General features: G+C 32.8%; 15 protein-coding genes across 16 annotated transcripts; 12 read left to right on the top strand and 3 right to left on the bottom strand.

The window, feature by feature from the left end:
• The first annotated feature begins 30,508 nt into the window (after positions 1–30,508).
• LOC123921878 (probable pectinesterase/pectinesterase inhibitor 33) lies at positions 30,509–32,880 on the top strand. Its single transcript, XM_045974582.1, has 2 exons — positions 30,509–31,448; positions 31,991–32,880. The coding sequence occupies exons 1-2, from the start codon at positions 30,527–30,529 to the stop codon at positions 32,683–32,685; spliced, it is 1,617 nt and encodes a 538-aa protein (XP_045830538.1). The 5' UTR covers positions 30,509–30,526; the 3' UTR covers positions 32,686–32,880.
• Positions 32,881–35,950: 3,070 nt separating this feature from the next.
• Positions 35,951–40,925, top strand: LOC123919489 (endoglucanase 8-like). 2 transcript variants are annotated; one of them, XM_045971405.1, is made up of 7 exons: positions 35,951–36,549; positions 37,835–38,248; positions 38,678–38,770; positions 38,935–39,087; positions 39,198–39,303; positions 39,490–39,656; positions 40,102–40,925. In XM_045971405.1, the coding sequence occupies exons 1-7, from the start codon at positions 36,319–36,321 to the stop codon at positions 40,426–40,428; spliced, it is 1,491 nt and encodes a 496-aa protein (XP_045827361.1). In that variant the 5' UTR covers positions 35,951–36,318; the 3' UTR covers positions 40,429–40,925. The 2 variants fall into 2 exon arrangements, with proteins under 2 accessions (XP_045827361.1, XP_045827360.1); XM_045971404.1 differs by lacking the exon at positions 35,951–36,549 and adding an exon at positions 37,516–37,558.
• Positions 40,926–44,342: 3,417 nt separating this feature from the next.
• LOC123921961 (endoglucanase 4-like) lies at positions 44,343–50,552 on the top strand. The gene is made up of 7 exons (XM_045974711.1): positions 44,343–44,537; positions 47,185–47,592; positions 48,190–48,282; positions 48,605–48,811; positions 49,425–49,533; positions 49,703–49,866; positions 49,992–50,552. Exons 1-7 carry the CDS (start codon positions 44,343–44,345, stop codon positions 50,304–50,306), a joined length of 1,491 nt encoding a protein of 496 aa, XP_045830667.1. The 3' UTR covers positions 50,307–50,552.
• A 2,512-nt stretch (positions 50,553–53,064) lies between these two features.
• On the top strand, positions 53,065–57,975 carry LOC123921962 (endoglucanase 8-like). The gene is made up of 7 exons (XM_045974713.1): positions 53,065–53,253; positions 54,553–54,960; positions 56,000–56,092; positions 56,595–56,801; positions 57,061–57,169; positions 57,408–57,571; positions 57,661–57,975. The coding sequence occupies exons 1-7, from the start codon at positions 53,065–53,067 to the stop codon at positions 57,973–57,975; spliced, it is 1,485 nt and encodes a 494-aa protein (XP_045830669.1).
• A 4,376-nt stretch (positions 57,976–62,351) lies between these two features.
• On the top strand, positions 62,352–68,766 carry LOC123924617. Its single transcript, XM_045977564.1, has 6 exons — positions 62,352–62,997; positions 63,179–63,234; positions 66,651–66,774; positions 66,875–66,981; positions 68,236–68,296; positions 68,389–68,766. Exons 1-6 carry the CDS (start codon positions 62,916–62,918, stop codon positions 68,490–68,492), a joined length of 534 nt encoding a protein of 177 aa, XP_045833520.1. The 5' UTR covers positions 62,352–62,915; the 3' UTR covers positions 68,493–68,766.
• Positions 68,767–76,333: 7,567 nt separating this feature from the next.
• Positions 76,334–77,176, top strand: LOC123921824 (21 kDa protein-like). Its single transcript, XM_045974506.1, has one exon. It carries the CDS (start codon positions 76,399–76,401, stop codon positions 76,990–76,992), a length of 594 nt encoding a protein of 197 aa, XP_045830462.1. The 5' UTR covers positions 76,334–76,398; the 3' UTR covers positions 76,993–77,176.
• Positions 77,177–80,755: 3,579 nt separating this feature from the next.
• On the top strand, positions 80,756–81,595 carry LOC123921913 (21 kDa protein-like). Its single transcript, XM_045974634.1, has one exon. It carries the CDS (start codon positions 80,818–80,820, stop codon positions 81,409–81,411), a length of 594 nt encoding a protein of 197 aa, XP_045830590.1. The 5' UTR covers positions 80,756–80,817; the 3' UTR covers positions 81,412–81,595.
• A 3,505-nt stretch (positions 81,596–85,100) lies between these two features.
• On the top strand, positions 85,101–86,128 carry LOC123882321 (21 kDa protein-like). Its single transcript, XM_045931170.1, has one exon. The coding sequence runs from the start codon at positions 85,276–85,278 to the stop codon at positions 85,861–85,863; it is 588 nt and encodes a 195-aa protein (XP_045787126.1). The 5' UTR covers positions 85,101–85,275; the 3' UTR covers positions 85,864–86,128.
• A 10,027-nt stretch (positions 86,129–96,155) lies between these two features.
• On the top strand, positions 96,156–97,037 carry LOC123921708 (21 kDa protein-like). Its single transcript, XM_045974357.1, has one exon. It carries the CDS (start codon positions 96,218–96,220, stop codon positions 96,824–96,826), a length of 609 nt encoding a protein of 202 aa, XP_045830313.1. The 5' UTR covers positions 96,156–96,217; the 3' UTR covers positions 96,827–97,037.
• A 7,807-nt stretch (positions 97,038–104,844) lies between these two features.
• LOC123923264 (pectinesterase inhibitor 4-like) lies at positions 104,845–105,877 on the top strand. The gene has a single exon (XM_045975952.1). It carries the CDS (start codon positions 104,873–104,875, stop codon positions 105,512–105,514), a length of 642 nt encoding a protein of 213 aa, XP_045831908.1. The 5' UTR covers positions 104,845–104,872; the 3' UTR covers positions 105,515–105,877.
• Positions 105,878–106,736: 859 nt separating this feature from the next.
• On the bottom strand, positions 106,737–111,369 carry LOC123924331 (UMP-CMP kinase-like). The gene is made up of 9 exons (XM_045977187.1): positions 111,154–111,369; positions 110,993–111,058; positions 110,221–110,275; positions 109,145–109,262; positions 108,909–109,065; positions 108,541–108,621; positions 108,353–108,460; positions 107,548–107,613; positions 106,737–107,143 (listed from the first exon to the last, which is right to left on the bottom strand). Exons 1-9 carry the CDS (start codon positions 111,208–111,210, stop codon positions 107,129–107,131), a joined length of 723 nt encoding a protein of 240 aa, XP_045833143.1. The 5' UTR covers positions 111,211–111,369; the 3' UTR covers positions 106,737–107,128.
• Positions 111,370–113,033: 1,664 nt separating this feature from the next.
• LOC123881536 (signal recognition particle 14 kDa protein) lies at positions 113,034–116,712 on the top strand. The gene is made up of 4 exons (XM_045930245.1): positions 113,034–113,192; positions 113,480–113,573; positions 113,688–113,797; positions 116,240–116,712. Exons 1-4 carry the CDS (start codon positions 113,190–113,192, stop codon positions 116,393–116,395), a joined length of 363 nt encoding a protein of 120 aa, XP_045786201.1. The 5' UTR covers positions 113,034–113,189; the 3' UTR covers positions 116,396–116,712.
• A 1,801-nt stretch (positions 116,713–118,513) lies between these two features.
• LOC123924541 (probable serine/threonine protein kinase IRE) lies at positions 118,514–127,915 on the bottom strand. The gene is made up of 17 exons (XM_045977470.1): positions 127,310–127,915; positions 127,085–127,149; positions 126,728–126,901; positions 125,055–126,383; positions 124,552–124,724; positions 124,093–124,342; positions 123,712–123,804; positions 123,478–123,618; positions 123,296–123,388; positions 122,091–122,292; positions 121,847–121,932; positions 121,138–121,226; positions 120,333–120,384; positions 120,197–120,253; positions 119,946–120,110; positions 119,503–119,595; positions 118,514–119,007 (listed from the first exon to the last, which is right to left on the bottom strand). The coding sequence occupies exons 1-17, from the start codon at positions 127,737–127,739 to the stop codon at positions 118,915–118,917; spliced, it is 3,585 nt and encodes a 1,194-aa protein (XP_045833426.1). The 5' UTR covers positions 127,740–127,915; the 3' UTR covers positions 118,514–118,914.
• A 1,746-nt stretch (positions 127,916–129,661) lies between these two features.
• On the bottom strand, positions 129,662–130,769 carry LOC123881413 (probable BOI-related E3 ubiquitin-protein ligase 2). Its single transcript, XM_045930096.1, has 2 exons — positions 130,512–130,769; positions 129,662–130,292 (listed from the first exon to the last, which is right to left on the bottom strand). The coding sequence occupies exons 1-2, from the start codon at positions 130,767–130,769 to the stop codon at positions 129,777–129,779; spliced, it is 774 nt and encodes a 257-aa protein (XP_045786052.1). The 3' UTR covers positions 129,662–129,776.
• A 2,474-nt stretch (positions 130,770–133,243) lies between these two features.
• Positions 133,244–138,677, top strand: LOC123923371 (protein LPA2). The gene is made up of 2 exons (XM_045976059.1): positions 133,244–135,694; positions 138,262–138,677. Exons 1-2 carry the CDS (start codon positions 135,220–135,222, stop codon positions 138,396–138,398), a joined length of 612 nt encoding a protein of 203 aa, XP_045832015.1. The 5' UTR covers positions 133,244–135,219; the 3' UTR covers positions 138,399–138,677.
• Positions 138,678–139,615: the final 938 nt, after the last annotated feature.

Genomic DNA, 139,615 nt, shown 5'->3' with positions numbered 1-139,615 from the left:
TACTGCTATGAGTTTTTGTTTTCGCGATACCAATGAACAGTTTGTGGCTGGCTTGACTCAAAGTTGCTGATTGACGCTATCCATTCAAGAAGACGGGGCAATTCAGAATTTAGTTTAATTGTTAATGACATTATTCCTTCTTATGTCATCTTCTTATGTAAACTTTGAGGTTAAGTTTGTTAGGAGACAAGCAAATTTGGTTGCTCATACTCTTGCTAGGGCGGCCAATGTTTGAGCTAGTTTCCATAGATTTGAGATTATTCCCTTATGTATTGAAGATCTATTAGTTAATGATATGAATTAAGTTTGTTTGGTTAAAAAAAAACTATATTTCACATAGTATTTAAATCGATCACAAAAGTATTTATATATCGATTTAAAAAATTGATTGCTAAATGAGTCACCAAACTAAACTGGTCGCTAAATAACAAATTTTTAATAGTGATTGTTGTATATTTTAAATTTTATATAGATTTTGGGCCCGTTTGAATTTAACTTATTTTTAAACTTATGCAAATAAATAAATTTTTATGTTAATTCATAAGTTATCACTAACAAAAATCATATCTTTATAAGTGGTTTATCTCACTAACAAAAATCCTATATATTATTTATTTATTTTTGTTTAAAAAGATTTATAGGAAGAAAGGATATATAGTAATTATTTTACTTGAGAGTTTCACTGTGTGCACTCAAAATCGAATTGCACAAACTTAAATATAATACACACATGCAAAAATTGCAAACACATTGAGTTGAGGCACCTAACTCCACAATTGTTTCTTTTGGCAATATATAGGATGACACTACATCTAATAATTGCCTTACAGTAATAAAATTGGAAAGGTTGATGTCTTAATTAATGTGATAATTAGTTCATATGTCACCGACCTACTTATTGCGTGAGAACTCCATTTCGGACAAAGTACTGGTATCGGATACGCGTGTGGTACACCAATTCAAAAAAATATGATTTTTTTTCTCTTTTTGTTTTATTCGTTTTTCTTATAGGAAGATTTAACTTTTTTATTTGTTTATAATATAAAGGTAGCTATTACTGCTAAAAAACAATAAAAAAGTAGCCGTTGAAATTATTCATTCATTCATTGAAAATAAATAGGCTCAATTCAAAGAAAGATATGAAGATCTAGTTTTTATTCATACCAATTTTTGTCTTCTCTCGATAAAGAGAAATAGTAACTTATAATGAAATAGCAACAAAAATGAAATTTATTTAATATATAGTTGATATTCTTGAAATTGCTAGTTTTTCTCGCGATGAACCTGAACTAGAGGTCGCTTTATTTTTAGTATTTCACATCAGTTTTATCTCTAATGTGAAAAATACATTTCTCGTATCGGTACATTTACTCCACCGGTATGATTTTTTTCAACCAAATATAGTTTTCACACCAAGTTGTGAAAAATACATTTCTATATCCGCCGATGTGAAAAGCTAATAATTCATTTCGGGTGGTTTTTTTTTTTTTTTTTTTGCATTCGCAAACACATACCACATTGATATGAAACAAAGTAGTCAACTTGTGAATTTTTTTTTCTACCTCAACAATTATACCTTTACCCCTATAAACACATTTTTCTTCCAATTTTACCCTTTTAATTGTTTGACTTCACCCCTACCATTTTTGTTTGCACGCAAAATTTTTTGATTGTCAAAATTTCATACAGGAAAACTTTAATAAAGAATTCCGGGAGGATAAAATTTGGAATTTCTAGCGTGCGTTGTTTAATAGTATTACGACATATCTGGTTGTTACAAAATCAATATTTGAAAGGATTTTGATAGTACCCAACAACGAGGCAATATCAAAATACTTGGTTGCTCTTCATGAATTTCTCCCCTTCACCCACTTCCAATTTCTCCCCTCAATGCAATTCCGGATCATACGCGCGCCTTGATCGTAGTGAGACACCCAGATCTCACGTTTGGTGCTTCTTGGTTTCAACAACAAGATTTGTTGGTTGAACTTTGAAGAGGAAACGATGTTGCAGGATAGTGTTAAAGTGATAATTTCATGAGCAGCTTTAAGGTTTTTGATGATAGTAGCCTTCAACAGCTTAAAGCTAATATGATTAATGGGGGTTCATGTTGTTATTGTTCTTAGAGTTTTCAATTTTCCAGATGTTGCAGTTTAGCCATGGTTTTCTTGTTATTGTTCTTGTTGTTATAAAAAAAAATTGCGTGGCAAAAAAAATTGTAGGGGTGAAGTCAAACAATTAAAAAGGTAAAATTAGAAGAAAAAATGTGTTTATAAAAATAAAGGTATAATTGTTGGGGTAGAAAAAAAAATTTCCTCAAGTTGTTCACATATAGTAAGAAAGCTAGTCCCCTAGGTATAGAAGGATATGAATATATATTAAAAAGTAAAGGGAATTTTTCAACTCAATATTATGATGTACAGTAGAATCAATATTAATAAACCCACTTCAAACTCACTGCTAAGATAATAGACATAAAACTAACCAAACAAATTAACATTCCCTCCCTTAAACTCAAGTTGCTTGAAACAACTAGTTTACATTAAAACAAATCATACAACCCATCATCTTTTGGGCCATTAAATAAGTAAATAATAATATAAGTTATTCTTTGAAAATATGTATTAGGTCAAATAACTTTATTTTACCACTATCCAAGACTCGGTGATATTAGTAGAAACAATGTCTAACATATTTTTTATTACATAGTATCCACAATTTAAGGAGTTAGGTTGTAGCCTCGTCTACAAATAAATCACATATATATATATATATATATATATATATATATATATATATATATATATATATATATATATATATATATATATATATATATAATGGGTACTTATAAAAAAAAAGTAAACATATCAATGAAGTTAGAATTTACACACATTTACTTTGAGATAAAGTGATGCATGCTTCTTTCTATTATTACCATTTGCCGTTTGATGAACCCCAAAAGCACTAGTTCAAAAAAAATTGAAAATCATCAAAGTTAAGCATATTTGGGGACAATTTATTTTTCTTTTAAAAGATACTTATAATTAGAAACAGATAGATAGAGTAATTAAGGAAATTGATCTTCTTTGCCTTAAAAATTTGTCCCTAAAAAAAATTAAAAATCACACTTTTAGGTTCATTTGACTTAAAGAGCTCTGTTTGGTAATAGTTTTTAAAAGGAGCTTTTAGCTTATTTTACTAGCTTATAGCTTATTTTTTACACTATTTAAAGTAATTTATGAGCTTATAGTTTATAATTTATCATTTTTCCTTCCATTTTATCCTTATTATTTTAGCCAAAACCATAATTAATTAAAGGGTAAATGATCATGTACCCCTGCAAAATAAGCAAATTTTTGTTTACTCCTGCGCAGATTTTTTTCTGTTTACCCCCTGCAAAAAATAGATTCCCTCATTTTTCCCCATGGATGTACAGCAGGACATGTGACTGTGCAAATACGCTGACGCGGCTTGTACTCGTGGAAAAAATCATTTATATTTATTTTTTAAATTCCACGTCACATAATATATATTTTTTTAAAAAAAATTTCTACTTAAATTCCACGTCACATAATATATTTTTTTGTAGGAAATTTTTTTTTTTTTAAAATATTATCTGACCAATATCAAGACCTCTCCAAATAAGTTTAATATCTCCAAATACAGCTGTCTTCATAAACAAAAAACTTTGGGCTTATGCCCTCTGCTATATAAAAAAAAAAAACTCTCTCCACCAAGTGAACTACGAAATTCAAACCCCGTCAATTCAAAAATCCATCTCACTAATTCAATTTTGATTATAAAAAATAATATTCTTTCATAAGTATATATTAGACGGTAATGAAGGAACCATATATATTGGATTTAATTTTAACAGAGAGCAAAGAACGTATGTGCAATTAATTACACATATTTTTAGTCAAAAATTAGTTTTAAGTTCATTATTAAGGCTTTTATCAAAAAACAATATCACTATTATATGGTTCAATCCTTTGATATTTGCACTTCTATCTCAATTTCTACACAAATTCACACACAACTCTATTCAATTAAGTAAATGACAATAATTAAGTTTTTTTTTTTTTTCATTTTTCTCTATCACTTAGTAAGGGACAAAATGATGTTTATAAACCCTAAACTATGGTCATGCTAACTAGTCTTTCTGAAATATTAATTAATAAAAAATAAAAAAATTATATTGAAAGTAACATTGTTTTCTACAGTATATTTTAAAAATATTAGCACATAAATTTTCATCAATACCCAAAAACACTGGTTAACATTTTCCATAAACATTCTAAAAAAAAAAAACATTTTTCCATAAACAATCCCATATTGATATTGATATTGATATGTGATGATTTCATTAATTATTAAATTTAAATTAATGTAACAGATTTAATAATGGGCAATGCGTATTCATCACAATGCAAATGCCTGTGCCTATAGTCATAATTGATGCTATATTAATAGTAGCACGTCTCACTGTCACAGGCGGTGGTGGATTCATTACGGAATTCAGACTCCATCCTAACACCTCAAAATTTATTCCGTTCCGTTTTTTTTTCTTCAGAGATCACATGCCTCATCAACTGCGGTGGTATTTAAAAATCACTTACTCAAATAACAGTCAGATGAAATGATGCGAGTCTTTTTTAGTTTAATCAACGTTTTGTGTTCGATTTTTATTTTTGGACATATAACAATGTTAAGGATTAGTTTCTACAATTTTGAAAACTGATAGATTAGTCTCTACAATTTCGCCAAAAAAATCCAGTTTAGGGGAAAAAAACTTACTATTATGATGATGATTATTGTAAAAATGGTTGTGTTTGGTAGATGAATCTTTCATACCCCAAAATAAATTTTTTATATTTTTTTTTAAAGTGAGTGGGCTAGAGAAACAAAGGGACCTGGGGCAGCCACTAATGGGCCTAGTACAAACATGGGGGTGAACATAGCAAAATCAGAGAGTCACCCCTTCAAAAGAAGCTGTCAGTTTGGATGAAGAATTATCACACTTACGAGATTTCATCAACAAAAACTAGCTTGTTCGACATAACATGTTTATCATGTATGGTAGTTACTCCCTCCGGTCCTTATTATAAGGAACAATTTGGAAAAAACACACATACCAAGAAACCTTATTTTTCTTAATAAAAATTCTAAAATTTTACAATCTATTCCAAAACTAACCTTGGTGTATTAATTTATCCTTAGGGAATATATCACTCTAATTAATGCATAACTTTGGAATGTATACAATTTAATAAGGGTAAAAATGGAATTGTAAGAATAAATTTAATGATTGTTTCTTATAAAAATGACCAAATTTTTTTTCCAAATTGTTCCTTATAAAAAGGACCGGAGGGAGTACTTAAGTTTTTCATCGGCAACTTATTTCCCATGTATAATAGTTAAAATAAAATGTTTATCAACAACTTGTCCATTGTGTATAATAGTTAATTTAAATTTTTCATTAACAACAATTTAGTCATTATGTATAATAGTCATATCATATAAAAAAAGTCGTGTATAATAGTTAATTAAAAATTAAATTCTATTAACTTGTTCCTCGTGTATAGTAGTTATTTAAAATTTTCATTAGTAGTAACTTGTTCTCCCGTGTATAATAGTTAATTTAAATTTTTATCAACAATATATTTTATCCGGTGTATAGTAGTTATTTGTTAAAAAAAATTATTGACGACAACTTGTCATGTATGTATAATAGTTATTTCAAAAAGATTATGAGTGATATTTTGTCTAATGTATATTAGTTATTTATAAAAATTCATATTTAATCCATTCATTTTTAAAATAAGTTTTTTTGATAAGGCGAAGAGCATCTAGACATCAGCGGACAAAGCAGGTTTCGCCTCCATCCTTTGTCTATATCTCTTTATTATGTTAAAAAAGAAAAGAGAAATATATACAAAAACTGGGTGCACATAGACCTAACCCAGTGAACCCACACAAAGACGCGTAGGACAATAAAATATACCAACTTCTAATTAATCATAAAAACAAAATAGAAGTCTATAATAATTTGAGGCGAATGAACCGACTATCAACACAAAAATGGTCCACGTACCCGCTACTCCCTGCAACAAATAGCAAGCGATGAAGCTTTTTCATGCTGAGCAGTCCGAAATCAAAGAATGATAAGAATATTGAAATAGTCCACGCACAGTAGAATCCGAAACAACCCAAAACCAGTCGAAAGCCAGATCGAGGAATGGTCATTCAACGGGACTGAGCCCCACGAGCACAAAAATAACCAAAAACCAACGAACTCATTAACACGACGAGCGACTACTACCGCCAACGCAGAGTATCTACACACCTAGCCCTTTCGAGCATTATCAGGTTGAAGCAGGTCTTGATAAATCCATCTCGTGAAAAGCTTCCAACAAAACAGCAAACAAACATTCCCACCTACCATTACAGTGTCAGAGTAGAAAGAATCGACTGCCAACACAGTAACGATCCAATTAAAACTCACTGTAGCAGGTTATAACAATCCTTTCGAACCCAAAAAGTTGAATCGACCTAATAAGACATTAACAAATCCAAACAGTTCCGAAACACCAACAGAACCACCAAACCATCAGTTGAATGATAGTACAATATCTACACCCGAACAGAAAAGAAACCACTTTCGAACAGATTCAAACAGAACAAAAACAACCCTGGAATTTCCATAATGGTGCTGAAAGGGGCAACAACGAACTTCGCCGGAAAGGAAACGAGCATCTTGGAAATAGCCCATGGGGGCATCGCGACCCCTAAGGAGTCGATCGTACCGCCGCGAGCCTAGGCTACATCTTGACGGTGGCTGATGAGATCGGGAACGGGTGAAACGACTGCGGTTTGAGGAAGTAGAAGGGTATTACAACAATGATCTGTGAAAGAAAAGGAAGGAAAACTTGTTATGGCGGTGATGGTTTGTGAGAGCAAGTGACGGTGAGGGTTTTTAAAATTAGTTAAACTTCTATAGATATTTCTATAGTGTACTAAATATGATAACGAAAAAAATTCAAAATTTCTAATAATACACATGAGTTGATTTAAAAGCATGGACCAAAATTCGTCACGAGAAATATTTAGGAAATTGATTTTTTTTATTGAGACTAAAATAAAATTTGAAATATTTATTTCAAAAAATTTGTGAGCGTTAAAGGTAATGTCGATCAAAACTCTTTTAACATCATAGTTGAAGATTTGGACTTGAATGATCAAAGGGTCGTCATCGTATGCACAAGATGATTTGTCTAATATATCAGCATTTATAATGCATTCTTGCATATTCTACCAAACCAACACAATAAATCATGATACTCATGAGGAACCAATTCATAACTATGTTTAATTATGTGCAATGAAATAAAAGTATAACAAAGTTGGTAACATTAATATCCTAAAAGTTCATGTTTCATTTGGTCTTGTTTTGTAACATTCTTGTACTAAGCAACCATTTTTTAGAAGAGGAAGAAGAAAAAAATTAGTCCTCATCCTTATTAGTTAAATTTCAATCTTCAATAATCATCTATCATATTCTCGTTAAATCGTTTCATAACCATCATGATGATTCATCAACAATCATCTGAAGATACCATCATGGAGATCATGACTTCTCCTGCTGGTGACAGTTAGCCAACTTTGAGAACATCCCATTTTCTCAAACCAATTGCCAAACTCATTCATGAACTTAGCCTCAATGAGTTCAATCTTAATCCGTTATCATCCTCTACTTGTTCTATTTTTTAATAAAATAAAAGGTGTTTCGAAATCCATTTTAGTGGGTGGCGTTACTACCCACTCGTGAAATGAGTTTCGTGGGTTGATCAACTTCAGTCAAGTATGAATTATCAACTTCAGCTCAAACATAAAAAGATTCAGTATCTTCAATGCTTGAGTTGAAGTTGATGATTCATACTTGACTGAAGTTGATTAACCCACAAAACCCATTTCACGAGTGGGTGATAACTCCACCCGTTGAAATGGATTGGGAAACACCTTTCATTTGATTAAAAAACAAAACGAATAGAGGATGATGATTGATTAAGATTGAACTCATTGAGTGTAAGTTCATCAATGGATTTTGCAATTGGTTTGAGAAAATGAGCAGTTCTCAAAGTTGGCTGAGTATCACCAGTAGGATAAGTCATGAAATCTTCCTCGACTTCCATGATAGTATTTTTGGATGATTGTTGATGAATCATCATGTTGGTTATGAAACTATTCAATAAGAATATGATAGATGAGGTTGAAGATTGCATAGAAGTCATGGCTTCTTGCAGTAATTTTATTGTTAGTGGTTAGAATTCTAACTTTTTAAGGTGAAGACAAATAGTGTCTCGAATTCGAACCCCAACTAACTAAGCACACGATAATGTGATGTTCCACCAACTAACTAAGCACACGATAGGATGATATAGATTTAAAGAATAATTAATCTTTCATTTTAAACTACTTTAAATTCAGACAACTGAACGGTCAAATTTGTCCTAACTGTAGGACTGCATTCAGTTTTGACTGCATGCAATTCAGATCTATGATTTTCTCTTAAAAAATGATCAACATGTTGCACAAGATCCAAATAGAGTAGCAAGATCATAAAACAAATAATTGGAACCAAGATCGGAGAATTCTACACAATTAATTTTGAGGTATCAGAAATGTATAGTAAGATCCTAAAACATAATATCACAATCAAGATCGTAAGATCCTATCAAAACAAAAATAATAATATTTATTATACAATGTATAAGATCACATGTTAAACATAAAAAAAAAAAAAAAAAACACTAAGTCTCAAATCTTAAACATAAAACCAAGTAAGAAGGAAGCAAAACAAAGAAAAAAGGAAGCAAACCAGAGGGAGAAGTAAGGAAAAAAGAGTGAAGCTAGATTGATGAAGAAAAGGTCGCGAGTCTCCAATAATGAAGAAGGTCACAAAACAAAGAGTGGGGGAGAGAGAGAGAGGTGGGAAGAGGATTAGTGGAAAATAAAATTGAAATTCTGGTATCACTAGAATGATGTTACCGAAGATGTCCCAACAACTACTTTATGAATAATGTTGTTTCTATTGTTGGCACATCTTACATAACATATAAAATACTGACAGAAAATAAAGTGCACAAGTAATTGTTAACCCAGTTCAGCCAACTGCCTACTCTGGGGGATACCAATCCAGGAAGGAAATCCACTAATAGCTCTAGTTACTAAGACCTCCAGCAAACCCTAGGATTTACGCCTTAAACTAAGACCTCCAGCAAACCCCTGGTTTACGCCTTATAACCTCGACACTACTCATGCAACTTCTGCCTAGGAACTCCTAGACATGAGATCCCATCTCACTTCCACTCACACAACACAACCTGTGTTGATTATACAATGTTAAGAATTATGTGGCGACAACTTGTCAAGACAATACTTCACTTTTGCTTAAAAGCTTCAAGTGAATCACACACGGTAAACTCCGTACTTCAAAGCTTAGGAGTAACCTTAAACTAACAAACTCACTTCTTAACTTGTGTTATAGAATCCACAAGCAAGAATTACAATCAAATAATAAAAGACTCAACAAAGACTCAATATGTGTAACTAATATTTTTTCAATGAGATACTTAGTCTTGAGCTTGGTCTTCGTATATATAATGATCTAGCACGCTCCTCTTTCTTTATTACTCATAGGACGCTCCTTGTAGCTCATAAAAGGTGATCTGATTCTCTTTTGATCTTCATCAAGAATGTATATAAACTTTCCAAAAGTGTTTAAGGACTTTATAGGATAATTGTGATCATACCGTTGTACCATTAAGTCTGTCTTATCCTTATAACTCCTGATCAGATCAGATCTCCATTACGCGTGCTTTTAAAGTGGATTTCCATATATAGAAGATGCTCTCATAAATGCGCGAGATTTCCTTCAGCAAAGAGGATGTTGTAACATGTTTTCCAACATCTGGTTAGCATATTTGTTTTAGCAAAATTAGGCCAATTTCAAATATCCAACAATCTCCCCCTTTGGCAATTTTTGGCTAAAACAATTTCAGGCCATTACCCTTGAGAGATTAAAAAGCGCAATCCTTCAAATCACCATGGTCACACAAAAGAAGGAATGTTAGAGCATCATTTAAACAAAATTTCACATAGGTGAAAACTATATGCATCAGAGGCAGCAGCAGCGGAGATATCATCAAATAGCCTCAAGCAAAAATAAAACGTGGTATCAGAGCAAATGATTACTCATATATCATATGTCATCAAAATTGATGTGACATATGGGAGCATATCTTCTAGCACATGTTCGTCCAATCAGGGCAGCATCCATTCAGCAGCAAACTCCCCCTGACTTCATCAGCTTGTGCATCATCAGGGTAAAATTTTTACTCCCCCTGAATACTTGCTTACTGCTACTTAAAAACATGTCATAACAAAAGACACAACAACATGTAGCAGAAACAAACAAATCAAAGTACTACTCCCCCTTTTTAGCCACAAAATGTGCCAAAACAGGAAAGTAAAGTATCCAAAGTGCAGAATTAAACAAAATACAGACCATGCACTCAGAAGGTGCTAAAATCCATGGCACAAAACCCACAAACCAAATAACAAAGTACAGTAAAAAAAAATAAAAAGATTACAAAATCATTCATCATCACTGCTATCAGAGTCTTCATCCTCATCTGTAGCAGTATCATATCCCTCATCCTCATTGTTTTGATCACCTGTAGCAGCCACATTTGCACTAGCTTTGACAGGTATTTCATCAGCTTCCAATCCTTCAATCATCTTCAAGAACACTTTCTTCCTTTCCTCAAGCTCAGCCTGCTGTTTATCTAACTCCTGACATTGAACCTTTAAACCAGCAATAATCTCCTTTTTGGTCATAACACCAGCTCCAGCAGCAGATGTCCCAACATGATCAGTAACATTGTGATTACCAAAGAGTTTGTGATGAAAAGTAAAACCAGATTCCCTCTTCTTAGGTGTGTCAGTCACAACCTTGATGTCTGGATATTGGGCCAAGATAATTCCACATAGCAAAGATGGAAATGCTATTGGCATCTTCACAGCAGTTGATCTAATATGCTTAATGGTTTGATCAAAAATAAAGGTCCCATAGTCATAGTCAAACTTGGTTCCTACAGCATATATAAATCTACCCAGGTTTGTAGCAACATTGGTTGCATGCTTGGTTGGCACCCAATTTGTTGACCCTATCCTATTGAGGATGGCATACTTGACATTTAACTTACTAGTGGGTATCAGCTTCTTTGTGGGCCAGACCTTAACCTTACCAGCAGTTATCTCAGCACTTACAACATCATTGGCAACCTCTAATTCAGCCTTAGGTTCTACAGACCTACCTAAGTAACTATTGATCACAACAGGAGAAAAATTGATACATTTACCTCTGACAAAAACTTTGTGGTAGTCCTTGCTCAGTGGGTTATCACATTCTTCAGGGATGTTCACCAGAAATTCTTTCACAAGCAGCTCATAACAGGGACTGAAGTCACAGACTGTCTTCATCAGACCAGCTTCCTTGATGTAGTCAAAGATGTCTTGACATTTGAGAGCATCTTTGGTCAGTTCCCTTTCAACAGCCAATCTCCTTTGGTAAATGTAGTCACATCTCAGTGCAAAGGCAGCACGATGGAAGGAGATGTTATCACAGGGGGCTTCTTCAACACCTTGAGGAGCCTTCTTCACAGTAGCCTTCTTAGGGTTGGCAGATGAGATGTTAGCAACATCTTCAGCAACATCATAGTCTGAGTCACTAGATGACTCCTTCTTTCTCTTCAGTGTCTCCTTCTTCTTGCTGGGAGGGGAGAGAACCTTACTCCAACCTTTGACTGGTCCAACACCTTTTGTTTTCACTCTTGGTGCAGGAGTCTTGCTTGCAGTGGCCACAGCCTTCCCTGTACAGCTTCTCAGCCTTTTTGTTATACCACCAGTTGGTTTTACAGCAGTCTTGGTGGTGACATAATCATCAACATCTACTACATCCTTTTCTTTCTCAGCTTCTGCAGGCTTGTCAGCTTCAATCTCTGGTTCTTCTATGGGGATGGACTTGTTGCTCTCTTCAGATTGAGTGTCCCCTTCATCATCAGAAGTACCCTCATCAGCAGTTCCAGTTTCTTCATTTGTGGACTCAGATGTTGTGTCAGTTGTCTCAACATCCTTTTCAGCAGCAGCTTCCATCACAGGTTCTTCCTCAGCAGTTTCAACTTCTTCATTCTCATTCAAAGATGTCTCAACATCTTGCATGGCAACTTCTTCAGTAACAACAGGGATTGATTTTTCAGCCATCATCTCAGCAATTGATGGTGATTTGTTAGCAATATCAGGGTCAATCTCTGTAGGGGTGTCTTTCATCTCAGTATCAACAGGCATATCATTCAGATCTCTCTTTTCAGCATCAGATCCCAAATTTTCTTGACTAGGGTTACCAGCAATTGAAATAAGTGTTTCAACAACTTCAGACACAGATTTAGGGTTTTGAGGTTCTTCAGTTGTTTTCTCAGATGTGTTAACATTTGATTCAAAAACTAAATCAGACATAGAAAGAGCAAACTTAGATTTATAATCCCTTCTATTCCTTTTAGAAGTTCCTTTCTCAGATTTATTACCAGATGGAGAGATAGCATCACTTACTTTTGAAGTTTTCTTTTCAATTGATTTTTCCTTCCCTTTCTTCTCAGCAACACTTGATTGAATTTTAGGTTTGGAAGCACGAACAGTTGTAACCGGTACAGCATCCTTGATGATTTTTGAGGGTTCGATCTTTGCTTTTGATCGAGTAGAACGACCGGACTTTGTAGTTTGGGAAGATTCAGACATGTTTGGATGATGATTTTTGAGTTTTAGGAAGTTGAATGGATGAAAGTTGAAGTTGGAAGTGGAAGAATAGGGTTCACGATAAAAAATTAGGATTTGAGTGGAAGTGTATTGATAGCGTGTACAGACACATTTAAGGGAAGTTAGTAATGATTTCCCTAAATTAGCGTGCATTGATTGATGGGAGAGAAAACGGTTTCCTTTTGCACGCCTCAACTGCTGTAACTGCTATGCTTCTTCATGCAGGCAAATTCCCAATTTGCCCCTTAAAAATTCAAACTGATTAGCATCAAGCGCCTTTGTAAAAATGTCAGCTAGCTGTTCACTTGTACCAATGTGCTTGAGTTCCACACAATTTTCTTCAACAAGGTCTCTGATGAAATGATGCCTGATGTCTATGTGTTTGGTTCTTGAGTGTTGAACTGGATTCTTTGATATATTGATTGCACTCAAGTTGTCACAATATAATGTCATGACATCTTGGTTGACATTATATTCCTTCAGCATCTGTTTCATCCACATCAACTGTGAACAACTGCTACCTGCAGCTATGTATTCAGCCTCTGCAGTGGATAGAGACACACAATTCTGCTTCTTGCTGAACCATGAGATCAAGTTGTCACCCAAAAAGAAACAACCTCCTGAAGTGCTTTTTCTATCATCAGCACTTCCAGCCCAATCTGCATCACAATACCCTAACAAAGTTGAGTTCTTGGTCTGGGAATACAGAATCCCATAATCACTGGTGCCCTTTATATACTTCAGAATCCTTTTGACTTGCACAAGATGGCTCATCTTTGGCTTGGCTTGGTATCTTGCACAAACACCAACAGCAAAGGTGATGTCTGGTCTACTAGCTGTAAGATACAAGAGACTGCCAATCATGCTCCTGTATAGACTTTGGTCAACATCAATGCCATTCTCATCTTTGGTTAGCTTCAGATGAGTAGCAGCTGGAGTTCTCTTGTGTGCTGCAGTGTCCATTCCAAACTTTTTGACCATATTCTTCGCATACTTGCTTTGAGAAACAAATATGGTGTCTTCCATTTGTTTGACTTGCAGACCAAGGAAGTATGTTAGCTCACCTACCAAACTCATTTCAAACTCTGATTGCATTTGTTGTACAAAATGTTGCACCATCTTTTCAGACATACCTCCAAATACTATGTCATCAACATATATTTGGGCTATCATCAGCTTCTCTTCCTGTTCTTTAACAAACAGGGTTTTGTCATGGCCTCCTTTTCTGTATCCTTGACTAACAAGAAAATTTGTCAGCCTTTCATACCAAGCCCTTGGAGCCTGTTTCAGTCCATAAAGAGCTTTCTTTAACTTGTACACATGATCAGGATTGGTAGGATCTACAAAACCTTTTGGCTGCTCCACATAGACTTCTTCATGTAAGTACCCATTTAGAAAGGCACTCTTGACATCCATTTGGTACAGCTTAAATTTAAAGATACATGCTATCCCAAGAAGTAGCCTAATAGATTCTAGTCTTGCTACAGGCGCAAATGTTTCATCAAAATCAAGTCCTTCAACCTGAGTGTACCCTTGAGCCACTAACCTTGCCTTGTTTCTTGTTACAACACCATTTTCATCTGACTTGTTCTTGAACACCCATTTTGTCCCTATGACATTAACACCATTGGGTCTAGGAACAAGATCCCACACATCACTTCTTCTAAACTGAGTTAATTCATCTTGCATGGCTTCTATCCAAAACTCATCAGTGAGAGCCTCTTTTACATTTTTGGGCTCAACTTTTGAAACAAAACATGAATTAGTAACCACTTCATTTGTCCTTCTTGTAGCAATTCCCTGGTTAGGATTTCCTATGATGAGATCCTTGGGATGGTTCTTCTGTATTCTTATTGAAGGAACTTTACTCACAGGACGAGGTGTAGGAATGGTTGATTCATCATCTGAGTCTGATTCTTTTTCTGCTACAGCTTCTTCAGATGTTGGCAAAGTTGTTGCAACATCATCTTCAGTGTCAGATGTTTTAGTAGATGTCAAATCATCTATCACAACATTGATAGATTCTACTATTACCTTGGTTCTCTGGTTGTAAACTCTATAGGCCCTGCTGTTCGTTGAATATCCAAGAAACAACCCTTCTTCACTTTTAGGATCCATTTTTCTTCTGTGTTCTCTATCAGATAGGATATAGCACTTACTTCCAAATACATGAAAGTGTTTGACAGTTGGTTTTCTGCCTTTCCACAGTTCATATAGTGTAGTAGAAGTTCCAGTTCTGAGTGTGACACGATTGTGAATATAACAAGCAGTATGCATAGCCTCAGCCCAGAATTGATATGGAAGATGTTTTGCATGCAACATCACTCTAGCTGACTCTTGTATTGTCCTGTTCTTCCTCTCAACAACACCATTTTGTTGAGGTGTGATTGGAGCTGAGAATTCATGCTTGATTCCTTCAGAGATGCAGAATTCAAGAAAGCTTGCATTCTCAAACTCTTTACCATGATCACTTCGTATCCTAACAATAGCAGAGTTCTTTTCTCTTTGGAGTTGAAGACAAAGTTCTTTGAATGCATCAAAACTTTCAGATTTGTCCTTTAGAAATTCAATCCATGTGAACCTTGAAAAGTCATCTACCATGACAAACGCGTACCTTTTTCCTCCAAGGCTCTCCACTTGCATTGGCCCCATCAGGTCTATGTGCAGTAATTCTAGAACCCTTGTTGTGGTAAGATGTTGCAACTTTGGATGCGACATCTTTGTCTGCTTCCCTATTTGACATTCTCCACATATACTTCCTTCCTCAATTTTGAGTTTTGGAAGACCTCTGATTGCCTCTTTAGCTATTGCCTTCTTCATGCCTTTGAGGTGCAGGTGGCCAAGTTTTTGGTGCCACAATTTTACCTCATCTTCTTTACTAATAAGACATGTTGGCACATCTTCTTCTTTAGGGATCCAGAGATAGCAGTTGTCTCTTGACCTTACTCCTTTCATCAACAGCTCTCCTTGCTCGTTTGTAACTAGGCACTCAGCTTTTGTGAAGTTAACTTTCATGCCTTGATCACAAAGTTGGCTTATGCTGATTAGATTAGCTTTAAGCCCTTTTACAAGCAGCACATTATCAAGCTTTGGTAAGCCATGGTTTGCAAGTTTACCAACTCCCTTGATCTCTCCTTTGGCTCCATCTCCAAAGGTTACAAAACTGGTAGCATATGACTTCAAGTCTTCAAGATAGTGTTCAACACCTGTCATGTGTCTAGAACAGCCACTATCAAAGTACCATGTTTCTCTTGAAGAAGCTCTCAAGGATGTATGAGCTATTAGACCTGTGATCTTCTTCTTTTCTCTCCATTCCTGTCTTGTTGTAACATTAGGAAAGGCAGGAGTATAGAATTCTTGATGAACTCTCCTTGGATATCCGTGCAGCCTATAGCAGAAAGGCCTAATATGTCCTTTCCTTCCACAATGATGACATGTCCAGTTATAGAACCTGGGCATAGGATGTTCCATAAGATGTTGCGACAATCCTCCTGACACAAACGTGTTGTTGATTGGAGTATGTATAGTGGCATTGTTGAACTTCATCTGTTGCTTTACTCTTTCATGTTCAAAACCAATGGGCTTAGGTTTCCCGTAGTTTTGTCTTTGTAACATTTCCTCAAAGGCATCAGTACCTTTGGTCATCATTTTAGCCACTTTTGTGACTTGATCCAAGTCAGCATTTAACTTGGTCACTTCTTCACCTTGTTCAGCAACTTTACACAGGAGGTTAGACTTCTCCATTTCCAACTGTTGAATTTGACTACTCTGATCTTCAACCTTAATGTTGAGATTATTAATGTTCATGAGTAAGTCATTTCTCTCAGCTTGCAGTTTGCCATTGATCTTCTTTTGTTTCTCCAATGCTTTGCAAACTTCTATACTTCTACTATGAAGATCTTTGTAAGTAGCAGCTAGTTCTTCATTTGTTACCTCCTCATCACATGATTCTGAGTCAGATACACAAACTCCTGTTAAAGCATTAACAAATTTGGCAGATTCTTCCTCCTCTGAATCTGTATCAGACCATGAAACCACAAGACTTTTCTTTTGCCTTTTTAGAAAGGTTGGACATTCAGGTCTGATATGGCCAAAACCTTCACATTCGTGGCATTTCACTCCTCTTTCATCTTCATTTGTCTTTTTCTGAAAGCTGGACTGTTTGTCGTTGTTGAATCGACCATTTGGCTTGTGTCTTTGATCCACTTTCTTCATCAACTTGTTGAACTGTCTCCCAAGCATAGCCATAGACTCAGCTAAGCTTTCTTCACCTTCAGATTCAATTTGTAAATCATCAGCAGCACTTTTTGAAGCAAATGCTAGATTCTTATCTTTCTTTTCATTCCTTCTGTTCAAACCAATTTCATAGGTCTGAAGTGATCCTATGAGTTCATCTAAATTTAGGCTTGAGAGATCATGAGCCTCCTCAATGGCTGTCACCTTCATATCAAATCTTTTAGGCAAAGATCTGAGTATTTTTCCAACTAGCTCCTCATCTGAGATAGGTTTTCCAAGTGCATCAAACGAATTTGCAAAATCAAGCACATTCATTTGAAAGTCATGAATGGTTTCTTCCTCCTTCATTCTGAGATTCTCAAAGTTGGTTTTGAGCATCTGGAGCTTAGACAGCTTAACTTTTGATGTTCCTTCATGAGCTTTTCTCAGAATTTCCCAGGCATGCTTAGCAGTAACACATCTCTTTACAAGCCTAAACATATTAGCATCCACACCATTGAAGATTGCATACAAGGCTTTGGAGTTGCCAAGTGCTAGATCATCCTCATCTTTTGTCCATTCATCATTTGGCTTCTTGACATTAGTTTTACTGCCATCTTTGTCAAGAACCATTGGTGGTTCCCATCCACGTAACACAGCCTTCCATGTCCTGCTGTCAATTGATTTTATGAAAGCCTCCATTTTAGATTTCCAATAATCATAGTTCTCAGGACCTGTCAGTAAGGGGGGTTTAGACACTGACCCTCCTTCTTTATCCATTGTACCAGAAAGTACTCTCCCTGGAGCTCACCCAAAATAACAGAACAGGGTGCCTGCTCTGATGCCAATTGAAATTCTGGTATCACTAGAATGATGTTACCGAAGATGTCCCAACAACTACTTTATGAATAATGTTGTTTCTATTGTTGGCACATCTTACATAACATATAAAATACTGACAGAAAATAAAGTGCACAAGTAATTGTTAACCCAGTTCAGCCAACTGCCTACTCTAAGGAATACCAATCCAGGAAGGAAATCCACTAATAGCTCTAGTTACTAAGACCTCCAGCAAACCCTAGGATTTACGCCTTAAACTAAGACCTCCAGCAAACCCCTGGTTTACGCCTTATAACCTCGACACTACTCATGCAACTTCTGCCTAGGAACTCCTAGACATGAGATCCCATCTCACTTCCACTCACACAACACAACCTGTGTTGATTATACAATGTTAAGAATTATGTGGCGACAACTTGTCAAGACAATACTTCACTTTTGCTTAAAAGCTTCAAGTGAATCACACACGGTAAACTCCGTACTTCAAAGCTTAGGAGTAACCTTAAACTAACAAACTCACTTCTTAACTTGTGTTATAGAATCCACAAGCAAGAATTACAATCAAATAATAAAAGACTCAACAAAGACTCAATATGTGTAACTAATATTTTTTCAATGAGATACTTAGTCTTGAGCTTGGTCTTCGTATATATAATGATCTAGCACGCTCCTCTTTCTTTATTACTCATAGGACGCTCCTTGTAGCTCATAAAAGGTGATCTGATTCTCTTTTGATCTTCATCAAGAATGTATATAAACTTTCCAAAAGTGTTTAAGGACTTTATAGGATAATTGTGATCATACCGTTACCATTAAGTCTGTCTTATCCTTATAACTCCTGATCAGATCAGATCTCCATTACGCGTGCTTTTAAAGTGGATTTTCATATATAGAAGATGCTCTCATAAATGCGCGAGATTTCCTTCAGCAAAGAGGATGTTGTAACATGTTTTCCAACATCTGGTTAGCATATTTGTTTTAGCAAAATTAGGCCAATTTCAAATATCCAACAAAAATTTTAGGGTTTTTATCGCTTTTATATAAGCAAGTCTCGAACCGGGTCTATATTGACCCGAGCAACAATGGCCCAAAAGTTTTAATCATATCTTGTAGAATCGTCTAAAATCACATGGTTTCAAATTAATTTTGAAGCAATTTTGCTTCGCTCTCCATTCTACACATGATTTATTGGGTGAATCTCTCCTTAAATGGTAACTACACACAAAATAAAATAAAATAAAATAAATAGAAAAGATAAAAAGAAAAGAGTTGTGTGCGCGATGGGATTGGCCATGAAATCACGTGAGGTGTGTGTGCGCGCGATGGGCTTGGCCATGGCCACATCACGTGAGGTGTGTGTGTTAAAGGGACTTCAATCCCTAAGTTTTAATGTGCTAGATACAAATAAATAGAAACAGAAAGCAGCGACAAAGAGGGATTTGGATCCTCTCCAATATTTCCTCACGTTTTCTCTCCTTTTTGTTTAATCCAATGGTTGATATATGAACGGAGAGAGAAAATTAACCATTGGATTAAACAAAAGGAGAGAAAACATGAGGAAAATTTGGAGTGGACAAAAGTCCGACAAAGAGGAAGAAGGAATTGGTACCGGTGACGAAAGTGTATTCTTAGATAATTTTATGAGTAACTTTGTCTTCTTTTTGCTCTCTTGTTTTTTTTCTGAAACTGCTTTCTTATTAGTTTTACTATAGTTGGTGATTATTATATGCTTTGTCAGTTTCTAGAGAAATTGGGAATATAGTGGTTGTACTCGTTATTTGATAATAATTAATGAAGTTATTGATTTGGTTTGTACGCACTACAAGAAAACAAGTTATTCTTGACCAAACTTATTGAGGGCTAAAGGCCCTCAGTAATGTATTTTTAGTTATTGAAGGCTCCCAGCCGTCAATAATGCATCTTGGAGGACGTAAAAATTCAAAACGGTCAAAATGAGCATTTGTGGTGGTCAAGGGCCGTCGGTAATGCTTCTTGAAAGACGGAAAAGGTATGACACATTACGACGGCTGCAGGCCGTCAGTAATGCATTACCGTTTGAATATTGTGACGGTCAGGGGCCGTCAGTAAAGCATCTTGAAGGAAGGAAAAGTGGAAACGTTATTGACGGCTTCAGGCCGTCAGTAATTTCAGACCGTTGGACATTTATGGCGGTCAGAGGCCGTCAGTAATGTATTTCAAATTGCGAAAATTGAATTTTTGACCGTTGTAATTCCTTTACACTTCACTTCTCCTATTTATAATTCATTCTACACTTCACTTCATTTTTACATTTTCATTCTCTCTCTAAATTTTCTCTAACTTCTCTCTTAAATTTCATACTTTTAACTCTCATATTTTCATCCAAAAAGTGGTAAGTGTTTGTGTTTTATTTTTACAAAGTTAAAATTTTTGCTTTGTTATTTAAATGTATATGTTCTAATATTTGTTGTTTACTATTTTTATTAGCAAATCTTATTCTCGTGGTCGTGGGTTAGGAGCGGAGTTCGTGGGTTAGGAGCGCGCCAAGTAAGAATCTACTCGGCAGCCAAGTCAGTAACGTAATTTTAATTTATAATACTTAGTGATAGTTTTTTTTTACCGTATACTTAGTAATAGTTATTAATTAATACTTTGTAATTTGTTACTAATATTTTATTATCACTAAGTATAAAAATTATTGTTTTTGTAAAAAAAATTTAAAAAATATATTTAATTTTGTTTATTTCGAAAACAGTAATTTTTTTTTTTAAATAAGTATTTTTTTTTTCAAAAAAACAGTATATTTATATTCTTTTTTTAAAAAACGAAATATTTAAAAAATTCTTTTTTAAAAAGAAAAATTTTAACAGTTTGTGTATTTTTAAAAAAGTAATGTAATTTTCATATCTCCATCCAAAAAGTGGTAAGTGTTTGTGTTTTACTTTTAAAGTTAAAATTTTTACTTTGTTATTTAAATGTATATGTTGTAATATTTTGTTGTTTACCATTTTTATTAGCAAATTCTCGTGGTCATCGGAGGTCGTGGGTTAGGAGCGGAGTTTGTGGTTAGGAGCGCGCCAAGTAAGACTCTACCCGGCACCCAAGTAAGTAATATATGTAATTTTAATTTATAATATTTACTGATAGTTTTTTTTTACCGTACACTTAGAAATAGTTACTAACATTTTATTATTACGTACTATGTATTTAAAAAAAGAAAAAAAATTATATTTTAAAAAATTATAATATATATGTTAAAAAGTCGGTAGTTTTGTCAACTAAAAAACTTAGTATTTTTTAGATTTAATAAACCATAAACTTTAAAAATAAAATGTTAAAAGTTTATATGTTATTGTTGAGTAGACATATATATATATATGTCCAAAATACTTTTGAAAAATAAAGTAATAAATTTAATACATTGATCTAATTATATATTAATTAAACTACACAGATATGGATTTTACCAATCGTAATTGGATGTACGATAGACATAATCCTGGAAAGAGGGGTCAGGTTAAAGAGGAATTTAAAATAGGGGTCGAAATGTTTATCAATACAGTAAAATATAATGACATTGTGATACGTGAAGGGGGAATTAGATGTCCGTGTGTACTTTGTCGATGTACAAGAATACGTAGCGAAGATGAAATTAGGTCTCATTTATATAAAAAGGGATTCCAACCTAATTATTGGGTTTGGTCAAGTCATGGCGAGGGATGTTCCACGATTGTTCCCGTGAATCAAAATCGTGCTTCAAGCAGTGTTTTTCAGCCCGTTGTTGTTCCCGAATATTATCATCAGCATTATGATCCGTTTAATGAGATGGACAATATGATAACTAATGCCCTTGGGTTTAATACGCCGATTTATGTGCCAAATGATGTCGACGACCCTGCTGATGATGAATATGACGCTGATGTTAAAGTCGAGCGACCAAATGAGGAAGCCCAGCGATTTTTTGATCTTTTGAAAGAGACAAATACACCGTTGTGTGAAGGCTCTCGAGACTCAAAGTTAACGGTGTGTATTAGACTTTTGGGTATCAAGTCTGAATGTCTTGTTTCAGAATACACCATGGACTTGATAACGAAACTGATGTTGGATATAACAATAGACCGCCCTCTTGATTTGCCAAAAAATTATTACGAAGCAAGACAATTGGTTGCAAAGTTAGGACTCGGAGCGAAGAGAATTGACTGTTGTGTTAACGGGTGTATGTTGTACTATAGCAACGAATTTGGTGTAGCTGACGGTGCATTACTTGAATGTAAATTTTGTCAAGAACCAAGATATCGTGTAACAAGAAATTCACGGTCAGTCAGAAGGAAGCCAATCCCAAGAAAGGCGATGTTCTATTTACCCATAATACCAAGGTTGCAAAGGTTGTATGCATCGATGCAAACTGCCAGTAAAATGACATGGCATCGTGAAAACTATGAAAGGAGAAAAATGTCAGGTGAGTTGCGACATCCTTCTGATGGAATGGCTTGGAAGCATTTTGATCAAGTTTATCCCGAATTTGCTTCGGAGCCACGGAATGTCCGACTTGGGTTATGCTCAGATGGATTTACACCATATACTCAAGTATCAGCCACTCCATATTCATGTTGGCCTGTTCTGGTTACCCCGTACAATCTTCCTCCTGATATGTGCATGTCAAAACCTTACATGTTTTTAGCCGCTGTAATACCAGGCCCATCTAGTCCAACTGTTGGTATTGATATCTATTTACAACCTTTGATTGATGATTTGAAGAGATTGTGGAACGGTGTTGCGACGTATGATATCAACCAAAAACGAAATTTCAATATGAGAGGAGCTTTGATGTGGACCATTAATGATTTTCCTGCATATGTGATGTTGTCTGGATGGGGGACACATGGTAAACTAGGATGTCCTATTTGCATGATGGACACCAAAGCGTTTTGGTTACACAACGGTGGGAAGACTACTTGGTTTGACTGTCATCGTCGGTTCTTGCCTACTGATCATCCGTTTAGAAGAAATAAAAATGCTTTTGTTCATGGTGACACCGAGACTCGCGATCCACCAGATTATTTGACATCCCGACAAGTCTGGAGGGTCGAAATCTGCCGGAACGCTTCGTCTTGAGTTCATTCAACAATTTGGTCGTCCACCCACCTTTATGGAAATGAATGACCTGATGCACAAGTATGCAGATTCCGGTGAATGGACGGGGGCAAGGGCGCAAGAAGTTTCGGTAAGTATTTATATATATTATTTATTATTTATTTCTTATAACATTATTTTTTAAACATTATAATTATATTTAAACATTATAATTAATTAATTATAATTATTTTTTAATTTATTGTAGAGGTTGACGCAAATTTGGGCTGAAGAATATAATGCCAGCCAACTACGACTACCACCTCATAGGCGAGATAATGAGGAGGTTCGTCGAAACAAGATGTCGTTGGCTTTTGTTAAGAATGCTGGTGGTGCGAATCGAGGTCGCAAATTCGCTGCTGGGTGTACATCTTCTTTATATGAAAGTGACCCAACTGGTTTGAGAGATGTCACTTACACATCTTCATCTAGATCTAGTATGAGTACAGGACGCTCTCGTCCAGCTCAAAGAGAGGAAACCGATGATGAGTATGAAGCGCGAATGAGGGCCACATATCGAGAAGAATTCCGCGAAGAGTACGAAGCAACATTTGATCAGCGGGTGGACCAACGGGTCCAACATGTATTGCAGGAATTCTTTGCGCAGCAGAGGGCGCCGGAGCCGGCGGGGGTTGGATCATCATCTCAGGGATCGGCACGACAAAATCAAAATGCCGGTGAACAAGAATATCGACCGGATTTGAATAGCATGGTCAATTTGAATCAGCTGCCGGAGTACCGAGAGGGTGATCCAGTACTGAGTATGAGAATAGAGGATATGAGTCAAATGCTTAATGAACCAATTCATTTGCAATTTTTTGATCCTATTGGGCAAACAAGTGGAAGCAGTAGTGGCGGAAGCGGTAGAAATAATCAACAAACTGCTTTCACCGAATACCATCGACAGAGATCATCAAATCCATATCAACAAGACTTCATAATCCCACATGACAACCCCAATCAACCCCAAGACAACTTCTTCCTGAATCAAGCCAGCTTTGATCCCAATCAAGCCCCAAACTTCGTTCATAGGCCTGTGGCACGACCTCCGCGAGCGACACTCCCCCCAGTCATAATAAATGAGGGAGGTAGAGGCTGATGCCAAGGAAGGCCGCGTCAGCCAACATACAGTGGCAAAGGGAAGCGACCACTATATCAGCCGCCTGACCAACCTTGATGTGTAATTTTAATTATCTGTTGTTGATTTAATTATTTGTATAACATAACGATAATTTATATTATGTTTAATTGTTTTCTTTTTGTAATGACAATATTATTGTTATGTTTAATTATGCTTATGTTAAGTATTTTTATTATGCTTTTAATTAAATTTTAATATTTTTTTGTAAAAATAAAATTATATTTAATATTTTTTAATTATTTATTATGCAGTATATTTTTTTAAAAAAATTAAAATATTAAAACTAGAATTTTTAAAAAATAATTTAATAATTTAATTATTTAAAAATCAATATTATTAATATTGATTTTTAAATAATTAAATTATTAAATTATTTTTTTAAAATATATGTGCATTACCGACGGCTGCAGGCCGCCAGGAATTCACCCTCGAATTCCGTTATTGGCGGCTGCAGGTCGTCATAAATGAGGAAGCCTTTTGAATTGACCGTTGGGAATTATTGACGGCTTCAGGCCGTCAGTAACGTTATTGACGGTCCTGGGCCGTCAGTAAACATTACCGGCGAGCTAATTGCAGAGGGCCCAAGGCCGTCAGTAATGCATGCATTTTAGACGAAATTTGTGCATTATTGAGGGCTTTTGGCCGCCAGTAATACCTTGTTTTCTTGTAGTGACGACTCGTAATTTTTTACTCCCACGATTTATTTTTTGAGGTGTCTTATTTACCTTTTTTTTTGTTAAGTAGCTTAGTGACTAGAAAATCCACCTTAAAGGTGAATAAGTGGGGTGTCCCGGGTTCGAACCCGGGCTCCTACACATATAGTGTGATGTCCCTAGTCTTATTTACAGTTTTATTGTTATTATTGTTGATGTTGGTTGTGTTGGACACCACGTATTTACTCAAAATCTTAAGGCATTAAGTGTATGGATCCCCTTATTTATAAAATGTGTCATTCAATTCTTTATGATCCTCCTAATTTCTCAATAAAACTATCAGTCCAAGGAGACAATCATTTCGCAGACATGTTTTGAACATTATTATAAAAAGTCCTTGAATCAAAAAGAAACTAAAAATTTGATTTCTAAGTTGAGATTTTCGTCACTTTTGTCTTTATGTAGACACAGGTGAAGCGTTGGGTGTACTTAATGCTCTCAATTGGGTTAATAACCTCAAACTACATTATATGGATTTCGGATTGGATTCTAAAAGAGTTGTGGACATATATCCTTTATAGTAGGAAATCTAATGTCTCTGAATTAGGTTCATAATTAATTATTGTAGGCAACTTTTAACCTTGTGGCGCTCATGTTAGGTTCATTAGGAGACAAACAAATGAGATTGTTCATTCTCTTGCTAGAGTGACCTCCATTTTAGCTAGTTTCCATATTTTCATTAATATTCCAACATTTATTCAAACCATCGTTATGAATAAAAAGCATTATGCTTTTTACCGTAAAAAAAATGACATGTTATCACAATAAATCACTTGAAACATGTTAGGCGAACTTTTGTAAAAAATAGGAACTAAAATATTAAAAAAAAAAAACTACAGTTCGAAAGAATTTTTAGAAAAAATAAAAATTGATATATTTGGAGAAAGCAAAAATATACACATGAAAACCAAGCTTAAGGAATTTTGCTTACATGTCAAGCTCTAACCACATTATTGCCAAATCATCCATCAAAATTCAAAAATTTTAGCAAAATATAGCTCTCATGCACTAATTAGAAAAATCATCTATAATTTCCCCAAATAACATAATGTGATGAGAAAGCAAAATTTTCAAATATTCCACTCTCTTGAGGAAGCAAGCAAAAAAAAGAGATGGTTTTTCTCCCCACTCTCAAATTTTTCGTTTCCCGTAAAACACGCAGAAAATTCGAAAAACATTTTTTGAAATTTTCTATGCAAAAAGAGAAATTTAGCGGGTGAAAAGAGAAATCATCCAAAAAAGAACCATAGTCCAACCCAACAAAATATTATAGCCCAAATCGGTGCAATAAAATAAATAAATAGTCTTTCAATGTCTCACATATAAATAACATTGCACATTTTAGTTCTTCAAAAAAACATTGCACATATTAGACAATGGAAGCAACATCACTCCACATGCAATGGGAGGACATAAACCTTTTGTGATAATAACAAATCAAGATCTGACTAAGAAGAATGCAGTGGATGAGGTTTTTAATGGGTTTTATCATAGATTTTGCAAGGTGGGATCCTTAAATGGGATTAAGAAATTTAACAATATATCGTTTTAAGTCATGTGTTTGGAATTCAGAATCCTTAGAAGAATTTGAATTAAACTGGATTTAGTGAAGCATGGTAGAGAAATTTATACTGATGAATCTTTTTACATAAAGAAGTAGTTGTTCAATGCATGTGTAGATTGTGGAATTGAAGGAACAAAAGAGGAAAATTATAATTTACTCCTTCCGTCTCAAAATAATTGTCACATTTTATCACCGCACACTTGTCGATGTACAATTTTGATCATGAATATCTTTTGTTGTGTATTATTAAAAATTATGAAAAATTGATATTTTGATTGTACTCACTGAGACGAATCTAACAAAATCTCATATGCTAATATTTATCTTTATAGATTAGTAAAAAAATATGGTCAAAGTAACTTATATGAATAGTACACACGGTCAAATTGTGACAATTATTTTAAGACGGAGGGAGTATTATTTTCAAAACTTGATAATGTGTTGGTTGAGGACACCAAAGTGAGCAAACAAAGAGAAATTGTTTATTGTCTTTTCAATGATATTGCACATTGTTCTTGCAAAATGTTTGACTCTAAAGACATGCTATGTCAATTATATATATTTTTTGTATTAACGGAGAGATATTTTTGTGAAATTCCAAATGATTACATTGTAAATAAATGGATGAAAATGGCAATAAGTAGACTTATTTACTTTTATTGTGATGGAAATATTTTGAAGGCATGTTCTCAATAAGAAAGTGAGAGGACATTAGCTTCAAAAGCATGAGGACAATATTTAAGTGCATGGGCACAATATTTTTTAATTTTATGGCTTTTGGTTTTTGATTTTATTTCTTGCAGTTTCGGGTCAATCTTTAGGCCGCATACCTTTTTCTTTTAAAAAAAAAAACTAATAATATAAAAAGCCTCATTTTTGAATTGGCTCAAGCCTCTATATGTGCTGAGCCGGCCCTGAGTGTTATTAACATATATGTAAAATAAATAGTTAACATCGTACATTTTATAGCAGGTAATTAATTAAATAATCTTAGTGGTTAAAGACACAAACCCATATTTGTGTTACAAAAATATCCTCTATTATCATCTAATAATTTTTTAAAACAAAAGATTATTTTAAAAAATAAGAATATATTTTTACCTAAATCTTTTGCTTATTATACAAACTAGAGCACATGAGGATGGCCTTAATTTTCAGTCCTGCTTGAACCAAAAGCATCCCAAGTACAAAATAAGCATGTTTATTCCCTTACAAGAAACAGTTGCTTCCTATATACTTGAAGAAAAAGTCTACTCAAGGAAAATTGAAGATACAAAATTAACTTTTGCTTCATCATCATATCATATGTATGTGTACGGAACAAGTTGAGGCCAATTCAATTCAACTATTTTTCCTCAAATCCTGGTTTGGCTTTGTGTAGTTTCTATCTAATTTCTAACTAATTATAGTTGTCATGATGATGAATAAGTTGACACATTAAAAGAGTTTAGCGTGACAATATGATAAGATAGTTTGGTTTTTCTTGCAATTTCAATTATACTTCCACTACTAATGCCGATAAGTAAGCAAGCACACGTGCAAATTCAAGCAATAACGGAATCAACTTTTCTAAGTTTTTACTTTTATTTAGCTCCTTTTTCTCCCTTCAATTTGTATTTTCTTAGTGCATTTTGAATAAAAGTCAATGTGATCTACCAAAAAAAAAAAAAAAAGTTAATGTGAGATTAACCGCTCACCTTTAAAGCCAACAATCTTTCTTTCAAGGGAAAAGACAATGTTATTCGACAGGAAAAGACACACCTCTAATATTACTCTAGATCCGACCCAAATAAATCCATCTGTACATTATGATGAATTCTCTTTAGGCTACTCAATATGCTCTAAAGCCCCTCTAATTTTCAATACATGTTAAACGACCTTAAAATATATTAAACGACCTAAAAAGAATTCATCCTACGTTATGTATTTGTGTTGTTAAGTTCGAATTTTACTTAAAAGGATATAAATTCAACCCAAATTAACTTTTATACTATTAATTGATTTGGACAACAGTCAAAACGAAACTAAACTAGATCCACAAACATCCTATTATTCTAAGACTCTGTTCGATAAAGTCATATTTTGAGCTTATAGCTTATTAGCTCATATGATCAAAAAAGATCTGTTTGATAAATGTTTTTCAAAAATAGCTTATAACTAATTTTACTAGCTTATAGCTTATTTTTCAAACGCTATTTCAAGTAGCTTATGAGCTTATAATTAACTTATTAATTTTCTTTCAATTTTATCCCTGTCATTTTACTTGAAAAAAATAAATATTAATTAAACATATATTTTTTATGTCATTTCATACTTATAAGCTAGTTCAACCTCTAATTATACTAAATACTACAAATTCAATAAGTTACCTTATTAGCTATAAACTAAAAGCTAGCTTATAACTGATTCGCTATAAGTTCATTCTCTTAGTAAAAAAAATAGATAAATAAAGTTTACTAATGGTTGTTATGTCCTGTATGATTTTTATCATATTCGATATTTGAGTATGAGTTAAGTTGGTTTATTTTTGCTCCAATAAGTTTCAAATTAATATAAATGTCAAATTCGATAATACAGTAGTTTTTTTGTAAGAGATAATAAAGTAGTTTATCCAACTCAGAATCCTCCAATGAGATTTATAATATAAATAAAAACTTATGTTTCAACATCGATTGTTTTCCATGGTCAATTATATGTTGTCATTTCCATAGTTATTTTGAAGAATGAGTTAAAGATATTGCTAATCAATGTTAATGAAGAAGATACCAAAGTAACTTCAAATCTGATGTATAAATAAGTTTTTTAAATGTATAAGCATCGATATATATAATTCCTAGATAGTTGTGCAACCACTAATCTAACCACAGTGTATGAGTATGACCATAAACCGTTTTCATAGTGACATGACAATTTATGGATTACCAACTTATTTTGGTAGATGCAATAGGATCCATTGTAATCTTTTCGAAATGTATAAACACATCTTTAATATCTATCTTATATTTACATCACTTTATTATATTTTTTTTAAGGAACATCACTTTATTATTATTATTATTATTTTGTTTTTATTGATGTTATTATTATAATTTTCATAATACTTATTGTTTCAATTTATACGAATGATTTTTCAACATTATAATATAAAATACCGCATAACACCCGTGCATCGCACGGGTGTGGGACTAGTTTTTTATGTCATTTCATACTTATAAGCTAGTTCAACCTCTAATTATACCAAATACTACAAATTCAATAAGTTACCTTATTAGCTATAAACTAAAAGCTAGCTTATAACTGATTCGCTATAAGTTCATTCTCTATAAGGTAGCTTATTAGCTATCCGCTATTTTTTTTCCCAAACAAAGTCTAAATAAAATTCAAACAAATATATATCAATTTGTAAATAAAATGCAAATAAGCTCTTTCTTAGGATTCGTTTAACAGAACATTAATGTATTTTTTCCCGTTTTCTCTCTTCAATTTGTATTTGACAAGAACATGCTACAAGACCCTACATGATAATAATTGTTTATTCTTTGATATCTCCGTAGGCTTAACTCAGTTGAAAAGAAAATCGTATTCAACTCATTTGAAAAAAAATAAAATCGTATTTTATATGTAGGAGTTAAGGTTCAAACTCCAAATACTTTACTTTTTTTAACCACTTAATTACTTGACAAAAAATAATCAACCGAATTACTGAACTAAATTACTTGAGCCAAAGATCGTAGAATTACCAGCAAAGCCCCAAAACACCAATGATTTCCAATAAATTAATATTATTATTGACATTTTTAATTCTTGTTATTTATAGAAGGATGTCTCAAAGATTTAGAAATGGAGGTAGGATTTAACATTTCTTCCCTAATTCTCTTCTATTATTTATTCTTCAAAAAAAAAAACTTTTACAATTCATCCACACCGACACCTCATTTACACATCTTCACACTCTTTCCATTAAAAAATAAACTTGCTGCCACTCTAAGCAATTAACTAAAGGTGTCACATTGAAATATATAACATCAAGTGCATCACATCATCAAGAGAAAAAAAAATACCAAAATGACAATCATCATAGGAAAGATATTGCTAACACTATTATTGTTATCATCAATTTTCTCAATAGCCACTTCATCAAAAAGAAGATCAAGATCTTCAAACAACATAGATTATTGGTGTAACCAAACCCCTCACCCAGAACCATGCAAATACTACACAAAACAAACCCATTACTATCACAAAAAAATCAAACACAAATCAAAATTCCGCGAAATTCTCATTCATTTAGCATTGGAAAGAGCCGTTGTAATGCGAAACATCGCACATCAATTCGGACAAAACAATTGGCTCACCAACAAAAGGAAAAAATCCGTGTCACGTGATTGTTTAAAACTTTACGACAACACAGTTTTCCATCTCAACCGTACATTTTCAGACCTGCACGTCAAAAAAAGATGTTCGTCATTCGACGCACAAACATGGCTTAGCACGGCTTATACTAACATCCAAACATGTCAAAATGGCGCATTGGAATTAAACATTCCAAAATTCATTGTACCAATTATGAAAGTAAACATGACGGAGATTATAAGCAACAGTTTATTCGTCAATTGGGAATTCGTTAAACGTGATGGCCTTGTTCACTACACGGATGATGTCACCGAAGAGGCATTTCCAAGATGGTTTTCAGTACGAGAGAGGAAACTATTGGAATCTTCTAGAGTTATTAAAGCTCATCTTGTTGTTGCGAAAGATGGTTCGGGGCATTTTAAGAAAGTTCAAGATGCTATAAATGCGGCCGGACGCAGAAAGTTTAAGACGAGATTTGTTATTCGTGTGAAGAGAGGTGTTTATAGAGAGAATATTGTAGTTGGGAAGATGAATGATAATATTATGTTGGTTGGTGATGGGAGTAGGACTACGATTATAACAAGTAATAGAAATGTTCAAGCTGGTTTTACTACCTATAGTTCTGCTACTGCAGGTAAGGATCATAACTATTCCTTCAATTCTGGTTTTTTCTTTTATGCAAAAGCAATTTTAGTCCCCGTTTATAAGTTTCATGAGACTAAACTTAGAGAATAATTATCATCAAATAGGCAACAAAATATGGAGAATTATGGTATTGTTAATATTTGTAGTTGACTTCACTTAAATTTTTTAATTTTCAAAATATGAATTTCTCCCTTCTAATTGAAGAGTTATATTTTGGCACATACTTTATAGTATACATCACTGAGGGTAAGTAAATAAATAGTCTATATAAGTTCAAGTTAAATTCAAATTGATGATTGGGAGTACCGAGTTCAACCCTCGACCAAACCAAAATAATTCCTGGTTAGATTTTTCTTATCTTCCCGTCAAAATCTTGATTTCCTAGGCTCATTTTCATTAGAAACTGAAGACTTAAAACCAAACAAAATAAAAATAGCTAGAATTTGAAATCGTGTCTTTGTTCATTGAATATATGTTTAACTATTCTATTCAAATTAATGCGTACTAAATAAGCTTTTTTGTGAACTATAGGAATTGATGGTCTTCACTTCATTGCACGTGACATAACTTTTGAAAATACGGCGGGACCTCGTCGAGGTCAAGCAGTGGCACTTCGATCAGCTTCTGACCTTTCTGTCTTCTATCGTTGTGCTTTCAAAGGCTATCAAGATACCCTTATGGTTCACGCGCAACGTCAATTTTACAAAGAATGTTACATCTATGGTACCGTTGACTTCATCTTCGGCAATGCAGCAGTAGTTTTCCAAAATTGCATAATTCTTGTAAGAAGACCATTAAACGGCCAAGCAAACATGATCACAGCCCAAGGTCGAGACGACCCATTTCAAAACACCGGAATATCAATTCACAATTCTCAGATTAGGGCTGCTCCCGATTTCAAGCCCGTCGTGTCGAAATTCAAAACCTTTATGGGCCGGCCTTGGCAAAGATACTCTAGAGTTGTGGTCATGAAATCATTCATGGATAATTTGGTAAGCCCAATGGGTTGGTCTCCATGGGGAGGTACAAATTTTGCTCAAAGCACTCTATTTTATGGGGAGTATAAGAACTTTGGGCCGGGCTCATCAACAAGAAATAGAGTAAGATGGCCCGGTTATCATGTAATGAGCAGCCCAGCCCAAGCATCACAATTCACTGTTGCTAATCTCCTTGCTGGTGCCACGTGGCTACCATCCACTGGTGTACCATTCACTTCTGGCCTTTAATTAATCATTGTCCTAATTAAGTCTATTGTTTTCAATTGGTTGAAATTAAGTTATTGATTTATGGTAGTTTGTGTGTACAAAAAACACAATATTCTTTTGTATATTACGAGAAAAATAATTAAATTACTATTGGTGTATCCTTTTATTCGTTGTTGATACATTGATACTGCATTTGCTTTGCATTTCAAGCATAAACTTGACTAAAGGTGCACAAATGAGTAGTGACCGTATTTTTTATTTTTTTGTAACATTGCACAAACAAATACACACCACTTAAAATCATTACACGATAAGATATTGATTTTAAATTCACGTGAAGATGTTCAATATAACAATATTAATATTGTCAATTGAACTAGGTCTTATAGATACATATGTTAGAAATCACACCATCAAAGAGTTGAAGATGAATCTCATAAGATTGGTCAAAAAAAAAAATCTCTTAAGAGCACTCTATATTAATTTCTATATTCTATAATAACATATTCCACATATTTATGTACAATTACACTATGTATTTTCCCCCTAATCACAGTTTATTTTCTAATTTTTTTTGTTAATATAAAATATGCTCATTTTATAATTTTATTTAGTTAATAAAAAATATACCATTTTTTTAATTTTTTGTGGTAATTATAGCTCTTTGTAATTTAATTAGTTTTGTATTTACAAAAAAAAGAACTCCTTCAATTTTATTTTAAAGTTATGAATCTAGAGTTGTTGTGTCATCTATTCTACTACACATAGCTGGTCCCAAAGGAGATTATTATGTTAGGCCTCGAAAGACATTGTTAACATAAAGCTTGGTCAAATCTTTGTTGTATAGATAGATCCCTGAGGGTAATTAGTCTTTACTCTAAGCTGTGTTCCAAAAGCAACTGCATCTAAAATAATAAAACTGGCATAGAAATGTTCCATAATCAAACACTACTATAGAAAAAAAAAACTTAATTAATAAAATGGTCCTTTAAAGATATTTTTGGTTTCACATTGGTCCCTTAAAGAAAAAAAGGTCTGAATAGATCCCTTAAAGAAAAAAAGGTCCGAATAGGTCCCTTAAAGACATATCCGTTAATCAGTTTAGTCCTATTCAGAACTTTTTTTAGGGACCAAATTGATTAACAGAGATGTCTTTAAGGGACCTATTCAGACCTTTTTTTCTTTAAGGGACCTATTCAGACCTTTTTTTCTTTAAGGGACCAATCTGAAACCAAAAATGTCTTTAAGGACCATTTTACTAATTAAGGCAAAAAAAAAGAAACTGGGATAGAAATCCGTGAACGAAATTAAATTATGTCCCACAAAAAACCAAATCGGGATGAAATTCACGACTCGTTATTGTCACAGACATTTTATTAAAAGTTTATTTATTTATGTGGGACGAAATTTGTATTCTGTCTTCATATTGAGACGGATTGAAATTGTTATCGCAAACTTATCGAGACTCTCCTATTAACACATTATTTTCATTCAGTTTAGACAGATTTCGCGTTACACGGGTCACATATTAACGGGTGGATTTATGCGAGTAAGATTTGAAAAAAAGGAAATCCAAAAAAATAAAACTTCGAAGAAAAAATAACAAAAATGTGAAATAGATGAGTTAGAAATAGAATAATATGCAAAAGAAGATGAAGATGATGAAAGATTTATGGAAAATGTTAAATAGTGTAAAAAGTTGTCTTGAAACTCGTGCATCAATGCATTGAAAGTGTAAAAAGTTGTTTTTATCAATATTAATTTTATGTTTTGTTTCTATTTTTGATATGCTTAACAAGTGCATTAACATTTAACATAACCCAAAATTTATTTGAACACTCGAACAATTAATATGCAAAAATGGTTTTATGTCTACCCCTATCGTGGGGATCCCTAAACACCCCAACACTTAATGCTTATGCACATGTAACATGTTTAAAACAACACCATAAGGTCAAAATTTGTATAAATTTAAATGACTTATTTGAGAAAAAATACGATTAGAACAAAATATTTTTCGGAGAAAATTTAAATTAGATATGACAATTAGATTTATATTTATTATATACCGTGAAGAAACTTATATGGGATGGGTAAAAAAGTTGTACTATTATGAATATAGACAATGTTACTGATAAAATTGTCTATATTCATAATACAATTTTTTCATTATAGGTTTCTTTTCTGTATAAATAAGTTTCTTTATGAATATAGACAATGTTTCCACCATATTTCTAATTCCTTTATGTTTCTTGCGTTTTCAATTCATAGTATTTTACAATTTTAGAAAGCAAGAAAAATTAAGCAAATTTTAGGAAATTTAGACAACACATTTTCTAGAAAACCTATATATGGGATGGGATTGGAATGTTTTCTAAAATTAACCAACTTTTTTTTCTTCTTTTTTTATGTTTGTTGCATTTTCAATTCAAAGTATTTTAAAATTTTAGAAAGAAAAAAATCTAAGCAAATTTTAGAAAATTTATCTTCCAACGCATTGTTTTTTTTTTAAAAAAAAAAAAAAAAACTCATTTACTTTTCTCGCGCTTTACATTTCCTATCATTTGTGATTCTATACAATTGACATTTCAATCTTTTTACTTACATTGTCATAATTTTTGGTTGATACTTAAAATGTTTATAAGTCAATTTTAATCATATAAACAAAATCTGATATGGAGACATTTTCAAAACCAATCGACAAATTCTAGAATTTCTCCATTAATTTGTTTTAGATTTGATTAATTTTTCTTAATGTTAGTATACCCACCCCTCGCATCTTATAGTTGAAAATCTTTTTCAAAATGTGTATAGTTTCTATTATAAAATATTAAAGTGTGATAAATTTGTACTGAATCCAAGGAAAAATTGTAAGATTAGAATTAAATTAAATTAGAACATATAATATTTTTTTAAGTGGCACTAGAACATATAAATTGACAAGACCTCGTTAGTTGTTCTATAATTCTTCTTTCTTTTTTTTTTTAATAAGATTCTATAATTCATTATTTATTTTAATAGAAAAGCCGTCCCTTCATATATACATTTTCTTTGACAAAAAGTAAAGAATTTTTTTCCCATATTTTTTGTTTCCATGAAAGAAGCGACTTGCATTGATTATATACCATAGAATGAAGGAAAGGCCAAAAGAAAAAAAAACATCGAATGGGGATCATTCTTGAGAATGTGTGATTAATATGATTAATTAATCAAAAAATGAAGTGTAGCTTAAGTAGGACACTATTTAAGTAAGTGACCATTACAAGCACATTAGCAACCTTTCCAATGCTTCCAAACTAAAACTCACCCATTTCATATTCTTACAAAGTCACCATAACTACCTCTTTTTATTCATCAACATTCAATCCCTTTTTCTAACTTTTCCATATTCTATGTTTGAAATATTATTACTTGGTTTTTAAGAAAAACATAGTTTTTTTTAAGGTTCATCTCCTTATACTTCCGTTCCTCTCAAAAAAAAAAAAAAAAATCTCCTTACTTCCTTACAAAAAAGTTTATGTCCCTATTTTTCTCGGACATATATATACATCAACACCAGAAAAGCATTAACCAGAAAGTCCAGAATTCAAACCTTAAAAATTATCGTAACTCGTTAACATTTGTCTATAATAAAGAAAAAACTATATTTCTAATATGGGTTTAGAGCAAAGGTTTGTGATGATGGTAGTGATTTGTATCATTTTGGGTGCAAGTGAAAGAAGCATGGGTTTGAAGCATAATTATGAAGAAGCATTGGCAAAGAGCATATTGTTCTTTGAAGGGCAGAGGTCAGGGAAGTTACCACCAACACAAAGGATGAGTTGGAGGAAGGATTCTGCTTTTGGTGATGGTTTTCAACTTGATGATGATCGATTCTTTGATAAAGTAATTTCTTCATCTAAATTTTCATTGTTTTATTGTGTTGGAATATGGCAGAGTGTTTTTTTATTTTTTTTTCTTTCGGTAGATGAAATGACTTACATTAGCTATATAAAACTCACACACACAATTTAAAAATTTTGGATAAAAATATTTAGTCTAACTTTATCGATATTGTCAGTTGTATATTATGTTAAAGACGTGACCGAGTACATTTAAAGTATATAAAAAATGTGACAGTGAATTGAATAAAACTTTACTTTGCTAGTATTAATGAATATTTAGATTTTTACTATATCTTTTTACGTGTGTGCTTTACACACCATTTTAGTTACAATTTTCTTTTAGTTTTCAAGCCCAACAAAGTTGGGTCATGTGTCTTTTATTTTTATGTAAGTTGAGTCATGCGTTCTCTTGTTGTTCAAGACTCAATTTAAAATATGAAAATAATTTCTTATTTTCATTGGGATTTTTATAGAGGAAAAGGCACACAAATTTCATTATTATTTTTTTTTTTTACAGAAACAAATTTCATTATCATTATTATTATTATTACTAAATTGTTTATTGGATATTTTATTGGACTATTTACTAAATTAAACACGTGCCCTCTATTACGAGTAACATTAGAAAATTTCATAGACATAAGAGTCAAAATTATAATAATTTAAGTCACTATGAAATTATTTGAAAGTATATTAAAAAATACAAGATTAAATATTACACACATCAAATTATATTATATTTTTTATATTCTTAATTTGTGTTCTTACAACATTTGTGAGCCTGAATAAATAATATATACCAGTTAATAAAAAATTAAAGTATAAAACTAGATGTGATCACTTAATAGAGTGACTTGTGGAACATGGAAAATTAAAATGGCTCTTTGCCTTTTCATAAGACAAATACTTTTTATTTTTAATTGTTCTTTGTTGGAACACTAATAACAAAAGGAAATAACGAATAAATCAAACAATGAACACACAAGAAGTTTAATAACAAAGTTTTTCAGGTGGTGGTATATTTTCGACTGTAGAATTTGCTATAACACATTTTTATTAGATGGATGAATAAATTATCAGTGTTGCAAACAATATTTACAACAATAATAATTCCTTCTGCTAGCTCGACTCATGGGCCGCCCCCAACCTCCTCCTGATGCATATGAGCCATGCTCAACCCTCTTTAATTTATTTTTCTGTTTATGATCTATATATATTTAGTATATTATTATATTATATTTTATTATTAAAACATGATTTCCCAATGACCCATCTACACATAATAGGTTGACTTGGTTGGTGGTTACTATGATGCTGGTGACAATGTGAAATTCAATTTTCCAATGGCATTTTCAACAACAATGTTAGCATGGAGTGTAATAGAGTTTGGAAAATTCATGGGTCCTGAACTTAACAATGCACTAGATGCAATAGGTTGGGCCACTGATTATTTCCTAAAAGCCACAAATACCCCTGGTTTTGTTTTTGCACAAGTTGGTGACCCATTTGGTGATCATAATTGTTGGGAGAGACCTGAAGATATGGATACTCCTAGAACATCATTTTTTGTTAGTAAGGAGAATCCTGGATCTGAAGTTTCAGCTGAAATTGCAGCTGCACTTGCTGCTTCTTCTATTGCTTTTAAGAAATTTAAGCATAATGTTGGGTATTCTGAAAGGCTCCTCCAAAGGGCCATAATGGTAAATACAATATACTTTTTCTTTTAAATTTTTAATTTGAGAACTTGAATTCTTCGCGGTCAAATCAATGTTTTAAAAACCGGATTAAATCATTTGACTAAGCTGGTTTAACTGTGAATCGGCTGAATTGTCAGTTGGTTTGATTTCAATTTGAATATAATCAGGTTGAAACAAATTGAACTTGGTTTGACCTGGTTCAACTAATTTGGATTTTTGTTTTTTGTACCTGTTTTTTCTTCATCCGGTTGAACCACAACTAGAAGTTTTATTGATTTGATCTCGAATATAATTTTAAAACATTGAATTGAACCATTAGTAGTTTGACTACACATAATTTATTTTCGTAATTTGAAGGGGATTCACACCGGTATATATATTTTGGCTTTACACAATAATTTTTATACAACTTTTCCTTTTCTATGGAATTAGGTTTTTGACTTTGCAGATAAATACAGAGGATCATACAATGACAGCCTTGGTCCTTATGTGTGCCCATTCTATTGTGATTATGGTGGCTACCAGGTAGGTCTGGTCTATAATCTATTACTTCATCCGGTTATTTTTAAAAGAAACATTTCACTTTTTTTGATTTATTGAATAATTAATGTATCTAGTCTGACCAAATACATTAATTATGGTGACTATCCGATACTCTTTACATCATCATGTTGTTAAACTAATTACAGGATGAATTGGTGTGGGGAGCAGCATGGTTACTGAAGGCTACTAAGCTACCTAATTACTGGAATTACATTAAACAAAACATTCACAATGTGAAAAATTATGGTGAATTTGGATGGGACTCAAAGGATGCTGGCATCAATGTTCTAATTTCTAAGGTTTGTTTAAGTAAAAACTGTCTTGTTTTATCTTAACATTGATTATTATTTTGTTATGCTCCCAATTTTTGACATTGTAACATTTTTGTTCTGTTTTTAATCATAAGCAGCTTCTAGTTAATAATCCAGCTTCTAAGCCTTTTAACCTCAATGCTGACAAGTTTATATGTGCTGTGCTACCTGAATCACCCTTGGTTTCAGTCTCATACTCTCGAGGTAGATTATCATTTATAATTAATTCAAAGTATATTCCTGATTTCATCACAACTCCGCAGTCAAATTTGATATTTTTTTTGGTTGTTATATATATATATTTTTTGGCTTTCACCATTAGTTGAATCTGGTTCGGGGATTGTTGTTATATATTTGGCATTGTTATAAACTAAATATATTTTAAATTAGGTGGACTTCTATTCAAGACTAGTGGGAGTAACTTGCAGCATGCAACATCATACTCATTTCTTTTGTTGGTTTATGCTGGATATTTGAATACTGTAAATAAAAAGATTGATTGTGGTGGTGGAGTTTTAGCTTCTTCAAAGAGACTTAAACAATTAGCAAGAAGTCAGGTAGGTTTATATGCAAAATTTAGGTTATATATCAAATTATTTACTAATAAACTGGATTTGCATGCTTCTCATTGTTAGATTTTAATGCTATCTTAAGTTGAAATAATCTATGAAACACAGACACGGACACTAGACACGACGACACCGACAATAATATAATTCAATGTAATCATAAGTATAGGTATCGTGTCGGTGCAGACATTAATGTGTGTCCGACACTGAAACACGCCTAATCTAAAGAGGATATGTGTTTCATAGGAATTAGAGGCTGAATTAGAAGTTCAGTTTATTATCTCGGTCGATTTGTCTATAACCGGAACTCGTTAAACACTTAAGTCCAATAAGGCAATAACTTAGTTGAACAAGAAATTATTTTTAAGTTGGTTAATTGTTGATAGAAATTATGTTAATAAGTTTTCCAATTTTTTTGGTGAATTATATGCAGGTAGACTACATACTTGGAAGCAACCCATTGAGTATGTCATACATGGTTGGATATGGACAAAAATTTCCCCAAAGAATACATCATCGTGCTTCATCATTACCTTCTATTGATCAACATCCTAGCAAAATCAATTGCAAAGGAGGATCCAATTATTTTGAAACCCAAAATCCAAATCCCAATTTGCTTGTAGGAGCTGTTGTTGGGGGACCTAATATCAATGATGAATATGTTGATTCTAGAGCTGATTTTGTACACTCAGAACCTACAACATATATCAATGCACCTCTTGTTGGTGTTTTGGCATATTTTAAATCACATCCATTATAAAGTCATGTCTCAATCCAGGTTTCTTAAAGTTACCGACTATACGGATTCACATAATTAAGAGATTTGTGACCGTCTGATTAAGATTGGATCATTCAGATCTCTAACTCAGTAATTTTAAAAAATATCTCAATTTAGTGACTATGTAAATGCATGCCGTCGGCGGTGACAGTAGAAAATTTGGGTTCTATTTTTTACACATTAGTTTGTAAGAAAAAAGGAAATGGAGGATGCTTTTTGTACTGAAGTACTTCAAAATAAGGTGGCATTTACCATAGACAAATGCATTAATTTTCTTACCATAGTTAAATGTCCATCCAACCATTGAAAAATACATAAAAATTCAGTGGTTGAGATGTTAGAAAGGGTGCCCAACTCCATACACCTTTGTATGTGTGAAAGTTATTTGTGAAATAGGGTTGTAAAATGTTGTAATTGCAAAACTTTGTCAATTATTATTTTATGAAATTTTTGGTTGTTGAACCAATGGATTTGGATTATGCAATGACTCTTGTTGACCATCCAATACCGAGAGATAATTCTAATATGATCAAAAAGACCTTGAAAGTATGCATTTTCACCTCTAAATTATATTGTTTCACATTCGCCAAATACACCATGTTGTTGCCAACCAAATCAAATCACAAAATTTCATTCTCTTTTTAGATTTCACTGAGGAGCCAAAGTGCAAAAGTGATTAAATCCTACACTCTTGATCATTGAAAGACAAACCCAACCAAGCATATATCTTCTTCCAAATAATACTAACATGAATGCAATTGAAAAACAAGTGATTGGAGTCCTGCAACACACTTGAACAGAATACACAATTTAAATCGGTACATGAACCAACAATACCTCTATGAGCTAGTGCTTTTAAATCATTTTAACAATAATCACCATCCAAACACTCTCATTTTAACAAGTGATTGGAGTCCTCCAACACACTTGAACAGAATACACAATTTAAATTGGTACATGAACCAACGATATCTCTATGAGCTAATGCAACTCGTGTAGGTAACTTCTCTAACAATAATCACCATCCAAACACTCTCAATTTTGACGGTAAATCATTTTTCCAAAGCTTTTGAATAACCACTAGTTCCTCCAAGGAAAACAAAAATAAAGTTTTTTACATTTGAGTTTATCTATCTTCTTTATGCAATAATGCATCAAAATCAAATTCGTCATTTTTTCTCCACACACACCTCATATCAATAAAATAAACGCAAATGATATTTTAGTTATTCAAATGCAGTTTTTTTGGCTTAAATGCAGTTTTGCCCCCCCCTGTTTTGATTAAATCGGAATTTTACCCCCCCTGTTTTAAAATGCGGACTTTTACCCCCCCTGTTTTATAATTTTTTGGATTTTGCCCCCCCTAAAATTCTGCTTTCAAGTCACAACTTCAAAGCTTCACACACAACCCAATTTGGATCAATAATTCACCAAACGGATATCGAAATGACCGTAATCGAATTATCTTTCCACATAATCAAACCCCACTAAATTTGAAGTTACAATGAGAGATTAATTACCGTTTTAGTGAAGGTATGTCCCCCAAAATTCTGCACAAAATCTGCTTTCGAGTCACAACTTCAAAGCTTCGCACACAACTCAATTTGGATCAATAATTCACCAAATGGATACCGAAATGACCATAATCGAGTTAGCTTTTCACAGGATTAAACCCCACTAAATTTGAAGTTACAAAGAGAGATTAATTACAGTTTTAGTGAAGGTCTGTCCAATTACTAATTTTGCAGAAATCTACTTATGACCTTTAAATTCAACATTGTCTACCAAACACATCGTAACTCCAAATTTGACGAAATTTAAATGACAACAAGGGTAATTTCGTTAGCTTTCCAGAAATGTAAATACTATTGAAAATGAGCTACAGGGTGAGAGACATGACAAAAATATCAGTAGTAGTTCCATACATTAATTGATTTGGACAGACCTTCACTAAAATGATAATTAATCTCTCTCTGTAACTCCAAATTTTGTGGAGTTTGATTCTGTGGAAAACTAACTCAATTTCGGTCATTTCGGTACCAGTTTGGTGAATTATGGATCCAAATAGAATTCTGTGCGAAGTTTTGAAGTTGTGACTCGAAAGCAGATTTTGTGCAGAATATTTAGGGGACATATTTTCACTAAAACGGTAATTAATCTCTCTTTGTAACTCCAAATTTATTGGGGTTTGATTCTGTAGAAAGATAACTCGATTACGGTCATTTTGATATCCGTTTGGTGAATTATTGATTCAAATTGAGTTGTGTGCGAAGCTTTGAAGTTGTGACTCGAAAGCAGATTTTGTCCAAAAATTTTGTGGGACATACCTTCACTAAAACGGTAATTAATCTCTCTTTGTAACTCCAAATTTAGTATGGTTTTATTTTGTGGAAAGATAACTCGATTACGGTCATTTCGATATCTGTTTGGTGAATTATTGATTCAAATTGAGTTGTGTGCAAAGCTTTGAAGTTGTGACTTGAAAGCAGAATTTTAGGGGGGCAAAATCCAAAAAATTATAAAACAGGGGGGTAAAAGTCCGCGTTTTAAAACGGGGGGTAAAATTCCAATTTAAGCCTAATTTTTTTTTACCGTAAAGTATCTACTATATTTCATTCATAATAATATCATTATATCACAAATACAAAGGGGAATATCAATGAAAATGTGGAAACTAGCTAATAATGTGGCCTCTCTCGCTAATATACATGAGCGACCTTATTGACTTGTCTCCTAATAAACTCAACCCGATAGTTTCTAAAATGTGTGTTAATTATATAATAAAAAAAATTGCATCGCGGGTCAACCTGCGAACTTGTGGATTTAACCTGCATAAACCACGATTTTAACGGTCCAAACCACGCGGAAAAAAATATAAACAAATTAAAAAAAAAAATTGATCTTAAATCCACGTGGCCTATGGGTTAAACGAGTCTGTCCGTAAACCTTATCCCAAATACGCAGTTCTAATATTTTGTATACATACATGTAACAATATCAATTATTATTCATATTCGTAATCATCATAATAAGGACTATAACAAAATTCGCCGTTTGGAAAAGGGTAACAATGATATTCGTAATCATCATAATAAGGACAATCACCTATTAATTTCTGCAAACGAATTTCCTCTTAAAAACAAACCACACAATTAGCCACTCTTTCGGATTATACTTTATATAGAATTCTAAGGAAAATGAGCCAAACAATACACTATTTCGGATTCTATATAGAATTCTAAGATCAGATTTCAGATATCGCTACAATTTATTTATTATTATTCAATGGATTTAATTATTTTCACGGATTTTTTTATAAACAATATTTGACTTTTTAGATTAATTGAATAATTAATATATCCGATCAGATTTCAGATATTGCTACATAGTTATTTTCATTTAATACTCTTATATATTTAAATGTATTTCATGTATAATCTTGTTTAATTACTCTTAATTCAACTAACTTACTTATTTTTAATATTCTCTCTCATAATAAATAAGGGCATAAGTGAAATTAAACATTTAAAACATTTAAAAATTGGTCAAATTTTTTTATAAAAATGACCATTTTTTTCCTCAAGTGTTCCTTATAAAAAGGATCAGAGGTGTATTACAGACCAAATATTTAATTATTCAATATATCTAAAAAATTAATTTTTTTTTTATGAATTGGACGGGGGAGTATTTTAAAAGATGCATTTTATTTGCTCAAAAAAAAATGCATTCCTTAAATATATTTTTCACAATTCCAAACAAAAAGAAAATACAAGTAAATGCTTCATTATTTATAGCTATATATATTCTTGATGCCAATACTCAAAATAACATAACCTCAAAGTCTCAAACTTTTGAAAGAAGAGAAACTTAAAAATATGAGAGGAAAGAGTGTAGAAATGTCAAAATTATCATTGTTATTAACAATGATGATGGCTATAATGGCAAAATCAGTTTCACTTAAACTTAACTATGGTGATGCATTGACAAAAAGCATTTTATTTTTTGAAGGTCAAAGATCCGGAAAATTGCCACCTTCACAACGTATGAAATGGAGAAAAGACTCTGCCCTTAATGATGGACAAGATATTCATGTAAGTACTCTATTTTAAAAGAAAATCAAGTCATTATAAGATCACATAATTTTTTATGTCTATTTTTCACCATCTTTAAGTTTTTTTTAGACCGTTGGTCACGTATTTAATTTTGATTCAATGCACTTAATTTAAATTTATGGAATTGACGATGTATATTGTCAAATCAAAATTTCATTAGTTCACACGGTTATATTTTGTATTTTGGATCTTATTTATCATAATAATTGAAAATATGAGTTTTTCAAACTTCGAACATCAATTGTTTGCGTGACTAGGTCAAATATGTGATTTCTTGACTCAAGTTGACACATTGACATTTTTCAAAAGAAAAGTTGTGACACTTACTTTCAAGTTAGGACATTTTATATGCCTTTGGAAGATGTTTCTCGCTTTAAAATTTTATTTTTATGACTGCAACCCGCTTTAAAACATAAAATAAGTAATAATTAATTATTTATTTATTTTTTACAAATAATTTTAATCATTGATATATAATCATGTCAAATGTTAATTATTAATTTATTTACAATTATAGGAATAGAAAATGGGTGACAAACTATTAAATAATCGAGCATAACTAAACTGGTAATTAAGGACATTGTAATATGTAGAAGTTGGAGTTAGAATCCGAGATTCACCACTTATTCACCCAGTGTGAAATTCTGGTAATTAAGTTATATTTGACTATATATATATATATATATTGAATTTAGAAATTCAAGAGGCCTAAAGCGAAAAATTAAATGAGGCCTTTTAGAAATAATAATAATAAAAATATCGGTCCTTTTATAAAAGTTTCTAATATTATTTAAATTACTTTGTTTTTTTTCTAATTGTGTTGTCTATTTTGAGAAAAAAAATATTTTATATTTTTTTATAAAAATTGTATCATGTAAATAAAATTAAACCAATCCAAATAAAAACCGTAAATTGATCCAAAAAACCGAAAACCGCAAAAAAATCAAATATTTTTGGATGTTTGGATGTCATTTTGTGAAAACCGCTGGATCAGATAGAATTTCGGATTGATTTTTCAAAACTGATCCAAACCAAACCGCACACACATATGTCTAAATATTTATTTATCTTTTTATTAGTATGAATATATATTGCATTAACCTATTTTTACTTCATTTTAAAGTTTGTTAATACTATTTGTTAGTTTAAATTAATCTATTTTTTACTTTATGATATGTTTCAAATATTATTGATAATTTACGTTACAAAATATTAATTTTTAATATATTATATGTTATATTTTAGATCGAAGTTAATGTTTATAATATTAATATTTATTAAAAAACATTAAACTGCATTTTAGTGTTTTTTATAATATTAATATTTATTAAAAATATTTACAATTTATAATTTGGATATCTAAAAACCGATTCAAATTAAACCGTATAAAATTGGATCCGATCGGATTTTTCTTATTTATCATCCAAAACCGAACCAAACCGCGAACACATTCATTTTTGGATCGGATGAATTTTTGTCTCAAAACCAATCCAAACCGAACCGCAAGCACCCATATGCATCACACTGTTATTATTTTGCACTTTATATTTATGATAATGAAAATGGAGATAAATTAGTAAAATCACAATTCAATTTTTTTATTTGTATAAGTATCCAATTGTGACGGTTGTTGTGGGATGAAGTGTGTAAACTTTTTTATTAATATTTTTAAGGGGCAAAACATTAAGTGATGTACTTGTATAAAACTTATATTATAGATAATTTTGTAAAAGATATTTTTCTTTTTTGATAAATTTTTGGAAAAAATAGTTAAATACTACCTCTGTCCCTAATTATAAGACTCTGTTTGACAAAAATGTACTATTTATATACCTTGTTTTGATCGTATTTTTTTAATAATATATAAATGTAAATATTAGCATATAAGATTTTGTTCAATTTATTTTGATGAGTATTTTCAAAATATTAAATTTTTATAATTTTTACTAATAAACAATTAAAAATATTATTGATCAAAATTGTGCATTGGCGTACGTGCAGTGGTCAAACATGGTCTTATAATTATGGACGGAGGTAGTATAAATCAAGTCAAAAAATTAACTTTATTAGTGAATTTTAATTAAAAGCAATTACGCTGGTGTGATTTATTATTCAAACATTGGAAAATGAAACTTATTAATAGTTTTTGGAAAATTAAATTGAAAATGCAATAAGATTTGATACTATGACCAAGAACTAAAAAGGCAAAGGCTTTAGCCACTGAGTTGCTAATAACATCTTGTTTAAATATAGCAACAAGTTCTATTTATTATCAATTGTTGAGGCCTTCCTGAAAAAAAAAAAAAAAAAACTTTGTCATCCTACTGGTTACTCGCGTGTCCTATTTTTACACATCCACGATTTAAATAGAGGATGTGTAAAAATAGAGCATTTTAGAAAAAAAAAACTTGTCCGTTACTTAAGTCGCAGACAATGTTTAAGTAATCAGTAAAACGACAAAAGTAACTAAACAAAAAAAACTGTTGAGGCCTATTTCCAAAGCCTAAACTTTGGGCCTAAAGTCCTAGCCTCAGTTGCTTTTGGCTTGGGCGAGCCCTGAAATCCCTAATTTAATTTATTAATTTATTCAAACATCTAATTTACTGAAATTGTATTCCGAATGCAGATGGATATGGTTGGTGGATACTATGATGCTGGTGACAATGTAAAATTCCATTTTCCTATGGCATTTACAACCACAATGCTAGCTTGGAGTGTGATAGAATTTGGAGATAAAATGGGATCAGATTTGCCACATGCATTGGAAGCAATCCGTTGGGGAACTGATTATTTCCTCAAAGCCACAAGAGTCCCAAATGTGGTTGTAGCACAAGTTGGAAATCCCAATAGTGATCATGGTTGTTGGGAAAGGCCAGAAGATATGGACACCTCTAGGCAAGCTTATTATTTGACACAAGATAAGCCCGGCTCAGAAGTTTCGTCTGAGATTGCGGCTGCACTTGCAGCGTCATCTATTGTATTTCGCAAAATCGATCGAAAATATTCTAAAGTGCTTCTGGCTAGCGCTAAACAGGTATATATGTGTACAATTTGAATTTTTTTTTGCTATCAATCTGAAAAATTGTCTTTTTATTAGGGAAATAAATTACATTTTCTAACAAAATTGAAGTATTGACAAAAATTGAAGTCTATACTAAAAAACAAAAATTGAAAAGAGTTCACAAAAATGAGTTCAGGTTCTTCCATTTATTATCTCTCCATTTATTATCCATTTAGAGAGAGATAGACACATGAAAAAATTAGTGGGGTCCACAAATTAGTAGGACCCACTTTAATGGGTCCCACTAATTCTTAATGTGTTTATCTCTTTCCAAATGGAGAATAAATGGAGGGATAATAAATGGAGGGATAATAAATGGAGAGAACCTGAACTCCACAAAAATATATATCAATCACTTATAATCTGATTTTTATAAAAATTAATAATAAGTACTTAGCTACAATCGTGTAATTATTTGGAAAAAGGCCCAAAAGTTAAAGGCAATTTTTTAAATTTGTTTTTATGTATTATTTTAGAACATATTGGGGAGCAATTTATTATTTTCTTTTGATATTTTATTTTCCTAATAATACCTTGCAACTAATTATTATATTTATATGATATATTTAGGTGTTTAACTTTGCAAATAATCACCGTGGCTCTTACAATGATTCCATTGGTGATGGAGTATGTCCCTTCTACTGTAATTTCAATGGTTACATGGTATGACTTTCATGATCTTTATTTCATATTTGTATGTAGACAAAAATTATAAGTCCTTCAAAAAAAAAATTATAAGAAAATTGAACCAACCTTGAAAACGAGATACGGAAAAAGTATGGAAAAAAAGTATTCGCAACTAAACTCAATCATAAGTTTAGAGACAATTTTTTTTTGCCTATTTTTAATAATTTAATTTTTTTATAATCTTTTTTTTACTAACATTTTTTTATAGTTTTTTTACTAATTAATAGTCTTTATAAATAATAAATAATAGTGTTCTTGCCTAATAACTTTTTTTTTTTTGGCTTGTAACGAAATTCAGGATGAGTTGATTTGGGGTTCATCATGGTTGTATAAGGCTTCTAAAGATCAAACTCATTGGAACTTTATAAAATCAAATATACAATCCATAAAATTCACTTCTATTGTTAAAAATATCAATGGTTTTAAAGTTCTAACTAATGGTGGTAGTTTTGCTGAATTTGGATGGGATTCTAAGCATGCTGGCATTAATGTCCTTGTTTCTAAGGTTAGTTTCATTGTTATTCATTAATTCTATTATATACGTCTAGACTAGCTATTTGACAAAAACAAAAATGTGCTCCAGTCTGAATATATAAAATAACATAAAAGAAAGTTAGATATATAAAAACTAAGAGCATCTCCAATGGTGATACCACTTTGGGTATCATACATTAACAAGGGGTTCCTACAATGTCATGTAATATTTATGCAACTCATACGTATTTTACTCCAATGGTGATACCACTTTTTGAGTATCATACATTAATGACAAACGGTAATGTTTTGACATATATAGAAGCTATTAAATTAGATTTATATACCAAAAATAAAAATAATAATAACATTAAATTGATGATACAATATCTTATTTAAGGTACCGGTATCATCAATTTTGATACCCTCTGTGTCACGCCATGAAACTCCAATGATAAAAAAGTTACGGTATCGTATCATTAGTCTATGAAACTCTCTTAGATCAGATAAAAAAGTTATTGATTTAAATTTTTATTTAGTATATAAATTTTTATTAATTCAAATTTTTTTTAAGATCAGATAGAATATCACCTTACGAGTAATGACATATCCATAATTTTGTTTTATTTTTCCAATTTTAACAGTGGGTGATGAAGAATCCATCAGACCAAAGTCTTTTTGTTCCTAATGCAAACAAACTTGTATGCTCTTTGTTGCCCAATTCACCAACCAAATCAGTCACATACTCCAAAGGTAAGAGATTACTTACTTTTATAGCTATTATAAAAATACATGTTTACAAATTTAAATTACATACATAAATTGGAAATACAGACTAATATATCATATAAAACAAAATAAAAAATAAAAAATCACTTACAAATATATTAATTTACTTGAGTTTTGGATGGTGATTAATTAGGTGGGCTTCTGTTCAAAGTTGGATCAAGTAACCTACAACATGCAACATCACTTTCTTTTTTGTTAATTGTTTATGCTCGCTATATGCAAGCTAATAACAAAGTGGTACGATGTGGAAATGTAGTTGCTAAACCATCTGATCTCATTAATCTTGCAAAAACACAGGTAATTATATAACTATTTTTGAAATAAATTAAGTACTATTTTCTATGTTTTTAGGTAATCAATTAAGTACTATTTTCTAGTAGTTACATTTTTTAAATGGATTTTTGAAATTCTATGTATTGTAGGTTGATTATATTCTAGGAAAGAACCCATTAGGAATGTCATACATGGTAGGCTACGGAAAAAAATATCCTCAGAAGATACATCATCGTGGTTCAACTTTGCCATCATTTGACGTGCACCCAAATCGTATGGGCTGCCGTGATGGAGACAAATATTTTCAATCATCAACACCTAATATAAACGTACTAACAGGAGCAATTGTTGGAGGACCAGCGGATGATGATTCTTTTCAAGACTCACGATATAATGTTTCTCAATCAGAGCCAGCTACATATATCAATGCTCCTTTTGTTGGAGTTTTGGCTTACTTCAAATAACATATATAGCCTTTGTTCCATGGTAGACTTTTAATTAATATCCTACATAATTTAGATTTTCATGATAGTTATCATTTAAGTTTTTAGGAGTAGCCAGCCTCTCACTCTAATGCATTTAGGTTTACTTGTGCATTATTTAGAAGCTGCTACTTTTCATTTTATTTCAATGTAATAAATATATTGTTGGTGTAAAATAATTTTATGCGAACATTCAATAAAATTTGAAAATTTGGTAGATTAGCCTAGTATATTATCCTCCTCATTATATTGATACTATTATTCATCTTTTATTATTCTCTTTTTTATATTTATTATCCCCCTCAATATAATAATATATAATATATTAAAACCAGCAAGTGACCAATGTCATTCGAACCCGTACCTCACAGAACCAAAGATTTTTTTTATTATCATAATTTTCATGTGACATTTAAACATGGCTTAAATGCAGTTTTGCCCCCTGTTTTGATTAAATCGGAATTTTACCCCCCCTGTTTTATAATTTTTTGGATTTTGCCCCCCCTAAAATTCTGCTTTCATGTCACAACTTCAAAGTTTCGCACACAACTCAATTTGGATCAATAATTCACCAAACGGATATCGAAATGACCGTAATAGAGTTATCTTTCCACAGAATCAAACTCCACTAAATTTGGAGTTACAAAGAGAGATTAATTACCGTTTTAGGGAAGGTATGTCCCCCAAAATTCTGCACAAAATATGCTTTCGAGTCACAACTTCAAAGCTTCACAAACAACTAAATTTGGATCAATAATTCACCAAATGGATACCGAAATGACCATAATCGAGTTAGCTTTCCACAGGATCAAACCCCACTAAATTTGGAGTTACAAAGAGAGATTAAATACAGTTTTAGAGAAGGTCTGTCCAATTACTAATTTTGCAGAAATCTACTTATGACCTTCAAATTCAACATCGTCTACCAAACACATCGTAACTCCAAATTTGACGAAATTTAAATGACAACAAGGGTAATTTCGTTAGCTTTCCGGATATGTAAATACTATTGAAAAATGAGCTACAAGGTGAGAGACAGTACAAACATACCAGTAGTAGTTTCATACAATAATTGATTTGGACAGACCTTCACTAAAATGATAATTAATCTCTCTCTGTAACTCTAAATTTTGTGGAGTTTGATTCTGTGGAAAAATAACTCGATTTCGGTCATTTCGGTACCAGTTTGGTGAATTATGGATCCAAATGGAATTCTGTGAGAAGTTTTGAAGTTGTGACTCGAAAGCAGATTTTGTGCAGAATATTTGGGGGACATACCTTCACTAAAACGGTAATTAATCTCTCTTTGTAACTCCAAATTTAGTGGGGTTTGATTCTGTGGAAAGATAACTCGATTACGGCCATTTCGATATCCGTTTGGTGAATTATTGATCCAAATTGAGTTGTGTGCGAAGCTTTGAAGTTGTGACTTGAAAGCAGAATTTTATGGGGGGCAAAATCCAAACAATTATAAAACAAGGGGGTAAAAGTCCGCGTTTTAAAACAGGGGGTGTAAAATTCCGATTTAATCAAAACAGGGGGGCAAAACTGCATTTAAGCCTTTAAACTTCATGTGAATTCGAACCCATCAATCTCACGAACGCCAGCAAGTGACCCCGAGATGGGTGATGTTGATTGAACCAAAACCAAACCAGCAAGTGACATTTAAACTTCATGTGAATTCGAACCCGAACCTCACAGTTCACCGCCTTTCCTAAGCATTTAATAAAAACTTTTTTTTTTTACCAAAACAAAAAAGAATACGGAGTAAATATTTTCATGAAGAACACTTTTCAAAAAGTGGTTATTCACTTTTGGAAAAATAAACATTGATTATTTAATTGGTCAAAAAAATTGATTATTCAAATGGTAAAAAAAATTGTGTATTCAATTGGTTAAAAAAATTGATTATCAAATCTTATGTTGCTTAATTAAGTTTTATCTATATCTTATGTATAAAGAGGATACAAAATATTTTGGTGTGGACTTTTCATTATACTAACAATACCCTTGATTTTTTTTTAGTAGCAAAAATCTTTTATTAACAAACTCACCATAACATAAGAGATGTTTTTTTTAGTAGCAAAAAACTTTTATTAACAAATTCACCATAACATAAGGCATGTTTTTTTTCTTCATAAATTTACATAATAGACACAGACATACGCGAAATGCGCCCTGTCTGACCGCTAGTAAGTTATACTCCCTCCATCCAAAATGAGTGAGTCATTTTGACTATATACACTATTCACATATCTTACTTTGACCCTATTTTTCTACTAATAAATAAAAATAAATATTAGCATATAAGATGTTGCTGGATTCATCTCGATGAGTATTTTCAAAATATCATATTTTTATAATTTTTACCATTATACAATTAAAAATATTAATCGCCAAAGTTATGCATTGGCATGCGTGACGCAGTCAACTGACTCAATCATTGTGGGACGGAGAGGGTAACTTATAAGCACTAAGAACAAATTTGGGATATATAATTATGAGAAAAACATATAATTGAATTTTATTATTTAAATTCTAAGAACAAATTTCAGCTTTTCAAATAAAAAAGATTTAGTCAAAAAAACAAAAAAGAAGATCAAATTTCAGATATCACTACAAGGAAATTCTTCATTATTTATAGCTATAATTCTTGATGAAATAATCAAATGACATGACTCAAACTTGAAACTTAAAAAAAAAGGAGTTACATAAAAATATGATAGGAAAAAGAGTAGCAATGTCGAAATTTTCATTGTTGTTAACAATGATGATGGCTACAATGGCAAGATCAGCATCATTTGATTATGGTGATGCATTGACAAAAAGTATTTTATTTTTTGAAGGTCAAAGGTCAGGAAAATTGCCACCTTCTCAACGTATGAAATGGAGAAAAGACTCTGCACTTCATGATGGACATGATATTCATGTAAGTAAATTCTAAATTTGTACTCATAAACATCAATTTTAAGTCTAGTTATATAACTTATACTTAATAATCCCTTGATGAGTTTTCTTAGCGTAGTTTGTTTAAATTTATGGATGAGTTTTTTTTTTGTCCCGCTAGATTTTCGTTATTTTTTCTTTATTTTAATAAAATTTTAGTATCTTACCTATAATACCCTTAACTTTTGGTGTACAAAAAAAAAGATACAAAAATTTTTGGTGTGGACTTTTCATAATACCAATAATACCCTTAATTTTTTTTTTTGAGTAAAAAAAAATTATTAACAAACTCATCACAACATAAGGGATGTCTTAAGTAAAAATAAAACATAAGTGATGTCTTTTTTTTTACATAACTTTGCATAATGGACACAGACACACAACCTGTCTGACCGCTATTATAAAATAAAATAAATATTTTTTTTATGTCAAAATTTCAAGTCATAGATGTCAAAGAATTTTGTGTGTTTATTTGTCACTCTCTTTAAGTTTTTTAAACGGCTAGCTAATCTCTTATTCAAATTTTGTGTCTGTCTGATCTAAGTTGTTAAAATGTAAATTGTACATGTTCAAACTTTGCATAACTTTGCATAACTTTGCATAATGGACACAACCTGTCTGGCCGCTATTATAAAATAAAATAAATATTTTTTTATGTCAAAATTTCAAGTCATAGATGTCAAAGAATTTTGTGTGTTTATTTGTCACTCTCTTTAAGTTTTTTAAACGGCTAGCTAGTCTCTTATTCAAATTTTGTGTCTGTCCGATCTAAGTTGTTAAACAAAAAAATTCATGGTTCATATTTTTATTTTGTATTTTAGATCTCGCTTGTCAAAACTTAAAATGTAAATTGTACATGTTCAAACATCGATCGTTTTTGTTACTAGGTCAAATATATGATTCCTTTACTCGAGTTACCACATTGACCTTTTTCAAAAGAAAAGTTGTGACACTCACTTTTAAGTTAAGAGGATTAAAATCGGGATATTGGAGGGACCTCTCAAAAATGATCCAAAATTTATGTGTCTAGTTCAATCGACAATATTAATAATATTAACTTTGACACTTTCATTAGAATTAAAACTTAAGACTTTGTTGGCAAATCACTTAATTAAATTTGTTACCTTTTTTTTTCTTTGATAAGCAAAATTTTTATAACTTGAGCATAAGGGGTACTCAAACTCAATACAACAAGTTACATTGTTCAACCAATTTGCAAAACTGAAATACATTTAATTTGCACTTATAACTTTAATTTGTCAAACTTGTATTCCAAACACAGATGAATATGGTTGGTGGATACTATGATGCTGGTGACAATGTAAAATTCCATTTTCCTATGGCATTTACAACCACAATGCTAGCTTGGAGTGTGATAGAATTTGGAGATAAAATGGAATCAGATTTGCAACATGCATTGGAAGCAATCCGTTGGGGAACTGATTATTTCCTCAAAGCCACAAAAATCCCAAATATTGTTGTAGCACAAATTGGAAATCCCATCAGTGATCATGATTGTTGGGAAAGACCAGAAGATATGGACACTTCTAGACAAGCTTATTATTTGACTCAAAGGAAGCCCGGTTCAGAGGTTTCGGCTGAGATTGCGGCTGCACTTGCGGCGTCATCTATTGTATTTCGCAAAATCGATCGAAGATATTCTAAAGTGCTTCTCATTAGGGCTAAACAGGTAAATATGTATTCAATTTGAATATTCATTAGGGCCAAAATATGTATTCAATTTGAATATTTTACTATCGTTCTAGGAAATTCATTGTCCTTTAAAAGTAATTGATTTCTATACTCAATTTAGGTGAAGGAATTACTTTTTCTAACAAAAGTGATGTATTGACGAAAAGTGAAGTCTATACTAAAAAGTAAAAAGAAATAAGATTTGTAAAGATTTAAAAAAAAAGTCTATATAAATAAATACTTAAAAAGTCTATATATAAAAAAAGTCTATATACTAAAAAGAAAAAGATTTGAAAAGAGTTCAAAAAAATAAAAATATCAAATCACCGTATATATTAACTGATTTTTAAAATATCAAAGTACTTATAATATACTCCCTCCGTCCCAAAATAAATAACCTAATTTTGACTTGGTGTACTATTCATATGATCTCCTTTGACCTTATTTTTTTTGCTAATATATACATGCAAATATTATCATATGAGATGTTTTTTTATTTGTCTCGATGAGTATTTTCAAAATATACAACTTTTATAATTTTTAGTAATACACAACTAAAGATATTAACGATTAAAGATGTGCATTGACAAACGTAACTGTGGTCAAACAAGTCATTTATTTTGGGACAGAGACCGTAGATAAATATTGGGGGAGCAATAATTTTTTTTTGTTAAGTAACCTAGTGGCTAGAAATTCCACAAATATGGTGGATAATCGGGATGATCAGGGTTCGAACTCCAACCGTCTGCATATATAATGCAATGTCATGCTAATTGAGCTAAGCTCACGGGATGGGGGAGCAATAGTTATTTTTAAATAAAAATAAATATCAATCACCTTACCAACAATGAAGTGGTTCAAGTAGTAAAAGTCTTGATCCCCTTAAATATGTGATCATGGTACGATAGTGAAAACTTCGTATATTGTAACAAAAGAAAATATCAATCACCTTATGTACATCTCTTTTTTTATTGTACATACTAATTTTTTTTTTAAGAATATTGTACATACTAATTATTATCTCTATATATATTTAGGTGTTTGACTTTGCAAATAATCACCGTGGGTCTTATAATGATTCCATAGGTGCTGGGGCATGTCCCTTCTACTGTGATTTCAATGGTTACATGGTATGACTTTAATAAATTGTACGTGGAAAAACATTTTAAAAAATTCAATCAATTATAAAAATATAATTGTCACTAAACTCAGTGATAAATTTAGAGAAATTTTTTTTGTCTCTAATTATTTTTATAATTGAAATTTGGCTTAATTGCACATTTGATGCCTTATGTTTATTTTAGGTTTTAAGTTGGTCGCTTATGTTTATTTTGTTTTAAATTGGTCTCTTATGTTTTAAAAGTTTCAAATTGGTCCTTCAAGTTTTTAAAAGTTTCAAGTTGGTCCCTCAAATTTCTAAAATTTGAATTAGTTATTTCTATAAAGATGATTAAATAGAGACTAACTAATTCAAATTTTCGAAACTCGAGAGACCAACTTGAAACTTAAAATAAACATAAGAGACCAAATGTGCAATTAAGTCTTCAAATATTTATATATTCTTTTTGAATATTTAGTGTTCTTGCTTGTATCTGTCTTAATAAATATTTTTTTGGTTGAAATGAAATTCAGGATGAGTTGATTTGGGGTGCAGCATGGTTGCATAAGGCTTCTAATAATCAAAATTATTGGAACTTTGTAAAATCAAATATACTATCTTTAGAATCTTCTTCTATCGTTAGAAATGTCAATGGCTTTAAAGTTTTATCTAATGGTGGTGGTTTTGGTGAATTTGGATGGGATACTAAGAATGCTGGCATTAATGTGCTTGTTTCTCAGGTCAGTAGTTTACTGAGATTTAGTTTTTATCATTTCGACGTGATTTTTTTTTCCACCACCAGTATCCAATTCATTGGACCATATAATTTGCTTCGAAGGTCAATTCTGACATCAAGTAGTTTCAGCCTCATCCTAATAGCAGTTGCGGGTGATCGAATTATGATCTTTCGTACGAAATTTAACGCCAAGGACGTGATATTTTTAAATTAGAAAGTAATGACACATCCATAATTTTGTTTTACTCTACCAATTTTAACAGGGGGTGATGAACAATCCATCAAATGAGATTCCTTTTGTTCCTAATGCAAACAATCTTATATGCTCTTTGTTGCCCAATTCACCAACAAAATCAGCCACATACTCCAAAGGTAAGAAGAGATAGTAATAGTAGGACTTATGTTTATAGCTATTATAAAAATACATGTTTGGTTGAATGTGACATCACTCACAATAATTACTTTAATCTCAATCATCCATTTTAATCTAATGGCTATTATTTCATTCTCATATTCTCATATATCTTTAGCATTCTCATAATATACATTATATATATATATATATGAGTCACAATTATATTTAATTGAGTTTTGGATGGTGATTAATTAGGTGGGCTTTTATTCAAAGTTGGATCAAGTAATCTACAACATGCAACATCACTTTCTTTTTTGTTAATTGTTTATGCTCGCTATATGCAAGCTAACAACAAAGAGGTACAATGTGGAAATGTAGTTGCTAAACCATCTGATCTCATTAATCTTGCAAAAACCCAGGTAATTATATAATTTTATTTTTTGAAATAAAGTACTATTTTCTAGTAGTTACATTTTGAAATGGATTTTTGAAATTCTATGTGTTGTAGGTTGACTATATTCTAGGAAACAACCCACTAGGTATGTCGTACATGGTAGGATATGGACAAAAATATCCTCAAAAGATACATCATCGTGGTTCAACTTTGCCATCAATTGACGTGAACCCAAATCATATAGGATGTCGTGATGGAGACAAATATTTTCAATCATCATCACCTAATATAAACGAACTAACAGGTGCAATTGTTGGAGGACCAGCAGATGATGATTCTTTTCAAGACTCACGATATAATGTTTCTCAATCAGAACCAACTACATATATCAATGCTCCTTTTGTCGGTGTTTTGGCTTATTTCAAATAACATATGTAGTTTTTGTTCAATGGTAGACCTTGAATTAATATCTTAGGTCATTTGGATTTTGATCATAGCTATCACTTCAAGTTTTAGGAGTTGCTAGCCTCTCACTTCAAGGTTTACTTGTGCATTGTTTGAAAGCTGCTACATTTCATTTTATTTGAATATAATAAATGTATTGTTAGTTAGTGTAGATTAATTTTACACAAACATTCAATAAAATTTTGAAAATTTGTTAGTTTACATTGAAGCACTATTTAAATGTATTGTTTGGATTAACTTATTTTTGAGTTTATGCAAACAGCTTATGCAATATAAATTAAGTTTTATGCAATATAAATTGATGAGTTTGAGATAGAGATACCGGAAGAGGAGCCAACACAAGATGAAGCCACTTTCAACCCAGCACTCTGCTTGGTTGGAAGATTTTTATCAAATAGACCAGTGAGAACACACATGATGAAGGCTCGCATGGCGGATCGGTGAGGGGCGTGGCGGTGAGAGAGATGAATGCAGGAAGATAAATGTTTCGTTTTTTTCACCATTTGGACATGCAGAAAGTGCTAAGAGGAGGTCCATGGTCCATAGGGGACGGACGACGAAGAGCCAGAACAAGTGCCACTCTTTACAATTTCTCAATCCAAAACCATAAAAAAGAGCTTTGGAATTCAAAACCATTACAAAGGGTACAAGGAAATAACCATAATAGTTATTAACAAAAGTTGCATAATTTGTTGTAAGGTTACAACGAATTGATAAGCAAGCAAGTGAACAAAGAAAAGAGAAGAAAAATTCTGGTAGTAAGTAGAAAAGGATGAACCGTGAAAACAAAATAAAAAGTTTTGGGAGTTTGAAAAAGTCTGTCGAAGGATTTTGGTAAGCTTGTTGGAAAAGTCTATCATGTGTATTTTTAACTGTTGTGAATTCGTCTATAAAATCACACCAATAAAAGAACTTGATGTGTGGAGCAATAGAACGGCAACCAATAATTAAGTGGAATAAGCAATAATAATAATAACCGATAAACAAGATAAAGGAGAAGAAAGAACACGATAATTTGTTTACCCAGTTCGGTCCAATAATGACCTAGTCTGGGGGAGAGAGCAGTCCCTCCGTTCCACTATATCAAGCGAGTAACTTTACAAAGAGTTCCAATTGAGTTACAAGAATTAATCCTAATTCTACCCAAATCCCGAATCTCTTCCCGTGGCCAAGAGACTCAATTTGATAAGTGTTTCCCAAAGTGTACCACAAAGATAGTTCGCCCACCCTAGAGTTGTACCAAGAGAAAAAAACCTTTTTTCCTCTCTAAGACTCTAGCCCTTGTGTGGTGGCAAACCCTAATCCTTGCCTCTACATCTCTACTCTCTTTCTCTCTCTCTCAATTTTTCTATGAATAAAGCACTTCCTATTTATAGAAAAATAATATGCCAAAAAATTAGTAACAAATCTGTTTTAAAATAAAACAAATCCAAGTCAAAGTATCTTCCAAGAAAATATATTTTTTTCCCAAAAAATCTTCAAAACATCAAAGATGCAAAAAGATTCAACAAAGATTTTTCTGACTTCTTGTAACTGAGATTTCAAGGCATATCCAACAATTCTCCACCTTGCCTTTAAATCGATGGTGATCCCATCAACCACCGTGCTGCTCTCTCCATCTTGAATCTTCTATTCAAGATCACCGGATTGTACCTCCATCTTCATCCTCGGAATGCCTTCCGCTCTCATGAAGATCTTGCATCCCACTACCATAGGATTTTAGGTAGCCCCACAAGATTCACCGTACCCTCTTCAGACTCCGAACTGGTCAAGTCCGTACCTCCCTGAAGAAACGCTTGTTCCCCACTATCATCGGCATTTTAGATAGCTTAACAAGCTCCACCATCCCTCTTCAGCCCCCGGATTGTGCCTTTTCCGTCCTCCTGAAGAATCGCTTGCCTCCGACTATCCATGGATTTTTGCGATAGCCCTACAAGCCTTCACCACTCTTCGACCCCAGAATGCCTTCCGTACTCTCGAAGTTTTGCTTGGCTCCAAACCAACCTTGGAATTTTAGGCGGTTCCACAAGCTGCAACATCAAACTCTCCTTGTATCCAACTACCTCCAGCAGTCTCACAAGTTACCAAGTCTGATCACTTGTTGCTTTCAATTGCCTCCCTGAAGATCATCTCAAGGTCTTGCATTTCTTCAGCCACAATTGAAACATAACTCACAAGGTCTTCATGGTCATCCCCCTTTGGTTCAACAATACCACTCTCCTCCCTATCTCCGATTAGATAGCCAAGAGCTAATGTTGACTGTCTACCACTATTGGAAGACTCCACCTCAAACTGAGTTTCCACCAAAGTATATTCACCATGATTTCCACCTTGTAACACGCAAGACCTCTTCAATTCCTCTGAAACATACTTCAAGCTATTGTTAGTCTCCAACAATTCCAGTTCAGTTCAACACATAGTAAACCTTGTTCACTAGTCCAACTAAACTCATGTCACTAACAGGTCCACCCGAAGTCCCACAACTCAACCACATTATGAGAGTCACCACTAGTTATAGATGCATGACCAACTATCTTTGCATCTAAGTTCAGAAACATACCTCACATCGTGTAAAGAAACTCACGATTGTCAAACTTCGTAAGACAAACTGAACCCATACCTTGAACCTTAAAGCTTTCCGTTTTCAAGATGAATGGCTCCACCTTCAACTAGCTCTAGAGTCTCAAAGTATTCATTCTTTGACCACATGTGATTGGAGCATCAAAATTCCATGACCCAAATACTCCACCGGTTCCCAACTTCCACTAGCACTTCTACATAATAATAAAGTTGTTGTTTCAGAAGTAACCCCTGAGTATTATTACCACCGCCTCTCCAGGCCGACCGTCTTCGTCATCTCCATTAACTCTTTATCTTCGAGGCACCGGATAACAACACTCCATGTTTTACCCATCATCCCGAACATTAAAATTGTTTTCATCTTCACTTTCCACAATTCCAAATTGCTTTTGGAAAGTCCCTCGATATCCCACTTAGAAACCATGGTGCTCACTTCAAATTGTTCCGATTGCCCCACGGTGGGTGCCAATTGTTGTGAATTCGTCTATAAAATCACACCAATAAAAGAACTTGATGTGTGGAGCAATAGAACGGCAACCAATAATTAAGTGGAATAAGCAATAATAATAATAACCGATAAACAAGATAAAGGAGAAGAAAGAACACGATAATTTGTTTACCCAGTTCGGTCCAATAATGACCTAGTCTGGGGGAGAGAGCAGTCCCTCCGTTCCACTATATCAAACGAGTAACTTTACAAAGAGTTCCAATTGAGTTACAAGAATTAATCCTAATTCTACCCAAATCCCGAATCTCTTCCCGTGGCCAAGAGACTCAATTTGATAAGTGTTTCCCAAGGTGTACCACAAAGATAGTTCACCCACCCTAGAGTTGTACCAAGAGAAAACTCTTTTTCCTCTCTAAAACCCTAGCCCTTGTGTGGTGGCAAACCCTAATCCTTGCCTCTACATCTCTACTATCTTTCTCTCTCTCTCAATTTTTCTATGAATAAAGCACTCCCTATTTATAGAAAAATAATATGCCAAAAATTAGTAACAAATCTGTTTTAAAATAAAACAAATCCAAGTCAAAGTATCTTCCAAGAAAATATATTTTTTTCCCAAAAAATCTTCAAAACATCAAAGATGCAAAAAGATTCAACAAAGATTTTTCTGACTTCTTGTAACTGAGATTTCAAGGCATATCCAACATTAACTAAAAAGTCTCACAAAATTCACTTCATGAAATAATCCATCAAAATTTATAAATTTTTGAATACCAATAAACATTTTATAAATCCTGCGAAATCTCAATCGAATAACGGTGGATTTCATTGCCCTGCAAACAAATCCGGATTATCTTAATTGAATACCGTGAGATTTATTTTGATTTTATAAAAATCTTGATTGAATACCACAAGATTTTTTTCACATAAAAAAGTCTTTTAAAATCCATCGAAATCATAATTCAATACACCCCCTTAGTAACTTTTATATATGTAAAGATTTTCTTACATAAAAATTAGACTTGAATACACTTTTGATCCTCATATTTTGTCACTTTTTGCATTTTTAGTCCCCTATTTTAAAAATCAACTTTTTGGTCCCTAGTATGAAAGTCAACATAATTTTTTGGTCCCCTACTGATTTTAATGACACGGCTCCTTCAATGATGATGTGATGCTGAGATGGCATGAGTGTATTGGCATTACTTTTTTCCATGTCATTATTTTGGTTATTAATTTTATTATACAATTTATAATATATTAAAATAATTAGTAATTTATTTTATTAAAATATCATAAACCACTCATTGTCACTACTCGCCGCAAAACGAACACTCCTCTAAATGAAACTCCTAGTCCACCAAAGCTGAGCAACATCCGTAAAGCTCCTATTCGAAAGATCAATCAGCTTCCACCACCTCCTAACCTTTGATCCACCGAAAAAACTTCATAGCCAAAGAACTGAACTGACTCCCGATCTTAAATCAAAAGTGATCGGCCCACCAGACTTCGAGACTCAATCGAAAGGGCGCCCCTCACGCTGGTCCACTAGAGAAACACCATAACCAACCAAACAAGATTGCATCTAGACCTCAACTCCCGATCTCGAAGCAAAAGTAACCGCAACACACAATAATTAGTAATTTATTGAAAATCAATTTTGTCTAATCTTCATCTTCTTCAATTCCCTTTATCAAACGCATCCCAAAAAACAAAATCTACATACACTTCTTTTTCAATAATACTTACCCTATCTCAATAATAACCTCATCACAGTCCCGTCAAATTCAAACCCATAGATTTAAAAAAGCATAAACCCCAATATCAATTAAATCACGTTTATACTGTCTGAACACAGAACCAAACAAGGGAGAAGAAAATGCAGCAAAGAAAATCCACGTTGGGAAGACCTTCTGGAACCGATGGTTCTGATTATTCCTACCGCATGGTAGTTGATTCAAGTCAGTTCCATTTCCAAAAACCCTAATCCCCTTTTTTCTTAAAATGTTCATTTTTATATCAAAAATTGTATCTTTTTAATTCAATTCAACTTATTTGATTATTCATGCTTTGGTTTTTAACTATAGATCATTTAATTTTTGTTCTTAATGTGATTTTTTGTTTTGATGTTTTGTTAATTAGGGTATCAACTTGTTGCAAAGGGGAAGAAACGTCTCTCTGTGTTATTTATCGTTGAGGTATCAACTTTCTTTTATAATTATGAGGCTTCTATGTTAATAAGCAATACGCAATTGATGTTATGTTATGTGTAAATGTGTAATGTATAATGCTATGAGCTGTTTATTAGCTTATAGCACCTTATTTGGATAAGCAACTTATTTTTAGCTTATAGCACCAGAACTTATCATGATAAGCACTTTTGTATTAGCTTACATAAGCTTACATAAGTTAAATTGTTTTTATATATGCTATGAGCTGTTTTTATAAGTTATATTCAAGAACTTATGAGAATAAGCTGAAAAAAGCTTATGAAAATTGTCATAAGTTGTTTTCATAAGTTCTCCCAAGGAGTATCGCAAAACTTATGTCATTAGATCAGCTCAAATAAACTGATCCAAACAGTGAAACAGTGACTTATTTGGTCGTTAAGAAATAAAAAATTCAAATTTAGTCCTTAAGAGTCTTAATGTGAGTGAAATTGATCCCTAATAAGGACTAAAATGTCCTTGAAATGCAAAAGTTTATTAAGAGTAAGTAATGCATAAGATGTGCAAAACCCTTTGTGCAAAACCCACTGCAACAGGCAGGTCTGTTACAAAAGGAGCAATTACAATTGATGTCCTCCCTAGAATCAAAATGCTGATACTGATAAAACAAAAACACCTATACGAAGCTACCAAAGGTACATATATACCCAATGAGACTAAGTCACACCGGTCCATAGAAGGCAATCGAAAAACAAATGGAGAACTATGCTGAAGGATTGGTCCAAAGCTGGACCCTGCAAAATTGCACTTGCAGCAGCATTCCTAATATATAGTGTCTTAGGATCTCTGCGTCTTGCCACAAAATAACACTCGAACTTCAGAAACAAAACTGCTTCCGTTCCGAGGCTGCTGGACAGAGACTTTAAGAGATACGACTAAGAACAGCAAATATATACAGGAAAAAGCACACAGCAGAACCACCTAAATCAGTCTCAACACCTGCATTATGAATAGAAACAATACCAGCAGACAGATAACAGATTCACAAAATATGGAACAAACCACAGCAGGCACTAAAATGAATTTTAGGCCACTATCAAGCTACTCCAATACCTTCTCGTGGTTTTGTACGCCCCAAATTTTAGTCACATGCAAACCCTTTGGACCAGGCTCTAAGAATTCTCCATGACATTATTTTAACCTCTTCCATCAGATTTTTCCCACTCAAAGCCGCCTTGATTGAATATCATATTGTTTCTTGCCTTCCAAATCACCGAAATAGTAGAAAACCAAATAACTGTGAACCTTTCCCTAGTCTTAATATTACCAGGGACCAGATTCTTCAATAATGATAAATTGGGCTTCTATGTTAATTAGCAATATATGTTATTTTATGTTTTGCGTGTTCTCTTCTATTTTACTTGAAGATTTGTCAGTGGAGTATATTGTAGACATTACTATGGTGTAAACGTGTAATAATGTATAGTGATTTATTAGTAGAGTAAATACCAAAGTTGATTCTCAAGAATAAACACGGAGGCCTACTTAGTCACTAAGAATTAAAAAAAAAATACAGATTTAGTCCTTAAGAATCTTAAATGTGGATAAAATAGTCCCTAATAACGATTCAAATATCCATATTCCCTAAATATTATCTTAAATATTGATCTATATTTGTCTCAGAATAAGTTTGCTGTTTACTCGTATTAGTATTAACCTGTTTCAGAAGCATAAATGCAATTCAAGGACTTGGAATTGAGAAAACATGATTTCGAGACATGTTTTTATTTAGAAAAGAATTGCAACTGAAATTTCTGGACAGAACAGGTCTTTATTGGTTCATTAGGTTACTTCCCTTTCAAGAAAATGTGTAAAAAACTTATTAATTGGCTGTGTTTTTGTTCTTATGCTACAACATTGGCTGTGTTTTTGTTCTTGTGCTTCAACAACTCTACAATACATGTTTATTTTCCAGCAAGATGGTACTAATTGGATTATTGCCAGGAACACTGATTTTAACACTCTTTTCAACACTCTTTTTATATTGAGAAATCATGTGAATCTCACCACTTTATGCAGAACCCATTTCTAAAATGGTGAGACCTACACGAATTTCATGAGTGCAGCTTTGCTCCATTTCTATAAGCTCCTTTTATTCCTTTTGATTGCACTGATAAGGGACATGTGGCAAAAACAAAATCAAAGGCTGAGATTAATCAAGTATTTTGTTTAATAAAACACAAAATAACAAAGCAACATCCGCCTCCTTCTTCTTGATTCATTGTTTCATCTCTGCCTCTGCCTCCCCCTCTCGCCTCCGCCCGTCCCTCACCGACGGAAGAGTTCTCTCTGTCTGGCTGCGTTCTCTCCGTCCATTGTAACGGCAGCGTTCTCGCCGTCTTTCCGCTTCTTCTCTTTAGTTTATCTGATACATATTTTCATCTTCTTCACTTATGGTGTCTCATTCTTTTAATAAAACATTTTTAAGAAAAATTTAAGAATAAGAAAAATTGAAGATGCTTGAATAATTGTTAAAAATTATGAGTCCAAGGCTACCAAAACTAAAATTGTTGTTTTGTTTTTTATTTTTTCAGCAAAATTTCTTAAACCAATAAGAATATAATATTTCAAACAAATATTATAGAAAACGTGAGAATAAGAGAGGAAGGGATTAGATGGCACATATTATAACAATTTATTAGTGTTGTTTGTCTATCAATTTGATGTGATTTAGGAATGATGCCGACGCGGCGAAGCGGCAAGATGAAGAGACAGTGAGATAGCGAGGAGATGTATGGAGCAGAAGGGAAAAAAGAAAGAATGCCGCCGCCGTTAGGATGGATGTAGAGGGAAGCAGCGGCGGTGCGATGAGTGGAGAAGATGGAACATTGTTATTGTTCAGAGAAAAAAGTGGACGACAAGTGTTTCTTAAAATAATTAATTAGTTCTAAACTTTAATCTCAACCCTTTGATTTGTTTTCGCCACATGTCCCTTATCAGTGCAATCAAAAGGAATAAAAGGAGCTTATAGAAATGGAGCAAAGCTGCACTCGAATTTCATTCAATAAAAGTGTGAGTGATGGAAAGAGAGTTTGAAAGTGAGTGTTCCTAGCACTTATCTTAACTAGAATACTTGATTGTTGATTATATTCAATAAAAAATGGTTTTATTATAAAAAGTTCAACATGGTTAAACTATTTTGCGCTGCTCCTCAACCTAAATTTTACTGTATATGAGGAATTATCTTAGTAAGGAAGTTTTAGTTGCCGGCCAGGAGTACTTCTGTGTAACTGTATTGAAATATCCTCTTAACTTTCTAAATGCGATGTAATAATGTTATTTTTAGCATTTAGAATTTATTAAGACAAGTACTGAATTTGTATACTCTGTGCGCCATATTTATTTTTATCTGATATAGATTTGAAATTTTAAATTGTGACCTGCAGGCTTTGTTTCTGTTAATAGGAGTGATATTTGCATTTTTACCAGGAACAAAAGAGGATACGCCAAATACAGTTGCCATTTCTTCTGTTATTGCTAGCGTTGTTTTGTTGATCATTGCGGATATAGGTTGCTAAACCTGGAGTTCTTTAATCTCTATTAGTATTTTATATTGCTTTTTTCATTTGAACCTTTTAAATGAGTTATCTCTTCCAAATTTGTGTTAAAGGTAGAAGACGAAGCCGGTCGAGTTTGTTGAGATTATATGCCGTTCTATCTTTCCTAGCAAATCTTCTCTTCACTGCTTCTCTTGCTAACCAGTATTCCCTACTGAAGGTAAATATTTCAATATTTCACTGAAGTTTTTATATGAAAAATCTGTATAAACTTTGATGAGAAACATGACTAAGAAATCATCTAAAACGAGTTTTCATTGTGAATTTTAGGTCATTAACAAATGCGGGTTCTATAGTAGTTTTTCTTGTTCTTGTTGCACTATAAATCTTATGCTAATTTAATAGTAGTCATCTTAATCTTTGTTGTGTATTTATTTTTTTCCCTCTTTTGGGAGCACGTTTCTTCATCTTTTGCTCTTCTGTTGCCTTAGCCTCTTTTTCTATTTCTAGTAAGTAAAAAAATAAATTGTTTGATAAAGCTGTAAAGCTTTCTTTTGATAAAGCGTTTTTTGTTTTCTTTTTTATATTCCTCTTTTCCATGCCTTTTACTCTCTAAAGTGTACCTTGCATTTCAAAAAACCTGAATCCCCCAAAGGCACAGCTGATATTGAAGTATAAATGTGCAATCATATTTACAAATAGAGTACATCAGTACACTGAATGTATTGCGGTAGCTGGTAGCATATGCCTATGTATATCTCAGTATGAAAATATTATAGTTTGATCACAGGTTTTAATATGTTGTCAATAGTATTATAGTGGCACAACAGAGTAGCCAATGGCCGCCGTTGGAAGTCCGTAGTGGAGCTGTTTTCTGTGGTGGCTGTAGTGTTTGCTATAGCGGCCTGAATCGCAGCTGTTCACAGTCGTGTTGGCTGCTAAATGCTTGTAAAAAACCGTGTTTTAATGTTATTGGTCAATAGCCTTATGCTTAAATTTGTTGTTTTCTGATTCTCGACTTTTTGGTATTTACTTGTGTTATGTTTAAAACCTACGAGGCTACGACTTATTACTGCCACTGTTATTATTTTTATTATTATTGTTGCTGTTATTTTGAATTTTTCGTCAATTTTGATTAATATTTTGATTTTTCAGCGTTTGTATATATAATATTAATTTATTTATTTTTGGCCAAGTAGCTTAGTGGCTAGAATTTCACCTTTAAGGTGAAGAATAAGCGGAGAGTCCAGGGTTCAAACCCCGTCCCCTGCATATATGCATAAGATAAATTAGCGATTTTCCCGCTATGCACTATCCCATTTTAGTGTTTTTGAGGTCAGCAGCTGTTATGCGCCGCTTTCCGAGACTGATATGTCTTCACTATAGTTCAACTACAAGATATGCATTTATTACATAACTTTTATATTGTCCCAACAAATGCCACCCTTATGATTTCATGGAAACTCTTATGTAGGTTATCCATTATCTTAGTAATCGGGGAACAAGCAACGTTGATTTTCCTAGTCTTCAAGCCGGTAAAGATTTCTTTTCAAATTCTTTGTTCATGTACAAATTTGTGTCAAAATTGTGGATCATTTGTGTAATAACTCAGCTTTACATCTTACAGGTTTGTTGGTTTATATACTCACTCTATCCTTGTTCAAGATTATTACCATCAAAGCAGTCAATTTCCTTCTTTTTAACATGACACCTCCCAAGAAAGCCTCTTAGCCTCATGGATTTATTTCCCATTGATCTGTATCAATATGTATTCTGAATGATTTAGGGAATCTGACTTAAGATCTTTTAGAATTTTCCCTGCAAATTGTTTTAAAGACATTGGCTGATTTTATGGAAATTTTTGTTATTGTATTGAGTTTATCATTTAAGTCTAGAGAGGTCCTATTGAACTGTTACAATATAAACTCAAACTAGTACTCAAGACTTGTTTGTAATGAAACTAGTGATGAAATTTATAGATTAAACCACCAATTTTGAACTTTAATTTTTCATTATCTCTCTCCTTCTCAACTAATCAAAATAATAATCTTGAATATTCTATTTATCCGTCGTGTTAGGAGAAGATCCAAAACTCATCCCATCCCATTAGGTTAAAAGAAGTACCAAAGCACCAAAAGAACCAATATACCTTCCAATGATTTCTTCTCTACAACTCTTCTCTGCAACCACTGCACCACTATGCAAAGAGTCCCTTGCATTCAGCATGTCTTAGTCACAATTATATCCACATCATCTATTTGTCACTTAGTCATAACAAATATCGATGACAAAACATTGATCGTTAGTTGGTTCAGTGGTAATTGGCGCTGAACTTGGTGGGGAGGACCATGGTTTGATCCCCCCGTAACTGTGATCGAAAGGGGGTTGGAACCACTTGATGCCAGAGCCAGGGACGAAACTACGTATATGGAAAAAGTGGCGGTCGCCACCCCTAATGCATACTAATACCTTAGTACCCCACTTTATATACACACGTTTGCCCCTGCAACAAAATATATGTTCGCCCCTTTTCAATTAATGACCATCCCACTTTCTTAGTATGTATAAATAATATTTTATTTCATTATGGTTTCACTAGGCAACAATATTGGACTTCCTCACTTCAACTTTCACTGCATGATTCATCTTCTTTTACTCAAATTTCACTCCATACACAATAAATTATTGTAAAGATATCCACTATTAAAAAAATTATGGAATAATTTTATCAAATGAAATATAAAACAATCAGGATCTTAATTATGAGCATTTTTATATGTATTTTTCTTTAGAAATACACCATCTGATTTCATATATAAACAAAGTTTGACTGTTTAAATTCTTTTAATTATTAATATATCGTGTTCATATTATTAACTAGATATTAATGATTAAATGAATCTAAAAAAAGTTTCTCATGTTTAGCTTAATTGACAGGACATTGTATTATATATGTAACGGGTCGGAGTTTGAACTCCGGTCATTCACTTATCCACTTTAAGGGTTGAATTTCTAACCATTAGACTACTTGACAAAAAAAAATCTAAAAAATGAAAATTTGTTTATATATGAAACCGGAAAGGATATGATATTTATATTTATTTCAATTAATTTATATGCAATTATTAATAGTATAGAAATTAGCTATATGTATGTATAAAAAAAAAACTATATGTTGATATTGTTTATTATGTTATATTTTTGCCACCCTCGATAATTTTTTATGGTTTTGTCGCTGGCTAGAACTGACCTCCGAACCAGATTAAACTGATGGTGAAAGCCAAAAAAAAAAATGAATGACAAAACACGTTGGGTCCGTCGAATCTACTACATTTAACTCGTTATTTTTTGCATGGAGGGTTGAGATTTTGAATATGTAATTATTTTTCTCCCTTCATTTCTTTTTGTTTACAAGCTGCACCCCTTCATTTCTTTTGGTCACCCTACTCCATTTTTCGCGCGTCCTATAAATTTACAAAAATACCTCTTCCCGCTACTTAGGTAGCGGAACACCCTACTAGCTTTGTTTTCTTATAACGTCTGCTACTTAAGTAGCAGACGGCATTTTTAAAAAATTTCTTATTTTTATAATGTCTGTTACTTAAATAACAGAAAAGTATAAATGGAAAGACGTAAGACACACGAGAAATAGGTAGGGTAGAATATCTCATTTTTCCATTGAATCCGTAGATGAATGAGAACCGGCCAAGTAGGGTAAAGGTATATATAGGTCCTAACTAACTTTAATGAGAACAAAACAATTGGCCCATATCGTGTCTTAATTTTTTTTTGCCGTATATCGTGTCTTAATTTATTCACGTTACTTGTACAAATCTTTGTTTCTTTCTCAACTAGATTTTGATGGAATGACATTGATTAATAAAAATGTGATGTTTCACGATCACTTAGCAAATTCATGTACCCCAATATCTATTACAATTTGAGAGATTATTTTAACATCATATATATCCCAAAAAGGAAATATCTTATACAAATCTCTAATCTTTTCTGCTGAAATAATTGGTTATTAGCCTGTTTTATGATAGATCACTTGGTTGAAGATTTATTCTTCAACCTAGAGGTACTCGGTTTGAGACCCGATTTATTCTTCATGCTAAACAGTGCCCCTGTGGCACTAGTTAAGCATACTGAAAAAGGAAACAAATTATAAAGTTAATGATGAGAGATAATAACTTTTCACTTCATTAAAACATTGAATGCGCAATTTACGAGATAAAACTTCTATATTTGTATCCTTAACTAGTGCCCCGGGGCACTGTTTAGCATTTTCCTTATACCTAATATGTTTAACTAAATTAAGTCTGTCCAAACATAAAAAGAATTTAACTAAATTATTTTTCTCATTTTCCATCCCACAAATTATTTGAAATACCTAATATGTTTTTGAATGACATATAGTGGAATTTGAATTTGGTGATGCATGAATGTGTACCGACAAACTCAATTTCAATTTGCAAAAATACAAATGTTTTCTTTAACCAATATTTTCGAGATACAGGTTAACATGACTTATTCACAATATATATAATACTAATACTCCCTCCGGTCCATTTTATAAGGAACAATTTGAAGAAAAAAAATTGGTCCTTTTTATAAGAAACAATCATTAAATTTATTCTTACAATTCCATTTCTACCCTTATTAAATTGTATCCATTCCAAAGTTATGTATTAATTACACCAAAAAAAAAAGTTATGCATTAATTAGAGTGACATATTCCCTAAGAATAAATTAATACACCAAGGTTAGTTTTGGAATAGATTGTAAAATTTTAGAATTTTTATTAAGAAAGATAAGGTTTATTGGTATGTGTGTTTTTACCAAATTGTTCCTTATAATAAGGACCGGAGGGAGTACTAATTATCACACTTTGTAAAAAAAAAAAATACTAATTATCACAGCCGTGCTAAATTACAATGAGGGTTTAGTTCAAGAACTTGACATTCAAGGATAAAGTGATAAATCTTACCAATGGAATATGTTAATAGGTGGAATATATGTTGTGGTTTGGTGTATTTGACCTTCAGAGAATTTCCCATGAATAAATATTGGTGAAGAAAAATATTAGGGTTTGATAATGAATGTTGTGTAGAAAAATTGAAATTAAGGTGAATTGATGAATCTGTCCCAAATATTTTAGAAAACTTACATTTCATTTCTTCATTTAGGCAAGTCTTCAACGTTGCAAACACGAAGTTACTTAACATAGAAATCAACGACACGCTAGCATCACGTATGCGCAAGAAAACACAAGAACTTCACTTACGCGAGGTCACAATGTGCAAACATGACTGAGTCATAAAATGGATTTTTATTACACCAAAATTAAAAATCTACAACAACACACCTTTAACATAGTTATTTTTTAAAATGCGGTGTAATTTCTCTTAAATTAAAATAGCTTAAGACTTATTAATCCACTTCTAATCTTCCAAAGATTAATCTACACAATTATGGTCTATACTCTCTCCGGTTTCTTCTCTAAACTATAGATAACCCAGAAGCTATTTTCAATTCATCAATTTAGTCCTTGACTAATTATTTATGTTTTAAATAATGAAGAGACTAATCTGATGGATTAATAATAGTTTATAAAATTTTATAATATTTTTATAAAATAAATTATATGAGATATATTTATGAAAACAATCAAAAGGCATTTGCAACTTAGAGATGTTACGTGCTAGTCGAACCATTCATTAGATCTGTAGATGAATGAGAATCATACAAATTTGTCCGTTTTCCACCATTTATTTTGAAAGGAAATCAAAGTCATGTACCCCCACCAATGTCAATTACATCTTGAAAGATGATTATAACACCATTTATATCCACAAATAATATCTTCCACTATTCACTAATCTTTTCCTTTGCAGCAATTGGTTATTGTTAGTTTAGGAAATATGTGTTCACTATTCTCTATAAAAAAAATTGATGTTTCCCTATCATTTAGCATACTCGTGTACCCTACAATCAACATCAATTACAACTTGAGAAATGATTTTAACATCGAATATATCCACAAATAAAAAAGAAAGAAGTATCTCAAAATAATTGAAATCTAATTAAAGGATCGACATATTTTAACAAATACTTATCAGGATCGTATTCTACACTATGTAGTTAAAAGATCTAACTATATATTTATTACTTGTGTCATATGTTAGTTACAATTCTCTAATCTTTTCCATGCAATTATTGATAATAATCAGTCGACTTAAAAAGCAAAACAAAAAAACAGTCGGTCATAAGTTGTTTTGGTTTGATTCATGCATATATTACTAATACCACCCCTCATAGGCTATAGGAAGAGATTTGGTTTTATGTGGCCAAGCATAAATTGAAACAAGTCATTGATTTAACGAAAATTTTCCTTCAAACTCCTCAAATAATTAGAGCTCCAACCCCACAAATTATTTGACATACCTAAATTACCCTTTCATCCTAATAAATAAATGAAAATTTTAAATTATTTTATGTGTTCTATCAAACTCAAATTTTAACTCTACCGCAACACAATAGAGTGGGGAGGGATGAGATAGAGAAAGTTTTGTCTCTTATATGTGTTTGTTTCAAGTTTACTAAAATTTATTTTTGGGGATAATTTTTTTCAAAAATACAAGGATGAAAAAAAAATTCTTAGAAAGTAGTTGAATTTATGATTAGCCAAGTTTCCCTCCATCGAATGAAGGTTAGGAAAATACAAAATACAAAGACTGTTGAGTATGAGTTAGCCGAGACGTTCTCAAGTCTAATGAATCCGCAAAGATCATAGATATCTTATAATTAGTAAAAATAAATTATTTAAACATAGTCTACAAAAAAAAATTAATTATATAAATTAAAAAAATTCATATGCGACAAGAAGCAGAAACGGATGGACCGAGTAGTTGAGCTCTGGTAGAAGGGTGGAGCGCCATAGTATGAGGTGGAGGTTTGGTACGGAGGCTGTGAGGCAACAAGATCGGTGTCTAGGGTTCTCACTTCTTTATGCTCAACAGAGTTCTTACTTCTCTCGATGAGAATGATAAGGAGATTGAATAGTGTGATTTAGGGATTTAAGGTGAAGAGAGTGGAGAGTGAACTTTGATACCTAAAAAGAACTATTTAAGAGAAAAATGAAGAAAACATTTGAAGAACGATGAATAAATTCACTTCTCGTGACGGGAACGATGAGGAGAGTACGTGGTGTTGGAGGTGAGTGTAGAACAATGAAGAAAGTGGGAGTGTTTAGAGATATATGGATTTGTCAATGTAGAACGTGTTCACTTTTTTATTTGAGTAAATTTTTTTAAAATTTTTTTAGAGAGTTTTAATAAAATGAGTGTTGGGACCAAAATTTTCAATGGCTGCTATGAGAAAAGGGATTGGTGCTTTTAAGAGTTAAAATAATACAACGGTTGACGCAATTGTCATGTACACCGTCGCAATTTTTTTTAAATAAACACATTGCGACGATTGTGGCCAAGTGGCTGCAATGCAAGTGTCACAAAATGATATACAATAAATCAAGCCAATCAGTAAATCAAACGAGTCAAATTATACACAATTATATTTAACTCATTTTCGGTTCATTTAGTTAACAAATTTAATTCTTAGTTCTAAAACTCATTTGATTTAGAAAGCAAGTTCCGAATCATATCAATTGTCAAATTAAATTCCAAACTCTAATCAAGCTGTGGTTCGGTTTATTGTCTGCTCAATCTACTGTCTATTTTTATTTTTTTTATCCACTATCTATTTTAGGTGGCTTCTAACACGAGGGAGCTATCAAATCCCTCACCGGTGAGGCACTTAAAAAATACTGTTAGATCAAATAGATGGTTAAGATCTTTTTAAAAAAAAAAGGAGATCACCTATAGATATCTACATTCAATTTTACCCTCAATATTATTCCTAATTTCCTATAACATGTTTCCTATCAATTTATTTTTCATCGATATGCAGATCAACAACAAAAACAAGTCTTCATCAAATCACATAAAGCATCTGCAATCATAACCATCTCCCTTAACAACCCTAATTTCAACACTCTGGCCCTCTTCTTCATCTTCCACCAATTCCGGTGCCTCAGTACCATTCTTCTTAACAAAATTCATCTTCTTCGAAACCAGCCACTCGTGTGTGTGGGGAAGACAGACAGACAAGTGGTTTTTGTTTCTTCTTTATAATAATCTCATTAATTAATTAATTAATTAAAAAGTTGTAGTAGTATGTAGCGGAGGAATGGAAAGGAAAGGAAAGGGGGAAGAAAGGATACAGTAGAGAGAATTAGAATAAAGAAAGAAAGAAAGAAAAGTGAAGAAGGGAAAAAGGGAGTTATTATTAATGAATTATTATTATTGGATTGGATTATTGGATTGAATGGGGTATGTATGGTATGGTATGGAGAAGAGTGCAAAGTTTGTAGATCACATATATACATGTGATAGGAATTGGTGGAAGATGAAGAAGAGGGCCAGAGTGTTGAAATTAGGGTTTTGGTAAGGGAGATGACTATGATTGCTGATGTTTTATGTAATTTGATGAAGACTTATTTTTGTTGTTGATCTGCAGATCAATGAAAAAGAAACTGAAACATGTTATAGGAAATTAGGAATAATATTAAGGGTAAAATTGAATGTAAATATTTATAGGTGATCTCTTTTTTTTTTTTAAATATCTTAACCATCCATTTGATCCAACGATATTTTTTAAGTGCCTCACCGGTGAGGGATTTGATAGCTCCCTCGTGTTAGACTTCACCTCTATTTTAAGATGTCGACTTTATTCAAATTTAGAACTTACAAACGTGATGGCAAATACTACTTAAAAAAAGAAAGAATCATACCAATTGGACAAGATGAGTTGCACTCATTTGGGCTTAAGGCCCCACCCACATTAATGTCACTATTTTTCAATTCAAATTCAGAGAAACTAAAAACTCCAATAATTCCAATTATTGGAACAAACTGAATTAGTTCATGCATGGATATGTATTTTTTTTAACACTAGGTATTCAATAGCTCAATTGGTAGTGGGAATTGATTAAACATGTACTTGAACCCATAATACGAGGATCGATTTTCATAAAAGACAAAAACTCTACTAGAGAGGGTAGAAAAAATCGTGAGATAGGGCGCCGAGATTTCCTACTAAATACTAGAACATTACTCTATATAAATTGATCCAACGCAAAAAATAATACTAAAAAAAGCCAAACCTAAAAACTTTTAAAAGAAGACATTCCAAGGTCTCGTACATTCTTCACTAACCAACCATAGGTTCATGCATATAGTATATGTGTATAATTCAGTATCACATTCCTCCCGAAAGGTTCTGTCTTTGTCATAAAAACAAATTTTTAATTTGTATCACATTTTGAGACCCCTCTCTAAAATATCTTCATCCTATTGGCTTAGTTATATCAATTTATATTAATTTGTGTAGGACCAATAAAATAAATTCCACATGCCACCACAAAAAAAAAATAAATTAAAATTCCATCATTTATTTTTTGAGTTCTCACCTCAAAAAAGTTTTTATTTGAGTCCTATATATAGTTAACCTTCCTTCCTATTTTCCCTCATCCACCCAACTCCCAATTGAGATATAAAGTAACATAAGTAAAAAAAAAATGGAAGCCTTTTTTTCAAAGATCCTTCTAATAATTTTTGCCTTTAGTTTCATCACACATTCTATCCAAGCAAATGAAGGACCATACCAACAATCCAACACATTATTCATTAAAAACTCTTGTAGTTCAACAACTTACCCAAGACTATGCTACACCTCCCTAGTGAAGCATGCCGATTTCATTCAAACTAATCATGTGCTTTTAACGGGCACAGCCTTGAACGTGACTCTTGCATCGGCAAAATCAACCTCGGCTATGATGTCAACTCTCGCTAAAAGCCAAGGGCTAAAGCCAAGAGAGGCTGCAGCTATGAAGGATTGTGTCGAAGTGTTAAGTGACTCTGTTGATGAACTTCGAAGGTCTATCGACGAGATGAGTCGTCTTAGTACTTCAAATTTTGAGCTAACCATGAGTGATGTACAAACTTGGGTTAGTGCTGCTTTGACCGATCAAAGTACTTGTACCGACGGATTTCAAGAGGTTAATGCAGATGGAGAAATTAAGACTGTAGTGAGAGGGAGAATTGTTCAAATAGCTCAATTGACTAGCAATGCTTTGGCTTTGGTAAATAAACTTGCCACTTCACATCCTTAAAGTATTTCAATTAAGGTACATAGTTTTTGTAGCTTCAAAGTTGGAGCATTATTAATGTAATTGGTGTTGCAGTCTCAACTTATGTAGAGTTAAGTTCGTGCACTTAAGTGTGTGTATAAGATTGTAAATGTGAAGTAATTAGTGATTGAGATTTATGCCAATATACAAAACTTTTGTTCATTAACTCTTCATGAAATCCAAATTCCAAACCATTTTGGGAGCGTCATTGATCCCAAAACTAACGTTACTCTATTTGAAACCAGTCTGCCCGAATGCTATCTATATTTGTCAATTCATTTTTCAACATGGTTAGCTTCTCAATTAACACGACAAGTTCTAGAATATTTCAGCCTTTTTTTAGTTTTCCTTCGGATGACCAATCAACATTCCATTTCCGAACCACCGGTGGTGGTGGAGAACAAAATATGCAAGGCCTTGGCTTCATTCCTTGATTTCATGTTTGTACTCCATCTATATTGGAAGCTACATTACCAAGATTCAATGTCAATCCTCTTCCTATTAAATACATTTCTTTATTGGTTCCATAACGACATAGCATCATAAAATCCACAAAAAAATTTAAATGTGTGCCTAAACACACTGTTCGTACATTTGGTTTTGTGCCCAATGTCTTAGTTATATTTTATTTTTTCTTTATTTTCCGCCGCCAATTGAAAAGCAAGCCAACATTTTTATTTATGAAAATATTCGAAACTCAAAAGCCATTTGCAACTTGGAGATGTGCTACTGTTTAAAAAAAAAACATGGAGATGTGTGTTGGAGTCTCAAATGAGGACTGTCACTCATGTTCAAATCATCTAACATTTGATATGAAATTCTTAACACACACACCTCCACGTCAAGTTTCATTGAATTTGGTGCGTGAATATATATATAATGAGTGGTTTAATAGTTGAAACCTGATTGCACGCAAATGACCTAATTAACAATCTTAGAGGTGAGAGGCTCTATTATCAATTGAGTTAAACATAACACAACCATACATTACTCAACCATATAATAATGTAAGGCTCTTAATAATGTGTTAATCGAACCTTACATTAGATCTGTAGATGAATGAGAACCATACAAATATTTATTTGTTTCCTCGTCACTTATTTTGAAAGGAAAAATCAAACTCAGGTACCCTACCCACGTCAATTACATCTTGATAGATGATTATAACATCATTTATAACCGCAAATAATATCTTCCACTATTCTCTAATCTTTTGCTTTGCAGCCATTGGTTATTGTTAGGTCAGGAAATATGTGTTTACTCTTCTCCCTATCATTTAACATCAAATATTTCCGCAAATTAAAAAGAAATATCAATCATACGCGATCAACACCAAACACACTTCACACAGATTTGAGCAAACTGCAACCCACTCAAGCATTCGGCTCGATGGAGAATTCCAAAAACCTCTAATCTAAGCAAAAAGTCTATATTTACAATCTGATTGCACGTCAACCGAAAAAGACTTGGAAAAAAAATGTCGACAAAGGAAAATGTTACAAACTTACAATAATGGAAAAACATTCTTGAACCACGTCAAACTACAACATAACTGCTGCCACCAAGCGGCTACAACTCTCTAATTTATTTCAAATAAATCAAAATACAGACCTACAAAATTAATATGTTAAATTAACTAAAATCTATTTAAAAAGTTTACATCTTTCAATAGATATTTTGCCAAAAATTATAATTTACACCAAATAGTTAAAGAATCTAAATATATAGTATCACTTATGCTCCATGTTGTTAGCTACACTGCAATTCTCTAATCTTTTCCATGCAATTATTGATAATAATCTGTCGGCTTAAAAAGCAAAACAAAAAATCAGTTTATTTGGTTGGATTCATATAAGCCTCAAGGAATAGATTTGGTTTTAGGTCTACTGACCCAAGGTGGCCAAGTATAAATTGAAATAAGTCATTGATTTAACGAAAATTATCCTTCAAACTCCTCAAATAATTAGAGCTCCAACCCTACAAATTATTTGAAATACCTAAATTATCCTTCATCCTAATAAACAAATAATTTTTAAAACAAATTATTTTATGTGTTTTCATTAAACTCAAATTTTGGCTTCAAAAAAAATAAAAATAAACTCAAATTTTAACTTTACCGCTACACAATTTTAATTAACTTTACCGCGACACAATAGGGTGGGATGGGATTGAGAAAGTTTTGTTTCTTATAAATGTTACAAACAAATTTATATTTTACAAAATTTATTGGACTTTTATTTGGAGCTTACAAATTTATTCTTGGAGATTACTTTTTTTTAGAAATGGAAGGATGAAATTTTTTTCTTAGGTATTTAAAAAATATATATTTAGTTGATATCTAAATATTTTCGGAAAATTTTATAATAGAGAGGTTAGTTAATAATTATATATGAATTTATTCTCATTTTTGGGAAAAAAAATTTCCACTATTTTCTTTAAGAAAATTTTTCTTTTCTCAGAAATCTCTCCTATACCTGAAAATAAAATTTAATAAAATTGTAACAAAAAAATAAACATAAAAAAGTAAATTTCTGGTTTACATAAAAAAGTAAATTTCTATCATTTTATGAATTTCCAGAAATATATAAATATAACTTGAAATAAACACTCTAAAAAATAGAAAGGCTAATTTTCTTATTTAACCACTAGGTTACTTTAAGGATAAAATTTCTAGCCACTTGACTACTTTTTTATAAAAAAAAAATATATATAGATTTATTGCATTGGTATTTTTGGCGGTTTATTTTTTGTTTTCCCATTTTATCACTTGGTCAGCTTGTTAGGAACTTTTATTTTTTAGGCTTTCACTTTGGATTTATTGAGTTTTCGCGTTTGTTTATATGTATGATGATGACTTTCGACTTTTACGATTTGTACACCTCTTAATTCTAAATCTCATTTGGTTCATGCACCAAGTTCATATAATCAATTGTCGAAATAAATTTAAAACTCTAATCAAATTGGTCCGGTTCGTTGTCTGTCCAATCCACTGTCTATTTTAAGATGTCGATTTTTTTCCAAATTTAAAACTTGCAAGTCTATGGAGGGTTGGCTAGTAGTAGAATACTAGAATCACAAACTTGATCGATGGCAAATACTACTTAAAAAAGAAAGAATCATACTCAACTTGGACAAGGTGACTTGCACCAGTATGGTCTTAAGGCCCTACTAACATTAATGTCACTATTTTTCAGTTAAATTTCATAGGAGCTAAGACCCCACTAGTCCCAATTATTGGAAAAAAACTAAATTAGTTCATGCATATGGTATTTTTTTAACAATCAGTATTTGTTATAAAAATCGATTAATTTGTGAAACATCAATTTCACTATTCACTAGTGAGAATTCCATTTAAATTAAACTAAATATTTTTCTGTATGAATTGATTCAACACAAAAAATAAATACACAAAAAGGAAATAAACATAAGATTAACATTCATCATTTTAAGATTTTAAACATTCATCATTTAATAGGTGTATGTGTATAATTCAGTATCACATTCTTCCCGAATTGTACTGTCCTAGTCATACAAACGAAATTTTTTAGTTTGGATCACATGTTGAGACCCTTCTTTAAAATATCTTCATCTTATTGGCCTAATAGTCTTCATTTTATATTAACTTGTATGGGACCAATAAAATAATTCCACAAGCCACCACAAAAAATTAAAATTCCATAATTTATTTTTTTGAGTTCTCACCCAAAATATATTTTTTTTGAGTGCTATATATAGTTAACCTTTCTTCCTATTTTCCCTCATCCACCCTATTCCCAATTGAGATATAAATTAACATAAGAAAAAAAAATGGAGGCCTTTACTTCAAAGATCCTTCTAATAATTTTTGCCTTTAGTTTCATCACACACTCTATCCAAGCAAATGAAGGACCATACCAACAATCCAACACATTATTCATTAGAAACTCTTGCAGTTCAACAACTTACCCAAAACTATGCTACACCTCACTAGTGAAGCATGCCGATCTCATTCAAACAAATCACGTGCTTTTAACCGGCACAGCCTTAAACGTGACTCTTGCATCGGCAAAATCAACCTCAGCTATGATGTCAACTCTCGCTAAAAGCCAAGGGCTAAAGCCCAAAGAGGTTGCGGCTATGAAGGATTGTGTCGAAGTGTTAAGTGATTCAGTTGATGAACTCCGAAGGTCTATCGATGAGATGAGTCGTCTTAGTACTTCAAATTTTGAGCTAACGATGAGTGATGTACAAACTTGGGTTAGTGCTGCTTTGACGGATCAGAGTACTTGTACCGACGGATTTCAAGAGATTAATGCGAACGGAGAAATTAAGACCGTTGTGAGAGGGAGAATTGTTCAAGTAGCTCAATTGACTAGCAATGCTTTAGCTTTGATAAATAAACTTGCCACTTCACATCCTTAAAGTATCTCAATTAAGGTATATAGTTTTTGTAGCTTCAAAATTGGAGCATTATTAATGTAATTGGTGTTGCAGTCTCAAGTTATGTAGACTCAATTTCGTATACTTAAGTGTGTATAAGATTGTAAATGTGAAGTAATTAGTGATTGAGACTTATGCCAATATACAAATTTTTTGTTTTCATTAACTCTTCATTTTCCAAATCATTTTGGGTGCATCATTATCCCAAAACCAACGTTCTATTATTTGAAACCGGTCTGCCCGAATGATGTCTATACATTTGATCTTATGACCATTCAAGACTAACTCAGATATTATCTTATCACTTCTCAAGCCAAAATTAAACATTTTTACCACCCCCTCCTGCCATCAACCAACCATCCCTTATCACTTGATCAAATTTGTCCCCTCATTGATTGATTGATTCGCTACATCTCTACTCTCTTTCTCTTTTTTCTATGAATAAAGCACTTCCTATATATAGAAAATTATATGCCAAAAAATTAGTAACAAATTTTAAAATAAAATAAATCCAAGTTAGAGTGTCTTCCAAGAAAAAATATTTTTTCCCAAAAAATCTCCAAAACAGTAAAAATGCAAAAAGATTCAACAAAGATTTTTCTGACTTCTTGTAACTGAGATTTCAAGGCATGTTTCAACAATAGGTCTTGCTTTAGTAAAGATGTCTCTAGCTGCATATTGTGTATTAAACATATAATCCTCTTCCAAAGTACTTTACCTTCTCTAAAAAATCTCCGCCGCAAAAAGCAAGGCAACATTTTTACTCCAAGACCAGGGGCGGAGGCACATTATAGCGAGAGTGGTTCTAAACCCCCTAAATTAAAGCACATATACATACTTTTGTATATTTGATCACGTGGCAATCAATTTTAACTGCATGGCAGACCATTTTTTTACTGCCGACATGTTTGTTATGTGGGATGTGAACATTGTTCGCAGTGTAGCATGTGAACGGTGGTTTCAAATTTTTATCATTTTACGCACTCACATCCTAAGTAGTGAGTGGTAAATTGAAAATGTCGGGGGCACGTGAATATCAATAGCGGTGTGAAAATAAATTTTCTTAAAAGGTTTTCATTTTGGGCCCTTATTAAGCCTCAAAATATTAGCCTCTTTTAGTAGATTTGTTTTTATTTTGTTTTAGGCCGAACCTCATATCATTTAATTTTACTCTTAGCCCCCTATAGGGCTTATTATCGCCCCACAAAAACATAAAAAACTCAAGTACTTTTTTCCAAAAAAAAAATTGGGAATTGTTTTTCTGAAAAAAACTTTCGAACTTTTTTCAGAAAAAAATTCAGAAATTTGTTTCCCAAACTATTCTTTTCCAAGAAAAGTTGAGTACTTGATGCTCATTTTACATATTGGGGCCTATTTTTTATATAGGAGACTTGACATAGTTGTGGCTTATATAAAAGGACCCATTTATGTTTTTCATATTTGCGCCCTTCATATTAGAGTTGAGCCTAAATACGTTTGGCCTCCTAATTTGACAACTCTAGATCTATAGATGGATGAGAAATCAACAAGTGGGACATACTTTGAACAAAATATATATAATCCAAAAAAAATGGAAAGTTCAGAACGAACCCAACTTCTACATATATAATGTAATAAGTCTATCAACTAAGATAAACTCACGAGAACTTATGGTTCATTTGTTTTGAAGGTAAAAAAAAAGTAGAAATGTAAAAAAATACGAAAATCGATGAATGAATTTAAATTAAATCTTAATCCAAATTCATTCACCGGTTTCTATAGTTTCCTTCCATCTCATTTTCTTTCCTTCCAATTAAATAGACCTTACTCGGTGTTGTGCAAACGTTTGTTTCTTTAATTCAATTATATTAATTAACAAATGTGATGTCTCCCATCATTAAGAAAGGATATCAAAACTCATGTAGCCCACATCATTTACAACTTGAGAGATGATTTTAACATCGAATATATCTGCAAATAATATCTTATACTATTCTCTAATATTTTGCTTTGCAGCGATTAGTTATTGCTAGTTTTGGAAGTATATGTTAATTAGGTAAGCTGTTATTTTGAAAAACTTTTGAAACTAAGTTGAAAAAAAATATAAAAAATATTATAAGTTTTGTTCATAATTTCTCCCAAATAGTTCTCAAGACTATATCATTGTCGGTAGATTAGTTCGTCAATCCAAACAGGCTATAATAATGATAAAATATGGTTAAAATATGAACATTACACTTGATCCTAGCCTAAAAGCAAGATGAAGAAAACTTATAAACATGTAATAATTAAGTTCTCCGAAAGAGCTTCACAAATGCGTGTAACATTAGATAACCTCAAATACATCAAACTAAATATGTTTTATGGTCTATATATATATATATATATTTCGATTTTATATGAAAATTAATACTTGCAAGTAGAATAACAAACGTGATGGAAAATACTACTTCAAAAATAGAATCAAACGCAACTTGGACAAGATGTGTTGAACCTCATTTGGTCTAGAAACCCCCACAAGTCCTAATTAATGGAACAGTCTTTTTTGAAGATAATTAATGGAACAGTCTTAATTAGTTCATGCATAGTATAATCAGTATCACAGCCTTCCCGGATGGTACTGTCCTCATCATAAAAACCGAAATTTAAGTTTTTTTTTTTTTTTTAAAGTATATTTTAGTGGTTAGAATTTTATGTTTTTTAAAGTATATACGTGGGAGGATCAGAGTTTAAATCTGAATCCCTACATAATACATGTAATATCCCTATCACCGATCTATGATCACGGGGACAATATTTTGGGTGATTTATTAATACAAAATCTATCCTCCTAATTTGGAGAAATTAAAAGATTGTAATGGAAGAGATATTTGAATGATTTATACGGATTTTTTTAGAATCTATGTTGTTATAATATTCTAAAAAAAAAATACGAATATATTCTCAAAGTTAAAAATATATTAATCACAAGCATTAATTTATTATTCCCTACAAAAACACTTTCAAAAATTGTGAAAAATTTATATATATTTTTCGAGTAAAATGTCAAATATCCCCTTGAAATTTCAAAGTTCGACAAATACCCCCTTTGAAAATAGGCAAATACACCTTGAAATTGTAAAATGTCAATCAAATTACCCCCGCTCTGTTTCCTTCGTCTATTTTAAGCCTTCAAAAGCACATTATTTGAGTCTTCAACCTCCTTACAACCAGGTGAATAACAATGAACCAAAACGACAAAACTATCATCACCAGAATCATCCTCATCATTATTATCATTGCTTTCAAAATCATAATCAAGACGTTCTACCACCCAATAGACCAATCTAAGTCATCAGATTCAGAACCAGACAAGAAACACCAATCACCAACATCATACTATTTATCAGTTCTTGTCTCATCCATCTTTTCCTCTCTTTTCTTCATCAAAATAGACGGAGTAAACAGAGCAGGTGGCAATTTGATTGACGTTTTACAATTTCAGGGAGTATTTGCCTATTTCCAAATTTCAGAGAGATATTTGACAAACTTTGAAATTTCAGGAGGTATTTGGCATATCACTCTATATTTTCCCCTCTATTTCTCTCTCTCCCAAAACTCTATCTTTTTCTCGCTCTAAACTCACAAGCAAAGCCTAAAATGTCATCTAGTGGCTTAATTATATTCATTTTTTTTAAGCAATTAATTATATTCATTTTATAATAATGCATATTGGACTAATTAAAATTTCCAGATTCCACAAAAATAATTTAAAATTCCACAAGATCACAATTTTGAGTTCTATATATAGTTTGTCATCCTTCCCATTTTTTTCCCATCAACTTAAGTCCCCAATTGAGATATAGAGTAAGATAGGAAGAAAACAAAATGGAAGCCTTTTCTACAAAGATCTTTCTAATAGTTTTTGCCTTTAGTTTCATCACATACTCTATCCAAGCAAATGAAAGCCAACAATCCAACACATTATTCATTAGAAATTCTTGTAGTTCAACAACTTATCCAAAATTATGTTACACTTCCCTAGTGAAACACGCCGATTCCATTCAAACAAATCGTGTACTCTTAACAAGCACGGCTTTGAACGTGACTCTTGCATCAGCAAAATCAACATCGACTTTCATGTCAACTCTCGCTAAAAGCCATGGACTGAATCCGAAAGAGGTTGCGGCTATGAAGGATTGCATAGAAGTGCTAAGTGGATCCGTTGATGAACTCCGAAGGTCTATCGATGAGATTAGTCGTCTTAGAACTTCAAATTTTGAACTAACGATGAGTGATATACAAACTTGGGTTAGTGCTGCTTTGACGGATGAGAACACTTGTACCGACGGATTCCAAGAGATTAATGCAACGGGGAATATTAAGACAATAGTTAGAGGGAAAATTGTCCAAGTAGCTCAATTGACTAGCAATGCTTTGGCTTTGATAAATAAACTTGCTACTTCACATCCTTAAAGTAGCTCAATTAAGGTATATATTTTTTGTACGTAGCTTCAAAATTGGAGTATTATTAATGTAATTGGTGTTGTAGTCTCAAGTGATGTAGCAACAAGTTGGTGTGTTTCAAATTAATTGTGTAAAAGATTGTAATATGTAGTAATTAGTTGTTGAGATTTATGGCAGCACAAGTGTGTAAATTTGGCATGTATAATATTGTAAATGTGTAACAATTAGTGGTTGAGATTTATGAAATCTAAATTCCAAACCATTTTAGGAGCCATGACTACCCCCAAAGACAAACATCCTACTCTTTTGCCAATTCATCTTGGAACATGGTTAGCTTCTCAATAACGTGACATAAATTACCTTATTAATTTACTAGTGCTAGGAAAAAAAATGTATTCTTATTTGTGTGTCAAGTCATTTGTTTGTTGGAGAAGAGAACCCTAATAATTAGAAGTTTGGTCAGAAGATAAGTAAAGTTTGGCCATAAATTGTTCCTTCTGGTAATCGAATTTTAGGTTCTTTCGAACAATTGTCCTTAGAGGAAAAACTCATTAATCACTTAAGATCAATTACTGAAGAGAAATTGGTTGTTGCTATTATAGTTAATCTCGGTGTTGCATCTGATTGATGAGAAATTTATTGACTGTTTTCTATTTGTTGAATAGTGTTCCCAAATCTATCAGTGTGTATTCATTAGGTGTATGTTGTAAACAACAAAGTATACAAGTTTTATGACTAAAAAACAAAAGTGATCATGCAGTTAAATGATGTTCACTTTCAAGAAAATAGATTCCCCTTCTAATTGAAAAATAGTTGGGGCACCATAACTAGTCACATTGTCTTGCTCAAAAGCAGTCAAAACATTGATCAAATCAAAATGAAATAAAACCTAGAAGAGGTAAAAAAAAAAAAGTAAGAGTTACTAAAGATTATGGATCTAATTAACATGGTTTATACATTAGAAAAAGATCCAAGAAGCCTTCGTGATGCTTTTTTTTCCCTTGGATGCAGATTTGTGGCAAAAAAATTTAAATGATGAAATTGATTCTCTAGAGTTTAATAAGACCAGGGGTATTTAATAAACTTGTCTACTGGTTGCAAATTGATAGGCTAAGCATGGTGCTAACAGTAATGAAGTCTTCACTTCCATTGTTAAGCCGTCTGCTGGTCTCAATCTTTGCCTCCAGTTGATGCTAGTGGGACTTTTTTCTATAGATAATTTTCTTTAGTTTTTTCTTTCTTTGTTTTGCCAATTTGTACCCAAAAAAAAAATCGATAGGCTATAAATGAGTTTTCAAAAAGAAACTAAAACACAATAAAACTATTCATAAATAAAAGACTAGCCTTGTAGCTAAAGGTTTTAGGCAAACAAAATTTTTATATTTTTATATTGTTTGCTTTTATTCACGACTTGGTGATACATTAAATGGATGTTAAAATTGTTTTTCTGAATGGTAAATCGAAAGAAGAAAATTATTTATGGAGAACAATCACGTCACCAAATTTTTTTTCTTTCTTAATTTTCACTCTGTTCTATTGTCTACCACCAACCCAAAGTAGTTCCATATTTGCAACTTGGAGGTGTGCTAGTCGCATCATACATAGAATCTGTAGATTATGAGAATTGAGATATACTTGTAGTAGGTCCAAACTAACTAACTTGAACATAATAATTGTCTCTTATCGTATCTTAATTTGTTCACGTTACTATTGCAAATTAATGTTTGTTTCTTACTCACCTAGAGCTTTCGATGGGAATATGATGTTTCCCATCATTTAGCAAATTCATGTACCCCACATCAATTACAACTTGAGAGATGATTTTAACATCATATATATCCGCAAACAAATAATAATATCTTCCACTATTCTCTAATCTTTTCCTTTGCAGCCATTGGTTATTTTTAATTTTGGAAGTATATGTTGACTAGGTATGATAGAGAGCTAGACTACATTTAGAGCAAGACAAGACAAGATGAACAAATTAAGTAAATTAAGGGACATATAATTCCTTCTTTAGAGTACTTTGCGTAAATAAAATGAAATCACACTTAAGAGCTAACGAGAGCTATCAGCTCATTCCATGACGAACTTTCAAGTTCAACAATAAAAAGATATCTCAACGATGTCAGATAAAGAGATTACATTTAAGCGGATGACTCCTACAATGTAGCGAGTCAAAGTTTAAAATTTGGTTAAGAGAGATAATCATATTTGAACTTCAACATTTATATAGTCTTAGACAACAATAAAAAAAAATTAATAATTATATTGTCTTGGACAATACTAGGACTAAATAAAAAATTCAAATGATACAAGTCCTTATACTTATGGGAACTTTAATTAATATATTAGCCGTTTCAAAAACATATTCAACAAAAATCATAACAACATACAATAAAGAATGATATAAAAACATAATATCTAGATGAAATAAACATAAATAATTTACCAACGAATAATAGATCTCGATGAAAAAAATCGGATTCTCTTTTCCAAAATATTTTGAAATTTTTTTTGCTTCGGAAAATAGATTCCTTATAGTTTTAAAAGGGACAAAGGAAATTTTGGAGGGTCTGGGAAAAACATAGAGGTGTAAAGAGAAAAATTCACAAAATATCCATTTCATAGGCAAACAATTTATTCAACAACAAAAAAGAAAAAAAGGCCCAAATTAATATTGACACATCCAAGTATCAGAATTTCTTTTGGCGCCCCTTTTTTTTTTTTTGCGCCCCTTAAAATTACTAAAATACTTCTTCCGCTACTTAAGTAGCGGATGTGTAAAATTTTGAAAATTCTATGTTAGGGTTTTTTTTATTCTCAAATTTCTCATTTTTATAATGTTCGCTAGCGAGCGTGTAAAATATTGAAAATTTCATTTCAGGGGGTGTTTTTTTCTTAAATTTCTCATAATTACAACGTCCGCTACTTAAGTAGCGAACTAAGTTCACTACTTAAGTGGCAGACGTATAAAATCTTGAAAATTTATGTTTTTTTATTAAATTTCTCATTTTTATAATATCTGCTACTTAAATAGCGGAAAGATAAAATATGAAAGTAGAAGGACGAGCGAGAAATGTAAAGGGCGCCAAAAGAAGCTCGCTCCAAATATGCATGCAGAAACGCGGGTCCAAAACCAGTTTGTAGAAATGTGCATTTTCTTCTTCTTCATCTTTTTTTTTCTTGAATTTTATATGTTGTACACATTTAGCTTAATTATTTAATTCTCTCAAGAAAAAAAAATCACTTGAATTACTAATAGTTGTTACCATAAAAAATTCAATTCGAATATAGATTCTTCTAAATAATTCATTATTAACAAGAGCTCATTATCTACTTGAATAATGTATGTATATATTTTGAGATATTAATTTGTTTTAATCCTCCAATATTTTAAAAAAAGTTAGGATAAGAGACTTGAGCAATACCAACAAGATGAAGGATAACTCTTTTTAAGTAGCCATAAGGTTGATGATGATATTAATTTGAAGTTATATTTTGATTTATTTATTGATTAGAATTTGACTTTTTTTCATGTTATTTGCAAGGAAAACTATTTTTTATGTAATTAATATTACTTAAAATTTAAATGAAAATGACTTTATTTTAAAAAATTACGTTTTTTATTTTATTAGAGGTATATTATTAATATTAGAATAGAGCCTCCGATTTGATTGGGACGGACACGCTATCCATGCATGCATTATCTCCTTGGAACGTGACTTTGTTTTTTTTGAACAAGCCAAAATGAGATATTTATATAAACAAAAGTCTACTCAGCACAAGACGTACCAAGGAAGACTAAGTAACGTTACAAAAAAGTCAAAATACAAGGACCAAAAGAAACTATACAAAACCCAAACAAAGCATAGGACTAGACCACCAACTATGGCAGTTCAAAGCTAAAGTACTACTCGTCGCTTTCAACCACCTAAAAGAAAAAGTCATGATCTTGTCCAACATATGATGCACTGTGTTTGCTGAGCCTCTGAATAAACCACCTAAATTCAGTTGGAACGTGACTTTGTTCTTATCATTGTTTCGGTTAGTGGCGCTATAAACATGAAACATATGTAAAATTAATGTCAAATTATCAAGTTACAATGAGTTTTATCCGATTCTAACACTCCCACGACCTTCGTGAGTCTCATTAAACTTGAGAAATATTCGACTAGCTTCTATTTGACTCTCTTTGCATTCACCTAACCTTCGATGTATAGAGGGAAATTCAGGTGACCTTAAATTTGATTGTTACTCAATATCGACTAACAAGTTTATTTATTTTTAGGTATAAATATTTACAATAAAGATAAAATATGATTTTACTATTTTCATATAAGTTTTAAGTTGTTTTGATAAATTATCTTAATAACTTATAAAAATAAGCTTAAAGTAGTTTATTAAAGGTAAAAACATATTATAAACATATTATAGTAAGTTCTCAATTAGTCTTACAAGTGTTTATTTGTTAGATAAACTCAAATAACTCAAAAAAAAAAAAAAATTGGTTACCATGATATTAATTGGTATGAAATTCTCACCGTCATTATCGATAATTAGTCTCCTTCGGAGAACCTGTGGGGCACAAAATGTGGGTTCTCCTCCCAACTGAATTTTTTTCATACGCATGAGTCAGGAATCGAACCCCTAATCATATGCTTAAGATGACCAATATCCTTACTATGGCGTAATTCATTGTTGGTCAAATAATTCAATTTTAATATCCCGTATGGTGTAATTTTGTCGGTTTTATGCTAAATATCCACTATGTGGGGGACTATGTACAAGTTGTAGAAATTAGAATCACGAAACGTGATGGCAAATTCTACCTCAGAAGAAGAATCATAATCACTATTTTGGGCTTAAGGACCTACTCACATTAATGTCACTCTTTTCTGTTCAAAATCAAAGGAACTAGAAACCCCACTTATAGTCTCAATTTTTATTAGAACAAACTTAATAAGTTCATGCATATATAGTATAGTATATGTGTTAAGAAAGCAGTTAATTCATCTTGAAGTTTGTTTTGTTTGATCCTAGGTAGTTAGTTGGTTAGTCTAACTACCAAAAGTTGTTAGGAATTAGTTAGGCCAAGGTAGTTACTTGTAGCTTAAGTAACAAGTATAAATACACCTTAGTGTATCAATTGTAATATAACTTTTTGGCCCATTAAGGATGAATAAAATTTCTATTTTTCTCTAAGCTTTTCATAATCAGTTTTTCACCAAAATCATCAAGAAACGTTTCATCTTGTTAAACACAGTTTTTGCAAAACTGTGTGTGTGTGCCCACAGTCAAGCCTGCGTGCCTGCTGAGCTTGCCTGCAACCATCCTCTGAAGTGCAACAGAGTCAGAGGCAACACATCCTCTGAACCGTGCATCCTCTGAACCAGCCAAACTCTTGCTTCTGCTGCGCCAACAATTGGCATCAAGAGCCTGGTTCAATCACAGGTAACAAGAGTGAATTGTGAAGGAATCAAGTGGAGAAACACAAAGTGAGCTGTGTAGATTGATTTCTTGAAGATTCAAGATGAACACCCAAGGTTTTGGTACAAACATTCTGATTCTTGATGGAAAGAATTGGGATAGATGGAGTGCAGTGATGAAATCCTTATTTGGAGCACAAGAGTGTCTTGAGGTAGTGGTGAATGGATACGATGAGTTGGGAGCAAATCCAACCAATGATCAGAGAAATACCTACAAAGAAAACAAGAAAAAAGACTGCAAGGCTTTGTTCTATATCCAGCAGAATTGTGATGCACAGCATTTTGAAAAGATTTCAAAATCAACTAAGTCCAAAGAAGCTTGGGATATACTCGAGGGTTACCATGATGGTGGAACCAAGGTCAAGAAGGTGAAATTACAGGCCTTTAGGAGGCAATATGAGTCTATGGTGATGGAAGAGGATCAAAAAGTAAGTGATTTCTTCTCAAAACTTCTTGCACTTGTTCATCAAATGCAAAATTGTGGAGAGACTGTCACTGATGAAATGGTAGTAGAGAAAGTGCTTAGATCCTTAACTCCAAACTTTGATAATGTGGTAATAGCTATAGAGTATGTGAAAGATACAGCTACTATGAAAATTGAAGAATTACAAAGTGCTTTGGAAGCACATGAGATTAAAGTTCTCAGTAGAGGTTCAGAAAAGAAAGAACAACAAGCCTTGCAAGCTCAAACCAACAAAAAAGAAGATAATGGCAAGAACTACAAAAAGAAAGGCAAAGATAAACCAAAGTGGCTTAAAGATCAGAGTTCAAAAACTGATGACAAAGCTGAATCCTCTAAAGGAGGAGGTTTTGCCAAAGGTAAAAACAAAAAGAAGAACTTTGATAAAAGCAAGGTGAAATGCTACAATTGTGAGAAGCTTGGCCATTTTGCAGATGAGTGTTGGTACAAGAAAGATCAACAAGAGGCTAATGTTGCAGAAGAAAGTGATGTAAAGTCAGTCTTGATGATGGCTACTATAGGGGATGAGTGTGAGAAGAATGAAGAATGGTTTCTTGATTCAGGGTGTTCAAATCATATGACACCACATAGAGAATGGTTAACCAATTTTGATGCAAGCAAAAAGTCTAGTATAAAACTAGCAGATGGGAGAAAACTTGCTGCTGAAGGTATTGGTAACATAGTGATCAAAAGTAAGAAGGGAGGTAAAGTGATCATCTCTGAAGTGTTATTTGTCCCTAGTATGAATTGCAATTTGCTCAGTTTAGGTCAATTGGTGCAAAGAGGGTTCTCTGTAAGTATGGAGGATAATGCACTGAAGCTGTTTGACAAAATGAAGAACTTGATCTTGATGTGCAGCTTGTCAAACAACAGAACCTACAGGTGTAAAATCTCAAGTGTAGATATGATGTGCATGTCTACCACAGTGATTGATGAGGTTGAAGCACTTTGGCACAAAAGGTATGGACACTTGAACTATAGAAGCCTCAGTGATTTAAATTCTAAGGAATTGGTGTATGGCCTGCCTAAGTTTAAAACTAAGAAGTCCATATGTGAGATATGTGTGAAGAGTAAGCACAGTAGAAAACCTTTTGTAGCTGAAATGCCTAAGAGAGCTAGTGGTGTATTGCAAGTTATTCATAGTGACATCTGTGGTCCATTTGAAGTTGCATCATTAGGGGGAAGCAAGTATTTCATCACATTTGTTGATGAATACAGCAGAATGATCTGGTTATACACTTTGAAGCTAAAGAGTGAAGCTTTAGAAGTATTCAAGAAGTTTAAAGTCTTGATTGAAAAAGAAAGTGAGAAATCAATTAAGATCTTGAGAACAGATGGTGGTGGAGAGTATACCTCAAGAGAGTTTGAGAACTTCTGTACTAATCAAGGCATTACACATGAAGTTACTGCTCCATACACACCACAGCACAATGGACTAGCTGAAAGAAGAAACAGAACATTGTTAGATATGGCAAGAAGCATGATCAAGCAGAAGAATTTGCCACACAAGTTCTGGGGTGAAGCAGTACTTACTGCAGCCTACATTCTGAACAAATGTCCAACTAAGAAACTGAAAGTTGTGCCAGAGGAAGCTTGGTGTGGGAGGAAGCCAAGTGTGAAACACCTCAAGGTTTTTGGCTCATTATGCTACAAACATGTACCAGATGCTAGAAGAACCAAACTTGAGGATAAAAGTGAAATAATGATACTCATAGGATATCATCCAACTGGTGCCTACAAACTATACAATCCAGTTACTCAGAAGGTTCACATTAGCAGAGATGTAATTGTGAATGAAGAAGAGAAATGGAAATGGGAGAAGGAACCAGTGTACAATAGTGAATTGCAGTCAACTTTCATCTATCCAAGTTCAAGTGATGAATCTGATGGAGGTGATGAAGGTGAACCTGCTGCTGAAACTATTCAGAATCAAGGTACTGATAGTGATGGTAATATGAATTTATCAAGTGATGATGATGATAGAATTCATATGATTGCAAGGACTCAAAGAACCAAACGTGTACCAGCTAGATTGAATGATTGTGAAGTTACTCAAGACAATGCAGTGAATGATGAGGGTGATCTCATTCACTTTGCATTACTAGCTGATTCTGAACCATTGAACTACAGAGATGCTTTGAAAAGAAATGTGTGGAAGAGGGCAATGGAAGAAGAGCTGAAGTCAATTGAGAAAAATCAGACTTGGAAGCTAGTTGACTTGCCAGACAAGAAAAAGAAAATTGATGTGAAATGGGTGTTCAAAGTGAAATTGAACCCTGATGGCACAATTTCAAAGCATAAAGCAAGGTTAGTTGCTAGAGGATTCTTACAGAAACATGGAATTGACTACAATGAAGTGTTTGCACCAGTTGCTAGAATAGAGACTGTGAGATTGGTTGTAGCATTGGCCTGTAAGAACAAATGGAGCCTGTACCATCTGGATGTGAAATCAGCATTTCTGAATGGTCCACTTGATGAGGAAGTGTATGTGTCACAGCCTCCAGGTTTTGAAATAAAAGGAAAAGAATCAATGGTGTATAAGCTGTATAAGGCACTATATGGCTTGAAACAGGCTCCTAGAGCATGGAACAAAAGGATTGATGACTTTCTGATTCAGATAGGGTTTAAAAAGTGTGCTGCTGAGTTTGGTGTATATGTACATTGCCCTAAAGATGAAGATATAGTCATAATCTGCTTGTATGTTGATGACTTGCTCATAACTGGAAGTAGAATTGCAGAAATTGCAAAAGTGAAAGACAAGCTCAAAAGTGAATTTGAAATGTCTGATCTTGGTGAACTTTCATTCTTTCTAGGAATGGAATTTATGAGAAGAGGAGATGGTATAGTAATGCACCAACAGAAGTATATTGGTGAATTGCTTGAAAAATTTGAAATGGAAAGCTGCAATCCATTATCAAATCCATCAGAAACAAATACAAAAATTGATGAGTGCTCAGATGAAGAGAAGGTTGATCCAACTGTGTTCAGACAAATAGTTGGCTCATTGAGGTATGTGTGCAACAGTAGGCCTGATATATGCTATGCTGTGAGTGTTATCAGCAGATTTATGCATGATCCAAGGAAGTCACACATGATAGCTGCTAAGAGAATCCTCAGATATCTCAAAGGTACTTTGGAAATTGGCTTGCTATTCCCTATTGGTACAAACAGTGCAGGGAGTACTTTGATAGGGTATTCTGATAGTGATTGGTGTGGAGACATAACTGATAGGAGGAGCACATCAGGGTATGTTTTCAAGTTCAACAATGCTGCAATCTCTTGGTGTACAAAGAAACAAGCTGTGACTGCTCTCTCATCTTGTGAAGCTGAGTATATAGCAGGCACCTTTGCAGCATGTCAAGCAATTTGGTTGAATTCAGTGATGATAGAAATCAAGTGTGAACCAGTGAAGCCTCTAATTCTAAGGATTGATAACAAGTCTGCTATAAGTCTTGCTAAAAATCCAATTTCACATGGCAGGAGCAAGCACATTGCTACCAGATTTCATTTCATTAGGGAACAAGTGACAAATGGAATGATTGAAGTGCAATATTGTCCAACTGAAGTACAGCTTGCAGATGGTTTTACTAAGGCTGTGAAGCTTGACAGGTTTGAGTTTTTGAGGAGGAGCTTAGGACTGGTTGTTTGCAATTCAAGCATGAATTAAGGAGGAGTGTTAAGAAAGCAGTTAATTCATCTTGAAGTTTGTTTTGTTTGATCCTAGGTAGTTAGTTGGTTAGTCTAACTACCAAAAGTTGTTAGGAATTAGTTAGGCCAAGGTAGTTACTTGTAGCTTAAGTAACAAGTATAAATACACCTTAGTGTATCAATTGTAATATAACTTTTTGGCCCATTAAGGATGAATAAAATTTCTATTTTTCTCTAAGCTTTTCATAATCAGTTTTTCACCAAAATCATCAAGAAACGTTTCATCTTGTTAAACACAGTTTTTGCAAAACTGTGTGTGTGTGCCCACAGTCAAGCCTGCGTGCCTGCTGAGCTTGCCTGCAACCATCCTCTGAAGTGCAACAGAGTCAGAGGCAACACATCCTCTGAACCGTGCATCCTCTGAACCAGCCAAACTCTTGCTTCTGCTGCGCCAACAATATGGCTGTTAAAAAAAAAAGTATAGTATAGTATAGTATATGTGTATAATCACCCTTCCCCCAATGGTACCTTTGTCCACATAAAAAACCGAATTTTGTAGTTAGGAGGATCACATTTCGGGATCTTTCTATTGGCTTAATTATCTTTATTTTATAAAATAAAGTGCGTAGGGCCCTATTATGCCACAAAAAATAATTCAATATTCCACAAGATTATGAAAGAAAATGTCCTATATATTATTACCTTCATTCTCAATTTTCATCATCACCCCAAGTCCCAAGATATAGAATAAAATAGGAAGAAAAAAATGGAAGCAATTTCTTCAAAGATCCTTCTCATAATTTTTTCCTTTGGTTTAATCATACACTCTATCCAAGCAAATGAAAGACCATACCAACAATCCAACAAATTATTCATTAGAAATACATTATTCATTAGAAATTCTTGTCGCTCCACATCTTATCCAAGACTATGCTATGTCTCCCTATTGAAGCATGCTCATTTCATTCAAACAAATCACATGCTTTTAACGGGCGCGTCTCTAAATGTGACTCTTGCAGCGGCGAAATCAACTTCGGCTTTGATATCAACGCTCGCTAAAAGCCATGGGTTGAAGCCAAGAGAGGTTGCGGCTATGAAGGATTGTGTTGAAGTGCTAAGTGATTCTTTAGATGAACTCCGAAGGTCTATCAATGAAATGAGTCATATTAGGGCTTCAAATTTTGAGCTAACGATAAGCGATGTACAAACTTGGGTTAGTGCTGCTTTGACGGATCAGAGCACTTGTACCGACGGATTCGAAGAGATCAATTCCAAGGGCAATATTAAGACAATAGTGAGAAGGATAATTGTACAAGTAGCTCAAATGACTAGCAATGCTTTGGCTTTGATAAATAAACTTGCCACTTCTAAATAAACTTGCCATTTTACATGATTAAAGTAGCTCAATTAAGGTCTATAGTTTTTGCAGCTTCAAAATTGGAGCATTGTTGATGTAATTGATGTTGCATATTCTCAAGTTATGCAGCATCAAAGTTGGTATACTTCAACTCAATTAGTGCGCATAAGATTGTAAATTTGTAGCCATTAATTATTGAGATTTATGCCAACCACACAAGTGAGTGAAATTGACATTTCTATTGGAATTTTTTTATGAATTAGTTGTTGTAGTTGATTGTTGGTTGTGGGGGTAAAGTAGTTGAGATGTCACTGATTTTTTTTATTTTTTTTTTTTTTTTTATAATCAAGGTTGGCCCAACACATATTGAAGTTTAAGGGGACATTTTAGATAAGTCCTCTTTTTAAGTTTATAGTTGTATTTTTCAAGCAAAGTGAATACAAATCATTTATTAAATTAATATAATTAATTTTTTTTAATGAATTATGTTAATTATTAATAAAGTGAATAAATTTAATTTTTATTGAAACAATATTAGTTTTAAACAAAATTTAATAATTTTAATTTCTAAAATTGTAGGATTTGAGGCTATTTATCCAATAAACTTTTTATATTTTTTGCATGTAATTAATCAGATGTCGCACTCGCATTACATGAGAAAATGAATATACATTAAAAAATTTATATTATCTCGCGCATGTTTCCTTTGAAACAATGTGGGACATAATATTTTTGTCAAGCAACCTTTCCACATAGCATTACCGACAACCTTTCCTGAAAATGAAATTACATATTTACATTAGTTTATTTTTTCTATCTCTCGAAACTCACTTGTAGTCGACAATAATATGTCTTCATTTACTCAAAGCTTAACAATATATTCACATGGTGTTTTAGTTGGGACCTTTGGTGTGGGTGAAGTTGGATAATTAGTTGCAAGTTTGGTCTATATATATATAGGGAGAGGATAATATTGTTGATAAACGTGACAACGTGGTAGAGGGAAAAACTATTGGAAATGGAATACATAACTATGACTAAGGCAGTGGTGTACACTGTTGTAAAGACTAAAATGATCTAATAGAAGAATAATGAACAAACAATGACCAAATAAACAGTCTTTTCTAAAAATATTATATTAGTATATGTTGTATTCGGATTTAAAAAACAGTTAAAAAATAATTTTTACAGCCACCGAAAAGATTATTGGGTTGAGTCGCGGACTAGGTCACTCTCTTTAAGACGTTTCGTGGCACTGTCCAAAATTGTGCAAGCAGACTATCAACCACGTCGTCCCCAGGATAAAACAGCTCAGTTACAACTGTATACCGATATGCTACTGCACGGTAGAAATCGGTCAAAGAATACACCTTCTTGAATGGTACTACAATATCACTCGAATTGATGCTACAACATCAATCTATGATTCATCGGTGATTCAGTGGTACTACAATACCACTCAAATTGATGCTACGACATCAATCTATGAATCAACGGTACTATGATACCACGTGTATTGATGATACTACAATATCAGTCAATATAATGACATTGAGGACATTCCAATATGGTACTAAGACCATTCTCAAATCAAAGGGATAATGATACTAAGACCATTCTTTATTTGAAGGAACTAGTGATACTTTTATCACTCATAATATAAACCAAATTAACAGTAATAAGGTTTTTTCTTTTATTCAAAACTTCAACTTATGAAATATTCTAATATGCATAAAGTAATTTTGTTAGAATTAAAAGTCTAACAACACAATAGAACAAGTTCAATATAGACATATCAAACTTGAAATCTCCAAAGAAAATTCATGTTTATAATCAAAACATAATTGAGAATCAAATGACTTTTTTAATCATCTTTACCGAAAAATAACTTTCTAAATCATCTTTCGAAAAATAACTTTCTAATCACCTTAAATAATCCTTCTAAGAAAAAGGTTCTAACATGTTTAGTATAAAAATTATAAATCATGATGAAATTCAAAAGAACGGCTTTTATCTATAATAGTTTCATGAGATAGCATCTCAGCATTACAACAGACATATAAAAGATATTAACTAACCTCAAAATGATCCTCCGATGAATTGCAGTATGGCAGGTATATGAAAACTAAGGTGCTAGAGAATTCCAACTATACATGTAAGCCAAACCAAAGCTAATTGAAAAAATCAATCCAGGTACCTTTGTGCATACAAACAATACTAAATGAATTTTTTTTCATACAAAGAGGATGAAGACAAAACTTCCAATACATAGTGCAAAATCTCAATTTTGTGATGATATTCTCAATAACTTGGAATGCTAACTGCATAACGAACAATGATTTTATTTTTTTAACATTGAAATATGATATGCATCATATTATTTGAGATGCTTGCCGTCACTATATTGAAGGTTGCGATGTATATGCATATATTTTCTTAGTGTAGCCATCAATTGGAGTTATTCTCCCATAAATTAACAGTTACAAAATTAGGGAAAATAAGTCACAATTAAATAAATAAATGTGAGACTTAATTTTATTTATTTCCTCAAAATACACACTAGTATGTTATAACACACTAGTATGTTATAGTATTCGATATGAGACTCAATTTTATTTTCAATTCACACACCAATGTGAACTTTGTTCCAACAGTATACTATTACTATGTTATTGGTTTAATTTCATTTCACTTTTTGTCTCTATTTATATATTTGTCAATTTGATCTCAGCGGATGTTTTCCCTCAAAAAATGGTATTTCTCAAAAACAAGTGACTTATTGCTTCAATATTGAATTTAGTAACAAAATATCTCTTTTGACACTAAAATTCACATTTTTTACACAAAAATTTGCAATTTTTATGGCAAAATACATGAGTTGAGATCAAAATTACAATGAATATAAAAATAGAGGAGCCAAAAATTCGGATAAAAAAAATTAACCATAAAATAAAGATTCACAATATTAACTTTGGAATTATTTTACAATTTCTTGTATATATTATGCTTTTAAAATTTATTTTTTCTTTATTAAATTATACTTTTAAACTCGGTCCCCCTAAACTAAATTTTTTGCTTTGTCCTTGCATGCAACCGAGTGTAAATGTGATATGTGAATCTATTTGTAGGACTCAAATATCAGGGTCTGGGATAAGTAGTTTGGTGTACATAGGGTTGGGAATAGGCCAGGCGGCCTACAGGGGCCTTTGGCCTGGCCTGTATAAGCCTGGCCTGGCCTGGTTATTAAAAATGTCAGGCTTAGGCTTTGAAAACGGCCTGTTTACATAAATAGGCCAGGCTTAGGCTTCTAAAAAGGCCTACGAAGCCTGATAGGCCGGCCTGTTTATAATAATTATTATTTATATAATATTATTATTTATATCTTATAAAAAAAATATTATTTATATAAATATTATTAGCTTTTAATTATTGCGACTTTTCATAATCGTATTTGTTATTTTATTAGTTTTTAATTATTGTGTTAATCATATTATTAGCTTTTTCTTAATGTTGTAGAAATTATAAAAATTTAAATGTGAACTTTTTAAGGCCTGTTTAGCCTATTTAAAAAAATTATATAGAGAAGTTTTAATGTAACACAGGCTTTTAAACAGGCTACAAGGTCAGGCCAGGCTTTTAAAAGGCTCAGGCCAGGCCAAAAAAAATAACATTTGATAGGCCACAGGCCAGGCTCAGGCCTGAAAAAAAATCGTAGGCCAGGCTCAGGCCTGTCAAGGCCTGGCCTGGCCTGGCCTGTTCCCAACCCTAGGTGTACAAGATGTGTGAACGTTGTAAAATTGTAAATTTTATATTGGACTATATATTCATCCATCCTTGTAAAATCGTCTTCTAAGGTGGGGTTGTCTCTTTATTGTGAGGCCTTAGTAATCTTCAAAATATATGTTGGATTTGAGTTCTTTCCAATACACCCTCGTCTTCAAAGGTGGTTCTTTTTTTATGGATCTGGTTTTGTTTTCCTTTTTTTTCTGGTGTGGATTTGGTTCTATTTCAGCTGCCACCGTCTCTCTTGCGGTGGTGGTCGTGGCTCAGGTGGTGGTTGTGGGTTTTGGGTGTTAGATGTGTTCTTTGCTCTGACGGTGATGGTGACATGGTGGTGGTGGTGGTGACGTGGTGTTCGATGCTGATGTTGTGGTGTTTGATCTGGCACTAGTGTGTTGTTGATGTCGCATGTGATTGGTTTTCTATGATACTTGATTCTCTGACTGCTTTCCAAATTTGTTGAGATTTACAAGATTCGTTTTGAGTCTCTGATGGTTTCCAAATCTGTTGAGATTTGCATGTTTCTTTGTATCTGCAGGTTGATCTCTACCGCGTCGGTGTTGACTGTTTGGAGGCGGTCTGCGAGCTGAGACGTATCTGCCTAGGTTCTCTTTCTATCGGTGTCCCATCAACTTTTGACTCAACGGGCTGCTTTTTGGATTCTGATGGGCCGATCACTTTTGATTCGAGAACGGGAGTTAGTGTCTAGTGGCATATCTATGGGTCGGGTTGATGTATTCTCTGGTAGTATGGAAGCTGAGGATTGTCTTTCTAAGACTGAGATTAGAATTAGACATCTATTAAGTGGTGTCTGTTTTGGTATTTTCATTGATGTTCCGGTTATATACGACACTTTGTTTTGTAGTCTCTCTTTTACGGGTCTCTGTTCGTCTTGTACATAAACCTGGTTATTAATAATAATATATTTGTCATTAAAAAAAATTGATGCATAGATATAAATGGCGGCTAGCTCAAATTGATAGATATAATACAATATTAATTTTTTTGTATTAGACAATTCATCCTTATAAAATTATAAAATTGATCTGTAATTTAAAGAGTCTCTCTTTATAAACTATTATCAAACTTTATCTTTAACATATGTGTAACTTGGTATTATCAAACTTTATCTTTAACATATGTGTAACTTGGGTTTTTTTTTTTCTTTTCAATAATGTAGGTCTCGATCTAAACTCTACTTCATGGATGGATGTTATGTTATCATTAGGTGACATGCATGATTAAGAGTTTATGATTTGTTTTACCACCACTTAAGCAAATTAATCACCACGACTTTATTAAGCGCATTAACCGGATCAATATTGTTGGGCTAGTTTGTTCCAATAGATAGTAGCACGACATAAGCTATAAGCTAAGGGAGCCACTTCCGGACCACTCTTTGAGATACCGCATTCCAAATATTAATTTTTTTATATTCTTTTTGGTACATTCCAAATATTACTCTCTCCAATTTCAAATTATATAAATACAATAAATAATCTATAAAATATATTAATTTAATCTCTAAACTATACGAAAAATCGTCAATTTTAGTCTCTAATATCTAACTTTAATCTCTAGTGATTTATATGATTTTTTTAGTAAAAGAGGGCTAACATCCAAAAATAAAAGAACTATAAAATTACATGAATATTTATAGGCATGTAAGCCCTAAAAATGTCATAAAAAAGAATACTTGAAACATTATTGGGAGGAGTCTTTATAACATGATGTTAAAAAAATTCAGAGAAAAACGAAAATAGTCGGCCAATCAAATATTTCTATTTCCCTCTCGCCAAGTATGATGTCATTTCAACAAAATGATTTAAAGACTACTACTTTATCTAATTTTTTAAAACATTGAAGATAATGACATCATAGTAATACATTGACATTTTAACTATGTTGATATCGATGTGCCACGAATACAATTCCCTATAATTCCTTCCAAAGGGTTATTAATATGAAGTAGGAAAAATAAATGGTGGAGTATAAATCAAACTTACAAAAACAAGATTAATTAAAGCGATAATTAAGCAAATCAACTAAGTCTTTAAAATACTCTCTCTAGAATAAATTGATAATTGAATCAACCATGAATTTGGCATTAACCAGTTTGCCTACACATGTATTTCTCTTTTTTTAATAATATGAAGCAATTTTCCACTTATTTTAAGCTTCTGATGAACCTGATTTACATTCGTAAAACTTGGACCAAGAGGATGGAGTCACACACACTCAAGCCAAAGATTCGTCTAGTCTTTAGCATGAGCAAATTGAATAGCAAAAATTACAGCGCAAATTTCAACATAACGAGAAGTTTCAATACCAATATTTGGCTAAAAATGCACCTACAAAAGTATCAAGATGATCTCTAAAAATTCTCCCGCAAGCAAAGAAATTTGGTGATCTTCTAGATACTTCATCAATATTACACTAAACCCATAAACTTGGGGGAATTATACAAATAACTTTCTTAATAGATGGAGGAGGGAGAGGAATGACAATTAACATCAAAATGTGTGAGAATAGTAAATTCTCTAATAGAAGAAAACATGTGACCTTTGGGGTGATGGGTTCAATGTTTTAAAAACCGGACCGGTCATCGAACCGGCGAGGGTACTGGGTCATTGGTTCATTGGTCGAACCACTGGGTCATTGGTTGAACCGCATGACAAACCGGATTAAACCAATAGAATAAACCGGTCTCTATAATAAAACTATATAGTTATTAAACCGGTCAAATCAGATAACTTTATCTTTAAAAAAAATCAGATTATAAAAAAATCATAACACCTAAAAAAGAATTACCTTTAACGTGTCCTACTACTGTAGCTTTGTGCAATCAACAACTTTTAGAAAAAGCAAACAAGTGATAACTTGTTGCCAACTCATATTTACCTACTCCTACATGGTCTTGGAACTCACAAAAACACCCACTAAGTCACATATAGCTAGCTATATTTCCAAGACACTCCAATTCAATATCCAGTTTCCGTTTCCACTTTCCCACATACTGTATTCTACTAGCTACTAGTAATAGTAATTAATAAGGGTTGGTCATATAATTCATTCACTTATTTTCTTTTATTGTAACATGTAAATAAACAAGTCTAAAGTCTTCTTCTTGATTCTTGAGAGTATGCATGACAGAAGTATTGTTCTCTCTTCTCTACCTGATTTTTTTTCTAGATCTTCATCTTCTTTTTTCTCACTCTCTCTATATGGTGGGAAATATCCTTCAAATCTTGTCATCGATGATTCTCCGGTTCCGATCTGACTGAGATTACCGTTGCTCACCTTCTCTGTTCTGTGTTCTCTCTTCTATTTTCATCTATTTTCTATTTTTTTTAAGAAACGAAAGAAAAAAAAAGTGCAAGCATTTAAACCGGCGGTTTTTGAAAACCGCCGGTTCGCCGGTTTTGTCCGGTTCTGCCGGTTCCTGCCGGGTCAACAACATGAACGATCCAACACTTGAACTAGACCGGCGACCCCTCCGGTTCACGGTTGAACCGGTTCGACCGACCGGTCCGGTCCGGTTTTTAAAACACTGGATGGGTTGCTTGATGAACAAGACATTTAATATAAGTCAAATCACGAGAAAAAATGGAAGGAGTGTCATTAAATATGATATTGTTCCTACATTTCCAAATATCCACAAAATATGACAATAGCTGCAAAGATGATCAAAATGCATGCCTACCAAAGAAGACGATTCATTATAATACCTAAATTATGTTATATTTATATAAAGTTATGTTGAGGAACTAAATTAAAGAGAATAATCCCGCTATAAACATTAGTTAGTATGAACATTGTAATATGTATGAGTAAGAATTCAAATTCAATATCGTATTTGTTAATTATTTACTTTAAAGTGTTGAAACTCTAGTCACAAAACTATTTAACAAAAAGAAAAATAATTAAAAAGAATAATTTAGATAATAAATTGATAGCTTATTCATGTATGTGGTGTGCTTCAATACATTCCAATCAAAGTCAATTATGAGATCATGTGCAATCCCTGTTTTTTCCCTTAAATATTTGATCTTATAGTACATCCACGCGATCTAGATTCTTGTTATTACGTGTACTTTGCAATGCTACGTAATTACCATGTGCCACGTTCAATCCCTTCTTGCACGGTTCAGAGTTTGCTTGTAAACAAAATCAATTTATTTATCATACCAAGTTATCAAATTTGTCACATTAATTTGCATATAAAAGGCCATTTAATCCTTCTATGCATTAAAAGAACCAATACAAGGAAAGAAACAAAAAAAAATGGCATTGCAATTGCATACTCTTATTGAATGTTCAATAAGTCACCATAATCTCTTCAAAATAATTTTTTACTTTCTATTCATCTCAACTCTTATTCACTCTACAACATCTACATCCAATTGCACCAAAGATTCCACTTCAACAATTTACAAAAAGTTTTTAAAGACTCAATGTAATTCAACCACATACCCAAATGTTTGCTACAAGTCACTTTCTCCATACACATCAAAAATCAAAACAAACTCTTTAACACTCACCAAAATATCTATCTATCTAGCCCTAAAATCAGCAAGAAGTGCATCAATGACATTGAAAAGACTAAGTTCTAAGAAGCTAACACATGCCGAAACATTGGTCATTGCCGATTGTAGCGAAAATGTTGAAGACACGGTGGATTCACTTGAAGATTCGGCCGATGGACTTGTGCATTTGAATGGTACTACAACTAGTGATGAAAGGTTTCAATGGGATACTATAAAGACATGGATGAGTGCAGCTATAACTAATGAGGGAACATGTACGGATGAATTTGATGAAATGGAAGTGAGGTCTTCAATAAAGAAAATGATCAAAACAAGTGTTGGTAATCTTCTTTTCATGACTAGCAATGCTTTGGCTTTTGTAAACAGGCTTTCCTTCTAGATTATGGTTTTGGATCGCGGTTGTGGTTAAGCTACGAATCTTTAGTGCAGCAAAATATGGGAAATGCAGTTGAAGCAGTCGAAATTGCAATGTTATTGCAAAGACCTCAAAATCTTTTATATAATGCGACTACCATCGTGATTGCACACTACAATTTAAAACCGTGACTACTAGTCATTCGATTAAGAAACTATTATGTTAAAAGGAAATATGTTTCGATATATATAACAATTGGATTTGTAATTTTTTTTAGGGAGTTTATACTTGTGTGTAATGGTTGTTTCATGTGTTAATTATACTAAAGTTAATGTAAATTTGTGGATTCACTCAAATGGTTCTCATTAATGTAAAATTTGTTAGAAATTTTAATGGTGAGATCTCTCATTGCTCCCACGCCAGTGAAAAAAATTCACACCGGCAAGAATCCTTTCACATGTTATGATACAAATCTGGAATTTAAATTATTAAATGGATCATGCATCAAGCACATGTGGTGATTCAATATTTAAGAAGCACACGCATTGTACATGTTAAGTTTTTGGGTATATAGCTATCTCAACCTCTATCAATTAGCATCATTACTTTAACTCTGTCTATGTCTTCTAACCTGCTTGCATAAGCTGCATTTTTATAGATCATAAAATGAACAAAATTTATATTCATTGTCTGACTCTAATTCAAGAAGAAAAAACTTGTTTGCATTAAACTTCCATATAGTTTCATTTACATGTACATACTAAAGCTGGCCAAAGAGTTGAACTAGTAGCATTAAATGTCTCCCTAATTACCACATATCTAGTTCTGTTGCAATAGATAAATTACCAGTTCTTTAAAGGGTCTATAACAAGTAGCATCCACCTCATTTCCCTCCAACTATATCAAACTTATCACAAAAAAGTTCTTAACTATAAGAAATGAGTAAATATACAGCCTTATACATGCTCTTTAAGTTCATAGTTTGTTGAATGAGATGGGATTTATTTTCAGATAAGAATTGAGTTCCTTTCCAGACAAAAAAAAAATGACGTTATTTTATTGCAATGCACTTTTTTTTTTTTTAAGCATGCAATGCACTTTTAAATCCAACAAATAAATACCCCATCTTTAAGTACTTCACACATATTTTTACAGTATCCTCTCACTTAATAATAGGTTAAAGGTTAATCTCTTCTTATGCTTTTTTTTAACCAGAGATTGATCTCTCAAGATACCAAAAGCAAAATGCCTCCAAATATTTGTTTTTTATACGCAAATATAAATCGAATTCAGAATTACATATTCAAAAAGAATCCAGATCCTTTCACTAGAACCAACACATTGTTGTTATTACTCAACAATGCTTGCTTGTGTATCAAACATTTACATTCATCTCTTATTATGTCTGTCAAAGGGATAAGATTCGACAGCGTTATAAAACTCAAACCGTTCCAGCCAGTCACTTTGAAATTCTTCAGTGGATAAGTTTTAGAGACCTGCCAAATTCCCAAGCAAATAAACAAGGAATTTGGATCTTGTAGTTAACTAGTAGTTAACAAGGAAATATAGAGTCCTCGCAACATCCGAACTTCACCCAAATTTACAATGCTCTCACAACACAACCCATTCACACAGCTTTCATGCAGCCGTTAGCTGCATAGAATGATACAAGTTATTAGAGCTTTTAAATGATAAAATACAATTTTAATCGACGTAAAGTGGTGGAACCTAAGGTGGACATAATAGTTCAGAATTATAAGTTTCCAACTACCCAAAAATATGGTGTTTTCGAATGTTCCGTTTCTACCCCACATAATCAAGCAAATAAAAGCATGATCAATAAAACACGGCATGTTGATGAATGTATAGATTTCTGCACCTAGCAAATGCAGTCAAAACTAGTTACTCACTAATAATTGGATTTAGCTTCTCTAAAGTAACCAATCATTTTAGAAGGTAAATTAATGTCACCCTAATTATACGACAATTGGTTGTGTACGTGGCAATATGTATCTTGAGCATTTGTATTTAACATTATATGACAATTGAATGTATACCTCACATGCCGCAAAAACTGGCCGAACTTGCTCAAATATTTCATCCTCTGTTCCCACAGCATTGATCTGCAGAGATTAGCTTGTCAAATAATTAACTTATAAAGAAATGAACAATTCTGTGATTAGAAGCTGATATTTTATTAAAAAAATATATCCATTGCATAATTATCACAATTTAACACCCGACGGAACCCGAGAAAAACAAGATAGAGAGACTGTTCTTGCTGTCAGATTCAAATGGGTGTCACTGTCAGGTCGTTGGGTAAGAGGAAACAGTTAAAGACAGATTTACTCGGACGGTTTTAAATAAATAAAATTAATATCTATCAGATGTATCCAAACCCATCCGACATACTAACAGGAGTGCACTTTTAGGAGTACCTGGATCTGTTACTCCACCAGACCCATTACTCGCCCTAACTGTCTAAAAAGGATGGATGACGGTTTATTACACTTGTGTTATCTTTGGGTGGACCATTTTTAGACCGAATCTGACTGTGACCAACCGGTGTCCGCCCCTAATCAAATCTATACATAAAGCCCAACAAACATACAGTACAGATAACTCCTAAGTCAAATCATAAAATAAGTCAAACCCATAAATACTAGCTTGTGAATTTTCCCACCTGGAATAAATTAAACAGAATATTGAAGCAGCAAGGTAGCATACACCTTAAAGGTAAGTAACTAAAATATCTGTAACCAAAAGTTTAAGAAAAAGCAGTTTTTCAAGTCAAGGTCGTATAAGTCTCTTTATAATGCTAGTTCTACTAAATTCAAATGAAAATTGGAACTAAGCAATTACCCTGTGAAGTTTCCCTCTCCTTTCATAATGATCAACCACAGGAAGATTTAATGCCTCAAATACTTTAAGACGTTTCTTGATTGTATCTATATTGTCATCAATTCGACCCTGAATAAAATGAGTAACATATATCAGACTGAAGTTTCAAATCAGTCACTGAAATACATCATCAATGATTTGAGGAGAACCTGATTACGGCTCAGCACCCGTTTCACCATCTCTTCTTCAGGGCAATCAAAGAAAAGAACAAAATCTGGTTCTGATCCAGTCTGCATAATGAAGAGTATTTATTTGGTAAAATATGAGAAATTGTTTAAATGAAATTATTTGTTTTAATACGCAAAAAAAAGTGCATTTGAAAAGGTATAAACAATAAAGACAATGTGGCAAATTTGTAGTTTGTATAGTGCAGAGAAAAATCAGAGCTGGCACGAAAATAACCCAATACTATAGTATATCAATTCATTAACAATAGAAAGAAGCGGACGAAGGAGGAGAGAACGTTACTTTCTACAGCTTAAATTTAAGTGATAAAAAGTTAAGAACTCAAACTTACAATTCGTTCAAAAGCTATGCGATTCTCCTCACTTCTAGGGAAACCATCAATAAGAAACTTATGATTATCGCTAGATTCCATCTCTCTTAGAATCAATTTGACAGTCACTGCTGATGGAACAATTCTCCCTTCTCGAATTGTATCCAGAATCATTGTGCTATTTTTAAGTTTTTATTGTTAAAATCCCAAATATGCGCCAAGGAAACAAATATAAAATTAGAATCTGAAAAAATTACCCGTATTCACTAGCAGATTCCACCTCCTTCCTCAAGAGATCACCAGCACTCAGATGCTTAAATCCGAATGTTTCAACAATTCTTGCACATTGAGTACCTTTTCCACTACCCGGCCCTCCTGAGAGCATGAGAACAATGTTTTATTATAAAAAAATTATCATTTATTTAAGGCGCCAACCAAAAACAATAATGGATAGAATCACTAATAACTTGTGGCCCTCGATTTCTAGCATTAAAAATAAAAATATCCCAAGTATGTAACAAGAGTTAGTAGTCCTTAATTCATTTAGTCAGATCGCTTTCAAGATTCCAGATAGGTTAAGCTAAGTTATTGTATAGTTAGCCTTCACTCATCCTCATTTGTGTAATAATATCCAGCTAGATTGTGAGAACAAACGAACAATCAATTAAGTGATTAGTTTGAACCATTTCAAATACGTTTTTAATTTTTTTTACATGAGTTCAAAAACAGAATTAAAAAAATATGGCTGCTGCTTGTTTCTCAGCTTCAGCATTAACCATCCTTGATTACACTTCTCAATATCCTTGAATTTAAAGATAGTGACATTCAATTACAGACATTATCAACAATCAACATGAATTAGCTTAACTTATATATTTTGTTGTGGTCAATCTATGAAGTTACAAGAAAAAGGCCCTATCAACCTCAGTGGTGTACCTTCCAATTCTAATATTAAATATGACGACATATCCATATATAAGGTATAAGGACGGGAACAGTATGAAGGTATAAGGCATTCGCAAGTTAAGGGTCTATCTAGATCAGTGCTATCAGTGGCAGATTATGGCAGTCTGCCAAAAACTTGCCATATAAACATGGCATTGCAGCCTATGGTGGATATAGGCGTTGTGGCCTATGCTGGTTGGCAAAAATCCGCCATGCTATAACCCCCATGGCACCGAACGAAGGAAATTCAACAATACTGATTTAGATTGAAAAATGTTTTGTATTTTCATTTCTTATTTCCATTTAACTATTTTAGTTACAAAAATGCTACATTTGATTTCACTGCAACTTAATCAACAATTTAAACAATAAATGCATCCTTGTTTACCTAAAACAAAAGTTATAACCGAATCGACATGTTTGGGACAAATCCCATCCATTTCCTGCATCAAAGGGAACAAAGAAACAAAGGGATCATTGAAGTATCATACTCAAGACAATAGTATTCAAAAACGTAAACTCTTTGGTTATATAAACAGAAAGTCTTTGACACTCACAAACTGCAACATGTAAAATTAACAACTATGAAAAATGTTCAAGTTATAACACTGATATAAGATAAAATTATAACATTCATATCAATTGTCAACAAATTTAATATCACAATCAACGTTCTTAATTCCCATGATTTACTCAAAGAGTTCTATATTTAGGGACGGAGATAGTAATAGGTTGCAAGGATAATGAACCCACAATTCCCAAGGTCTAAGCACTTAGTGCGTGAGTTTCGCTGCTAGGCTAATTAGAACAACCCAATAAAAAATTGAGTAAACCACCAAATTAATCCCTAACTTTATGACTCTCTCAAAAAGGTCTTCGACTTTATTAACTTATCAAGTTGGACTCTATATTTAACCATGTGACATTTTATAAGCAAATCTCACCTTTCTAGGTTCATTGCATAATTAATTAATGTATCTCGACTCCAGATGCATTAATTATACTACAACGCCTATAAAATGTTACCGAGGGAGTATTTGATAGTGCTCTACAAGGTCAAAGACGAAATTATAACTGCTTTTCATAAAAATCTACAAAAATAATCATTAAATTATTGATTCTTCAGCGATGATGATGAAAGGGTAGTTAATTTACAGTACCTGAAAGTGTAAAGGCGATCCTGAGATAAATCTATGGGAATGAAAAGCGTTATATTTAGAAGCTTCCTGAAATCAGAAACAACACAAATTCTTCAGAATATGAATCGATGAAGTTAAAGAGAATGAGAATCAATAATTAGCTAAGTTAGTTAGTTAGTTACCTTTGTGATGTGAAGAGAAAGGGATGATTTGAGAGTAGCGGTTGCGCGTTTCCACATTTCAGATTCTTCGATTGTTGTAATCGATTTCAGTTTGATTCGGTGGAGTTACTCTGCGCGATGAGAGATTTTGTCAAACATGTAGCGTGCGTGCGTGGATACACACTGTTAGAGAGGAAAGGAAAATGAGAAGATGATGCACATGCATGTGCCATGACTAATGGACGGATCCGGATTCTCTGACTTTTTTGATTTTTTTAATAAAAATACAGAGCACCACATGGCTTTATTTAAGCTATAAAGATTGATCTGACGGATTAAAGAAATTGAAAGTCACGGTGCAGTTATCGCATCAAAGTTAGACGATCCATTTCCCTAATGGACAGCTCAATTTGTTTAGTTAATTAATGATAGTTGCAGGAGTGCTTAATAATTCTCAAGTCAACCCCATTGCGTCAAAAAAAATAATTCAACCCCATTAATTAATATAATTATAATTATTGTTTTTTATTATCATCCTTCCTAAATTTAAATATGTATTTAAAATTATAAAAAAAAAAATTAAAAAATTAAAAAGAAAAAATTTAGGGACATACCAATTCTCATTATCAATGTGAATATGTTGTTGGTGAATAATATGAAATAGATTTGTTAAAATTCTCAAAGACTTGAGCATTTCTTTGGTATAGTAATTTTGCGTTGTAAACATATTTATGAATTTATGAAACTTGTATTCGGTTAAATAGTGACGGATTGTATTTTCTTAAAGACATCCGGTCATACGATGTTGAGAAGATTATAGACCAGTCAAATTGAAAACCTCTGATATTTATGGTTGCTTCTTTGAAATGTTTAACAATCGGGCCATAGTCAAGGTTTGAGAAAGACAAATTGCAGTGGGGTTGGATTATTTAACTAATTTAAGCTGAGACAAATGATTTGCAAATGTATCTTTAAACCCAAATAAAGGAGAGAAAAAATATTATGTACCAAAAAAAAACCTTATATTGTAATTTTTGTTTTCACCACCAGTATCCAACCCACTTCTAATCTTGTTTAAGTATCAGTTCTGACATCAAGTAATTTCAACTTCCTTTTAATTGCACTTGCAGATAATCAAACCGTCATCATCCAAAATTTTACATTGAACTGTAATTAATTATTACTATTCGTGCACGGAAATTTGATAAGTTATAACTTAACTTATACTGTTCTCCTAATTATAACATATGGTAAAAAATTAATTTAACTTTCAACCTTCTCTTAAAAATAAAAAACAAACAAAGGGTTAGAGGCCCATTATTCAAAAAGTCCAAGCCCATTCATTACAGTTGTTGAGAAGATTATAGACCAGTCAAATTAAAAACCTCTGATATTTATGGTTGCTTCTTTGAAATGTTTAACAATCGGGCCATAGTCAAGGTTTGAGAAAGACAAATTGCAGTGGGGTTGGATTATTTAACTAATTTAAGCTGAGACAAATGATTTGCAAATGTATCTTTAAACTCAAATAAAGGAGAGAAAAAATATTATGTACCAAAAAAAAACCTTACATTGTAATTTTTGTTTTCACCACCAGTATCCAACCCACTTCTAATCTTGTTTAAGTATCAGTTCTGACATCAAGTAATTTCAACTTCCTTTTAATTGCACTTGCAGATAATCAAACCGTCATCATCCAAAATTTTACATTGTACTGTAATTAATTATTACTATTCGTGCACGGAAATTTGATAAGTTATAACTTAACTTATACTGTACTCCTAAGTTATAACATATGGTAAAAAATTAATTTAACTTTCAACCTTCTCTTAAAAATAAATAAAAACAAAGGTTTAGAGGCCCATTATTCAAAAAGTCCAAGCCCATTCATATAAAGCCAACCCTTTCTTCTTCATGCTTTCTTTTCTTCTTCTTATTTCCTCTCCGATCGTTTCCGACACCGCGTTTTAGGGTTTTTAACGTCAAACTTTCATCGCGCTGTGAAACGCGACGCAAAACCACTCCAATAACACCGCCGTGACATTCTCCACTCGATAATGGTAAACTTACTCCTTCTGCATTCTCTTTATCATCTTCGTATTTTCAATTTACGTTTAGATCGTAACGTAAACCTTTAAATCTTGCTCAATTGTGCAAATTTTCTCAAAGAAAACCACAATGTTATTTCAATTATATAATTTGTTTCCTTCAAATTTTTGACTAGGATTCACCTGAATAGAATCATCGTGTTATCTTGATCTATAATTTATCAGTATTAATGCAGTATTAACGAATGTTATTGATTAGTTGTGATCTTAATTACTATTATATTTCATGATTTTACTAGGTTTTGCTACAGTTAGATCCGTTTCTGAATGAACTCACAAGCATGTTCGAACGCAGTACCGAGAAGGGATCGGTTTGGGTTACTCTCAAACGATGTATGTGCGCGTGGGTGTTGATGTTTTATTAGTATGGTTGAGTGAAGGTTTTGGGTTTTAGATGTTCAGAAATTTAATTTATGTTTGTATGTTTTTGTTGTGCCATTTTTTCAGCATCATTGAAATCTAAAGTTCAGAAGAATAAATTGGCCACTGCTGGTGAAGCAATTGAGTATAGATGTCTTATACGTGCCACTGATGGGAAAAAGACAATTTCTACTTCGGTATGTATCTTTGGGTTTGTTATTTTCAACTATGCTTTTAATTAATACATTGCCATTACTAGTTTATGCTTTTAATGAATTGAATTAAGTTTGTTTTTGTCAAAAAAAAAATAAAATTTGCCATTACTAGTTTATGTAACGAGAGACTATCTTTGGTGTTATATATGACGTATGTAATGTACATGGGTTACAACTAACTATGGCTATGCTTATGTAATGAGTCTTGAATGTTGACCAATTTATTGAAGCTTGCTGTCTAGCTTGGTACCTAACTTGGTTTTGGGTTCCTAACTTCCTTACTAGTTTTGTTTTGATCGACATGAATGAATTCCTAAAACCAGTTCAAAGGGATATATGAAACTGGTAATAACGTAAATATTATAGTTTAGATATGCCAAATACCTATCAATCTTTCCTGCATCTGCTCTTTTGAAGATAACTTGGTCTTACTTTCATATGGCGTACGGGCAATTGAGTTGGAGTATTATTTTTCATGCACTATTGAGAATATGATCTCAAACTAATTTTAGATCAAGCATGAAAATGAAGGGAAACATAAAGCATAGTCTTTTGACTCTATTTTATATTTGTATTTGTTGTGGTAATGCATTCTGAATAATGATCATAGGTATTATATATGTATATAGTGTACATGATTTATGCCAAGCCAAGCCAACCTAGCTCTGGTTTTGTTAATGCCATTTGGGTTTATGTAATTAGACATTTAGGCTCGATCAATTAATCGAAGTTTGTTGTCTAGCTTGGCACCTTACTTGGTTTTGGGTTCCTATATACACTTTAAGGTCAAATTGGTAAGGTTTTATAATTAAAATTTAGGCAGAATTTTCTGCTTAATCTTGCAATTTCTTCCTCGTTACTAGTAAACCTAGCATCACCTTAATTGCCTATTCTGTGAGTTGTTAACTTGTTGCTTATAAAGGCTTATCCCTTATAGCTCCAAGTTAGGACCACCCTGTATGTTTTACTCCATATAAACACGAGAGTTACATCTGGAAAATGAAACAGAACAGAACTTATAAAAACGAGGAACTTTGCTACGATGTGCTCTTAAGTCCATTGTTTATAACTTATATACGCTACACTTTAACCTTGGTTATACCTTTAAGATGCTTTATTTTCTTATGTGTAACATCAAACATATCACTTAAAAAAAGGTTCAATTATTTAATATACCATCACTCGTTAAAAACATAATTGAAGTTAGGCGCAAGTGAACACAACATCACACATTCTTACTAAATCTTCAATTTTGGGTATGACCGTCCAAAATTAGCAAACCTTGTTAGATTCCTTCCAAACTTTAACCATGTACTTGATCTAAAATTCGTATCAAAACCACAACAAACCTACATTCATACGCATTGCCTTAAGCACTTGAGAATCAACTACTCAATTTGCAAATCATGTTAGACTCTTGCTGAGACGAATTTCAACACAACCTGTATTAGAAGTCAAATGATGATGAATGTGGTCGTGATGATGATGATGATGATGATGATGATGATGATGAATGTGATGAGGTGGTAGATGGTGGTAACCCTGCATGATTAATGTTGTTGATTGAAGAAAATCCAAAAATGGGAGATTGCATTTGAGGAGTAAAGAAATCCATGGACTAGAGAGTGGCGAGATTGGTCAAAGAAAGTCATTGAGATCATTCACAAAAATGAAAAGTGTGTATCTGTGTGACTTTGTGTTTATGTCTCTAGCTAATTAACAAAAGGTAGAAAATAGTTGATAATTTCTGAGTGACAATGGGAGGGTTTGTGGTTATTAGGAAATGGAGTGTATGTATGAAAATGAAGGGAGAGAATTGGAGAAGAGAAAAATGAAAAATGAGATTGTGTCCATGATTTTTGTCTTCTAACATGTTACTATAGAATAGAGAGTCTTTCTGTTAGCCTTTGACTCTAACGCCTTCCAATTTACAGGTTAATGCACCACATTCACTCCATTACTTTTACTATATTCATTTAATGTACATTTAAACAGGTAAGGTCCTTAGTTACTTAAGTGTTTATAGCACGAGTGTTTATCTTGTAAATGCTTATGTATAGGCTATTTCTATAACAAAAAATGAAATAAAATCAATCTGTTTTATAGAAGCTATAAGCTATTTTTATAAGCAATCCTTGAGTGTTTGTTGATATAAGCTGAAAATAGATTGTCGGTGGTAAAAGCTCAAATAAGTCCATCCAAACATGATCTAAGTGAAGAATTTTTATTTTTTTTTGACGGAGTGAAGAATCCTTGTTAGTAGCCTACTTATTGTAGATTTTGTTTTTGAATCGGATGTAACTTGGTATTTGAGTTCCCCCTGATCTTTTGTCTATTTCTCCTCTTCTCTCCCTGCTTTTCATGTTTATGTAAGTTTTCTTTTCCACTTCTAATATTTAATTTTACTGGATTCTCATTTGAAAGGTTGGCCCAAAGGATCATCAACGCTTTCAAGCTTCTTATGCAACTATATTAAAGGCTCACATGACTGCTCTAAAAAAGAGAGAAAGGAAGGACAAGAAGAAGTCCGCAGAGATTGAAAAAAGAGAAGGAAGTTCAAAGAGGCCGAAGAAGTCTTGAAGTGATCTGTTTTTGTTGTCTGGTATTCTGCACAAACTTAGTTTCCTCCTGACTTTATTTTCATCTGAAGGATGCTCGGACACACATACTTTCTTGAGTTGCATAGTGAGAAGTGAACGGAATGGGGGGGAAAAAAGACAACAGATACTTAAAGGGTTATTGCATTTCAAAGCAAAGATTAAGGAATGTAATTTGTCACTTACATGCTTTTCTTTAGATAACTGTTCATTGAATTGACAATTTTTGTGAAAAATTTCCTTCGGTTCCTTGGTAGGTTATAAATCGAGGCTTCTTCAGGATATATTTCTTTTCCCAAATTGATATTTTGTTTGGTAAAACTCATTTTGAGTTGAACTTTTGTTCCCAAATATCTTGTTGAATCATGCTTCTGTTTAAGATTTGTCACCGCCGACAAGTTTGCAGTTATCATTTGTTAACATCAAATGGCAAATCTTGGCACATAAAATATCAACATTAACAAATGCAGATGATCCCTATTGACATCCAATTGGACCAATTCAAGTGAAAAGACAAAATTGCCGAAGTGTTTAAAAGATTAACGGCCAAAGTGTTTAAAAGATTTCCACAACAGTATTTCAATATATGCATTGTTACTCCTATTCTTTTTCCACAATTCAAATAATAAAAATGTCAAAAATTCAAATAACAGAGTAAAAAAATTAGTACATAGTGGCATGAAAAATGTCAAAAATTTAAAAAATTCAAGGTGATAATTGCAATAATTAATGTAAATGCTCAATTTAATAATCTAGGTAAGACTTCCTCTAAAGGAGAGGTGGAAAGTGCAATTTTATCCCATAATTTAGGTGCTTAAATGCTTTGGACTCATAGCATAGTATTTTTCATGATGTTTTCTCTCCCGGCCCTCCGCCTTTTTTTTATACCTCCCAAAAATCTCATTTTGCCCTTTGCGGTTTGAAAAAATTTGGCCAACTTATTTCGGTTTATACAAACCGAAATTTTTAAACATGGAAAAAAAATTCGGTTTATATAAACCGAAATAACATAAATGTTAAGGAAAGAAGAAAGATTTATGTGAAAATTCGTGTAGAGCTACCTGTGGTAAATTTAGCATATCTCTCTGAATATAAGTCGTATGCTAATGATTTTTAATATAGTGTAAAGAAAACAAAATTTACTACAGGATTGACACCGGAATTGTTAAATTTCATTAAGTATAGTATGAGAAAATCTAACTACAAGTCTGAGAAAAGTTTTTGCTCTGTTTTTGTACCAGTACTCATTATTTGGTCAAACTGAACCAATTGGATAGTTAACCCTCAAAACAAAAATTATATTTGTAATCTTGACACCCTAAGCTTTCCAACGAGTGGTCGTTTACTCAAATCGGACATCGTTTAGTATTTCAAATAAATTGTGGATGTTGAGGGTCTGATGCTGAATTTATGCAGGAAATCTGGAAAAAAAATTGGAACACAAAATTTCGGTTTTTATTAACCGAATTTTTTGAACATGACAAAAAAATTCGATTCGTACAAACCGAAGTACCCCAAGGGCAAAATGGAAATTCATAGGTAGAAAAGAAAGACGAGCTCGGGATAGAAAACATCATTTTTCATTGAGTAAACCATCAATTTGAGAGTCTCTTACAGAGTTAGGACTTTTTGCATCCAAATTTTAATTATGAATTGATGTTAATTTTTCAAAAAAATTAATAAAGCATGAAGGTTCTTTCTTGCATGGTAATGTATCCAAACGCCTCAAACTTGTATAAATATTTTTCAACGTGCATTATGTAAACTTATTTAGCTCTTTATTTCCCTCTTATTTTTCTAAATTGAAACACAGCCTCAGAATTGCAGAATAGTTAAAGAACTCATTTAACTTGTTAAATTTAAATACTTAAATTAAACAAGTATTTTTTATGCAGCAAGATCTATTGATTAAAAAAAATGAAAAATAAACAGAAACAAAAGTATGGGAGAACAAACATATGTAAAATTACCCCTTATCTAAAGTATTTGATTTTTGTTATTATTTCTGGTCTTTGTAAATTTGAACATTTAAGTGTTCAGTTTTGTTTGCTGCTAATAATATAATAGTTGCTGCCAAAACCTAAACGGAAACAGTAAAGCATGTAGAATTATATGTGTATAAAAATGCACATGAAATGCCAAGAATAAAAAAAAACTACATTTCACTTTTATCTATTGATTATTCTACTGAAATAGATATATTATATATGTGTATGTACATGAATTAAATCTATCCAGAATCTTCAAGATGGATTTTCTACAAGGAATGCTCTTCATTATTTTATACTAAAAAAAATGAACGTATAAAAAATGATAGGCATTCTAAACTAAAAAGGTAGCAGAAATCAAAAAAGAATTACTGAGGCACATAATGATATTAATACTATAGTAATAATCACATGGATTAGTATTAATACTAAAAATGTCCATACTGTTTTCTACCAGAAGTCCTCCAATTTGAACCTTACTGCTCAGAGAAATTTACAAACCTCTTTAGCTATATCATGGTGGAACAGATGGGTTGGAGTCATTGGGTGAATCTTTGGAGTTCTTATGCATCATATCAAAATTTATAGTCACTAGCTGAGATAAATTCTGTAAGCAAAAAAAGTAATAAAAGAATTTGTGTCAATCCATGTGGATAAGTACAAACAAATTAAGAGCAAGTAACTACAAAGAAATGGGGGAGGAAAAAGATAAAAGAGACATTTCCTTTAAATAATAACAGACCAATTTAGGGTATGCCAATTCAGAATTCTACAATACTTTATAAAACTTTCGTGTATTTGTATTATAATATCACACTATCATCATAGTCCAACTTTGTATTTTTATGTGAATGGTTATCAAATAATCAATGATAACGATAAATTTCTTAATTTGCTAAACTGATAATTATAAACATCAATGTGTACATACCATAAAATAACGAGGGCATGTTATATAACTATATAGTAGTGTATTGTATTGTATAAGTGACTAACAACTACTTTATGATTGTTGATACTTGATACATCAAAATACCATAATCTTGACCTAATATGGCTAATTAAATGAAGAAAATATAACATCAAGCATGATAGGTATTACCTTAAATGAGAAGTTACTAAACGAGTACTGCACCTCAAGATTTTGAGGTGGACCATTGTTGAACCCTCCTTTTAAACTCCCGCAGACATCACCCTGCTTAGCCAATATATAGTTAGAAAAAATCTTGTAAAAGAGGACTGAAAGGAATGTAACATCAAATTAAATCATTGTTTCAAACTAAATTAGAAATTCAGTTTCAAAGGGAAAAAATGCAATTGATATGAACAGACTTGTCACTTGTGGCTTACAAGCTAACTGATTCTTTCACAAGTAATCTTCCATTTGTAAACTATGGTTTGAAGTTTATATTCAAACAAACTGAAACACATCATCATCTACTTAGGACTGAGTTAATCCCATTGTAAGTAGTGCCACAGGTCTACAACTAAATGGCTCAAGCTAATTTATAGTGCATAAGTACTAGAAATAAAAAGTATTCTTACATCTTCATCTAATGAATCGCCGCTTCCTGAACCACTGCTGCATGATTCGGTAATGTCATCAAAATCACTAGCTCCAGCACAATGTTCATCCTCTGGATTCCAAATGTAGCGGCTCTCAAAATAACTTGTATCTTGAGATTCAGCAGCCGATGGTATGAACATAGCCTGTAGAAATTTGGGTGGATCCCAGCGTGAGAAATCAAAAGATATGGCACAAACATATCAAGCTCAAATAAAGTTAAAATGATGACCTTCTGCATTGCCAGCGTATCCCAGTTAATATCCTTGAAGAAAGCATGGCCTTTAACCTGCCAAAAAGAATATACTGTTGCCTTTTGTGTAAACGTAATACCATAATTTGCGAGCAAACGGCAATAAATAACTCACTTCCGTAGCTCCTGTTGCACCTAATCTTTGTACTGGGTTTTCGTTCAATAATCTGAAAGAGAACTTCACTATCAGCCATAACCAACATGACAGAAATCTTAATGTAGAGTTAAAAGAGAACTGTTTTTACCAACAAATGTGACATAATTCATGTAATATCCTTTAGAGATATCATAGCAATGCCAAACATTTGACGAAACTGCTTATACTATTAATAACAGCGTGTTTTCTCAAATTGGCCTAACTTGTTCTGACAATAGTTTATTTTGTAAGGCATTGCTAACCACATCTTTATCGTGAATAAGATTGCCATTGATAAATCATAGGAAATCATCAACTTGACTTTTCACACAGTCTACCTACCCGTATTCTTCCATGCCATCCTACCCACATGCATATCGTTAAGTGCGCACTCACATTGTTCAAAAAAAAGTGCGCACTCACAACTACATATTTTCCACATACACATTCGTGTATTTCTTTTTCTCTTCTATACAACAATAACCAAGCCTTATCCCACTAAGGATAGATCAAATGACGTCAGTGTTTTGTCCTATATCATATCCTTATCCAACTCATTAATCTCTAGGTATTTCTTAATAGTTTCTCTTCTTTTTGTCTTCTATACAGTGACTTACTTTACAAGTAAAATAATATAATGAATTCATGTCACAAATGTTCATCCATACCATCAGTAGGGTTTGTCGACCACGACTGATCCATAGGACTATAACAATTTTGCAGTTACATAGCATAATCTCTTTTAAAGATCCATAAAATACATATCTACTATGATAATGCTTACTTATTCATCAAGTCGTATGCTTCAAAGCTGATCTCCTCAGGATACTTTGGCCATTGTATGTCTCTGTTAATTATGTTATCAAAAATTTGCTGCAAACAAAAACAATGAGAATAGTGTTCAGATATGATATTCTTCCATATTTTCAAAATAAAATTCATTAACCTCTTTCTGATTCATAGATAATTATAATTTATGACAAAATTAAAAATCAAAATAAATATAACCCTATAAAGAGCATTGCGTTTGCGTAAAAATTGAGTTTAAACTTTTTTAAATGTATGGATTAAAATGTTCTATTTATTATAAAAACAAGTACTATACACGAGTATTATTTTCCGTCCGCTCCATTTGCAAACCAAACAAGGACAGTTACTTTTATTTTTGTATATTTGTGGCCGACTATTTAAGTTAAGCTTTAAGTTTTGGACTCATGTATTCGAGGCTTTTAATAATGTTACTGGTAATTGATGATTCGGGCATTAATTTATGGATCTTCCATTAACAACAGCTGTTTAAGTATGAAAATACTTTAGATTAGAATCAAATCAATTAGATAATTAAATAATAATAAAGTGATGTGGTAAAATGAGGTGGTTTTCAAAGAAAGGTTTTGTTTTGAATTACAAATCTTATAGATTTTCAAACAAAACTAATCCAGAATAGAGAAGAAACATAAAGCTGCCATCTATATCTTTAAACATTCACCTACCTGTGGATGTTCTGCATTAAAAGGTGGAATACCCACAAGAAGCTCATAAAGTATGACACCCACCGACCACCAATCTGCAGTTGCACCTACAGGAGTGAAAGCATATATAAGAATGTATATAAAATAAAAAGAAATTGAAAAGAAAAAAAACTAAATTCTTTATTTATTTCAAAACGAATTGGCTAACTAAAAGCACTTGTCATATGATAAGATGTACTATTTAATCAGCAGATAAACTGCAAACCATGTCCCATGCCCAGAAGTATTTCGGGTGCCAAATAATCAGGAGTGCCAACTACTCCTTGTTGTTGACGTGCTTCCCTTTTCGGAACATGTGGAGGTTTTTGTTCATCATCGCCTAAAAAACCGTTAGTGAAAGATGAGGGTGCTGATAAATCATCCGTGCTATTGATGAGACCAACTTTTGAGAGTCCAAAGTCTGTCAACTGTAAATAAAAAGGATTAAACATTTAGAAAAAGCATCAAATGATAATTTCATTAGAGCATTGTAAGATGATTTATGGCCACGACATTACAATTCATGGGTAAAGGCCAATAAACTTGTGCCCTATTACTCAGCATATTGGCTGGATGGCTGGATATATAGATAAACATACTTCTAATGATAACTTGGATAACTTATAGCTCTTAGAATTGAGTTTAGCTCCATTGGTAATTCTAATACAATATCTCGCATCCCAATCCAAATGTTTAGTCACCTTGAAATATCCTTTATCGATTATTTTAAACTTTGCAGTTAAAAGGTTCAATCCTGGGCATAAAAAAGTTCATTAAAATTCCATATTGGCTGGTTATAAGAGCAAAGTATCCCTTGTAATGAAGCACGGAACACTTTTTTCCTTTGAACTATCTTTTGTGGCTGAGTTAGGTTCAGTCCATTTGCAATTCGAATCTGATATCAAAGCCTATCTCAATCTTAATGTGGACCACCGTCAAATGTCTAGCCCTCTAAAACTCTCTGTTGAAATGCTCAGTCCTGAACATCAAAGGGCCATGTGTTGAGTTAGGTATATTAGCAAAGTAACCTTTTTGAGTTGAATTAGGCACTGTACATTCCTTTTTCTTTCTTTTTTTTATCTAGCATTAGGATCTTTGAACCCTAAGGTATTTCCACGGCTTAGACCCTTTGGGCCTGCTATGGGACCAATCTTCGAGTTGGCGTTGGGACATCTAATTTGTTTTTACCAGGACTGAGCTACTTCCCAAATGAGTGACTCTAGGAATCCAACCCGGGTTCTTTTCTTGGGGGAGAGTCATATTTGCCAACTCTCGCAAGACCATGTAGGTGCACTGTCCATTCCTAATGTTAGTAATCTAGGCCACTAAACTAAGAGTATTGTCATTTAAAAGAGATATTTGTTTTTGGTTGATATAAAAAAGTACTACAAGGAAGGAGGTATGTAAAAGAATTAAATCCATGATACTGACTTTAATGTGACCATCTTGACCAATCAATAAGTTATCTGGCTTCAAGTCTCTGTGAATAATACTGTTGGCATGCAAATACTCCAACGCAAGAACCTGTGGAGCAACCAAGAAAAAGATACAACTAAGATAAAATGAAACAAAATAAAATTGAACTAACAAACTATAAAATCCAATATGCTTACAAGTTCTGCAATATATACACGAGCCATATCTTCATCTAAGCAACCCAGGTTTCTCAACAAAGAATAGAGATCTCCACCATTCAAATACTCCATAACCAAATAAAGATTTTCTCTACATGTGAACGAATAGAAAAATCGTACCTGTTTATTAGATTTACATGCAAATTAGATTTGTTAACAATGGGCATCAACTTCACAAATGTAGTAAGGAACAGCATGGTATGGCCTGCTTACCACAAAAGGGTTTCGAATAGATATAAGGATGTCTCGCTCAACCAAAATACCTTTAACTTGATTTTTACGAATCATATCTGCCTTTTTCAGAACCTACAAAATATCAAAGAATTGTTTAAACTTTTTTTAATTAATCAGTTAGTTAATTTGAAAAGATTTTCAAATGGTTTCTATAGGCTATTATAGCCAACCATAGCAAACTGACAATGCAGGACTGAAGAATAGTCACATCGGACCGAAGAATACTCGTCCGGTTTTACAACTTCAGAAATAGATAGATGCTTTTCGTAAGCACTTTTTAACAACATAGTTCATAGAAACAATTTATTTCAACTTTCTTTCTGCAAATCATTTGATTCATTTCAGTTTACGAAAGCTTACCTTAATAGCAAATAAATCACCAGTCGCTCTTTTTCTGGCAAGAAAAACTCGTCCAAATGCACCCCTGCTTATTGGTTTTATTATTTCAAAATCTTCAATAGATGTCCTGTCCTTAGAACAAGGATTCATTGGGCTACAACGAAGGCTACGGACTGTATCCTCTTCCACTGAACTCTCTTCATCAGCCATGCTATTTGATGAGTCTACCCTTTCATCTTCTATTTGTCCACAAAGGGTAGCATATTTCTCCCTATAAAGGTGTAGAAAATTTCAAGATGTGATTTTAAGCATTATTATGATAGCATGTGAAAAAAACAAAAAATGGGAACAATGCAGTTTTCAGTTTATACTGAAAATAGTGGTGCTACAGAAATGCTGGAAAAATCTTATCGATACTTTTAAAATCACCAAGGTTATATTGTTGTCGTGTAACAAGACGAAAAAGTGACAAATGCTCACAGCAAAAGTTTCTCTATTCGTCGACCAAAAGTCTCCACAATAAGTGCATCCTCTTTTCTGTCCTGAATTACGTATTTCAGGTCTTCCACACGATCAAGCAAATACTCCAAAGTACTGTAGTCACAGTTGTTCACATTTGCAACAGCACGAGCAATTTCAACTAGCTTGTTTATCTGTCATTTGCCAGTCTAATAATCAATAAAAAAATTCAGGGGGAATGCTAGCGGCCATTCTTTGAACCCACTCTTGCATTCATCTTTTCAAAAGTGAACACATTTTTGAAAAGGTGGTCTAATTTAGGAGAAAACTAACTTTATTTTTGAAAAAATAGAACAAAGAATGTATTCAAAAGAGTGTAACATTAGCATGTCTCATACTCAGAAAAATAAATCTGACAGATGAATCTCATGGGAGATAATATAATACAAGTTGATAATATGTTTTCATCTGTGTTTCTGAGTGTAATGATTTATTATGAAGAATAACCGAAAGGAAGTGTATACCTGGTCATAACTCTCAAGTTCAGATATTGGTCTTCTTCCACTTAGTAAAATTTCTATTTGACTTGTTCTTGGTGTAACCAACGGTGATCGTGGTGTCAAGCTTCCAGGTGAAGATACATTTGCACTATGATCAGGTTTGCAGCAGATATGAGTATCACATGATATTTCGGGTGAAAGGTTTAGATCATCCACAACAAAACTATTATCACGTTCATGAGCAGGGTAAAGCATGTCTTCGGAGCATCTATGAGACAAGTTATTTCTTTCTAGAGATAACTCATTGAACTCTTCGTGCAAACTTGATGTTGACACTCTCGCAACCTCGAAGCTTTCTCCATGAGTATCAGTGCTTTTAGGTGTGCTTTTTGGTGTCCAGGATTCAAGTAACCTTTCAATAGTTTCAGAAACTCTTTCAAGCCGTTCATTTACAGTTAAGCCTTTCAAATCACATTTATCAGCAATTGTGCATATTCGAGAATGCTCCTCCACACTTATGATTGGTATTTCAACCTCACAAATCCTGCAGATCATATTTGAATTTGAATAATCATATGGTAGATTTTGCTGATCTCCCCAGTATCCCCAAGAAAGTTTTCGCGTCCTAGATGACGTCTGAGAATGTTCACGATGACACGACGATGTATCCAAGTGTTCAGCATTTTCATCTTTCACCACCTCTTGACCTACGCGGGTTTTCTCAGCAGCAGATGGAAACCTTCTCCAAGAAGACATCTTATAACTGCCAGGAGTTGACTCAGTACTTTTAGCTGTATTAACCTCTACATTGTCAATAACAACACTTGCATCTTGGTCAGCTTGACTTTGTTTTGTTATAAATTCTTCTTGCTCTTTTCCATGTGACTTTTTTATCTGCTCCGCTATCTCAAGTGCACTAGGTGGAAGATTGCAATTCTCTGCAGCCTTTGCAATTATCTCTGGATATACTCCAAGATCGCTGAGTTGGTGTTGAGCAAGAACGTGCTCTTGTTCACAACCACTTTCCTTCTGGAATTGCACAAGACGAGTGCACCTGGAGAGAATAAACAGCAGGCGTGTATGAGCTTGTTTGAGGATCCCAACTGGTATTTCTTGACGTTTATCGTCTAGTTTTTGAACAATAGTTTCACATTTGATCCAAAACTCAGCAGGTGACATCTTTGCACATTGTCGGGCAACAACCAACAAATCTTCCAACCCCTCTTTCCATTCACAGTGAGACCCAGATATTTTTTCAAGAGTACCCACCAAATCACCAGCAAAAACACCCAAATCAATATCAACTTCTTCCTTTAGTTTTTCAAACTTAGCTTTAATCGCCACCATGACTTCCTGCCACATTTCATTTCAATGTAAAACCAAAAAAGGGGGTTTAACAAATTTAGGGTCTATTAGGATTGATTTATTTAAGCTTATCTACTAAAATAAGTACTTGTGAAAACAGTTTGGAAGAGCTTATGACATGTCGATAAACTGTTTTCAGCTAATTTCCATAATAAGATCTCCAGGATAGCTTATGAAAATAGTTTAGAAATAGCTTATACATAAGCACATATATGATAAGGGCTTATACTACAAGCACTTAATTAATTAAACTGTTATTCCAACTAGGGCCTCAATGTTTTTAAATTGATGATCAGTACAGTAGTAGTAGTAAAACGAAACTAAAAGAATACCTCCATATGCCCACGATCACGATGTTTCCACGTTGGATAAGGCCTAACTCCTCTGGAGTTGAGTTCATGAGAAAAGCTTTTAATATCACGGTTTCTTTTATTTTGACTCGTAAGTCGAAGGATTTCCTGAAAACGTGGGGATTGTATTTCTTTGGCCAAAGCTGCATTGTTACCCTATACAAAAACACACACCATGAACCTGAGCTACCTACATTTCTCCAACTATTGAATTCACACACACACACAAAAGATATTATAACTAAACTAAACACACACACAGAAAAGTTCAGTAAATATTATATATAAAAATCAAATAAAAAATATGTCAAAAAATAAATAAAAATAATAATATATCACCTCCAACACAGGGAGGCGTTGTGAATAAGCTTTCAACGATTTCGAATTCCAATGAACCTTTTCCCCTAACGAAGAACAACAATGAAATAATTTACAAACCAATTCATTCCAAAATTAAACTAATTTCAAAATTAAAGATGCATGCGAGATAGATTCAACAATAAAATCAATTTTCGGTTCATATTATTTGAGAATTTAATAAAACTAGAAAAAAAATGTATATACCTAGGTCTTTCGGATATGAATATTTGGATCTAGATTTAGCGACATTGTTGATATTGACAGGAACACCGGCGAAAGAAGGAGCACCTGCAGAAGAAGAATGACGAAGAGGCGAAGAGAATCGCGTTCGAATTTGATTAAGACCTAACGAAGAAGCTTGCAAAATGGAAGAAGAATAAGAAGATTCAGCGCGTTCTAATTGACGTTGAGGTACAAAAACAACGTCTTCTTCATCTTCTTCTTCCTGAACCTGAACCTTATACTTGTTCTTATTCTTATTCTTCTCTTCTTCGCCGCCTTCGTCGACGATGATTTCATTGTTGGATGATGATGCGGTTCGTCGATTCAGAATGTGAGGGGTTTTCTGAAGTTTGTTTGATTTGGATGATGCCGGAGACGGCGTCGGGTGAAATGGATCGTTTTCCGACGACATGGATCGATGATGAGATTGGGATTCTTCATAGCATTGTGAGTGGATTGAAGAGAGAGAAAGAGAAGTTTTGAATTGAGAAATGAAATGAAAGAGAAAGTTAGTTAGAGGAGAGAGAGAGAAAGAGAAATAGAAAGAGATATTTTCGGGTGGCGGAGGGAAAAAAATGGAGACAACAAAGCGGGGATTTGAATTTCAAGTTTAGGAAGGAAAAGGTAGTTCGTTAAACGAGTTTCCCGCGAAACAAGTTGTTATTTAATAATCCCTCAGGTTCCAAAATGAGTGACACAGATATAGTTGACTGATTCACGTATGTCGATGTATAATTTTGACGATCAATATTTATAATTGTATAATAGTAAAAATTATAAAAATGTGATATTTTAAAAATATTTATCGAGACGAATCCAACAACATTATATTAATATTTATTTTTGTTTATTAATAAAAAAAATATAGTCAAAACAATGTGTACGAATAGTACATAATAGTCAACTATGTCACTCAATTTTTGACGGAGGGAGTATCTTTTTTATACTTATTTTTTCAATATTGATCGAAAGAAAATATTTTTAAATTTTTTTTGACAAATTTATGTGAGGAAAAGTTACCATTAATCAAGAATATAAAAGTAAATTGAGTATTAATAATGTGAATATAAAAATAAAATAAATTACTAACAATGAATTTGTTTAAATGGTAACGGTTTTGTGCCGCTTAAGTAGGTTGTTAAGAGTTCGATTTCTAGCTCTTAAAGTGAAAATTTCGTACTTATATCATAGTAAAAAAAAAATCATTTTTTTTTGCGTGCAACTGAATTGGATCATTAGAAAATTGTGAGACGAAGTCCTTAGTCTCATTTTGATTTTGACAAAGTAGTCTTTATTATAATAAATGTTTTTTGTATAAACTTGCGTAAGCTATTTATATTGTAAAAGACAAAATAAAAATAAATTATTTTTATATATACTATGAGTTGTTTCATAAATTATAACAACTTACAAAAAAAAATTTCACAAATTCTAATTCAACGGATAAAAATATCAAAATTGTTAGTGTTAGATGTCGTGATTGGGGTTCGAAACTCGGTCACTCCACTTTATGTGTGTGAGTTTTCAATGATTTTGTCATTTCATCTATCAACAAAAAAAGAACTTACAAAAAAAAGCTCGAGAAAACTTATAAAAATTATCATAAAATATTTTCATACATTCTTTTGAACAATCTCACGAAATTTATGTACATAAATAAACTTAAATAAGTCGATTCAAACGAACTATCGTGTTGCTGCATGTCTGCCGTGTGAATTGAGTCTTAATTAACTCGTGTGTGAATTAGCATGGGGAAGATACTGTATGAAACATATGGTATGGGTCCTCAATTGTACAATTTCACAGAGAAACAATGAAAAGGAACGAAAAATCCAATGAAAGCAAAATTGTGTCTCCCATATTTGTCTTATAAATCTTTCAAATCCTTTTGTTTTTTAAGTTTAGTTTTCTTTCTTAGTTGGTTTCAGATTTAATTAATTTTTATTTCTTAGATGCTTCAGTTTTGTAGCAAGGGTATACTGATTTTGATCAAACAGTGTTATAACCACAATGTTAAAGGAACACAAGAATTCAAACTGTGATTGGAAATTTGTTACATGTATTTTGGTTGAACCGAAATATTATTTATTAAATATAAATTATATCTAAATACATAGAGGTTGAACCAAAATGTCTCGTGAACGTAGCTCGGTTGACAGAATATTACATGTAATTGCAGAAACCGGGGTTCGAATCGAATCAAAATAACCATTATTTTATTGATATAAATAAAAGACATTATTCTTAGAACACCAATGTAACAACACTAAAAAAAATAAAACATGAAACTAATGTAAACTCTGAAATATCATTGGATGATGTTCTGGACTAGACTAGCTGGCCATCAACCTGTTCTGATCAACAGTTAAGATCAGATGATGATTCTCATACTTTATTTTAGCATAGCTAAGCGCCTAAGCTATTGTACTAATTGTTTCTGAGAATAATATCAAAATGAATTCAAATTCTGAATCTCAATAATATTCTTTTTTGCCATTCCACATATTGGACAAGCTTGGAGTAAAGCTTCACATGCTTTGCAAGAAGAGAGATGCCTGCATGGAAGAAATAAGACATCTGAAGAGTTTATGTTACAGTTTCGACAGAAGGCCATATTGCTTCCAAGTTTCACACACTTTTTAGGTCTTGGTTCTTCGTTTTCACCGCAACATGATTCTACATCATTTGTGACCAGCATCCTAAGTCTCTTATTTTTCTTCTCCTCTTCCAACTTGTTACGCAAATTTATTGCAATTGCTCCTTTTTCTTCCGATATTTTCTTCAATTCCCTTTTCTCTAGCTCTAGGCATCTTAAGATATTTTCCATCTCTTTTTTTTTCTTCCCAGCTTTTGTGATTTCTTCGTTCTTTCTTACCATAGCTTGCGCATAAATTCCCATGCTTCTAACTGCAGTCACTTGTAGCTCCATTTGATGTTGTTGTAACATGAGTTTCATTTGATTATTCTGGTAAAAAAAAAAATCATAAGAATGGACAAATGAAATGACATTTTAAAATAAAAAATAAATAAATATAGTTATTAATGATTCATGAATTGAGATCCTTTTGAAGGGTCCATCTCAAAGAGAGTAAGACTCAAATGAATAAAATTTATATTATTTTATTAGTCTTTAATTTTTCTTTTGAAATGGACCTTGATCCCACGTCATGATATGAATTTAAACCTGTATATTGATGAATTGGTCGGTTTGTTGCCTCTGTTTCTCAAATAGAGAAGCAAAGGTAGGATAATTTGAAGCATGAACAGGAGGGTTATGGATGGGAACATGTCCCTGCAACTGGTGGTGATGTTGCGGTGGTTGTTGTTGTTGTTGTTGTTGTGGATATTGAGATTGTTGTAATTGAGCGAGTCCACATGAGCAATGGCCATTGATGCAGAAAGGAAAGCCATTATTACCATGAGAGTGAGGTTGCATGGCCATTATTTCAGAACCAACCTTTCTGAACGACTCTCACTAACATATTCAGATGAGGAGAGGTTTTTCTGATAGTGTTAGTGGGTGGTGTGAAACGTACATGTATATAGGATTTGGATTTCCTACCGTACAAAAAGCACGCAATCTCATGTGGATTTGGATTTCCTGCCGTACAAAAAGCATGCAGTTTTACGCTGTACTGCATCCTGGTCGGCCGATCACGATCCAACAGCTTAGATTAAATACAGTAAAAAACAACCACTACAGATATGATCCGTTGGATCGTAATCGGACGACCAAGAAGTAGTACAGCGTGAAACTGCGTGCTTTTTGTACAGCAGGAAATCCAAATCCCATGTATATGTACCCAAAAAAAAATTGATTAAACAAATAGTGATTCGGAAAAATAATAAAGTCAATAATTCATGAGTCCCCGAAAAAAAAGTCAGAAGTCAAATATAACATTTAATACATTAAAACGGAAAGTGATAAGACTGCTTTTGTCATCTATAACATCTCGGACTTCTTTTAAGTATTGCTAATTTTCTCCATAAACTATTTTGTGGCCACTCACACACTTTCTAGGAACTTTCCAGAAGGCCGCTCATTCAATTAGTGTTCCAAGTCAAACACATTTAACTATGTAGTTCTTATGTACAAAAAATATGCATCTAGTTAATATAAGTATAGTGCAAATCAATTCTTATAAATCTTTCTTTAATCATGCAGTCTTATACCTTCAAGGCCTCGTGATCTCTCTTTATCCAATGTAAATTTGATTCATTTAAGTGCCCAATTTTTCATGGAAGCTGCTAAGAGCCGCTCATTGTATATACATGTCATGTGTACCGTCGTCATTAGTCTCATGTCTTTCATCATTGATCATTTAAACATCACTTATTATTTTCAAATATTGGACTAATCCAAAACTATAATCTCTTTTATTCCCGTCCAATTGTATTCACAAATAAGTGGGGCCCAACTTAACTCATACATTAATCTCTTGTATAGGAAATTGATAACCCTTTAATATTTGTTCACCGAATTTTCGCCTATCATCGACCTTCTGACTTCCAACACTAATTACATGTCATTATTGATTTACTTTGGAAAGTGGTTTTAAGTTTAAACCCTTTCTTATTCTCTATATTTCCTTCTTCTCTTTGTCTTCTTTCTTACAACCATTGAGATTTCATCATCAATATTAATTGCAATAACCTCTTTCTTCCATTTACTTTGACTTACTCCTTTCATCCATAAGTATAAGCAAAAGTCAACTTTTCAGATTCATTACAAAACTGATGAATTTGGTCTGTAATACATACCAGATACATCAACTATTCAATGAATCTGAAAAGTAAACTTTTGCTTATAATTAAGGAGTGAGGGAGTATTTCTTTACGCATCCCAAACATCAATTGAATATCCGATGAGATGCAAATTAAGTTTTTAAACATGTTTACTTGGACTTTTTACTTGTTTTTATTTGTTTTCAATTATTAGGAATAAATCCTTAGAATATGACGCAAATAGTAGTTTTGATTCATATTATGATACCTTAAAGTTGGAAACTTGTTTTATGATAGTGTAAGACCTATCTTTTATGAAGGAAAAGTGGAAAATGAATGCAAAATAAGTCCGGATGTAGCCAAAGGTCAATAAACCGTCACAAAAAGCTGGAAGAAGTGAAAAGTCATGTTTTATCAAACTCTAGGACTTGCCACAACCGCGTTGTTGTGCCACGGTTGTGGTGGGCAACTCAGTAGCTTTTGCTTCACATTTTTGTGAAACCAAGGGCATAGTTCATGAGGTGATCCCACCCTACACACCTCAACAAATTAGAAGTGTTGAGAAGAAAAATAGAACAATTATGAAGATGGTAAAATGCATGCTCAAGGGTAAGACTGTTTGGTACATCTTTATAGTTGGAGGAGCTTCCATCTCTTGGAGTTCAAGTAAGGAATCGATTGTAGCAATATTTACTTGTGAGGTAGAATATATTGCTAATTCATTAAGTGCTTGCCAAGGTGCATGGTTAAACAATCTAATGAATGAGATAAGTAATGTCAAATGTGATACAATGATCATTAAGGTTGATAACATGTCTGCCATCAACTTAGCTAAAAACACCTTACATGAGATTCCACTATTTGAGAGAACAAGTTAACAAAGCAATTCTCAAGCTAGAACATTGTAGAACTGAGCTGCAAGTGGCAGATCTATTGAAAAAGGGAGTGATTATTGAGACCTTCACCAAATTGAAGAGCTTGATGGGTGTTGAGACTCTTAGGAACACGAATTAAGGTGGAGTGTTGTGATATTGGTTAATTCATGTTTGTTGCTTAGCGGACAAGTAACTACTTTAGAAGTTGTTATGTGTTAGTTATTGAGTTAATTAGCTTGTTGTGATATAACTAATTCCTTGTATGTCAGGTAACATAGTATATATACTCATCTGGCACTAGTCATTACAACAACCACCAAAACTCTCCATTACTCACCACACCAGTCATCACTACTCACCAAAAGGTTTCCAACCCAATATACAAATTAATCTCAATCATATGACCACAAGAACATTATAAAAGTATCAAAACAAAACCGCAATCAACCACAAATTTCTCCACCCAACATAATCCATACCTATGATTTTTAGTTTTTCTTGATCTAGTGTTGTGTTTTCAAATATGGGCTTAAAGTGGAAGATCTGAGAAGATAGCCAAGGAGACATTTCAAACCATCGTCATTTCAAATAAGCGTCGGGGGTGGTTGTGGTACATCTGTTTGGTTTTTTCCTCTTCTTCGATGTGGGTTTTGATATGATTCTTTTCAGACCGGCGCCGGGGGTGGCTGTGGTACCTTTTTTCGGAGCTCCTTTCTTCTTCGGTGTAGGTTTTAATTCGATTTTTTTCGAATTTTTTTTCTTCTGGTTCGCGTTTCTATTTTCTTCCTTTGGTTCGTGTTCTGTCTTTACTGTCGTGTTCTGTTTCCTATTCTTGGAGCTGCATGTTTTTAGACAGTGGTTTGACACTGGTTTTGGTTTCACACGGTTGAGGGTGTTGTGTTTGGGTTCTGTTCAAGCTGATGGTGGTGTCGGTGACAATCTAGGTTCTGGTTTGACCGGGTCTGGTGTGGTTGTGTGTTGCTTTTGTTTTTTGAGGATTGGTGGTTGCTTTTTTCTAGCGGCAGATCCGACGGTGGTTTTGGAGTGGTGCTCCAAATGGGGGTTTCGAGGGTGTGGTCGTGGTGATCGGAGGTGATAAGGTGGTGAGGTGTTGATGTAGTGGTGTTTGGATATGACGTCGCCGGTGTGTGGTTGTTTCCGTGTGAGATGGGTTTTCAATGATACTCTGTTTTCCAATCTGTTGAGATTTGCATGAATTTTTTTTAAGTTGCTGAGGGTTTCCAAATCTGTTGAGATTTGCATGTATCTCTGTATCTGGTTGACCTTTATCCAGTCAGCGTCGACTGTTTGGAGGTGGTCTGCGAGCTGAGACTCATTTGCACATGTTTTCATTCTACCGGTGCCCCCATCAACTTTTGACTCAATGAGCTGTTTTTGGATTCTGATTGGCCGATCACTTTTGATTCGAGATCGGGAGTTAGTGTATAGTGGCACCTCTATGGGTCAAGTTGTTGTCTTCTCTAGTAGTCTGGAAGTTGATGAGTGTCTTTCTAAGAGGAATTAAAATTGGACCTCTATTAGGTGGTGTATGTTTTGATATTTTCATTGGTGTTCCGTTTATATACGGCGCCTTTGTTTTTGTAGTCCATCTTTTGTGGGTGTCTGTTTGTTTTGTGCTGAGACCCAATTATTATTAATAATATATGTGCCGTTCAAAATAAAAAGTGAGAATCGCCTTTTATTCTTCTCTCTTCTCTATTTCCTCTGCAAACCAAACAGGAGAAATTGGTCATCTCTCTTGTAATTCTCTCTTATCTAACTCTCTCTTTTTCCTTTTTCTCTCAAACCAAACAGAGGCTAAGACTTTAATGTTTTAAGATTTTGAGTGAACATGGACATGAATTTCCTGCAGGGTCTACAGTCATGCAATCATATTGTTTTGATGGTTCAGATTCAAAGTTCATCAAAAATAAAAGATATAAATAAAATGGGTGGTTGAGATTCACCCGCAGTCTCTATTTGATTGCTTTCGAGTGAACACAGTATCAAAATTATTTGTGTGATTGTTCAAATGCTTAATATATCGATCCAACTCAATAAAACAAATGTTCCCGGAAGCATCAAATTAATGGTTTACTCTTTAAAATTTAAATTGCCATCAACTTATTTTTTAAAAACTTTTTTTGTATTATTTATTTGAAATATTTCAATTTAAAAAAGAAATATATATTTTCTCCTAAAGTAGAGATAGGAGGAGATGAGCGTCATTATCGAAGAAAAACAAACTGGTGAAGCTGAGCAGCATCTCCAAAAAACAAAAGAAAACAAAAAATGGCGCTGCAAACACCACAATTCGTAACTTCCTTCACTACCAAAATACAACACTCATTCTCTCCATTCCACACAACTAGATTCAAAAACCCATCTAAACCCTCCGATCCAATTCCCAAAAAAACCGGGTTCATTTTTGCTACATCGGAAAGGAATAAAAGAATAAAGAAACAGAACCGGCAAAGAGAAAGAGAAATTAAATTGAAGCGTCGTAATAATCAAGTTGAAAACCCCGGTTTGGTTTCTGAACAGGAACCACCGGTTCAAGTTCAACAGAGTGCAAATGAAAATGGTTCTGTTACGCAGAGAGAAAGAGCTTCTACTATAATTCGTCGTAATCCGGTTGAAAAACCGGTTTTTGCTTCGGAAAAGGAACAACCGGCTCAACCGGGTCCAAATGAAAATAATTTTGTTCTTGCTTGGCTTGGTTTTGCTTCGGTTATTCTTGTTGAGGGCATTGCTCTTGCAGCTTCAGGTTTGGTTCCTTCTTTTTTCTTCTTTACCGGATTTTCATATCCTTTGACTAAATTGGCCGATTAAAGTCGATAATTAGTTGTTAATATTAGTAATTTTTCCTTAAACCCTTTATTATCGGTTTTACCCCGAAACTCCTTAAACCCTTAGCTCAAACTGGTTGAGGTACCCACTCCACCTTAAATTAGAGATAGAGTGATGATAATTTAGGAACTAAGGGCTCGTTTGGATTGAATTATTTTTGAGCTTATGTGAAACAGCTTATGCAAATAAATAAACTTTTATGCATTATTATAAGCTTTTCAAAGTAGTTTATGAGAAAACGGCTTTATAAAATATAATTTTTGTTAGTGAAAACTTATGAATTAACATGAAACTTTATTTATTTGCATAAGTTATTTTCATAAGCTCAAAAATAAGTCAAATCCAAACAGGCCCTAAATTGATGGTATATTCTTTAGAGAAAAGCTTAGATATGTCCATTAAAAAACGAGAAGTACTAATTTGCTAGTCATATATATGATTTAAATAGATCATGTAAAATCAACATGGTGTGATACAGTTGAATTGACAGATAGTCTGGGCCGTTAAGCATGTGGTTTGGAATTTGATTACCAGCCGGTGTGTATTGAAGAACATATGTTAGAATAAGTCAGGCTTTTAAATGGATGTATGTATCTCGAGAGAATCTAGTCTCTAGTTTTCTTGTTGGAGGATGGATACCTTGGGCAAAATGAAAAACTAGAGCTTGTAAATATCAGAATAAAGATCATAGTGGTGAGGGTTTGGGACCTTGGAGTGTGCTCCTCTCAGGGTCTCATCTCAAGTTCGAATCTTCTTGATGCTATTGCATGTGTTGGACTTGGACCAGTCCATACAGAGCCTCTGACTTTAAGTGGACCTCCCCGCTAATGGATGGTGAGATTGGTGTCCTTGGATTAGTCGGTATTTGGGCCGGATGTTAAAAAAATTATGCACATATCCGATACGGTGGGTGATACGTCATTTTTTGAAAAACATAGGATACAATTAGTTTAGGATACCTGTGTAAAAAACAAAAATATTTTATTGAAGTTTAGTGATGGTGATTGAAAGTAGTATTGAAAGTTTGAATATGTGTGAAGAATTGGTGAAATTGTGATATGAATTGGTACTAATATTAAGTGAGAAAACTACTCAAGTTGGGTGCAATTAGATAAACCCAACATCCGAAGGCCCACAGTCCCTATTGGCCCAGGTTGGTAAAAGAAAAGACCCGAATATTGTTGAAATTTGACATCAAACACTGTCAAACATAGAGAATTATTGTAATCTGATATCAAACATTTTATACTGTCAAACATAGAGAAATATTCTAATTTTATAAGCTTTGTTCTCTTGGGTTAATCCCCATTTTCAAAACAACAACAAAAATGGGGATTAGGATCTGAATGGGTGAAGTAGTGTGATATAAATTCCATGTTGAAATTAATGTTTGAGTTTTAACATTCAACTAAACTTATATATGTGACATGTGAAGAGCCATGAAGAAGAACAGTTAGACATGTCTAGAACCTGTCGACAACTTATAAAGAACATGTAAGGATTTATTTTTATTTTCTTTGAAAAGATGTTTTTGATACTGCACCAACACATAATGACGGGGTATTGGAAAGTATCAGTGCATCATATACCATTTATACTATTTATTATCAAATATACAGTAAAAATATACCCCGAAAATGAAAAGTTTCAATTTGCACTAAAAAATTTTATACTGTTTATTATTTAAGGATGTTTCTGAACGACTATTTTGACGTTCATTTAAAAAATTTGAGGACCAACTTAATAATTTTCATTTCTCAGACAACAAATAGGTCTCTGCATTTTATTACAAGATCGTTTCAAACCTTTACTACAAGCTATTGTATCCTAATCAGTTACTTGAATTAGTCTCTATCCCATAACCAAAGAGTTAGTGTCTTTTTAAATCGATATTGTGGCTGATACTTTGATGTGATACTTGGTCTCTTATGCATGTGTTTTGGGCTTATTTCCCCATTTTTGGGCTTTGTGTGTGAAATAGTGATATAAGTTGCATTTGTTGCAATTAATGAGTGAGTTTCAACATTCAACAAAAAATACACAAGTGACAGTAAAGAGCCATGAAGGAGAAGAGTTAGACGCATCTAGAGTGTATCGTCAACAACATATACAGGGCGTGTCGGATTTTATTTTAATAAAACATTTTAAATCTTCGATGGTCTCCGAGCTATTATATCTTGATCAGTTAGGGCCCATTTGATTGGCTTATTTTTGAGCTTATGCAAATAAATAAGCTTTTATGTATATTATAAGTTTTTCAAGGTAGTTTATGAGAAAACTGCTTATAAAGATAGAACTTTTGTCGGTGAAAACTTATGAATTAACATAAAAGTTTATTTATTTGCATAAGCTATTTTCATAAGCTCAAAAATAAGCCAAGTTCAAATGGACCCTTAGCTGAGTTAGGCTCAATACCCATAACTGAAGAGGTAGTGTCGTTTTACATCTATCTATTGTGGCTGATACTTTGATGTATTGTTGCAGGCTTCTTTCCAGAAGACGTGGACAAGTTCCTTGTCAAGTATCTCTATCCATCCTATACTCCTACAGTTTTATTGTTCTTTGCTGGAGCAGTAGCATATGGAGTGGTTAAGTATAAGCAGAATGAGAACGAGAAATAGTGTGTTTGATGTAATAATGTTAGAAACCTCTAATGTCCTAACAGGGCAAAAGTACTACTGAGTGCCGATGATTGCAATCTTATTCTATTTTCAGTTCATCGTAATCGATAACGAAGGTAACAAGAATGATGTGTGAGAACTGAGAACAATGTAAGATCCAGCTTGAACAATTTCTGTTAGATCCTAAGCAACAAGTAGTTGAGGTTTTTGAAAGGGATTTAATCCCATTTGTAATTATTTTGATCATGTACTTTTTAGCTATGAAACTTCTTTTTATTATGTATTATTATGTACTGAGCTCTCATCCAATCCTTTACATTTAAAATCTCTTGTAATTGTTTCAGCAAATTAGTATCTAATCTGATCATGTTCATAAAAGCAAGAAATCTAACCAACTGATTGAGCTCCCTTTAGGACGAATCTGAGTTCGTTTTTTGGTAGGAATAATCTTCGATCAAATTTTACTTACTTCGCGGTCGAACTATAAATTTTTTTTTTATGGCAAATTATTAGTATTTTAATTATTATGTTAGTTTTTTACACTTTATCAGGACTCGAACCCTAAACATCCAGCACCTTTAACCCTTTAACTCAACTAGTTCAAATCCCACCCCCAAACTGAGTTCCTTTTCTTTTAAAGCCCAACAAGTTAATACCACAAAAAGAAAAAACAAGATGCAACAAATTCAACTTGGAAAGTGGAATCATATGTTGGATCACAACATATGTTCAACAATCATAGTTAAAAGTAAGAACAACCAACAGTGGTTTAAGGATGATTCAATATTATATTATACTCTAAGTTCTTCAACAACTATATAAACAATTTTCATAATCAATAAATAATGATCAAGAAAATTCATATTCTGTGTGTAATCTTTCACGTATGGTTTAATAATAAACTTTTTTGGGCAAAAATAAGTGAGTTGTACCCGGTTTCGAATCTCCGTAATTGCATGCGTTTATAGCACAAGACTTTACCACTCAAGCTGCATTATATACTCATCATCAATACATTGTAGGATTTATTATGACAGGGGCTTTTGCTCATGGAACTATCTTTTTTATTAGAGATTACAATCCCGAACAGAATGAGGATAATGTATTGGCAAATATGTAATATATCTACCAACAAAATTATGTTTATTTTTAGTTCTTAAAAAATTGTATCGCAAATGATCTTCTTAATGACGAGAAGAATTCATTCATTAAGTCTT

The sequence above is a fragment of the Trifolium pratense genome, linkage group LG4 (genome assembly GCF_020283565.1).
Source record: "Trifolium pratense cultivar HEN17-A07 linkage group LG4, ARS_RC_1.1, whole genome shotgun sequence".
NCBI classification, from domain to species: domain Eukaryota; kingdom Viridiplantae; phylum Streptophyta; class Magnoliopsida; order Fabales; family Fabaceae; genus Trifolium; species Trifolium pratense.
Note: the sequence above shows the minus strand (reverse complement) of the source record. Positions and strands in the feature narration are given on the sequence as shown.

Excerpts from the sequence above, each read along its gene's own strand:
- LOC123921878 (XM_045974582.1), top strand. The coding sequence starts at position 30,527 with ATGACAATCATCATAGGAAAGATATTGCTAACACTATTATTGTTATCA. Across the intron at positions 31,449-31,990 it reads CTATAGTTCTGCTACTGCAG|GAATTGATGGTCTTCACTTC; the intron begins GTAAGGATCATA and ends TGTGAACTATAG.
- LOC123919489 (XM_045971405.1), top strand. The coding sequence starts at position 36,319 with ATGGGTTTAGAGCAAAGGTTTGTGATGATGGTAGTGATTTGTATCATT. Across the intron at positions 36,550-37,834 it reads ATGATCGATTCTTTGATAAA|GTTGACTTGGTTGGTGGTTA; the intron begins GTAATTTCTTCA and ends TACACATAATAG. Across the intron at positions 39,304-39,489 it reads TTCAGTCTCATACTCTCGAG|GTGGACTTCTATTCAAGACT; the intron begins GTAGATTATCAT and ends ATTTTAAATTAG.
- LOC123921961 (XM_045974711.1), top strand. The coding sequence starts at position 44,343 with ATGTCAAAATTATCATTGTTATTAACAATGATGATGGCTATAATGGCA. Across the intron at positions 48,283-48,604 it reads GTAATTTCAATGGTTACATG|GATGAGTTGATTTGGGGTTC; the intron begins GTATGACTTTCA and ends AACGAAATTCAG. Across the intron at positions 48,812-49,424 it reads TTAATGTCCTTGTTTCTAAG|TGGGTGATGAAGAATCCATC; the intron begins GTTAGTTTCATT and ends CAATTTTAACAG.
- LOC123921962 (XM_045974713.1), top strand. The coding sequence starts at position 53,065 with ATGTCGAAATTTTCATTGTTGTTAACAATGATGATGGCTACAATGGCA. Across the intron at positions 54,961-55,999 it reads TTCTCATTAGGGCTAAACAG|GTGTTTGACTTTGCAAATAA; the intron begins GTAAATATGTAT and ends ATATATATTTAG. Across the intron at positions 56,093-56,594 it reads GTGATTTCAATGGTTACATG|GATGAGTTGATTTGGGGTGC; the intron begins GTATGACTTTAA and ends AATGAAATTCAG.
- LOC123924617 (XM_045977564.1), top strand. The coding sequence starts at position 62,916 with ATGCAGCAAAGAAAATCCACGTTGGGAAGACCTTCTGGAACCGATGGT. Across the intron at positions 62,998-63,178 it reads CCGCATGGTAGTTGATTCAA|GGTATCAACTTGTTGCAAAG; the intron begins GTCAGTTCCATT and ends TTTGTTAATTAG. Across the intron at positions 66,982-68,235 it reads ACCAGTATTCCCTACTGAAG|GTTATCCATTATCTTAGTAA; the intron begins GTAAATATTTCA and ends ACTCTTATGTAG.
- LOC123921824 (XM_045974506.1), top strand. The coding sequence starts at position 76,399 with ATGGAAGCCTTTTTTTCAAAGATCCTTCTAATAATTTTTGCCTTTAGT.
- LOC123921913 (XM_045974634.1), top strand. The coding sequence starts at position 80,818 with ATGGAGGCCTTTACTTCAAAGATCCTTCTAATAATTTTTGCCTTTAGT.
- LOC123882321 (XM_045931170.1), top strand. The coding sequence starts at position 85,276 with ATGGAAGCCTTTTCTACAAAGATCTTTCTAATAGTTTTTGCCTTTAGT.
- LOC123921708 (XM_045974357.1), top strand. The coding sequence starts at position 96,218 with ATGGAAGCAATTTCTTCAAAGATCCTTCTCATAATTTTTTCCTTTGGT.
- LOC123923264 (XM_045975952.1), top strand. The coding sequence starts at position 104,873 with ATGGCATTGCAATTGCATACTCTTATTGAATGTTCAATAAGTCACCAT.
- LOC123924331 (XM_045977187.1), bottom strand. The coding sequence starts at position 111,210 with ATGTGGAAACGCGCAACCGCTACTCTCAAATCATCCCTTTCTCTTCAC. Across the intron at positions 109,263-110,220 it reads GGTTATAACTTTTGTTTTAG|GAGGGCCGGGTAGTGGAAAA; the intron begins GTAAACAAGGAT and ends TCATGCTCTCAG. Across the intron at positions 108,622-108,908 it reads GCATAGCTTTTGAACGAATT|ACTGGATCAGAACCAGATTT; the intron begins GTAAGTTTGAGT and ends TTCATTATGCAG.
- LOC123881536 (XM_045930245.1), top strand. Across the intron at positions 113,574-113,687 it reads TTGGGTTACTCTCAAACGAT|CATCATTGAAATCTAAAGTT; the intron begins GTATGTGCGCGT and ends CCATTTTTTCAG. Across the intron at positions 113,798-116,239 it reads AAAAGACAATTTCTACTTCG|GTTGGCCCAAAGGATCATCA; the intron begins GTATGTATCTTT and ends CTCATTTGAAAG.
- LOC123924541 (XM_045977470.1), bottom strand. The coding sequence starts at position 127,739 with ATGTCGTCGGAAAACGATCCATTTCACCCGACGCCGTCTCCGGCATCA. Across the intron at positions 122,293-123,295 it reads GTCAAGATGGTCACATTAAA|TTGACAGACTTTGGACTCTC; the intron begins GTCAGTATCATG and ends TTTTATTTACAG. Across the intron at positions 121,933-122,090 it reads ACTTCTGGGCATGGGACATG|GTGCAACTGCAGATTGGTGG; the intron begins GTTTGCAGTTTA and ends TCACTCCTGTAG.
- LOC123881413 (XM_045930096.1), bottom strand. The coding sequence starts at position 130,769 with ATGGCCATGCAACCTCACTCTCATGGTAATAATGGCTTTCCTTTCTGC. Across the intron at positions 130,293-130,511 it reads ACCAATTCATCAATATACAG|AATAATCAAATGAAACTCAT; the intron begins GTTTAAATTCAT and ends TTTTTTTACCAG.
- LOC123923371 (XM_045976059.1), top strand. The coding sequence starts at position 135,220 with ATGGCGCTGCAAACACCACAATTCGTAACTTCCTTCACTACCAAAATA. Across the intron at positions 135,695-138,261 it reads CATTGCTCTTGCAGCTTCAG|GCTTCTTTCCAGAAGACGTG; the intron begins GTTTGGTTCCTT and ends GTATTGTTGCAG.